At 47.0% G+C, this 144179-nt stretch overlaps 3 protein-coding genes, 2 long non-coding RNA genes and 2 pseudogenes across 6 annotated transcripts; 5 read left to right on the forward strand and 2 right to left on the reverse strand.

The window, feature by feature from the left end:
* The first annotated feature begins 11774 nt into the window (after positions 1–11774).
* LOC149356010 (uncharacterized) lies at positions 11775–20395 on the forward strand. Its single transcript, XR_016291611.1, has 3 exons — positions 11775–12099; positions 16623–19347; positions 20268–20395. It is a non-coding gene; the product is annotated as an uncharacterized LOC149356010 (long non-coding RNA).
* Positions 20396–20827: 432 nt separating this feature from the next.
* LOC149356011 (uncharacterized) lies at positions 20828–58894 on the reverse strand. Its single transcript, XM_089576236.1, has 11 exons — positions 58752–58894; positions 57116–57191; positions 50935–51008; positions 48323–48416; positions 45409–45504; positions 43182–43281; positions 43044–43107; positions 36130–36198; positions 27429–27527; positions 24413–24478; positions 20828–20896 (listed from the first exon to the last, which is right to left on the reverse strand). The coding sequence occupies exons 1-6, from the start codon at positions 58892–58894 to the stop codon at positions 43267–43269; spliced, it is 498 nt and encodes a 165-aa protein (XP_089432362.1). The 3' UTR covers positions 20828–20896; positions 24413–24478; positions 27429–27527; positions 36130–36198; positions 43044–43107; positions 43182–43266.
* On the reverse strand, positions 57166–86644 carry LOC149356012 (uncharacterized). Of its 2 annotated transcripts, XM_089584069.1 has the most exons (10): positions 86574–86644; positions 85659–85785; positions 83909–83984; positions 79764–79832; positions 77230–77372; positions 76627–76800; positions 72553–72618; positions 67357–67457; positions 58838–59065; positions 57166–57305 (listed from the first exon to the last, which is right to left on the reverse strand). In XM_089584069.1, the coding sequence occupies exons 2-9, from the start codon at positions 85668–85670 to the stop codon at positions 58903–58905; spliced, it is 804 nt and encodes a 267-aa protein (XP_089440195.1). In that variant the 5' UTR covers positions 85671–85785; positions 86574–86644; the 3' UTR covers positions 57166–57305; positions 58838–58902. The 2 variants fall into 2 exon arrangements, with proteins under 2 accessions (XP_089440195.1, XP_089440196.1); XM_089584070.1 differs by lacking the exons at positions 57166–57305; positions 58838–59065 and adding an exon at positions 67163–67251.
* A 3446-nt stretch (positions 86645–90090) lies between these two features.
* On the forward strand, positions 90091–110016 carry LOC149356013 (uncharacterized). Its single transcript, XM_089584076.1, has 4 exons — positions 90091–90261; positions 91441–91557; positions 92052–92196; positions 108400–110016. Exons 2-4 carry the CDS (start codon positions 91455–91457, stop codon positions 108545–108547), a joined length of 396 nt encoding a protein of 131 aa, XP_089440202.1. The 5' UTR covers positions 90091–90261; positions 91441–91454; the 3' UTR covers positions 108548–110016.
* A 4218-nt stretch (positions 110017–114234) lies between these two features.
* LOC149356014 (uncharacterized) lies at positions 114235–116617 on the forward strand (annotated as a pseudogene).
* A 2058-nt stretch (positions 116618–118675) lies between these two features.
* Positions 118676–120755, forward strand: LOC149356015 (uncharacterized; annotated as a pseudogene).
* A 7977-nt stretch (positions 120756–128732) lies between these two features.
* Positions 128733–130405, forward strand: LOC149356016 (uncharacterized). Its single transcript, XR_016289785.1, has 2 exons — positions 128733–129127; positions 130034–130405. It is a non-coding gene; the product is annotated as an uncharacterized LOC149356016 (long non-coding RNA).
* Positions 130406–144179: the final 13774 nt, after the last annotated feature.

A 144179-nucleotide genomic window follows, 5' to 3' on the forward strand; every position in this document is an offset into this window, starting at 1 on the left:
CACACAATTTGGCAAGACCGGTCCACAAATATTTTTCTGTCTCAAAGCCCTCATTTACTGCCTTCCTATATGTTTTTACTCTCTCTGTTCGAATAGTTCATGGTTGCAAAGTGATCTAATTCAGTTGTGCATTTCTTCTTCTTTCTGGTCTTTTTTGTTGAATCCTTTTCATGCGTGTTCTCCTTCCATGTGTTATCACTTTTGTTAAAAGATTTTGCTTGCTTCAGGTAGCAAGCTATGTTTTGTAATAAGTGTTATGCTGTATCAAACCTTTTTAAAGCTCATATTTTGATTGTCCAATAAAATACAAATTTTGGACTTCACTAATGCGTTTAATCAGCTGAATGCAAGAAAGTGCAACTCGGCGAAGTGGTCGCAGGTCGACTCGGCATCTCGGTAAACGGTAAGTTGCGAGGTACACTCAATCTTACAATGGCATGGCCTTACACTTCACCACCCTTAAGAGCAAATGTTTTAAACCTAACACTCCGCCTCATAAACCCGGCTTTGTGTCCTTACGCTCGCACAACAGCACTCGATCGAGACAGCAGCGCGGGTCGGTCGATCCAGTGGGTCCATATCGGAGAAAATTTGCACGCAGTTGACATATCGCTCGCACAGCGTACAGTAAACATATGGTACGCTTCAGACTGCTTCGCGTATCGCTTTGCTGACGGATACCATCGGATGCGGAGCGGCTTTCTTGGCACTGCACGCTTCGGTGAGCACACCGCGGCCCACGCATATATCGGTCGCCAACAATTCCGTCATGCATAGGGGAATGTAGATGCAACGGGTATACTTACAAGGACACAGTCTGGACGAGTTTGTATTTATTCGTGGTTAAAACAGCGCGGGAAAAATACACAAAAATGAAGGAACACGTATACATACACCAAACAAGCGCCGACTCGCAAATGGCTTTTTCTTCCCGCGCTGCTGTAACCATAAACCAGCGTGTCACCGTCGTCTATCGCTTTATGAGCCGTCGGCACTGTCAATTTCTCCTTGGAACAAGACTAGCAGCGTTGAGGGACGCAACCGCACAAAGCCGAAAGAGAATAGCGAAGCTGCAGCGCCAAGCCTTTTCAGAGAAAGCTGTCGCGGGCTTCCAAAACAACCGCTTTCGTCGAGACGGCATCCTGAATGAACTAAGCGCACAGCAGTGAAGACCAGCACCGACTGCAGGCCTCTGGAACGTTGTGCCTCCCGCGGACCACAACGATTGAATAAAAATGCGGATTTCCAACTCTACTCGACCGGCTCTGCCGACATGGGTGATGCGTGAAGCAGACGACGCCGCTGCGCCCAACGCTGCTATTGGCTGCGCCGCTGGCCAAGGAATCCCAGTAAGCCTTGCAAAACCACGTGACTTCCTCCACGTTTTTTGTCAAGCGGCTCGGATAGCGAGGGCCTCTCCTATGGTTTCCTTCCTCCATGACTGTAGCCGTGCTGCATGAACCCTACGGATCGATGATTTCCCCCTGCGACCCATCTGCGAGCGAAGGGATAGGTGGTGTCCAACTTACGGCGGACATTGCGTCACGGCGCAGCTTTGTCACGTGAATTTGAACTTCCGGGTCCTTTCTGTCGTCTGGTTTGTGTGGGCATTGCTTGCATGCGTGCGGTTTCGGTCTTTCTTTCCTTAATACTTTCGCTCACATTGCTGGAAAAAGGATGTTGTGCGCTGCCTCAACCTTCAGAAACTTCATTGCAACGGGATTCAACATGTTCCGAGTGCCATCAAGTATAGGGAACGGCAAAAACAGTGCGCCGTTGCGATTCGCTGGCAGACTGCCTGCGACAGTCAACCCTATGCTATGCTTCGAGCATTTTGTTGGCGCCAGAGTTTGAGAGCGTTGTGGAAGTTGAAGAATTCGGTTAAGTAGGTTGTTTATCTCCTCGAGTGGCACCAATTTCTCGCTGGGAAGACTTCGGCTATGTGCCACAACCGTTCTCGCATGACGGCGGCAGCACCACGCGGGCTATGTTTGCAAACATATGCTGTTCGGCCTCCGTCAGTACAGCGTGACAACTTAAGGTGTTAAAGGACAGGACGATTATTCCTCCGACATTTGCGCTAAATGCGAGTATCTCGAATCCATAGCTAATGCGTGTGTGGTCACTGCCGTCAGTTGTCGAAACGGCGACACCGCGGTGCACGTACGGCGGTCTCGTTCGCTGGCACTGCTCTGGTCGCAGTATGTTTACGAGCACTTGTAAGAGTTATAAATTGTTCTATGAGGCCATTTTTGCTAATTTCATGCTCAAACTGAAACACGTCTTCACCAGAACACTAGTCGACATGAGCATGCAGCAAGTGTGGAAAATTATAATTAAGCAACCTGTTACACATAAGTTCCCTGTTTGTGTGGACCCGCATGTTGCAGTAATGTTTCTTCGTTTCCTGTGTGCGTAGAGCGAGGCTGACAGACAAGGTGCTCACATTAGAAAGTGATAAGAATTATTTACCGCTCTTTTCATACTCTGGGTCAGTAAGTTGGGAAAAGCACTTCAGGATAACATAATTAAAAAAATAGCAGCCAACATAGCCTAGCTGTTTTTCACCTTTCATTGTACAGAACTTGGGGTAATTGACATCTGAGACAAATTTTACAATACTGAACTGTCACTGTGCAGCAAAGCATCATTTGCAAACTGTCTAAGTGCTGAACATGCATGTGAAGTAAATAAATGTCTACGTCTATAGCTTGCATGTGTGATGCATTGCATGCTTGCATGTAGTAATATTGCACTTAATGATTGACTGATTGAGAGGGACCTTGGTGATATCAAGAAGTGCAAGATCAGAGGCTGGTCTAGTGGTCGTTGGGTCCATAACGATCAAGAGTAATAACCTAGTTTTTTGTTAAAAAAGCCAAGGAATACATTGTGTTCACAGACATTCCAGACTTTTTGGTATCACTAGTGTCTTAGGGATGCTTTATCAAAGTGCAAGCTGTGCCACATTGTTTACGCTAAAGCTAAAACTGGATGTGAATGCCTTGTGTTCAACATTGCACAAGACTTTGTAACAGGAACTTCTAGAAGATGCTGAAAACAACTCGTATCAAGCTTCTGTGTGTGCTGTAAAAGCCGAAGCATGATATTTTTTTTACGCTTGACCATACTATAATTTACTATTTGTCACAAAGACCTCCTGCATTAAACTCATTTATTACATGCTGTAAAAAATGCGGTGCAAAAGGTTTTGCAAGAGAAAGATATGATGCTATTACCCACAGGACAAGAAGAGTTTCCCATTAATAGCTGAGAAACTTGCTCCTCTTGCAGTTCAACAGTAAAGCTGCCCGTGTCAAGAGCTTGTTCTGCTTTTGGCTGGTGTTTGCGTACTGTTTTGTCTTTTTGCCTGACTTTGTTTACGTTGTGGTGCCTGTAGCGAAGCTCTGCAGCAGGCTTTGATTCCTTGCTTTGGCTTTAGGTTTTCATTAGGAAAAACACAAGGCAAGCTCATCTTTTGCCTAGCTGCTGGTGTTGTTACTTACCTGCCTTACCTTGAATACTGTGCATACAGTGCGTATGTTATACATCTCCACATTTCTATACATAGCTGGGCATCAACAGCTGAGGTGCCAACCATTGGCGACATCTGTCAGTACACAGGCTGGTGGTTCTCCTTCAACTAGGCTCAGGGCACAAAGTATACGACAACAAAATGGCTACAGGCTCTCCTCTGCCTTGATGGGAAGCAACATTGATTATGCATCCTGAAGCTAAGAGAACGTTAAAGAGATGACACAAAACAAAGTATTGCTCGGTCCTTGATTCTGTTCGCGCAGTTTTAAATATGAACGATTCAGACCAACTAGCCCGCCAGATGATACTTTTAAACGTCATAAGCAGGAGGTAAAGCCGCGGCCGCCTGCGAGACCCGAAAAGACAGGCAGCGCTGTCAGTTTGGCCACGCGTGCCCACGCTCCGTCGTCTCGAACCAGGCGTTATATCGCTAGACGTCGCGCACGTAGCTCCGTGCGGCCCGGAGCACGCATTTCGGCCGTTCTAGACATGCATTTTGCCCTCTGTACGTGCGCAGTCGCCTTTGCGCGAGGAACGCGCCGGCTACACAAATGGCTCGAAGGGCAACGCGAAAGTCGCGAGCCGGCCGTCCTAGAAGCTCGGCAGGAGCAGAACAGCTGGAAAGAAAATACGAGCAGAATCGCTTTATTAAGGCGAAAGCCTTTAATGCCTCATACTGTCGTGAGCAGGGAATGCTAGCAAGTGTGTTCGAGTTCCTGCGAACAAAAAAAAAACTTTATTGACACTGTTTACCTTCTTCCTGTGTTGTGTTCGCGCTGCTGATGCATATAGGCACATCCAGTGAACGCACGGGTTTCGTGAGTGAAATAAAACAAATAAAAAAATACAAATATCAAAATCAACAAAATAATAAAGAAATTAAACTATAAAACACGAAAAAATTCAGGGGGCACTTTGACTGTCTAAAGTGGGTAGAGGCGGAAGCGTTTTCCGCACCACCTTCGCTGTTTCTGTGGCACTGGTGGCGTCACATATATTTGAGTACTAATTACTAAGTGATGGCAAATCACTAATTAATTATTAATTACTAATTAATGTCTGAACACTAATTAACTGCTAATTAATGACGCTTAAGCTTCGCCTTTAGGAGTGGAACGCGACAGCGCGTTGTAGCGCTGCCAGGGAGTCCACGGAACGCCACCACCCGTTCGGCGCGATGCCTTGCCCTTTGAACGCAACGCTTTTTGAGGAAAGGAAATGGCGCAGTAATTCTCTGTCATCTCGGTGGACACCTGAACCGCACCGTAGAGGAAGGGAGGTGGGAGTGAAAGAAGATAGATAAAGAGGAGCCGTAATGAAGAAAATGAAAATTGTATTGAGGAAAGGAAATTACGCAGTGACTGTCTCACATATCTCGGTGGACACCCGTCAAAATTCAGGGGGGCACTTTTTTGACCTAAAGTGTGGTCACTGATCTGTGGTTAAGATGTTAAGCTTCGCCCCTAAGAGTGGAACGCGACAGCGTCTTGCAACACCGCCAAGGAGTCCATAGAACGCCATCGCCCATTCGGTTCTACGCCTCACTCGTCGGTAAATTGGTTTTTGAGGAAAGGAAATGTATCTGTCTCTCATATCTCGGTGGACACCTAAACCTCGCCGGAAGGGAAGGGAGAAGGATGGCAGTATGTGAAGACAGCGTATTCACTAGACGCGCCTTTGTTCATTCCAAACCATCTAGCTGGCATGGCGGAGTTAAGAACAACACGTCCTGTAGGCAAGTTAGGCAAAACAATTTCGTATTCCTGATCTGCGTCGGCAGCTAACCTGTTTCCGCGGCCAGCAAGTGCCGCTATCGCCGCTCCTCTTCACGGAGACGTGAGAGCGAGGCCCTACAGGGTGGAAGATTTTCGGGACGCCCTGGCCAACGCTGGTGCGCTCCCCGACGTCGTGGCGTTGGGGGCGTATCAGATTAACCACGTGTGGGCGGTGACGATGAGCACCTCAGAAGCTGCGAAGAAACTTGCTGCCTGCAAAGAGCTACAAGTGAAAGGGCGCCGGTGCATTATTTTCGACCCTGAAGATCAGCAGGTAAAGCTGCGCCTGCATTGGATGCTGCACGGTGTGGCGGACGACGACATCCGGACTGCTTTCGCGGCGTTCGGCAACGTGACGGAGGTGACGCGGGAGTGTTGGCGTGTCCAAGGCTTGAAGGAGAAAGGCTCGACCACCAGGACCGTGCTACTGAAGTTGAAGCCGGGAATTAAGGTGGATGATTTGCCACACCAGGTCCGAGTAGCCGGTGAGCTGGCCCTCGTTGTTGTCCCTGGGCGACCGATGCAGTGCCTGCGTTGCCACGGCACGGGTCACGTTCGCCGCGACTGCAAGGTGCCCAGGTGTTCCCTGTGCAGGCGCTACGGACACATGGACGCGGACTGCGTCCGTACCTACGCGTCAGCTACCGGGCTCGGAAAGGCGAACGACACTGCGGAACTCATGGACATCGCTGAGGCGGAGGAAGCAGCCACTGGTACGGACGAGGCGGGCAAGTCGGCTTCCACACTTGCGACGTCAGGGACTCCCAGTGACGACGCCAAAGCGGCCGACGAAACAGAGAGCCAACAGCCGACGGGAGGCTCCCTCGGCGTCTCTAACGAGACGCCAGAGAACGGGGCGTGCCCATCAGAGCCCGTAGTCGTCGAGGGAAAGGACCTGAACGAGGACCACCACGAGAATACCGGCGCCCGCACAACAAGCGTCTCGCCCCCCCTTAACACCCCGGCGAAGCGTTCCCATGACCAGGCCAGCCCTGAAGGGGACAAAGTGGTAGCACCCGGCGTCGAGGAGCCCCCTGCAAAGACGACTCAAGCCCGGCGTTCGTCGTTACGGCCACGCCCAAACCATGCGGCTGACAAACGGTACTCCTCCGCAGGTAAGGTACTACTCGAGCAGACTGATGTTCTTGCGCCGGATGATACCGGCGGCAACAGTGGCGTCTAGCGGCGCGCTAGACGTGGAAGGTAAGCACCATGCTGTTGGTTCCTTCCTCTTGTGTAAAAATGGCTCCCGCCTCCGCCTTTAGAGTCGCTACATTGAATGTGAGGGGCCTGGCGGCAAGGAAAAAACAAGGTCAGGTGTACCGACTTCTTACGGAGCGCGAGATAGATGTATTGGCCGTGCAGGAGACGAAAGTGGACGGCAACGAAGGAACCGACAGCATGGTGCGACGTTTCACTAGATTTTATGCTGTCGTCAGTCAAGCAGTGGGAACATCGGCTGGCTGCGTGCTTTTTGTAAAGAAGATGCCGGGGCTAGAGGTGCAGGCTTATTTTTCGTGTGTGTATGGCCGGTGTATTGTGCTTGATTTTTGTCTGAACGGCAATGAGTGGCGCATTGTTACTGTGTACGCGCCGAATGTGGTTGGGGAAAGGGTTGCCTTTTTCCAAAGCCTCCAAGAGCGCCTTTGTACGGAGAGGAGGCTCATTGTATTAGGCGACTTCAATTGTGTTCTTAACGCGCGCGATAGGTCAGGCATCCGGGGGTTTCGAGACAGGAGCACTGAAGTGTTGATGCGAATGATCGAGAACGGAAACCTTGAGGATGTGGCTGAACTTATTGAGGGTGCGCGGACAGTGCAGTTCACTCATTTTCAGGGCTCAAGCCATGCACGGCTGGACCGCATTTACGCATCAGTCGACCTTGCCCCTGTTTGCAACCATTATGAAGTTGTGGGAGTCTCCTTCTCAGACCACTGTTTAGTTGAGTGCTGCCTGGGAAGTGTGAACCGAAGCAAGGCATTTTCGTGGGAAATGTGGAAGCTAAACAACACGCTTCTTCAAGACGAAATCTACTGCAGAGCAGTAAAGGACGAAATAGGTAAAATAAACCCGCGCAAGAACCTGAGGATTTGGCAACAGTGGGAGCTAAGTAAAGAATCTTTAAAAATCAAAGCAATAGAAAGGGCGACATGTATTCGTTATAAGGAAAAACAAGACGAAGCTGAGCTAAGGTCACTGCTTCAAACGTTGATGAAGCAGGAATGCAAAGAGCCTGGGAAATGGATAGAAGATGTCAGGAAAACAAAACAAAAGATAGAGCTTATGGAAGAACGGCGTTATCGCGGAGCACTAGTGAGGGCAAGGGCGGAAGACACAGCTGCTGGCGAAGCGCCATCGAAACGTGCTCTTGGTCTAGAAAAAGCGCGCGCTGAAAGAAATCACATCGATAAAATAGAATGGGGGGGTATCTTATCGGCAGACACTGACCACATCAAAGAAGCCTTTAATGAATACTACCAGAGGCTTTTTTCATCGACTCCTGTAGACGCGGTAGCCTTTACGCATCAGTTTCTTGGTGCAATGCCACGGCTTGACGAAGAAAGCAAAAAGAAAATGGAACTAACAATAACTCACAGCGAGGTAGAGCACGCGATAGATCAGTTAAACCTAGGAAAATCACCAGGACCAGATGGATTCAGTGCGGCATTTTATAAAGAATTTAAGCACGAAATTGCCCCAGTGCTGTGTACAATTTTCAATGAAGCCTATAAAATAAACGTATTGCCTCCGTCTTTTGGGACCTCCCATACAGTGCTCATACCTAAATCGGATGATATAGAGAAATTACAATTGGTTACAGCGTATCGACCCATAGCACTCACTAATGTGGACTACAAAATTTTTATGAAGGTATTGGCGCGTAGACTGCAGACAGTGATATCGGATATTGTTGGACCCCACCAGACATGTGGAATCAAAGGGCGCTCAATTTTTTCCAACATTCACAAAGCGCGCAGTGTGCTTGAAAGCTGTGATGACATCAATGGGCGAGTAGCGATGCTTCAGATTGATCTTGAAAAGGCATTTGATTGTGTTTCTCATGAAATTTTGTTTGCCGTTTTAGACCATGTGAACGTCGGTTCAGTTATCCGTAAGGGTGTAGCCCTGGCGTATCGAAACTGCACGACGAGGCTGATTGTTAACAAGAGTCTGGGGGCCCCCATTAGCGTGCAGCGTTCGGTGCGTCAGGGCTGCCCCCTCAGCCCTCTCTTGTTTTGTATTTGCATCGAAACGCTGTGCATGAAAATCATAGAAAACAATAGTATTAATGGCTTTAGGTTACAAGCAGCTGAAGTTAAGCTGCTGGCCTATGCAGATGACGTTGCAGTATTTACGGTTGATCAGGGGAGCATAAGTGAAGCTGTCGGGTGTGTACGCGCGTTCAGCGAAGTCACAGGTAGCGGGGTTAACTGGTCCAAGTGCCTTCGGACCATTTCGCCAACGTACCGTGGGCGACGACCCCGGGCAAGTATTTGGGCGTTCCGCTCGATGCTTATCGCGATAGCGAGGACTATTGGAAAGAGCAAACTAAAGACGCACGTGACCGAGCTGGGAAATGGAAAGGCACCAACCTTTCAATTTTCGCCAGAGCCACAGTCTGCAATCTTTTTTTATTAGCAAACTCTGGTATGTGATGCAGGTTTTGCATTGCTCGCGTGTGAACGTTCAGAAGCTACACAGGATTTTTGCAGTTTTCATATGGGCGTCCGAATGGGAACGTTGTAGCAGAACGAACCTGTTCCGGCGGGTAAAAGACGGGGGGGCTAGGGCTAGGGCACCTCTTTTTAAGGCAGCTGGTGAACCGTTTTTTGTTTTTTCGCGACGTCACAGACCCGTTCTTGCGCACCGTGTGCCAAGTGAAGCTGCGGCGATTGCTGCCGGAGTTTGTGGTATCCACAGAAGAGCTCTCTGGTGGAACTTTTGGTTACTACAAAGAGATTGTAGCAAGCGTTCGGTTTCTTTCGGCACGTTTTTCCACCGATTATTTGTGGAAAAGCAAAAGGAAAAAGTTGTACAATGATCTTTGTGATATTGTTTTCCCAGAGCCCATGTACAGGGCCTTGTACAGTGGAGGCCCGGGAGGGGATGTTTTAAAAAGGGTGAAGAAAATGCAGGTGCCACCAGGAGTAAAGACTTTCTTTTTTAAGTTACACACCGGGACGTTACCAGTTAAAAAGTTTCTAGAGGGAAAGGATTTCTTTTTACCGTGGGGATCGAACTGCTTAATTTGTAAACAGCCTGAAACAATAGACCATGTTTTTTTGCATTGCTGGGAAGGGGTTTATTTTTGGGACGTGTTACAAAGGACCATAAAGAAAGAGCTACCACTTGACGCGCACGGAATTCGCTATTTAAGCACTGATAATGAGGATGGGGCACCTTTTGATCTCATAATGCTCTTGGGCCTCCACTGTATATGGCGCTCCAGAATGGCAGGCTACCATTGTGACAAAGACGCACGACCGGCCCGAATTTATTTTCGGGAAAGCGTGGACTGGTTTCTTGCAATCCAAAAAGCAGCTGCGGAGCCTCCCGAATGGCTCTCAAGTCTAGAGCCGTTGTGTATGTTGCGGGAATTTTAAGCTGACGAAGCCAGTCTCGTGCTGGCTGACCACGACAGTGTCGTATGTATATAGCGTTGTGTGTATTTTTGTTGTGCAATGTCATGAGCCAAAGACAGGCAATAAAGAAAAAAAAAAGCTGGCATGGCGGAGTGGATAGCGTGCTCGTCTCTCATGCCGAAGACCGGGGTTCGATTCCTGAGCTCGACCAATTTCTTAATCACTTTTATTTTTTTATATGGCCTGACTAGTAAAGCGAACTAGGCTAATTGGGTAATTAAGCAATTAACTAAGCTCAGTCCCACTTACTTGGATCATCACTATAGGATCCCTTCAATTGGTTTTATGGTTACTAGCCAAAGTGCAATTGGCCCCGTTTGAAATTCGCGCACTGTGACGTCACGACCGTTTCCACCAATTGAAAAGCGTGACATTTTCTGTCGACAACTGCTGCTTACAACGATGAGACATTAAAGGATTCCGCCTTAAAACATTAAAGAACAAAGACCGCGTGGTCGAGAAGACGCGCAGAATCGCGGTTTTGCACGACAGAACTGCAAGAAGAGATTGAACCAGGGCCTTTGGCACTTCAAGGGTAGTCGCTGCCAGTCCGTCACAAACACGGTTTGAGCATGAATAAAGGCAGATGTAGAGAATGCACAGGTTTCGTGAGTCAAATAAAACAAACAAAAAATTGCGAGTATGAAAAAAAACTATAAAGAAATTAGATCATAAAACACGAAAAATATTAGAGAAAAGGCACATCTAACACCATCTGCCGGGTAGTTGGTTGCGATCCATATGTATCAGCAGCGCGAACACAACACATGAAGAAGAAGCGCTCTTTACCTTCTTCTCCTTCTTCCTGTGTTGTGTTCGCGCTGCTGATACATATAGGCACATCTAGTGAACGCACGGGTTTTGTGAGTGAAATACAACAAATAAAAAAATGCAAATATCAAAATAAACAAAATAATAAAGATATTAAAGTACATAACACGAAAAACATTAAAGAACACAGACCGCGTGGTCCAGAAGGCGCGCAAAATCGCGGTTTTGCACGGCAGAACCGCAAGAAAACACGGCGGCAGGGCGCGGAGCCAAGCCACGTGCGACGAAGGGCGCACAAAATGGCGCCCAGTGCGGCGCGCTTGCGTCAAAATGGCCAGCCGGCCCTTCCCGGCCGCTCGCAAGAGGAATACACCGATGAGCGGAACAGCCGTGAAAGAAAAAAAGAGGAGGAGGGAGAAAAGGGTGAGAGACAGTCGCCGGAGGAATAGACCGACGAGCGCAGCGACCACGAAAGAGGAATAGACCGAAGAGCGCAGCGACGGCGAAAGAAAAAAAGAGGAGAAGGGAGAAAAAAGCGGAGGAGGACGGGCGGCGCTGCGAGGAGGGTTCTGGGACGCCAGTGAGGAAATTGCCATGCTAGGCTGCGGTTGCCGTTAGTCCATATATTCAGCGCCTGGAAGCGCGAAACCTCTAGGAAATATGTACTCTAGTATATATTAGAGAACTATGTAGCAGCCTTACGATAACCGTAACAAGAGGCGGACTTTTTAGCGAGTGAATGAAGCGTCCTAAACTTCAGCGCGAACAGACGACGCATGCCGAAACGTTCGCACTTACAACAATTTTCCGCCCTTAATTACAATATGGAACGTCGAGCGTGGGCATGATAATGCACGTAGAGCATGCTGACCTTTTTTACGACTTCATTCGCGCGTATTAACGTATTACGAGCGAATTTAAGCTTGGCAATTCCGCATTTCAAGCAGAGCGCCGTACACACGCATCTCGCCGAAAGACCCGGAAGTCGGAGTACCCAGCATGCCTTGCGGCTCGTTCAGATTGGACACCACCCTACGCGACTAATTCCTAATATAGTGATCATCACTGCTGCTGCTGCCAAGCATGGATGAAGGAAAACTGTCTTCTTTCTTTCCTTGATGATGAATATCGAGAATGGGGCCCTAAGAAAAAGCCCTGCGCAGAGTAGCCAGTTTTGTGATTAATTTCGACCGGTGCCGCACCTTTGGCTATCATCATCATCATGTATCAATACGCACAGGTCTGGGCCCGTGACCGTTGCGAGCGCTGATGTTCTTTTCAGCCTGGGCAGTGCAGATTCAGGCTTTTAGGCTTCGCTGCGGAGAAGGAACAGTGGCTGACCTGGTAGCAAGACGTCCCTATCAGCGTGTCAGGTAACAATATAGCTTTCATATAAACCTCCTTATAGCTTTTCTTAAAGCTACAATATATAGCGACCACAATGTGAGGGTAGCTGCTTAGAACCGTGCCACGATGCCTTTTATTACGCCTTGTATTCTAGGCCCACGCCGGCATTCCGTTTGGCCTTGTTCCTCTACTACCATGAGCTGCGGCCATGACCGCCATCCACCGAGAATGGAGAAGGGCAGAGCCCTTCAAGCGGGCGTCCAACCGTGAACCGAACGGGCCTTAAGAGCATGAGATTCTGGCTGGACGGTTTTAAAAGCTGTTGCCACCCATGTTTCTTAGTGTCTGGCGTCGCTCGGCACTTCCACTTCCACCCTTCCTGTACGGTGCGGTTCAGGTGGCACCATTTCCTTTCGTCAAAAAGCGTTGCGTTCAAAGGAGGCATTGCGCCGAATGGGTGGTGGCGTTCCGTGGACTCCGTGGCAGCGCTACAACACGCTGTCGCGTTCCACTTCTAAAGGCGAAGGTTAAGCGTCATTAACTGGCAGTTAATTAATGCACCAATAGAATGTGAAAGTGTAGTCGCTCACTTTACTCGCGCAGCATTCATCGCTACGTGTGCAACAATCGCGTAGCAGAATGCAGCACTCAGGCTTTCGCCTTTCACCACTTTAGTCGCTTAAGTTCCTCGTAATTTTTTCTTTGCATAATCGCGCGTTGAGCGTGAATAATAAGCTGCCGTGAATGCGTCGCTGACGAGGTGGGCAGGGCGGTCTGCGGTTTGACTGACGGCATAGTCAGCGACGTCGGAGGTTGTAGGGAGGTGATCGAATTCATTCCCTGTTGAAAGAATGTCGTACGCCAAAAAAGTACGAAACAGGAAGGAAAAACACATAACAGGAAAGAGGCGCAACTTCGAACTTCAGGAAAGGAAACCAGGCGCTCTTTTATAGCCGCTGAGCTGCATGAGGGTGCGTCAACTAAAAAACAAATGCGGTAAAAAAACAAATCACTCGTCCACCACCGCATTTGTTTTTTAGTTCACGCACCCTCATGCAGCTCAGCGGCTATAAAAGAGCGCCTGGTTTCCTTTCCTGTTATTAAAGTTGGAAGTTGCGCCTCTTTCCTGTTCTGTGTTTTTCCTTCCTGTTTCGTCCTTTTTTGGCGTACGACATTCTTTCAAGACGATGTACCAACTAACCCGTCAAAAAGTTCTACTACTTCATTCTCTGTGCTTGCGGCATGGTTCTTCGACAGTTCCAGCGGTGCTGGACTGCTCGGGAGCGTGCCGCCGGCTGTGGTGGTCAGGACTCGTTTATGTAGCACTGTCCATTACAAGTTCAAGCCTGTCTGTTGCGCCCAGTGGGGACGCTTCTCGAACTGTCTCATGAACGCAACCATGTTGCTCGATGGCTTCAGCTGCGCATGCAGCAGGAAGGTTGGTTGTCTGGGCGTTTCCTGAAGCCACAGTTGTGTGGTTGTCAGGGGTGCTACTGTCGTAGCGACGTAGGGCAGGCGGCTCTGGTGCGAGAGGCGCTGTGAAGACAGGTTGACTGCTGACAGTGCCAGGAGTGTTTGTCTGTTGTGATGTCCAGACGGGCTCCTTGGACTCCCAGTCTTACGAGTCGTCGCTTGATATGTGTACTGGCGTTGCTTGGTTGAGGTTGTTCTAATCTTGCTCTGTTCTGTGCAGAACGGGCCTAAATTTTAGTGGCAGCGATGAGGCGCCTGGCTTCTTCCTGGCTCTTAATGATTGCGTTTGCTTGTATAGAAGCTTGTGCAGTGTGCGGGAACATCCTGCGCTGATCGCGCGCTGATGTCCGCGGAGGCGGGCGCGCACAGTAGATGCGTCCAGCAGGTGGAGTGTTTGGTTTATGGTTTATGGCGTTTAACGTCCCAAAGCGACTAAGGCTATGAGAGACGCCGTAGTGGAGGGCTCCGGAAATTTCGACCACCTGGGGTTCTTTAACGTGCACTGACATCGCACAGCACACGGGCCTCTAGAATTTCGCCTCCATTGAAATGCAGCCGCCGCAGCCGGGATCGAACCAGCAGCCGAGTGCCGTAACCACTGTGCCACCGCAGCGGGGCGCAAGGACCAATTAATTTGCAAGGACCAATTAAGGTCCTGGTTTTTACAGCGATAAGCAGCACTTTCGAACGTGCCTATCGTCATTGTCATCAGCTGTGAGGTCCAACCAGCAGTGAATGCAGCAGGCAGGCCAGCGGCAGCGGCAGAGCCGGTGTGCTTCAATATTGTATAAGAAAGAATGGAAGGTGCATTTGTGGGTTCAGCAAAGGCGAAAGTGCTGGTGTTCAGTCGTAGTCTACATAGCCGCGTAACTACTCGGTGCCGTGATTCCTGCGGTCTCGTCTTTTTTGGTGGCACAGGTTGCATGGTGGTGCCCGGCATTTGAGTTGTGCTACACTCTTAGAAAAAAAATAGTAGTACTTACTAACTTTTTGGGTAGTAGCTGCAGTTAGTAATGGGAAGGTTAGTAGCAGTTATTAACCCATTGAGTTAGTAACGGCTGCTACCTGCAGTTAGTAACGGGAAGCTAGTAGCATTTACTAAAAAATGAATAGAAACTCGCATATGCTGCTAGATTCAGCGTACAGTGTGCTGGCGTGACTTCTCAAATTTATGCGTACTCGAAAAATAAAGAAAGCTTCACAGTCAATTTGGCTAATTCCAGAATCCAGACAGCTATCAGAGTGTGCTGGCCGTAAATCGCACTCTTAGGTTTAAGCGTATCGCGCATTACATGTACAAATTATGCGAGGTGGTGGCATCAACAACCTTACCGTGCGCACACAAAGGTTCATAATGTAGGAAACGCACAAATCAGAAAGGGTCACACTCCCGCACTGCGTGTGCAGAGGTAAATCTTTTTGTCTTATATACTCTGTAAATCAGACTCATTTACGGGCTAGTGGCTCTTACCGATTCAGCTAAGATAACAGCGTTAATTATGAAGTTGAGATTGCAGAAACAGCTTAGTCTACCTAACCATATGCCCGTGCAGATATGTTTAATTACAAAACCAATTTATTGGCACGAGAGTCTGGGTCAGTTATATTCTTTTAGGGTTAGAGGAACGGTTACTAGCTAGGTGATAACTAGCTACCATAGTTAGTAAAAATGTAGCAAGGGCTACTTTTACGAACTATACCTTGTAGAGGGTAGTAAAAGCTGATAAAAAGTAGTAAAACGAAGTCATAGTAACTGCTGTGCTTACTACCTTTTCGCTAACTTTTTTTTTAAGAGTGTAGGTTCTTCGTACGGTGTGCTGGTGTGGCTTGTTAAATTTGTGCACGCTGGAAAAATAAAAAAAAGCTACATAGTCAATTTGACTAGTTTCCGAAACCAGTCAGAGCTATCAGAGCGTGGTGGCCGCAAATCACACACTTATGTCTAGGCTTATTGCACATTATATGTACAGAATGCAAGGTTCAGAATGCAAGAAAAGCACAAACGAGAAAGGGTCACACAGGTGCACTGCGCGTGCACAGGTAAGTCTTTTATACTGCGTAAATCTGACTCTCAGCTATGGGCTAGTGGTTCTTACCTGTTGAGCTAAGATACCAATGTTAATTATGAGGTTGAGATTGTAGAAGCAGATTAGTCTATACCTTACCGCATGCCCCTGCTGAAACATTTACTTAGAAAAACAATTTATTTGCACGAATTTATTCGCAAATCGAATACTTTTTATATTTCTTCAACAGCTTATCTTAAACAAAAAATACTTCGCGATGTCCGGAGTACTGGTACGCTGCACACCCGCAGACTAATTAATCTCAGAGAATATAAATCTGTTTCATGTCTCATTATCAGGTCTGTACAATTATTTTTGCTGCTCATGTTGATTATGTGCGTGTTGTGCTGGTTAGTCATTATAAGTGTTACTGTATAATTGCAATCCTTGTGATATATGCACCTTTTGTGGTTGATTTTAGTGTATTTTGTCTATGCTGCATGTCTCTTTTGTGATATCATGTACCTATGTAGCTTGTTAACTGAGCTAGTTTTTATTTTCTTTTGTTTGCTGTCCCATTATTTTTTCTTGTGTGTGCTTGTTTATCATTGTTTTCAAAGCGCTGTCATCCTGCACTGCTGCTGCTGCCAATAAGCGGGTTTCAGGACTTGTCAAGCTGCTTCTGCAGCTTTTTCCTCAAACCTGTCCATCCTCAAATGTGTATTGCTAGTGGAAATAAAGCACTTACTTACTTGACAGTCTGTGTTAGTTATATTCTTTGACTTTATTTTAGGGTTAATGGAATGGTTACTAACTAGGTAGCAACAACCGACCATAGTAAAAAGGTAGCAAGGGCTACGTTTACTAACTATACCTTGAGGAGGGTAATAAATCCTGTATTGTTGCGCGTTGGAGCACTCGACAGATTTGTCAGCAGCAGGCGTATACGCCGACGCAGTGCATACGGAGAGCTTTGAACGCTTTTCACGGTTGAAGTGAATGCGAGATGAGTTTTCGACTCCTCGGGTTCCCCTTTTCCCAACTTTGGCTCCTATTCTCTTGTATTGCAGGGTCCGTGCCGAATATGTCGGCATTCAATGAAGACGGCGTTTTATGCTACATACTGGAGTACGTGAACAGTATTGTGCAGGAGGAGGACGGCGGCGTACCGATCGCCCATCGGCAGAGACCGCTGTCTCAACTGCCGGCCAGAATTCTTGGGCAGTACAAACCGTCCACAAAAACGATTCAGCTGGCAGTCCGCAGATTTCTGGGCGCGATATCCATAGAAACAGATGCGATGGTTTACACCTGCGGCAAAGTCAGAGCTCTAATGAGGACTGCACCTCCAGTGGCACAGGCTACTAACGCCACAACGAGCAGCAGTTCCTCTGCCAAGGGAATCGCCCAGGGTCGGATCACATTCATCGATGAGTGGAACCGGGGTGTCATTGTGACTCACCACCCTGTCAGATGTAGCGTATTTTTTCACCTCAGCGACACCATAGGGTGGCCCGTCGGCTCTGAAGGGCTGAAGGTGGGCGATCCCGTGTAAGTCGAAATCTTGAGGGGCCCTCTGACGCACAATTACAGATACAAAGGGAATGTACCGTATTTACTCGCGTAATAGGCGCACTCGCATAATAGGCGCACCCCTAGTTAGGGCGCGAAAAATCAGATTTTTTTTATTTCCGCGCATAATAGGCGCACCCCGAACTTGGCACTGTGATCAGTACTGTATTTACACGATTGCAAGCCGACGCCTCGCCACCCCCCGCTCCCCAATCTTTATTTTAACAAAGTTTTTGCTGAACTGACTACTAGTCCTTACTAGTGCTGCTGCCGTCGCAGCTGCTGCGGACCCACAGCACATACAATGACATCGCGTAGAACAGCCGCACACAGTTTTCAGGGATGCTCACTTTAAACGTCTGTTTGGAAAGCTTCCTTTCCAGCCGGAAACGTTCCCGACTTAGGCCCGCGAAAACCTCGACGCTTGGAGTCGCGTACGAAAATTTAGGGACGCCGCATTCGCAACTGCCGCACTTCTCGGCCACGTCGTATTTTCCGACTTGCCGCACGCTTGCCGCGTTCGAGAGCAAACTCCCAGCCGTGTAGCTGTTAAGGTGCTTGCCCGTCGAGCTAAAACATCAATGCTCCGCGGCAAAGCCATAAACTACGATAACTATCGCGCTACCGCAAATCCCGGCACTTGACAGCAACAACAACAAAAAAAAAACGAGCTGGAGATGCTGATGGCGATTAGATAGCGAAAGCTCGCGGCGGAGGAAAACGATGATGATGATGAGCTTGGCCTTGGGCGCCCTCCGTGGGCGGCGTCTGGAAGCTCCTGTGCGCGTGTGTGGCCTTCGCGATCAAGCGTCCGTTGCGCGCAGCCGGAGCCGATCGCGGAGGCCTCGGCGCGTGCATTCCGAAAGTTTCGGTGCGGCCCTTACACGGACTTTTTTTTTTTAAACATTTTCTTCGCGAAAACGGGGTGTGGCCCGTACACGAGTGCGTTTACGCGGTGTGTTCAATTCTGCGAGTCGAAAAATTTTCCAGAAATTTTACCCCGCGTAATAGGCGCACCCCGAACTTTGAGCCGGATTTTCTGGAAAAAAAGTGCGCCTATTATGCGAGTAAATACGGTAGTCCGGTATGCCAGAAACACTCCAGTGGAAGCGAAAGAGCCCTGTGGCCCCAATGACCAGCAAGTGATCTCCGACCGGGTGGGTGTAATCACATCCATCGAACATGACCGCGGAGTCATCAAGTTTGGGGATGAAGACGATGAGAGTGCGTTCTTCGATACGAAAAGCATCCCAAGACCACTCCTTCGGCGCAGAGAAAAGTTGACGGACATCATCTCAGTAGGGGAGAAGGTCTGCATCGAAGCGCAGCTGTACTTGAAGGTCGGTGGCCTCTGCAAATGGTATGCAACGAGGGTAAGCACTGTCCAGCGCAGAAGTGGCAGTGCTGTCTTCGACCTCAGCAAGACCATAGGGTGGCCTCTGCAAATGGTATGCAACGAGGGTAAGCACTGTCCAGCGCAGAAGCGGCAGTGCTGTCTTCGACCTCATCGACACCATAGTGTGGCCTCTGCAAATGGTATGCAACGAGGGTAAGCACTGTCCAGCGCAGAAGCGGCAGTGCTGTCTTCGACCTCATCGACACCATAGTGTGGCCTCTGCAAATGGTATGCAACGAGGGTAAGCACTGTCCAGCGCAGAAGCGGCAGTGCTGTCTTCGACCTCAGCAAGACCATAGGGTGGCCTCTGCAAATGGTATGCAACGAGGGTAAGCACTGTCCAGCGCAGAAGCGGCAGTGCTGTCTTCGACCTCATCGACACCATAGTGTGGCCTCTGCAAATGGTATGCAACGAGGGTAAGCACTGTCCAGCGCAGAAGCGGCAGTGCTGTCTTCGACCTCATCGACACCATAGTGTGGCCTCTGCAAATGGTATGCAACGAGGGTAAGCACTGTCCAGCGCAGAAGCGGCAGTGCTGTCTTCGACCTCAGTGACACCATAGTGTGGCCTCTGCAAATGGTATGCAACGAGGGTAAGCACTGTCCCGCGCACAAGCGGCAGCGCTGTCTTCGACTTCGGTGACCCGGTGTGCGGCGCTGAAGCACACACTGCCAACGACCAGCCGACTAGAAGGCTGGAGCTGCCGGGCATCGGTGTTGCCAGCCAGACAACTCGGTTCGGCTGCGGGGACGGTTCAGAGCGTGCCACGGCGGACAAGCGGAGTTCAAGCCACTCTGCACCCCAGGGGCTCAGATTTTAAGACCACGTAAGGACCAGCATTCCTTCTGCCCTCTCTGGCGAAATTTTGCGAGTAGTTTGGTTGACATCTTTGGCGTATAGATACCTGCCTGTTGATGTTGGCTTATGGATGCCCTCTTATTGAGCAGGGCTTATCTCGAAAAGCTGCTCATTTTCTCTTGGTCGGCATGCATTTTCCCTGCCTTGGGCATTGACAGGTAGACAGGTGTTAAGAATGCTGAGAATTGGGCACTTTGTATAGTTTGTTTTGCTGGTCTTCAGAAAGAAAAACATGGATTAGGTCGTAGCACTGCAACCTTTCTTGAGGCAAGCCTTCATGCTGTGACATGTTACTGAGGCCCTGACTCAAGAAATCAAAACTGAAACCATTGCACAGTCATGCGATAATGAATTATCCACAGTGTGTTGTGAATAACATCGCAGGATTTGTCAAAAATGTTCAACCAGCGGGGTTTTTGTAGTGCAAGCATCCGTGGAAGTTCCATGTTTTGCAGGTGTGAGGACGAGAAATCCTGTCATTTTCAAGAGATTTAGTGCAATGGTGATGCACCATTAGCCACAGAGCAAGCCCAGAAACAAGTAGTGTGTGCTGTGCATTTTTGACAAAACCGGTATACAATGTGTTCTTTTCGTGAACTTTTTTCTGCCGGCATGGACTATGTGCTTGGTAGGGGCCGACTGATATTCACAGTCAACTTGTGTGTGTGGTAAATACAGTAGATGAGAACTGCTAATCAATTAATTTGTAAAGTGCAGCAGTCTTGGTGCTGCTTAGCTGTCGAGTGAAATGTCAGGGGCCCAAAGTAGCCGTAATGAAAGACTGTTCATAGGGTCATGCCCCTCTTTTGGTTATTTTGAAAACTTGTGTACTATTATATTGCCTTCATCATGTTGCTTTGACCTCTTTTCCTTTTCCTCTCTTTGCAGTAGGAGGCGCTGCAGCATGAAAGAATTATTACGGAATTCGAGATTAATAAATGCCAAGAAACATGTACCAACTTTTCCAAGAAACATGTACCAACTAGCTTAACTCTCCATTTTATTAATAAATGCAGCTATCAACAACAACAGAGTGCTTGGTGTTCTTTGCCGCACAAGTGGGTACTAGTGCTGGGTTTTAATGCTTACATTTTAGTGTTTTGAGCTGGCTGGACGGAATTTTCGGCAACAAGGACCTTCTGGTTGTCATTCTTTCCGGCCATTGTTTTTAGATCTTCTAGACAACTGTCAGCATATTCTAGGCGTACACTTTATTTTATCTTACAAATAAAGTCATAATTGGTATTAAAGGCAAGCATAAAGTGATAATTGGTATTTAAGGCAAGGACGCCAAATTTTGGTATGGTATAAGAGTCATACGTAGCTATGACAGCCATAGTGGAGGGCTCCAGGTTATTTTCGACCAGCTGGGGCTCTTCAACGTGCACATCGTACACCAGAACAGAGTTTGGTGGAACTGTGGTCCCCAAGCCTTTTGAGCCATATCCAAAGGAGGGTGGCAGTACAAGGAGTTTGCGAGAATTATTCCTGCAGCCAAGAAGGTCCTCCTCCAGTCCCTGCAGCATCAAAGAAAAAAAGTGAACAGAAAGAATCCTTAGGTAGAAACCAACACAACACAAAGAGTGCATCAATAGAGATAAATGCTCATGTCACAGACACACAGAGCTTATATCAGCAGGAGGATAGCAAGTAAACTGCTCAGACAAATAAGAACCAAACAAAAACAGTGCAACATAAAGCAAGATGGGCATTCGTCAAAGCACATAAGTCATGCACTTCCTGCACCCGTGAGCCATACTTTACTGGCATACGAATTCTCGACAGAAGCAAGAAAAAGATGTTCCAGGAAATGATGGAAATGTTTTATTATCAAGAAGGCATCTTGTGCTCTAGACAAATTTTAATTTCACTGTATGTAGTTCAGAGCAATTTTTTCATAGTTAATTTTGCATTATTTTTTTATGCTTGGGGGGGGGTGTTCACTGTAAAAGCAGAAGCTATATACATACCTGCCAACCTAGCAACATGAAAATTCGGGAGACCGCCGAGGTGGGAAGGGGGGGATTTTTTTTTTTAGTTTAGCAAGTCAGAAATTTTGAGGCTGTGACAAAATCAGAAAGAAGTGAGAGTTGCGGCCCACTATAGTTTATTTTGAACTGATCTCTGTGTTGTTGCAAGAGTGCAGGGACCGGCACAAAATGCAATGCAGTTCTCCATGGGTATATTGTGCGACTTGAGTGCGTCTAGAACAAGGTTTCCAATTTTGAGCCCGGTGGCCTCTCCATGGAGCTCTTGCAAACAAAGCAATCGACTCTCGACAAGCTGCGATTCCTCGACGTAGTAAGTTGCCATGATGGGATACATTTGCGACGTGCTATCGTTGCTTCCATCCACAGCGATTGTGAAAGCATGGCGTTTCAGAGACGCTAGCATCGACCTTTCGGCGTGCGCAGCCATTTCCTCGACGATGGCAGTTACTTTGGTACGTCCGCATCCGGTGCCCTGCACTTCTGCAGCACGAACATAGTTCTTATGCTTTTGTGAAGCAATGTGTACCTTGATGTTCTTGCCGCCGTGCAAAACGCTCACATCACAGGCACACGTGGTACAGAATCCATACTTGTCACCTTTTCACGAACTGACAAAGCACAAAAACCCAGTCGTGTACGATTTCCGAAATACTTGCAAGTACTTCTTGGCTTTCGAAAGCACCATCGATCGTTCCAACTCGGGGAAACAGAGAGAGTAGTTCGCCATTCCGCACTTCTCTCGACGACCTGAGAAAGCCAACTGAAGCCTAGCGCGGCTAGCGCACCCACGTTTATATAACGACTGGATTGCTAAATCCGCGAGCCAGCCTGAGATGATCCAATCCGCAAAAATAAATCCAATATGGCAGTGCCCATCGGTTGCTCGCGTTGGTGGTGGTGCCGGGGGCCGCTACCCCGATTCAATGTGCATTCTGGTGACTGAGTGCTCCCGCGCTGCTTTCCGGCAGGTTATATTATAGGACGTTATAGGATTATAGCTATAGCGTGCAAAAAAAAAGAAAAACTAGAAGAAAAAAATGCGTGTGTTATGCACGTGTTCGTGTCTCTCTTTCTTGGTCCTTGGTTTAGTTGCGCTGTTTCGTTCCTTAAAGAAAAAAACGCTAGGCTGTGGCGGCCACTTTTTGGGAGATTTAAGGTCGCGTCCGTGCAATCTGGAGATGTAATCAAAATACGGGAGACTCCTGGACAATTCGGGAGAGTTGGCAGGTATGCATATATGTACTATTGGGGACAAAACTTTGTGGGATACGAGTTCTTGGAAAAATGTTTATTGTACTCCACCTCGCTACTCAGTCGCCTGATACTGTATGCAGGTGTTAAAGGCCTCAAAATGCTGCTTCCTCTGGAAACAATATCAGGTGGCTGCATAGCGAGGTGGAGCACAATAAATGTTTTTCTAAGAACTCGTGCCCCGCAAACTTTTGTCCCCGATAGTACATGTAGTCTCATACAATAAATTTAGTTGTGAGTGGCGGACCGTCCTGTCGTCTTCTGTCTCGTTTCGGCAACATTAAACCAAGAATAGCAGTTCTATGAGGAGCGGTGACTAGCTCCAAAGCTCTGTTCGCTGTGGCTTTCATGCGAAGCCGGCAAGCCTTCATGACACTCTGCAAGCAGCGCGCTACGAGCATGCTGCTAGTGTGCATTGACCACATTCTTGCTTCTAGGCTACAGATAAGCTGATCTACTGGCATATTTTATTGCTGAGTTATGAATACACCAAACTGCTTCAGTCTGGCACAGACTGTATGGTAGCAGCAGCCCAGGATTAATAGCATAGCTAAAATTAAGGCCATCGTGTGCCAAACACAAGCAAGGCATCAGAAATGGCATAGGAGACAGAAATATAGATTAAAAGCAGCATTAGCTGACAAGGTTAAGTAAGGGTTGTAGTGTAGGACGTCTTTGAAGGCGCTGCGTCGCCAACAGCTAGCGGTACGTCTCGATTCAGTCCAGAGGCAGCGATCAGCGCACACGCACGAGCATCGACGTCGTTTTCTTCGTCGTCTTCTGCCTTAAGCCAGCCGCTGAGAGTTCGGGAGCCGAAGACCTGTCTTACAGGGTAAAGGATGAAAAAATGTTATTTTTGCTCAGGGTGCAAAGGCATGTTAAATTATTTGGCCTTAACTGTTTTCATAACACCGCATAAACACATGTAAGGGCCGCACCCATGTACAGGTCGCACCCTGTTTTCCCAAAGGAAATTTAAAAAAAAAATCCATGTAAGTGCCACACCTAAACTTTCGACTACTCACGCGTGAATATAATGCAAGCGCACAGGAGGTTCCAGGTGTCACCCATGAATGGCGTCAGAGGCTGCTGGTCATCACCATCTTTTTCATTAACTTTTTCCACGCCCTCCAAGCTCCAGCTATGCATACCAGCATCGTATCACCAGCTCCAGCTTTTTGTGACTGTCAAAGGCACGGGAGTTGCGGTAGCGTCGTAGTTCACTGCAGTTGAGACTGCCGTGTGCTGCCGCCAAGCGTTGCAATTTTAGCACGATTGGAAAGCACCTTAACAGCTACACAGCTGGGAGTTTGCTCTTGAACATGGCAAGCATGCGGTGGGCAGGAAATCCGACGTGGATGAGAAGTGCTTCTGACGAGGGTGCAGCCAAAAAGATGCATGGACGAATACAACCTGCCAAAAACACACTTTCCGCGGCAAGCTGCTCTGCTATGAGATGGAAGTGCAGAACAACGGCTACGCTTTGACAACAGACATGCTGCAAGACTTTTTGTGGGATGAGCATGCATCAGAGCACAGCACCAGCTCAGAGTCCGAAGACTCCGCAAGTGATGACTGAACGTAGAATAAATGCCACTCATTCCCCGATTGGTGTCCTTTTACTTTTTTTTTCGCACAGCGTGCACATGAGTTGCATCCCAAAAATTAGCCCTTGAATCTGGAAAAAAAGTACGACCCTTATGCGCATTAATAGGGTACTATGTGAGACGGGCTGAAAAATAAAATTCATTCAGAGGAAGCAGCAATTAAAAAAAAAATCAAGATAAATACCTTAACATCTTTTCCTCTCCCAATCTTAATTTTTTGAGGCTCATCACTGTCAGTTGTGTCAAAGACCTGAAAGCAATCACAAATCATAACTTCATGTTATTAACCTGAAAACACCCCACACACACACAAAAAAATGTTCCATGCCATTTGTCCCGAGAATTGATACTGAGTGCACTAGCAGTAATCAGATAAGAAGTAGTATGTATTCTATAGTGTCGACATTGTTGGTGGCAGTTCTGCAACTGAGGGTCACAGAGAATGGTTGGGTTAGGTTTAATGGGGTTTAACGTCCCAAAGCAACTCGGGCTATGAGGGACGCCGTAGTGAAGGGCTCCAGAAATTTCGACCACACGGGGTTCTTTAATGTGCACTGACATCGCACAGCACACGGTCGTTTAGAATTTCGCCTTCATCGAAATTCGGCCGCTGCAGCCGGGATCGAACCCGCCTCTTTCGGGTCAGCAGCCGAGCGCTGTAACCACTGAGCCACCGCTGCGGGTGGTCACAGAGAATCACGACTACAACAATGCCTTTGGCAAAAACAGCAACAAAATGCAGAAGCCAGATCTCCACATTGAAATACCAAAGTACAGTTAGTTGTGAAAGCTCCCCGGTTGAAACCCCATCGATGAGAGCAAGCACACGACAGCATGGCAATGCAGTGATCACAGCCATTTCTGGCTTTATGACTGAAGCTGCACAATAGCTTGGCTACCATTCATATGCTCATAAAAAAAAGTTACCACAGAATGCCACTTAGCAGTTCAACTGTGTGTCCACCTTTGTTATGTTTGTTTCTACTGACAAACCTCATGCCTACAACAAATATTTACGTCGGGGACTCTCGAGATGGACATAAAACAATACAAATAAAACCTCAGCCCCCTCTACTCAGCACTTAAATAGCAAGCACGAATGTTTATGAATGTCTCATCATCTAATGTTCACTTTTCGAAAGAGTCTTAGAACACATTTCAAGAGTAAAAAACGCCTGCAAAAGCAGAGAGTGCAATCAAGACTATCCCGCCACCCTATCACGGTCGCATGTGATGTGCAAGGCTAGCAAATTAATCTGAGACAGCCAAGTACTTGTCTCCTTGAGGGTCAGTCTCACTAGTGCCAGAAGCAATTTCTGGTGAAAAGTGGCACTTCTTAAGGATTAGTTGCCGAGGCATCACCACCAGAAAAACAGCACAGAAGTCTGGCATGCATGTGTGCTACAATGCAAGGAATATGACAGTAACTGATAGATTAGCTTGCTTCAATTGGAGAATGAAATAAATGCAAGAACACACAACAGTGTGTTCATGGTAGAAGGCATTTCACTCTGAGCTTCACGAAAATCAAGGGTGAAGGAAAGGAGCTCTAATACATAAATAAGCTAAACAATTGACAAGTATGGAAAGATGGATTACGCACAAGGGACGCTCAGAAGAGAGACAAAACAGGACTAACGAGGGAGTGTGCTTGTCCCGTGTTGCCTCTCTCGTGGATGTCCTTACGCTCATCCCATCTTGGCTTACTCAACACGAACCAACTTGCCCAATAATGCATCCTGCTAAAAACAGACACTTTTAAGGTTGTTTGGGACCATGCTTTTCTGGCAATCTCTCCCAAGTTTCAAAGAAAGGTTCCCTTGACAGTTCTCTCTATGCTTATTACTTCTTACGAAAAAAAAAGTTTTGCCTTTGATGCCACATTCTTTGCTGACGTCAGCCATGTCTGAAAAAAATATTTCGATACTGATGCGACGGAAGCAGTACAGGCCTCCAAAGACAGGCTATGTGCTTTGTAAAACGATCCGAAAAGTGAACACTTTCACATATTGGCAAAACTGCACCTTTACACTTGAACAGAAAACGAAATTGCAATGGAGACCATTTTTAGACCATCCAAAAGGCTTACGAACTCAAAATCAATTTGTAAGCATTTCATTAGTCCAGTGCAATCAAATAACGATGCCTCTTGCAATTATTTCAGCACTTATTTGGCAAGGAGAGGTGTTTGTCCAATTGATGATCTCAGGGATAAGGGTGAGTGTCTTGGCTATCGCAGTGACTAAGTTCAGGACACCAAGCATGATCACCTGTGCATCTGTGACGTCACAGCACACTATACAGAAAGAAGCAGAAAAGGGCAACCATGCATCATGAGAAGCTTGAACTAGGCTTGCTTACAACAAACGAACAAAAGAAAATGGATAGCAAAAGTTACATTACCCCAAAAGCCGTATTAAATGAAATCAAGAAAGGCTAGAGGCTAGCATAAGAAAGAAGCAAAGCCAGGCTCTTCCCACTCACCACCTTGCTTTGCAGCATTGTTTGTTTCAATCAGCAGCAGCCATGTAGAACACAAATGCAAGGCTACCCGTAAAATACATTCCAAAAAGCATGCAGACTGACAACATTAATGAAGGCATTTTTTTTGTCCTTTTCACGCTTTGTTATTTGTACTCTCATTCAAACACCACCAGAAAAAGAATTGCACTATGTACAAACTAAAAAATGTGCCCATAGTTGGATACAACTCAATGCAGCAGCGAATGCCCTTCAAAGGAGGTCCTCCAGTCAATGGCATCGACTGGTTCTCGTGACATCACAGCTGATACCCTCGTGTGAAAATGCCTCTGTGAAATGGGATTAACCGCAGCGTCATGACAATTGGCCGACGCTATTTTGTCTGGAGGGCCTCGCTTGAAGGGTATACTATGTCGCTGCATTCTTGGCTTGTAACTGACCATAGTTTTACCACAGAAACTCTGAGTACTGTTATCTCTTACAGCTTACAACTCTGGTCATCACAATGCATCATCACTCATAGTGAAGGAAAGTGCGCAGTAAGCTGCCTCACATACTTGAAAATTACATTAAAAAACATTATCTTTGCAGACATCTGAACATCTGATATTGTAGAAAAACAGCCTAAACAAGGAAATTATTTTTTACCACCATGCAGATGCTCTCTCTTTCTATACTTAGTCTAAGAGGTTTCAGGGGTTGATAAGAGAAGCACCAACCTGCTTTAGAAAATTGATGAATCCCTCTTCACTGTCAAACTTCACAGACCAATTGCAGTGCTTCTCATCGGCGAAGCTCAAAGAGTTGTTCCCCAGGAGCTGTTGCCACAGATGAACCAAGAAAAAAAGCTGTGCCCATTAGTACCAAGAAGTAAACGAAAAAAAATGCAACTTTGATGAACTGATGTATTTTGGTGCCTTTATCCAAGGAACTCCTGTACAAACTGCACCAAAACACAACCTTTATCACTGGTGCAAAAATTATTTGAACCTGAAGGACGGAAGCATAGCTACAACAGTGCAAACGACAACGAACACAGAACAGGCAAGGCTGGGTGAGTTGGTTAGCCCCGCTAGACTATACAGAGCATCCCGTTGTCCTGCCCTTTCTTCTTTGTCCGCATGTTTTTGCACTGTTGTAACCACGTCAAGTGTGACGGGCATGTCTGAAATTGAAGTTGAATTTCAGTCGCCCGACTAAAGAATTTCCACACACAAAACTACTCTTTCTTTTTTAAACTCTGCTTAGCCCAAGTTCAATGCACCAAAGCAATAAAACCAAAACAAACCAAAAGCATTTATGTTCCTTATGTTCTAAGCCTCATTTGCATGCCTTTGCGCAAGACAATGACACTGAGGGATGACTCTTCAGTGGTTTCCAATATGTGACCACATGCAAGTGTCACCCATTATGCTCTATATATACTATATATAAGGCCCTTCATTCTCAGGTAAAACATGGTTTCACCCGATTCTTGCAGCCCAAGCATATTTCAAAGATCAGGTTAAATCTAATTTCTACCTGATAATCGACTTGTAGAGAAGGAAGACGCCGAGGAAGAATTAGCACATACCAGTTAGGTAAGCAGTTGTTTAGTGCAATTTCAGTTCCATATTGTTCATGAAAACAATGAGCAAAAGATAACAGAAAAGGCCATTTTATGCACCATACATAGACAAGCGCTTATAGTACATTGTCTTTTGCTGCAAAAACTGAGTTGAAAAAACCCTGAATTATGGACCTTTGTTTTTAGAAACCACACTTCGACCTGAAATTAAGCTAAAAATTTTTTGCGATTCCACCCCCCCCCCCCCTTTTTGAAATTTAGAAAAATAAAACCCAGGATCGAAAAGCCCTACCTATATACAGATAGGCGTCAGTGAAATGCAAAAAAAAGAAAGAAAAAGCATCCGTTCTGAAGAGTCTTTCACTAGTTTGCCTTTTCCCACACAAAACACTAATGCGAGGGGTCCTTAAAGTGAGCTCCTCAGCTGCTGACACTTCTTTGCATCCAGGGATGTACCCAGTGCTGCATGCATATGCTACTCTTCCATTGCTTAGCCGATTGTGTATCAGTGCATCATCGTTTTTCTTCAGCAATACACATGAAAGCATGTTCCTCCCTTCTTGCACGAAGAGACAAGCCAATGCTGACACTCGGACGGAATGACAAGTAAATGTGAAGAAGCAGTGCTGAGAAAGATAAGCGGAGATAAACTGTGAATCTGTAAATTACAAATGTCCTGTACCTCCATAAACCTCGGAATACAGCTGCAATGTTGTGCCACAAGTCTCTTTCTCCCCACCTTTCAGCTCTGCTGCTGCTTTCTTTTCTGAATTGAACCCCAGGGTCTTCTGCAGTGAATTCTCAGATCCAAAAATTCCTCGAATCATACAGGTTACTTATAACGTAGTGCAATATTTGCTCAGTCAATATGCATGGCATAAACTGACCCACATTCCTATGAACTTGCACAAGCTGTAACGATGCAAGCAAAACCTTGTGAACTTTAAAACGGCGACCTGGTTTACCGCACTTATGTGCTGCCCTTATTTACGCTTGTGCCTACAGGCCCAGTGACATGGGGACTGCTCCGAGAGAAAGGCCCAAAGAGGTGCATACAGCCTTGCCTGAGTAGAAAAGCCAACGCATGCACTACATTCAATCTGCTAGACATAATACAAGGTCTCATTGAGGCTCACATGAATCTTTGGCTCAAGATTAAAATGCGATGGACAGAACAGTGAGCAATAGTTGGCTTGCCACCCAGATTATCACCTCAGTAGCAATTAAGAAGGGCATGAAGGGCTCCACTTACCCTGACGGCAAATTGTGCATATATTGCAGCAACAGCCACCTATTGTTGCTTCTCTTTGTACAAAATAAGCTTGCACGTAAATAGAAACAACCATGACAACCAAAAGAAAGCCCCTGACAATGACACTGCTGTGCTCTTCAGTCTACACGCCCCGTTAAACACAAACTTAACACTGAGTTTTCAGTGTACCCAGTGTTGTAGGCATTACTGAAAAAAAGTAACTAAATACGTTACTCGGTAAACTAAAAATAAAATAATGCGTTACCACCCTACGTTACCTACAAGAAAGGTAACGCGTTACTTTACTGTTACCGAAAAAAAGTATCGCACGCTACCTTGCCATTACTCCATGGCCATCAATTTTATTCAGTGCGTCATCGCTGTAAGAACTCAAGTTAACAATTTTATAAAGCTCATTTTTCACATAACTCCAACTTCACAAAGCAAACATAGCTGAACTCAACAAATTTACAGTAATTCTGGTGTGCTTCTGCTTACGAAATTACATGAAAATTGTGTAGCAATAAAGAAATGCTTAAATGGCATAGTTCCGGAAAAACATACTTGCGCACATAAAGAATGTTTTATTCACTTGAACCTGCACAATTATCGCAAAAATGCGAGTGTTTATGTCAACATGTTCAAGGTCAGCCTCGGTCGCTTAAGAACTTAATGAGCAGAAACGTAGCCGCAGTTGCAGATAGAAATAAGCAAAATTTACTTTGAAAACAATGTTGATGAAGGGAGAAAGTTGGAGTGACAGTGTTGTCAGCAGAAAGTTTTTAAAAAGTTTAATATGAGGTAGCTCACTACTACACTAAGGCCCATTATCTTCTTTTCTTCCCTCTACTTCGGTGCTACAGCCGGTTGTCTGCAAACCCATTTTCTGTGCTGTACCATTGTACTCTTTCGACGGCTCTCTTGGGGCCATCTTGAAGTAAACTGGCGACATTCCTGAGTTTACTCAGAAGAGGGAACTGCTTACGCAAAGAATGCAAGAGTGTCGCCTGGGAACGAGACCTTTTGGTTAGAAAACAAGCTTACGGAGCAACTGACTTACAGATTTCTGCAAATGGCCAATTGGTGGCTCGGCATGCGTCAACTCTTTAGAGAGTTGTGTGCCTGCGTGGTTTGGGACAAGTGTGTGAATGCGTGTTTGTGTTTTTTTTTAGAAGAGTGCGCCGTCAAGGGCAGGTGTTTTCTGGCATGCATGCGAGCTGCAACAAGATTCGTCGAGAGCACCTGGAGATTTTGTTTATTTGCAACATCATTTTCGGCGTTTTGTTCTGAAATAGAGGCGAAGGGGGACAAGTGAAATAGAAAGTAACTAGTAACGTGACACCTCATGTTACCAAAAAATTTTAACGTAAGTATGTTACCCGTTAAACTTCCGAAATGGTAACGAGTATGTTACTAAGTTACCGAAAAAAATTAGCTGTAGCTTAGCTCTGGTTGAGCCTGAGTGACTGCGAAAGCAATAGCTCCCTGGCTGCGCTTGGCTCCTCGGCACGGTGCCGGCGTTTGCGCGTAGCACGTCACTCCAGCGACACCTTGTACAACTCCTCAGACATGACTAAGCGGAGCGCGCCTGCAGCGCCCCGTTTATCCTCTCCTAGTGAGCGCCCTCACGCGGCGGGCCGAGGAGGCCGTCACACGGTAGCCGCCGCGCCGAGCGAAGGAATGACGACGGCTGAACAGACGAGTTGGGGCCCCTGCTCTCCTCTGGTCATGACGTCACGCTGTCATGTGGTCGTGCGCCGCAGCTGCGCCGGAGCGAAGGAACGACCTCCACCGATGGCAGAAAAGTGCTAGCAGTATTGCTTTCGCAATAAAAGTAATGCGTTACCAGTAACGCCGTAACGCATTACCGACAACGCTGAGTGTACCATTAAAGCAATGCATAAAAAGGTATACTCCCATGCCAGTAAAACTAATTTTAATATGTTTTGGAGCAAAACGTGAGCTGCACAGCTTTTTTGCTCGTGTTACAAAAGAGTACAGCAGGAAGTATGCAGTACTGGCTGCAGGATTTGTCCCCTGCACTTCCAAAACCTTTTCTCTTTTCTTTCCACCTAATGTAATTGCAAGAATGCTTCAGAGGCACCCCCTATACATGCATGACACTGCTATAAGAAGAATACGCAGGGCAGTGACAATTGTGCATACATGTAAAATTAACAGCACATGATGTCTCTATGTATGCTGACTGTCAAAGAAAAAAAAGTAGAATGAAAACAGCATTCTGGTGTTGGAGCTGGCTGCAAACCGAAGTAAAAGAATTTCTACAAGAAAAGAATGATTATGGCATGTGCACTGGACTGAAAGAAAGAAGAAAAAAAGAAGTAACACAATTTATGCATTACCATACAGGCAATACAGGAGGGCAGAACAATTTTGCCCAAATCTCCAATCAGGGCAGAGGGCTCAGTGCAATCTTAGCCTTACACAGCACCACAGAAAATATTAATAAGTCTGATACAACTTAACTCTGCAATGAATTTCCACCCACATTCAAGACTGCTGCACAGAATTCCTCAACAACAAAAAAGTAGTACAAAATTTTTCTTGTTGTCTAAACAAGAAGCCAACTGCCATTTGAAATTAAAGGCCACGAATTTTGATGCTTCCTGTTTGATATCACCAAACATTGAAATGACTGAATTTTTATGGTGCAAGGGCATCTAGGGCCAAACAGCGCCATGGCATAAGGTGTTTCCGTCTTCTCAAGGTGGGTTTCGAAGACTCATTTCCGAAGCATTTCAACCTAAAGAAGCTGAGTACCAGGCAACGGGAAAGCTTTTATATCGGGCGGGTACCCGGCACCACTGGGGATCGAACTCCACACCTCCCACATGCAAGGCAGATTCTCAAACAACTTGGCCACCACTGCAGTCAGTCAAACATCAGAAAGGTGATTCTGTTTACTGTTGTGGTTGGTCAGCGGAGTAATATAGGACGCCGCGGACCATGGCCTACTCATTTCCAACTGCTGTTGTACCTAGCATCAATACACAGCTGCAAGATTTATTTTTTTTTTCTTTTTGTTGTGTCCCCTTATTGCTTTTGTGTGTGTGTGCCCCCGCGTCCTCCTCCTAACGACAGTTCGCATCCTCCTCCTAACGACCACTCAATCCTCCTCCTAACGACCACACTCGCATCCTCCTCCTAACGACCGCTTGCCCCTCGTCGCACGCTGTCGCCGGATGCCCCCCCACGGTGCGCCCCTGCACCCTCCTCCTGTTCTGGGAAGCCACTCCCTGCCGTGGACGCTTCTCCACTCCCTCCTTTCTTCGGGCGGCCAGTTCGGCTCCTGCCTCGGTCGACGCTGGTCGCACCCTCATCGGCTTTAAATAAACGAAGTCTTAAAGTACCGTGTGCGTCTTTCGCTGCATTCAACACAGCGACCGGACATGACAGTGGCGACGAGAAAGTGGATTCGACCCGCGCTACGCAACGCTATTGACAAGCCATGGCTACGCGAGGGTTTCCCAATCAGATACCAGAGTTCAACGGCTCATCGTGGTCATCGTGGGTTGGACGCCTTCAGTTCTACTTTGAAGCTAACAACATCACAGACCCAGCCTTGAAGAGGGCCAACCTGCTGACGCTGGGCGGGGAGCAGACCTACGATACTGTCTGCGCCCTTATTCAGCCAAGCACACCAGCGGCAGTGTCTTACGACGACATCGTAAAAGCGCTGCAAAAGCACTACGACCCAAGGCCATCCGAGGTCTACAGCCGGGCTCGCTTCCAACGACGAGATCAACTGGGAGGAGAAACTGTGAGCGCCTACGTAGCCGCGCTCAAGAAGCTCGCTGCCGACTGCAATTTTGGAACGCTGTCGACAACAGCTACCGGGCAGGAGGGAGACGCAGCTTCTTCTGCTAACACCACCATGCTTCCCTTGGACGTGATGTTACGCAACAGATTTGTGTGCGGACTGAGTGACGAGTCACTGCAGCAGCGCCTGTTCGCTGAGAAGGACCTCACATTCAGCAAAGCTTACGACATCGCCGTTCGAGCGGAGAGCGCCGGTCACCAGCAGAGAGGGATTCGCCGGAACACCGAGCCGGTACACCAGACAAGCAACCAGGTGCGCAAGCCTTCTGTTGTTGTAAAATCGGTCAAAAAGGCACAACGCTGCTGGCGGTGTGACGACCAACACAACCCCCAGGGATGTCGATTCCAGTCAGCCACGTGTAATTTTTGCCACAAGCGAGGGCATATCGAAAGAGCATGCATTACGAAACGGAGACTTGCCAAGATAAAGTCACCTTCCCAGCCTAATCACAGCATCAACGCCTCAGAGAATACGCCGCTATCTGATCTCCATGGAACAACATCAGCAACACCATCTGTGTTGTACGACCTGAACACCATGAATCTCGGCACGCGACCGAAGATTTTTACAGAAGTAAGCGTACATCACCAGCTGATTAAGTTCGAGGTGGACTCCGGCGCAGCCTGTACTCTGATCAGTGAGGACACGTTCCGAACTTCATGGCCATCTGACGCACCCGCCCTGCAACAAGACGACACGCACCTGCGAACGTGGTCAGGACAGAATCTGCCACTATTGGGCTCTGCCAACGTGCAGGTTAACTACAACGGCCAGACCCATACGCTACCTCTGCTTGTTGTGAAGGGCACAGGATCAAGCCTTCTAGGGAGAAACTGGTTTTCTCCACTAGGCGTGATGATATGCGGCATACACCAGACGCCGAGCCAGAACATGGTTGGTAAACATCAAAACGCCGATGCGCTAAGCCGTCTGCCACTAGACGCAACTGTTGACGAACCATTTCCACCAGGAGACGTTCTGATGTTCGAAGCACTGCCAGAACCTCCGCTTACAGCAGGCACAGTTGCAGCATCTACGCAGAAGTGCGCAGCTCTCCGGCTAGTTTACACAGCTGTTCAACAAGGCAACGTGCATAAACTCAAAGGGGACAACTTCGACGCTTACCGCAGGCGAGCTACAGAGTTGAGCACCCATCGCGGCTGCATCATATTTGGGTCCCGAGTTGTGATGCCGAGAGAACTACGCGCACAAGCTATGTCTCTCATCCACGCCGGACATCGGGGCATCGTTGCAATGAAAAAGTGTGCCAGAAGCTACATGTGGTGGCCTGGCATTGACAACGACATCGAAACAGTGGTGCGAGAATGCAAGGCTTGCCAGAGCAGCCGGAGCGCCCCGCCGAAAGCTCCTGTCCCAGAATGGGAAAAGCCAGACACACCATGGCACACACTGCACATTGATTTTGCAGGACCAATTGAGGGCTGCACTTTCCTTGTGGTCGTAGATGCCTACACAAAGTGGCTTGAGATAAGGCAAATGGGACAGACGACTTCGGCAGCAGTCATTGACAACCTCCGATCACTATTTGCAACGTTCGGCCTGCCGCGCAAGGTAGTGTCGGACAACGGAACACCGTTTGTGTCTGCGGAGATCCTCAACTTTTATCGCGACAACGGGATCTCATCAGTTACATCGGCCCCCTACCACCCAGCGACAAACGGACAAGCCGAGCGCTACGTAGCCGAGCTAAAACGCGCCCTTGAAAGAGATCAGACAGGCTCGCTGCAGCGCCGCCTTGCGCGCTTTCTCTTCAAGCAGCACACGACGGTTCAGAGCACAACAGGCGAGACCCCCTCGAAAATGATGTTCGAGCGTGAAATGCGAACCCAGCTCACAGCCATCCTCCCCGAGCCAAAGGCAGAGACGTTCCGGGAAGAAAAAGCAATTCCGCGCTGCGGCACGCTTAATGAGGGGCAGCGCGTCCTCGCCCGACAGTTTCTGAAAAAGCCACGCTGGGAGGAAGCTACAATTGTCAGACGCATAGGCCTGCGCTCTTGGCTCGTCAACATACATGGCACAGTAGCACGCCGACATCTCAACCAGCTGCGTAGATTTACGACGCCGTCTGAGAGCTGTCCGCCAGCGGAGAGAACACGTGCACCATCTTCCCACATAGCCTGGCATCTCTTCCCGGAAGAAGAGACTTCGCCCAGGACAGACCCAGGAGACACAGCGAACAACAGCCAGCCTACAAGTGTTTCTCCCCCGAGCGCACAAAGCCAGCGCGCCTCCACGCGTGAGCGCCGACCCCCTGCACGATACCAGGCAACTTTCTAAGGGGGAAGGAAGTGTTGTGTCCCCTTATTGCTTTTGTGTGTGTGCGCCCCCGCGTCCTCCTCCTAACGACAGTTCGCATCCTCCTCCTAACGACCACTCAATCCTCCTCCTAACGACCACTCGCATCCTCCTCCTAACGACCGCTTGCCCCTCGTCGCACGATGTCGCCGGATGCCCCCCCACGGTGCGCCCCCGCACCCTCCTCCTGTTCTGGGAAGCCACTCCCTCCCGTGGACGCTTCTCCACTCCCTCCTTTCTTCGGGCGGCCAGTTCGGCTCCTGCCTCGGTCGACGCTGGTCGCACCCTCATCGGCTTTAAATAAACGAAGTCTTAAAGTACCGTGTGCGTCTTTCGCTGCATTCAACACAGCGACCGGACACGACACTTTTCGAAGCTAGAGTTGCTTTCAGTGCACTGTTGCAACTGTAGTTAGCACAGGATCTCACAGCTTTTGCAACTTACAGTTCCTTTTCATGGTTTCCTAGCACTGCAATGCCCAGCCTTCCCAGGTTGCTTGGCTTCTTTCCTTCACTGGAAGAAAGAGAGAAAGGTGGGAAATGACAAGTAGGCTGAGGGGGTTCTATGAAATCCTTGTCACATTGCCAAACTTCGATGAATGAGCTCAAGGGGCCACTACAAGGCAAGACCTTGGTTTGCTTTATAGTTTACGGGGGTTTAACATCCCGAAGAGAGTCACACTATGAGGCATGCTGTATTGAAGGGCTCCGGAAATTCCAACCACCTGGGGTTCTTTAACGTGCACTGACATCGCACAGTACATGGGCCTCCAGAATTTCGCCTCCATCGAAATTCGGCCGCCGCGGCCGGGATCGAACCCGCATCTTTCGGGTCAGCAGCCGAGTGCCGTAACCACTGAGCCATCACGGTGGCTTGAGGCAAGACATTGATTAAGCAATGTTTTGTTAAACTGACACCAGTATAAATAAGGACCATAACCTTTTGCGGTGGAAAATCATAAATTCTGCGGATGAATAATTAAGAGTCCATAAAATTCCGCAGGAAGCAGTGTTATGAAAAAACATGCAAGTTTATTTTCCAAGCACATGCCTTACACGCTGCAGAGGTCCCTCTTCAAAAATTGAATGTGGCTGGTGTATTTCTGCATCAAGTAATGCTTTCCTGTTATCTCCACTCAAAGAATGAAGCTTGTGTGATACTAGATCTCTACAATTAATGAATGACCCCTCTGCTTCAACAAAGTTCATTGTGAAAGACAGATATTAGAGCTCAGTGGAACAGCGGGTTGGGGTCACTTCCATTCCAGACAAGAAAGGCAGGACATCGAAGTCTCCGTCCTGTTCGTCTTTGTTAGAGAGAAACTGTGCAATGTCTGCATCACTACAGTACACCTCTCGAGCAGTTTCCAAGTAGACGTGACACTTAGCAGCTAAGACTGGTGGTTCTCAACTAAGCCCAGGCATGCTTGCAAACTGCAACCTTTTTCCTGGTAGGAACCTGAACGGCAGCGGATCCTCTTTTAGCTATGGTCGACATGAAGGGTTTTGGATTTTGTTATAACTGCAATCTTATTTTTGAAACTTCGCTCGGGCCTCAAACTCCCTCTCATGTTATATTTAAGAAAATAAGGTAAATTAGTTATTTTCCCATGGTTCTGTCATTCCTACTGACATCTGTAACAACAATTGTATCAAAAAATGAGAATTTGGCTGCCAATACAAAATCCCGTCAAAAATGCTTAAATCCACGATTTTTCGCAGAATCACGGAAAACTAGGGGCCATGAATACCCCAGGTAGGTAGGTAGGTAGGTATGCAGGAACCACCAGAAAGGTGACTTCACTTTATAAACATCAGCAACATAAATTGTGATTGTGAAAAATTAACACAGATTGTCACCTGACTGCTTTAATTTGACCAGAACACATAAGGAGGAACAATGAATAACCTAAAATGCTTCTTGTTTTACACCAATTAATCTGTACATACATACTTTGGCACCTGCAGCAATTCGATAGCAAATAGCGAAATCCATCAGTCAACTAATCATTTGAAAAAAATTCCCGTTGCAGACATATTCCAGCCTTATGCACCAATTTATGTTGTTTTGCTCGTGGCTCGACTTTCGCAGCAAGTCACCTTGTTTGATACTTCCTGCATCTGTGGAAGCTGATACAACATAGAATTTGCATTAACTGCAAGGACTTTATATTATTTTTCCTGGTGGAAAAACAGCGCAAACTAAGACAGAGAACACAGAACAAGAGGGGAGACACTACAAGCGCTGACTCGCAACTAATATTCATTAGAAAAACAGAACAAAAGATATACAATAACCACCCACGACTGCGTACGTCATAACCTCGGGGAAACAGATTACGTGCATGGCGTGAAAGAGATATCTAAACAGGAGCGGTGCGCGTGTGCACCCGGTTATTCGAGTATCTAAATTCCATATCTGACAAGGCCATTGAAGGTTTGCTGACGCACCGTTTGGCGTTTTTTCGAATAAAGAAGGCTTCCATCAGCTCCCGGGTCACCTTGTCTTGGTGGCGAAAAAGCACATTAGTTTCCGGGAAGAGGGGAGTGCATTTGCAAACCCGGCAGTGTGCGGGTAGGTTGTCTCGCGAGTCACTGCCGAGTAAGTTGCGGTGCTCAAAGAGCCTTACGTTTACACAGCGCCGTTTGCCTGATATACTCTTTACCGCAAGACAGTGGCAAACGATATACAACACCCTTTTTGCAAGGAATGAAAGGTGACACATGTTTTGTTGTACAAGCCTTGCGATTCTTGTGGATACCAGCCGCCAGTTTTTGGTCCACTTGTGGGCAAATTGCAGCGAGCTTCTTAGGTGCCGAGAACACCACCCTGACATCGTACCTTTTTGCCACGCTCTTTGACCCATGGGAAAGCCTGTGAGCGTACGGAATGACAGCCGGCCTACGGCGCTCACTGGCAACACAGCCTCTTCCGTTGGCCCCTGTCTTAACCGACCTCAGAACTTTTTCTCCTGCCCAGGAGATGACGTGGTCGGGAAAACCCCTACTTTTCAATAGTACCACTTGCTCTGACACACTTTCCACAACACGGGGGTGGCAGGACCTAGATGTGGCAGCCTTAGGCACGAAACAGCGATACTGTCCTTGATCCGTTTTGAGTGCCCTGACTCATAACCAAGGAGTGGTTTGACGGTGCGCGGGCGATACATCCAGCAGAGGTGTCCCGGAGTAGCTCTCAAAGACATTTCAAGAAAGCGTAGCTCGTTGCCAACAGGAACCTCCGTAGTAAAACAGACCACGGCCGAACTGACTGAACACCCTCAGAACGTCCTCGGAACTAATTTACCTTAACTTACACGGCAGTGACTCACGAGACAACCTACCCGCACACTGCCAGGTTTGCAAATGCACTCCCCTTTTCCTGAAAACTAATGTGCTTTTTCGCCACCAAGACAAGGTGACCCAGGAGCTGATGGAAGCCTTCTTTATTCGAAAAAACGGCAAACAGTGCGTCAGCGAACGTTCAGTGGCCTTGTCAGATATGAAATTTAGATACTTCAATAACCGGGTGCACACGCGCGCCGCTCCTGTTTAGATGTCTCTTTCACGCCATGCACGTAATCTGTTTCCCCGAGGTTATGACGTACGCAGTCGTGGGTGGTTACTGTATATATTTTGTTCTGTTTTTCTAATAAACCTTAGTTACGAGTTAGCGCTTGTAGTGTCTCCCCTCTTGTTCTGTGTTCTCTGTCTTAGTTTGCACTGTTTTGCCACCATGAATACACACCAACTAGCCCAAATGTCTGCTCTGCTACAATTATTTTTCCTACCTAAAAGAAAGTAAAGAATAGTACCCTTCATTGTGCATGACGTACATGGTATCATGACTGAAAAATTATGGCTGTTTAAAAGTGTACTTGTCTGGTTGTCTGTCACTTACCCCAGTAGAACCCTCACTACTGTGGTGTATATCATTGGTAATCAATGCTTCATTGATTTCACTCGAGCAGTTTTGAAGTTTGTTGAACAGCATTGTTACATTTGGGCTTCTTGGAAGTTGCAGCAGCTTGACAAGAACCGACTGCTGGCGAGCACCAGTTGCAGCTTTTCATTAGGACAAAATGACCTTTGCAAAATGGCAGCAGCATTGAGTGACCCTCGACAATGCCTCGGCAATGGTGCCTCACTGATAAGCTAGAAAATTGAATTCATAAAATCCCCCGCTAACATTATCAAAATGTCAGGGCTGAAACCAGAAACTTCCCCAAGGTGGCTGATGGCCCTACGTTTATGTGGAGAGGGGAAGATGACAGGAAACATTCAGCATGTGCACAGGATCAGGCCCATTTTGGAAAGGAAAAAAAAAATCTGTCTCAACGTAAGGTCTTTTGACCTTCAGAGTTTAAACCCCCAAGTGTAGCATAAAGCCACAGCAGAACAGAGATTGCACCAATGAGTGAAGAATAACCACTGTGTGCTACATGGCAACGGCAACCTACATAACGAAGAATCCCAGCAGCAATTCTGTGTTGCCGTTGAGATCTTTCTCGCACACACACACACATAAAATAAAAAAGAAAATTAACACTAACTAATGAGCAAGGTCCTTGACAGACACGTGCATGTACACTTTGTACACATGTGTCGCCTCTTAACATTGGCAAGTTTCATATTCAAGCAAATGTTGAGAGTTGTACTCACAATAATACGCAGCACACACGAAAGTTTGAACTCTTTAGATGCGTTCGTGTGAAACTGAGGGGTTTGTTGCATATACGCGCAACATCGTAGTTCGCTAAACGCTGAAAAAATGCAACAAATGTTCCAACTTCTGCACGGTAACAGGATGGAATAACTAGAGCATCAAAAAATTTTGGCCAAGGGTGCACGAGCATTAGATGTTAATATTTTTGCGTTGTTAAGTACCACACCACAAATTCTTTGCGTGTATACATTCTTCAAGCACTATCATCCAGAACCTCTGACCCTTCATTATGCATCGCCTTTCATTTGCTTCCGTACCTTAAATTACGGTTATAGGCAACAACAAACACTTCCCGGATCACACCTTCCCTTATTGGTAAAAGCACCTTTTGTTTCAAACACAAACCTAAACACGATTGCTTGTTCATATTTCTGCTTGTGGGAACATTAGATGGCTCTAACATTAGCAGAAGTAATCGCTGTGAGCCTTAGGTCCTGGAGTCAAAACCCAGCCACAGCAGCCAAGTTTCGGTCAAGGTGAAATGCAAGCATGCCCGTGTGCTGTGCAATGTCAGTGCAGGTAGAACCCCGGGTGGTCGAAACTAATCCAGAGCCCCTACTATGGCTTTCTCAAAGCCTACATGCAGCCTCGCGTTGTCAAACTTCACATAATACCACAATCATGTGTAACAGGTTGCACTGAATGCTTGGGAGATGGGGCACTTGATAGATTCTGCATAAAATGCATTTACACAAAATGAAATTTATTAGAGCGCTGTCAATATACGGCACGCATTTGTGTAATTCAATTAAGATCCATACTAAGGGAGTAATTTACTCATTGGCATCCACCAACATTAAAGACCTATTTTTCGAACACGATGTTCTGTTTGGGCATTGTTTCAACACATACTACAGTGGTCTGCCTTGCAATCTTCTGTCCTGAACCAATTACAGTCCAACCTCGTTATAATGAAAAAATGCACTATTTTTTAATTTAACGCGTGGTATAAGCCTGTCAAACCTCGCCTTGCATCTCGTACTGGAAAGCAAGAGCGAACTCACAAGTCGGGATGCTAGCCAGGTGCAAAAACTAATTTAAAAAACGACGTAATCTTCGTTTGGCGGCACTTCACACTATTTGACAGGTTAAATTTTTCGACGAAATCAACACAGAGCAGTGCTTTCCCGATGTCAGCTGATTTGGCCACAGGTAGGTTCCCGAGGTACCCCCTCAACTTCGCGATCTTCACATGCACTGCTGTTTGTAGCATCATCTGTAGAAACCACCTGATCAACAATTTCTTGGTCGGTCAGTTTGGGCGCCACAGCCACCAGACAAGACGTGGCAAACAATCCGACGGCGGTCATTAAATCGCTGCAGCCAGCCACTGCTTGCATAAAAGTCATTGTGGCCTCAGACGCAAGTCAGACTTCTCGCCTCCCTTTGAAGGACGGCACCAGACACAGGCAGGTTAAGCACTATAACGTCCTTGAACCATGCAAACAAAGCATCTTCAACATCCTGGTGGTGACAAAGCCTTGCACTCTTGCTGTCATTCTTCACAACGCCTGCAGAGAGGACGTTTGCAACCTTCTGCCTTGCGCTCAAGATGGTTGATAGAGTGCTAGGCGCGACACCGAAGTCCGCGGCAATGACTTTTCCTTACGCCCGCTGTCAACCGCCCTGAAGATCTTTATCTTCGTTTCAAGCGAAACTGCTGTAAGTTACGACGCGTTCCGCGACGGCGTCTACAGAATGGACTGCAGAGATCATAGAGATAGCGCGGAGATAGCGCGCGAGTCGGCAATCGTGCCGGCGGGGTGGCCGGGGAGCACGGGCGTTGGTTCGATCACGTGTCAGTCACATGCTACGCAGCCGTTGATGCTAGATTCATTTGCTCTCCCTAGATGGCGTGGCGTGCGGAAGCGCGGGTGATTCAAACACATCTTAGGTGCGGGCGATTCAAAAGATCAAAATTTACCGTGTTTTGAAATTTTTTCCTCCTTGTTCGCCCATTTTGAGCGCTGTTAATACAGAACTGCTTCGTTATAACCGATATAGTGTCGAATTTTGAATTTTTCGTTTCGTTATACAGATAGAACTCCCATAGAAATAAAGCATGTCAAACCAAACTTTTCTTTCACTTCGTTATATCCGATAATTCGCTGTATCCGTGTTCGTTATAACGAGGTTCGACTGTATACAGTTACTACAAAATCCACCACGCGAAACCTCGCAACAGAAAAAAAAATCAAAGTGGTTCTGGTATGTGGACTGTAATGTCACAAATCTGCACGTGAGCCATGAGGAAAGCCGGCGTAGCGGAGGGCTCCGGATTAATTCCATCCACATGGGGTTGAACTGTGCATTCAAAGATGACAGTGCAAGCGCCGCAGATAAGAAGCAAAAACTGTCGTAAGTTGACATGTAAATAAAACAGCAGTGACTCGTGAATGGATCTGAATGACTTATTAATGCATAATACAGCATACAGAGAGCATTACCGTCAAGCACAGCTGGAAAAACTCGAAAAAACTTGCCAGCCTCGATCCACATGCAGGGCGCATTTAGAGGCACACACATAAATCTCGGCAGCATTTCTAGTTACTTTCAAAGTACGGTGCTACAGCAATGCACTGCAATCCTGGAAGTGGAACTAACCAATGTGACTCGGAGGTTTAACGACTCACTCCTTAAATGCTTGAACAGCAGCAGCGTGTAGTAGCAATAAGGTAGCTGACGAAGATTGTGTATCTGCAAGAAAAACAAGATCAGTACGATGACGTCGTCATGACTCTGCAGTTACATGCACGGTAGACACGACTGACCAGAGGTTTTACCGACAGTTGCTTTGGAGGCGTGTATGTCAGCGAACTGTTGCCGGCCTTTGCGGCTTCGTTGTCCAAAAAGAGACTAGCAAGCTTTGAGCTGGAAGAAAAAATATAGACAAATAAATACCTTACTCTTTGTCGGGACATCACGATGACGAAGAGTATCATTTTTTCCGGTAAGCAGTAGCTTAATTCCACTAGACCACAAATAAATCACTTTATATTCCACTCACAAATAAGACTTTCAGACAGCGCATGTGTTGTCTCTCTGTCGTCCGTGCTCTTTGCACTGCTTTGCCTATTCCTAATGAGCCAACTAGCCAACTAACAGCAGGCAGCCTCCGGCCGCTGCCATCCATTGTCCCGCACAGAAGGACGCTAACGCTGTGCCTTCCACCAGCCCAGGTGTCACCTTTCAAGGCATGCATTTTTGACAGCAGCGTTTGGTAAAACTGTGCTGTTTTGTCAGCAATGTCTCCCCTTTTGTATTGAGTTTTTGGTAAGCACGTTCTTTCCGGAGGTGGTGTCACACGGGCTCAGAGACCCTCTTCGATCTCCGCGCTGACGGGAAGCAAGATTTTTTCTATCGTGGGGCCGAATTACGGTGCCTCCTCATACATTCCGAGTTATGCTGCCACGTTCATGTGTTGTATCTGAGACGCAATCCCATCCAATCCCCAAGTTTTGAATGTAGCAGCGCCCTCGTTGGTAATAAGCGAGCATTCGTTATAGCAGCGGCCATTATAAGGGGGCTCGAGTGCATATTTGGGCATGCACAACATGCTCACACAACTTTTACGGGGGCACTTCCATTAAGACAAACTTCTGATAAGTGAAACAAATTTTCTGGTACCTTCAAGTTCGTCTTAAAAGAAGTCTACTGTATTTTACGATTTTTTAACTGTTCACCATAATCACGTTTGACTGTATTACCATCCATTTTCGGTAACAGCACAAATGAACATAAGAGAAGATGGTACATCAGGTAAGAAACAATCGCCACAAGGATCCACACCCGTTGCTAATTCAACCCTGGAAGAAGCGTCAGTGGAGGAATAATGACGCATGCATTGAGCGCCGAAGAAGAAAGAGTGGCAGCAGACCGGTGTAGCCGAGGTGATTCGAGTACAAATCACGATGGCAGACAAACGTGCGCTGACAACGTGGTCGCCATTGGAAGTGCGTGCTGTTATCCGGCGTGCATGGGCACGTGGGACTGTAATGTTTCCGTCATCCATGAACGCCCATAGATCGTGTATGGTGAAGAGGTCATGTCTCATCAAATGGTTGGTCGTCAAATTCAAAGTGTCACCCTCTGCAGGAAAGGTTATGGCCACAGTGTTCTGGGAAGCGAAAGGTGCGATTCTCCTTGATTTCCTCCATGAAGGGACCATTAATGTGGCACGCTACTGCGACACCCTCGCCAAACTCATATCCGCCATTTGACGAAAGAGACCACGGCTCTTTAGTGGAGATGCTGTGCTTTTGGACAACAACGCAAAACCGGACACAGCAAGGCTCACACAAGATCAGATTCGTCGATTCGGATGGGAGAGATTGGATCATCCGGCCTACAGCCCCGACCTTGACCCATCAGACTTTCCCCTGTTCCCTGCACTGAAAGCCGCACTCTCGTGACGTCACTTCCAAAACTGTGCTGAGGTGGAGCAGGCCACACTACGATGACTTGCACCACAGGCCAGTGAGTTTAAGAGCGGTTTCTTCAAAGTGATTGCATGCTACGACAAATGTCTCAATGTCGGTGGCGACTATGTCGAAAACAGTGCAAGGTGTGTAGTTCATGATGCCTTGATGTATTTGTGTTTTGGCAATAAAGTTTCCATGTGGAAACAAATGACGAAACTTACTTTTGGAACGTCCTTCACAGATTCATTGAGCAGCAAATGATGCTGGTATCGGGCAGACTGATTATTCTGCCGGCTGTGATAGACAAATATGCTCCCTCATTTAATCTTAATGAGCATAATCCTCTGAAATAGTCAGTTAATCACCACCCATCTCAAGTGCCGCCCATGTTTCCAGGCCTGTTCTTTTTGTGTATATACTGGTTTTAGCCTCTCTAGGTTCACTTGCCTGTTCTGTGCCTCTGAACTGACAGTTCATCGTTTTGCCTTTTGTACAGGTGTTCTCTGCTCCCTGTTTGTGTCATACCCTTATGGGGCCATTAAAATGCAACGAATGACCAGTATAGTGAGTGACCTACCTGCACGATTCTTTGGATATTGTGCAGCAGTGCCTCACTGTCCACGTACGAGCTCAGTGGGGGAGCTGAAGGTGGCTGAGACCCGAGCGTGTCCAGCTGCACAATCAGGTTTGGCTCTGTTGTCAAAGGACACAGGTTACAGGCAGAGATGATGTCCAAGAGCCCACCAAAGAAGTTACAGCTTGGGAGAGAGTAAGGACCGCCTCAAATGCTCATCGCTGAGACTCCCACGCCACGTTAGCAGATCTTTCTGCACAGTGAGAGTGGCTCTCTGTTTGTCGTCACACCAAGCGGCCTGGAGATCAAACCTATGTATTTATTTACTGTCTCAGTTTTGTGCCTTTTCCTAATTAGCAATATAAAATTCCAAAGCATCACACATTAACAAACAGCCCATTCATGGTTAACGTACTTGCAAACCTCACCATTCCTTAGTAGTACAGCTAAACCTGGATATAACGAAGTTGAAAACAGTCCACTATTTTTCATTACATCCAGGTTTTCGTTACATGCAGTTTTCGCAAGAAGACCCGAAAGGGCAATGCAGAACGGAAACCAAATTAAGAAATAAATGTAGGGGAATTCACCTTGAAAATGTTTACAGGAAACCCCATCATTCGATGTCTGATAGCACTACTGCTGCGGCAGGTGCCGCCACCCCCGCCGCAGCTTGCGTAAGGCCGGATACAGGGAGCATTTTTACAGCTGCAAGTCGGTGATTTTCACCCGACGACGCACACTCGATGCCCGACGTCGAAAAAAACGCCCACCGGCACCGATCTGGTTCTGCCAGATACTGACGCGTGGAATCCGGTGAGACCGGAAGCGGCAGCTAAAGCTAGCCATTAGCAACGCAGAAAGCCCGTTCTTCTGGTTTGGCTGCCTCTGCTTGCCGTCACCAGCATAGCTGCCATGGCCGATGAGCTACGCAGTGATTTTGGCACGGCAATGTCATTATCGTGAAAATAAACGCTACATCAGACAAATTGTCACTTTTTTATAGAAAACACTGCCGAATATTGCATCTAAATGCCTGCATTTCCTTCGTGAAACGAATGAGCAAAAAAAAAAACCGCAGCCGGAGGTGTCCGCGGCCGAGCGGACGCCCAAAGGTGCGACGCCAAGCATTCGAGCACGCAAATTCTTATAGATGCTTATAATTATGCACGTTTGCTAAAGCAAGTACACTGGTGTCGAAGTGAACACTTTCGTGATTTTAACAGAAGAGTCAGCATTGCTGCTCTCACAGACCCAACTTATCAGTGGTATTTGCCTCTTGTTGATCGCAATTGCTTTCACGTCGAGGGATACGCGGCAGTGTGCCGCCGCTTCTTCGCTCCGTGCATCTCCAGCCGGGCGTCGTGCCGCCACGACGTTTTCTGCCACACGAATATCGTCGAAAAAAACATCGCATGTATCCCTGGCTACATGAGCAACCGTGGGGCGGTGAAAGCGAAAGCTACAGAGATGCGCTGACGGACGCGTTACCTCAACTGCGGTCGCTCGTTGCGATTGTTGACGCTCCTCTCATGTTAGTTTGTGCTTTCTTTTTAAGCTAAATTTCGTAACTCAGCACAAGCTAACAGACAGTTGGCCTAGCGAGTTCGTTGCATCAAGGTCAACCGCTGCTAGGTGTTCGTTACATGGAGGTCTCAAATACACGGGCTTCAATGGGGGTGGCGTTTGGGAATTAAAAAACTTCGTTATATCGAGGAATTCGCTATATGGAGGTTGATTACATCCAGGTTTAACTACATGGTATGAGCAGTTATAATGAAACAATAAGGTACAGTCTTTGCCAAAAGTAACCCGGCACAGGTGGTTCGCATCTTAGCCGTGTAGCGAAGCACTCATGGCAGCCCTTAAGCCCTGATTCTGTGCAAAGTATGATGAGCCCTTGCCCCCATGTTCTGAGACCTTTCGGTCTTTAGGGGTGCCTTGAAGGCTCCGTTAAGCAGTTGAGAAGCAAAAATCTGTTGCTCGGTTACTTTTGGCAAAGGGGGTACATTTAAACTAGGCATCAAACATACAACTTACAACCAAACAGCACAAAATGAACAAAGGGCAGGAAAGAAGCCTCACACCGCTGACCAAAATTTCAACATGAGGACTTGCTTTCATCTAGGCTAAGTCCGCTATTTGAAATGTTGATCAGAGGTCTGAGGCTTTCCTCCCACCCCTAGTTCATTTTGTGCTGTCAAGAATTCAATCTTCCCAGCCCTCTATTGACAAGAAGCAACATAAAAAACATTTTTGATATGAGGCTCCAGCATTATAACAAGTAAAACCAATGCACACAGGAGAGAGCTATGATGAACAGGGTACAATGAGACTATCAGTATACAGCCTCTGCCACGCAACACTTTGCTTTTCCACACAGTAAACCAATTTCATGCTGCTCAGGCCTTGTGAAAGCATTCAGTGCAGGTATTTTAAGACAACAGTCTGTGCATGACAGCTGCCTAAGCACGCCACATCTCTGCAGTGATTTTCTTTCCCGTGTTCAGTGGTCTCAGTGCTTATTTCCCCTTTAATTTCTGGATGCTACTTGATTTTGAGCAAAGTGGCAGCAGCACATTTTGCTGTGACACTCACCTACACTGCGCTACCTTTGCTCTTCTTTGCACAGCTGCTTTTAAACAGACTTCTCCAGCACTCTTTCACTGGCGTAATTATTAAGGTTAGGTCGCTCGCTCTGCATGGGCAGAGACGAGCATGCCTGACTGAAAGTAGTGGTAAACTGAGAAGATTCCTTCACAAGTTACTGCAGAATTAGCGTCCCTCCGGCACCAGTCTTTCCAATGATGTGGTCCGCCTTGTCTGTCAGCTTGGCAATGTTGAGTCGGACTTCTGTGTTCTGCGAGCGTGCTTCCGAGAGCAGCACAGGCAGCTGGGCGTCAAGTGCTGTGCTCACCGAGGTGGGCACAGGAGCTGCTGGGTGTGCATGCGGTGGGGGGGGCAGCAGGATCCCTTGCTGCTGGTAAGGGGTAGCCAGCCAGTGCACCCTGCTGATGGTTTGGGGGGGAAGAAGGGCAGCAAGGAAGGTATCAGTATCCTCAAACCGGCAACGAGTGGAATACACACAACAAGGAGTGCCACAGAGATGAGCCTAAAATTTCTTTTTACCTTGCTGAAACACCTTCTGAATATGGAGAAAAAAAGAAACTCCCCAATCAACAGATCGCACAGTAGTGACCTTTTGATCTGCACTTAGCTTCTAGGCAGGTGCGAACACTGAAAATTCAGACTGAATTAACAAGTTGAATTATCCTATTTTCAGATGCCTAGCCCCTGCAGCCATGAATATCTCAAGCTCCAAATGGTTAGCTGTGCAAAACAGCTGCTAAGAAATGTTTGCCCTGTCTCAAATGTAAAAGAAAGGGCATGGTACCACACCTGCAAGCCAACTAGCATCTAGTGTTACACATTTCTTTTCCTTTCCCTGCGTGAAAAGTTGCCACATGCACTTACTGGCCATACAGCGTCTGAGTGAAGAGTGCACCACCTGGCTGATCAAAAATGCTGCTTATCCTGCGCCTGGTGTACCCCGAAGTGTCCAATGTATGCTTGTCCCGGGGTTACTGCCGCCCACCACCCGGGACATAAGGAGTCACACAAAACAAAGAACTGCACGCAGCATCAGGGTGACCCATTTGGATGCACAAGTTCCAACTGGCTGCATTCTGAAGCAACTTCTAAAGTTGTGCACCAATGCCAAGAACCAAAAGACAGGGGACTCGATGCGAGAAAAGAGGCTAGTTGTGTACTGCATTTAGTTACCTGAACATGGTGATTTGATTTGATTTGATGAGGTTTAATGTCCCAAAGCAAATCAGCCGGGCTGTGGAATGTGCTGTGTCCCTAAAAAGCTCGCGCGCAACAGGGCACGCCTTATTGTACATACACTCAATGTTGAAGCATGCATACTGTGAAAATGCTGCAGTACTCATGAACAATTTCCCGGCTATCGGTGAGTGATGTGTGAGCAGAAAGGCACTTTCGACGTAGTACTCAATGTCTGCTTCTCTATCATCTCAAACAAAATGCAGTAATAAATTACACAAAGCCACTCATTACATCTTAATCAATTATTGAGCCTGAAGCATCAACCTGTTTGAACATGCTGAACTTGAAATAAGGGAGTAATTAGTCATTGGCATCCCACCAAGCACAGCCCTACGGCTACGAAGGAAAGCTACAAATCTTTACACCATAGGGCTAAGGCAGCTGCAAGAGAGACTGTGCTCGGTGCACACTCGTGGCACACTGCTGTACACCTACACAGACACACATCTTTGAATTTCCCACATCCAGTCAATACGCCTGCAGGTTACAGGCATACTGACTGCAATGTGAGCAGCCATGCATCTGGCTGGGACACTGGGGCACACTCGCACCCACTGGAAATGCGATGGGTTCCCACAGCACTGACCAAAACTAATGTAGGAAATGTAAAGCCCAGCACACCACAAGTTTCTCAGGTGGAGCATTCTCAGCATCTTGCAATGACGATGTAAGCTTCCAATGCAGTAGGAATGAGGAGAGAGGTGGGGAAACCCTTGAAGGCACTCAAGGGCACTTTCTGATGTGAAACTTTGCTCCATACAAAGTGTTACACAAAATTCTTGCCAAAAGAAACTACAAGCACCAGTGCCCGTTCACAATAAATAAATTTTGAAAATTTTGTAAAGATGTTTTGCGGCCCTTTAAGACAGGTAATGAGGTCCTGTTCGCACACCCACTGAATCAGTGCTCTACTTTCCTGCTACTCGACTCAAACATCTCTTCCTAGCCTACAACTGAAAAGCTTAATTCGTGTTGAACAAAGCCAACTGCATTCATTGGTAAATGACCACTACAAACAAGTAGCATTCTTCGTTCTCCTTGTTGGTGGCCTTGAATAACCTACGGAGGGCCCACCCGCATAAACAATTAGAACTGCATATGACACAGCAGCAATAGTGGCCCGTTCTGTTACTATGAGTTCCGTGAGTTCCACTAAGCCCATTCCATGAAGCAATTGGCTAGCATAGACAAGCTCGCAGTTAGAAGCTTGTGGTTTCCCAAAATTAAGAGGCAACATAGCTTTCTGGCACAAAAAAAATAGTTTAACAAAGCAGAATTACAACAATCTCTAGAGGGTGAGAGTCTTTTAATTGTTTTTTCTAATGTTTCAAGTAGGCACATCCAGTTCATAATAGAAATACCATCAAAACTAAAAGTGAGCAAAATTTACACTGCAGCTGAAGCATTCAGCAGACTGTCTGGAGAATGGAATAAGCCTTGCCTCTGTCCTGCTGTTTTTCAGCTTATTTTTGCCCTCGTTAGGTCACTATGCCAGCAAGCCTCACTTCAGCTACAAGATTCACATATGATGGCAGTAAATTGACCTACTTCCAAACAAAAAATAGCACCAAAATAAAAGCAGGAAAAAAATCCCGTAAGGCTCCAATTCGCACAGCATCTACAGCTCAAATATTCACTGCGTCAATACAAAATGTATTCACGCGGTACTTAGAAACTCACAGCAAGCTGGGTCTGTGCTTGGTACAGAGCCATGTGCTGGGCTGCAGGCATGGCAGCAGCCGCCGGAGGGACTCCTGCATGACAAGTGAGAGAATGCCTTTATCTGGCACACAGAACAAACATGCACAGGCTAACCACAAAAACTGATACAGCAAGGTAACACAAATTTTATCAGCACTTCCAAGGTCAAAGTTAACGTTGCTAGATGCACAATGCCCCCCAGTATAACCACACCCAAACGACTGTTCCCAGAGAGCTGTTGCATCATTGCAAGCCCACGCTACCTATGTAGAAACACTGGTGGACAATTCAATCCATCAAGTACAACGCAGTAACTAAATATGAGGAAGTTACTGGTTGCCACGTATCTCACAGGCCAGCTGATCATGACGCCCACACACAAATGAAAAAGATAACCTAGGCGATTACATCAGATAACAATCAACAGTCAACTATTTTTTCACATTTTGTCACATCATAAAGCGAAACAATGGTTAGCAAACTTCTGGCATCCCACCTCTCAAATTAATCCTCATTGCTAAGCCTGCCATGAGGATTTGGCAGGCCAAGATGCGCACGACAGAATAACACTTGAAATGCTCACTTGCACAGGAAAAACCAGATGACCTGCTTTCGTACTCAATGCCAATAATCTTTACATTAGACGAGCTGCTAAGCTGGGAACCATTGAACTTTCACATCTGCTTTGACATCCAAACACCATGCAGTCTGCTAAACACCAACTGCATGAAAACTAATCGAAAGATAATGAGCTCCTGAGTGCACAGTTGCTCAAAATTGATTCTAGGCTTTGAGGTTGGTAAGCCTGAGATATAAAATTAACAAACGTTAACTAATTGCCTGCAAACTAAGATTGGGTAGAAAAAGTGTGAAGGTACAGAGAGAGGCATTACAGTCAAGAGCATTGCATTACCGCTTTTCCGAGGTACAACTGGGCAATTTCGGAATGGCAAGTCTTGACTGGCCAGTATGTCATTACCTTCTCGAGGTATGGAGCGGCAAACAGAGAAAACAGCCCCCATGCATGCAGAGCTGATGCCAGTAAGGGCGTCACTTGCTGGGCTGTTTCCACGTGCATGCACAACCCCTGCACGTGTCTGTGCTCTTCTCTGCCAACCAGCGACAGCGAAAACACATTGCGCTACACAGGGCGCAAACTAAATGCATGTGCTTTGCAGTCAAGGTGCCGCAGAGTTTGTATAATAAACGGCAAACAGTTTGCAGGGGTTGTACTTGAAACAGCCTAGCACATGACACTCGCAATGGCATGAGCTCAACACATGCGAGTGCTCAGCAGTTTTGTGGCTCTGTGTATTGATAAGACACTGCCGTATAAGCCGGGCGATGCTTTGTTAAACTATTAGAACATCCCAGTGCTGTTAAAAAAGCTATTCAGATGTGCCACCGTAGTAGTACACTACCACAAAAAATTTCAATTCTGCTTTCTTCAGGTAAACTAGATCAACCTACCATAACGTAAGTAAAACTTCTGAATGTAAGCAGAACAAGTATGCGATAACACAAGTGAAGTTTTGCACTATTGAGGCTTTCTCTGCAACTTTAGTTTCAACATGTGGAAAGATACTCAGGCCAAAGCAAGCAATACCAGCTGCTCTTGCAATTCTTCAGCGATGATACTCAGAATAGATGCTACACTAATAATGAGATCAGCTTTTTTTTTTCCTTTCTGAATCATATGCTATAGTAGTAATACCTCTGTTACACGGGACGTTGCATGTCATTGGCAGAAAATGACATTCACACCAAATGTCATTGAGAACTGGCCTTCCCGTTCTACACGGGTGCACAATATGGCATTTGCTATTGATGGCGATGTCCATCGGAGAACTGCTATGACAACAAAACGTTACAAATCATGGTTTTCATATGCATATGTTCTGTTTATTGTTAGTAGCACACTGTTAAACATGAATAGACTCTTTAAAAATTCGTTGCAACGCCATGCGACAGCAATAGTCAACAAACAATCCACTGAAATATCCAAAGCAAGACAGGCTCAAAGCCGCTCACGATGACCCCTCCCCTGACGTTGTTAGCAACTCTCAGTACTACTATGGACTAACTTCATATCTTGTGCCGTGCAGTATACAGCATACAAAAGCTCAAGTGGACTTCTGTCATAATAGAAACACCCACACTGTTTACTTTTTCAAAATTTATAGCCTGTAAAATATAAAAGGATTCGCAACAACTTATTTGAATAGCATGACCCGGCATTACATTTTGGGCACAACTGCTCCATTCTTTGGTTTTGGTCCTTCTGTCCCTTTTTTTTCCCTGCCAAACGAATTGTGTTCTATTTTTGCAGAAACATGCATAGCTGTGAGGTCAGCACCAATCTATGCAAGCTCCAATCAAAGACCTGTCAGACGTGAGGCCGACAGCCCGTTTTGCACAGATGTCTTTCCTTACCAGCCACAGCTCAAAGCAAACAGGCACATCATATCATGAGATCAACTCGTGAGGTTACTAATGTACCACGATATCCGCATCTGCACCTCGTTAATGCCTTCCAAAAGGAAGAAAAGCTACAAACAATACATACCACTATAGGGGAGAAAAAAGTGGTTTCACGATGCCTCCCCCACAACTGAATGCAAGGATGAGCTGAACATTTGGTGTGTCTTTCAGGTGGCTTTACCATGTCACAAGAGGCAGTTCACATTAATTAATTTAAAAAAAAGTATCATTGGTGACCTGCTCTCCTAATCAGATCCAACATTCTGAAGCATATTTTTTTCCAATGACGAGGGCTGCTGCTACATCACTCTACAGCTGCATCAGCGCTTGTGAAGCTCTCCCACATGCAGCTTGGGAAGGCGGCTTCTACCGGATTGGCTCACAAGCTAGTGCTGTACAACCCTTTAACAAAAATATGTTGCAGGTGTCCCCACATCACCCTTTCCGAATAGATGATCACGCAGAAAAGTTATTTAGGACTCGGACTCGTGCATTCTTATAACTTTGCTGCATTGACTGAACTGCATCATACACCACAACAGCCGGCTGTTTATAACCATTTCATAAAGATGCTGAGCAATTTGAGAAAAGGAGGTGGTGCCAGACTTTGCTGCACAACACAGCAGCAACATTATCAGCTAGGTGTTGAGGCTTGATGCACTCAGTGCGTGCCAGTTCAGGCAGACAACATAAAAGAACACCATTGCCTGTCATCCTTCTCAACGATGAAAAAGGGACACCAGCTGCACTCAGCCATGTGATCCAGGCAGCCAAGGCCCACCTGAGCCACACGACCCCAAACAGCCCATTTTCATTGGACAGACTGCAGACCTGAAACTGCATTCAATACCAGCCACTGGTTAGGAGTGACGGCACCACAGTTGCCGTAGGCTACCGCACGCACAGAGTTTGGATGAGAGTGTGGCATCTATGCCATGGTCAGCTATGTCACAGTCTCCAGAGGCACCAACTACTGATTGAAGACACATACAGTATGCTTCCCTAGTGTCAATCACACCCCTGGTTCAAACATCCACGCAAAAGGATGTGCAACACCTGCAGGCAGAATACTCTTACGCAGTCTCTGTCACAGTAATGACATAACATGCACACATACCAGTAAACACAAGAATGTTGCCGAATGCTATTGGCACTCAATCTTTTCAACGACCATCTTCTGAAAAATGTGGCGAAAAAATGTATCATTCTGGAAAACATATGATCCAAACCTACCATCGAGCTCACTAACAAAAGCCAGTTATAATGAATGCTCATTTATTACGAACAATGCCTGTGCTACCATCAAAATATGTATTGGAGCAATGGCACCGCATGTCGCATAAAACAAACAAGCATAGCCGCACTGCTTGGTTAGTGTGAACGAGGAGACACCATAAGCTCAGCATCATGGCCAAAAAAACTCGCCCTTCCTGCGGAGCAGAGGTTGTCTCCCGGCCACCTTTTGACAGATAGTATCAATCAGAATTACGTTAGGTTATGAATGTGCTTGCTTGGAAATTATATTATCCGGGAACATATTCACCAAAAGAAAAACAGTAACTTAACGGGGTAATCCGTTTCTTGCTCAAGATTTTGATGGTATCAATCAGGCGATTGAATGAAATGAGATCACATAAATGAGGTTCTACGGTATGTCAGCAAGGCTTCACAGCAGCAAAATATAGTGCATATTGCCATGTATACGTCGGCATCTTTTTACCAAAACAACCATTTGAAAATGGGGCAGGATGACCCGTAAGCATAGCCAACCTATTTTCAGGGTCCAAGGTAATTCCAGTGGGCAGCGGCTAGCACACACATTGTGACAGTGCCTGTTTCTAGCAAAATGCGTGGACTTCACATGTAAAAAAAAAAAAGTCAATTTGTAGGTGCAAACCACTTCCGCTCACAAAAATTCAAACTGGACGCTGTTCACCCTTGTGTAACTGCCAGCTTGTGCTGGCAGTTGCTTTCCCAGAAGAGCGGCAAGTAGCTGGCAAACTTCCAGCAACCTCTGGAGTGTGCATCGTGGCAGAAACTGAATTTACAGGACACTTATCAGTTCAGCTTACCAGGCTGGCCAGCCAGGCCTTGAGCGAGTGTAAAAGATGTGGCGTTCTCTTCCTTTTGATCTCCATTTTTGTCATTTGCCTCCAACTGCTGAACTTGCGAATATGCCATTACGCATCTGTTGCTTTGAGCTGTGCTCATGCCACGAAGCCAAACCACACAGCAGAGCATGCTGCCGACATTTATACATCCTCCTCTGGTTAGCCAGGGGGAGGGGGGCATCGACATATGTTTGAAGTCAACATTCTTTCGCCACTGACTTATGCACGGCAATATACAGTAACGTTTGTAGTAGGCACAGCATCACATACATAACATGCGATTTTGTGAAAAATATTAAGGGTCAATAGCCCGATTTAATTTGTGGCCACAGAGATCAGGCAGGCCTAGTGCTACCCAATGCACGGAGAGATGAGCAGGTGCGGGTGCAAATGAATCATGCACATCTTTCTATTTCCAAGCCCCAACATGTGCTAGACCAAACCACCCAGACTGTGGTGGTGGCATGCAGGGTTTAATGCCCTGAAGCAACACATGAGCTACGATGGACGACGTAGTGGGCGGCTCCATTGTTTTAGACAACCTGGGGTTCTTTCATGTGTGCTGATATCGCACAGCACACAGGCACTTTTACACTTCTCCTCCACTGAAATGTCGCCACCGCAACAGGGATTCGACCCTGCAACCTTGGGATCAGCAGCCGAATGGCAAAGCTACTGAGCCACAGCAATGGGTCAACCATCAAGACGGTTCAGTGTATTCAGCGCCAATGTTTTCAGTGCAATGCAAGATATCCCGTGCGTCTTGTTTTTTTTTTTTACTGTGCAAGGAGTGCAGTGCTCTTTCAGCAAAAAAACTGTGGTTTGTGTGTGTCCGAAACCTCCATCCTCCATTGCCCCAAAGTGGATTGGAACTGATAAAATCAGACTGAGGCACCTTCAGGGCACCCTCAGGGCCGTGGACGTGCCTCCCTGAACCACCCACTGACAGAAGTGCACCTCCACCCACCTGAACCAAAAGTAACAGCAGAACAAACAAGCGACAGCAAAATCAAACTCCAAGTTTGAATGGGAAGGCAACCAACGTAAAAGTGAAATCTACAACCAATACTGGTAACAAAGGTTTGCAACATCACACTGCATGATCCCCTGTGCCCTTTTTTTTAGGTTCCATGGTACTCTTATTGCATGCCACCCGCTCAATACCATCTCAGAGAGCACTGGGTTTGACACAGCAAATGAATGCACAAGCGAGCTGTCCACAATGTGCTATCCTGTGTTTGGAACAAAAAAGGTTATACCAATGCAAAGCACCGCAGAAGCATTCACAAATTTCACATGCCATCTTCAAATGCTCACTTCTGTTTAAAAACATAGCCTTGAATGACGCTATAAGCGGTGCACAATGCACCCCGGCTGCACACTGTCTTCGCAGGGTTAGACTGGGGACTGCGGTGCAGCGTGCTACAAGGTGGTGAGGATGAGTCATAATGCCAGGGCCTTTGCCTTGCAACTGAATTAGTATGTCAGTTTAACAAAATTAGTGCGCTGGTAGCTCTGTCTATGGAATGCTGCTGTTTACCAATTCTTTTCAGGGCACCTGTGCTGACCTGGGGTGTAAGCGCTGACCATGGGCTGCACTGCAGGCTGCATTGGAGTGGGCTGCAAAACAGCGTCTCCAGACGACTGCTGTGAAAAGCTCCGTGGCTTCACCACTGGCTTGGGGGAGCCCTCCCTGACAGCAGGCTGTGGCAAAGGCACTGCCACGGGAACCTGCTGAATTGACGGCAGCCGCTCATCCTGGAACCATGGCAAGGGTAGATTTACTGTTAGCTACAGTGGCCTTGCATAGCTGTCCACATTTCAAATGAAAACCTCTCAGGATACAACTCAAATGAAAGTTTATTTTTACCTCTTTTGATATGGCGAATCTCAGACTGCATGCTTTGCACAAAATTTGTGTACATGGGATGATGCTGTCTCTGAGAATTGCGCTTCAAGTTCCGGCCAGTTATTACACGGTCGCTTTAACCGAGACACTTATGGCCCTCTCCACTTGACCATCCCTGGCTGCCCAGTGCGTTGCTACCTAGGTTAGTGGCGCTCTTAGGCGGAGGGGTAGTGGCAATTACAAGAGGCAGAATACAACAGCGACAGAGGAAGTTGCCAATGAACTTGCAAATGAAGACATACTACGTGAGCACTTACAGTAAAACCTCGATAATTCGAACTCGGTTAATTCTCAATGCAGATAATCTGAAGAATTTTTCCGATACCGTCATTTCTAAAGCAAATTTTGCCGAATAATTCAAAGTGGCAGTCTGCACCAGCCCAGTTAATTCGAAGACCTGGGGTGGTACACGGCAATCCCCAATCCCAGTTCCGTTACAAACCGGTGAAATGGCCGTCCCTTAGAGCCATGAAGCGGCACAACAGAGCGAAGCCGATGCTTGATATGCGAAGCGCCCCAGCCCCAATACTCAGCGAACTTGGCAGAGCGCCAAGACGCCACATGGCAGTAGCTACATGGAATACATGGGTGTGTCCTTTTTGGTTTTTTTTTTCCAGTTGAGATAAACGATAACCAGTTATAATGAACGGATTTTCCAGTTTTCTCAATATCGTTAAAAGTGGATTGCACTGTGTACAGTAATCGCAAAGTTAGTCCAATATAGGTAGTGTGTTCCCATGACTGAATTTTTTTACTGGGTCCCGTTTTTTTTTTGCTGTGCTCGGTTAAATCCTGTCGAATTCATACATTTTTCTCGGTCCCAGTGACTTTGACTGAATGAGATTTTACTGTATGTATGTAGCATTAACATTTACTGTTACCTAAATAGTACTTTAATCAACTCTTCAATGAAACTTATATTCACAACATCGTGATCTGTTGAGCTGAAGCAGTACAATTACAATCTCACACAACAAGACACTCCAAGCCGGCAGCAGGCTTTTGTCGTTTAACATTTCAGTTCCACAATCCTGCAAGAAAATTCAGAGAGCAGGTCTGAACATGCAAAAGGATGCACAGCTGCACACTGAGCCTCAAGCTGGCAAACAAAGCAGCGATACAAATGTTCTGGTCAGCAGCAGCATGTCTTGCACACCTTTCCTGTTGGTAGCAAGTGTCACAATGGCACAAACCCAGAGTTTGCTTAGTACTTACAAGAATGATGAATGAACTGCAAGAGATGTCAAGGTCTCTTACTCAGTGCCAGTGGCACGCACCATCATACACACACTCACAAAAAGAAGTTAGCTGTAAAACGAAACTGCACTGCACAGCTGCGTCGAACAGTCTGGCTCACACTTTTCCGCAACAGCTCTGTTACCTCGACTTCCGAGTCACTGCTAGGCTGCGCAGGCACAGCTCCGGGCATGGGCAGCATCTGGGCGCCTATCTTTGCCATGCGGGAGAGCAGTCGTGCCTTGTCGCTCTCGCCACCACCACTCGCCCCTGGAGCTGGAGATGGTGCAGTGGCCGGCTGCTGCTGCGGGGAGGGGGGGGCCAGTCTGGGGGTGCAGAAGGTGCTCGTGACCGGGCTGGTTCGTCTGCACTGCTGCTTGGAGGAGAGGAAAGAGGGAAGCCTGTAAATGAACTGTTCTCCCTTCCAGTCAGCACTGGCACAGGAATAGTCAAACCCCCATCCAGGCCCTGCATTGCAAAGCCTCCCATGACTCCTCACTGTCCCCTAAAGTGGTGGATAAGCTTCCCCTTTAAAAGTAGAACGTCATTCATGACATTATCGGGTCCCGTTCACATCGCCTCATGCTCATAATTACTCATGTACTGATCTGATCAGTACAGGTCTCCAAGGCACTCATGAAGTCAAAGACCATAGCATTGACCAGTTCCACCTTTATTTAAAGGTGCACTGAAGAGGAATCTGAACTCGTCTTTTTGCGGCGGGAACTCAATCTACACGTTCCGAGCATTCTTAGAAACCTCGATTTATTGCCCTGTGTGGCCGATTTCTTTCATTAATCGAATGAACGTCCGGCTCCCGCCTTTTTTTTTTTAATTCTCCCCGTACGATGGGCGGAGTCGACCAACGCGTGGAGTGCCTTTCACCCAGTCCCGTGGTGGCTTGCCCCTCTGCCATTGGCAGAGTAATACGTAGCAGTCCGTAGAAGCAAATAGTCCGCGCAGATTTTTATTTCTGCGACTTTATTTGGCGGCTATATTATCCGCGAATGAACCTATTTATTCACGGAAACCTAAAAAACAACATAAAGCGAAAGCAAAGCCTCCACGGAGCTGGCTGAAAGGCACTCCACGCGTTGGTTGACTCCGCCCACCGTACGGGGAGAATTAAAAAAATAAAGGCGGGAGCCGGACGTTAATTCGACTTAATTAGGGAAATCAGCCACACAGGGCAATAAGTCGAAGTTTCCAAGAATGCTCGGAACGTGCAGATCGAGTTCTCGTGGCAAAGAGACGAGTTCAGATTCCTCTTCAGTGCACCTTTAAGTAGAACGTTCCTTCAATGCTTTTATGGTCATGAAACTTCTCCGTAACGCTATGGGAGAGCTTCATATGTTGACCGCGCCTTCCACGAGGAGGCGCTAAGAGTCCTGTGGGGGCAACGACGCGAGGGAGCGAGCGTCTCTACGGCCGCGAGTCTATGCATAGAATGGGACTCCGGCAATGCGGCAGCAACTATTTTCTCTTTTCACTCTGCCTTCGTTTACAAAATAAGCACAGTGCACGTGACGTGCAAGCCTGCAATGCCGAATACTTGCTGCGTGACGGGTTGCCGCTCCGGCTACGGAGGTACGCAGGAAAAGGCCCCGCTGTTCTGTCTGCCAAGCGACGCCGAGCAGCGTAAAATATGGAAGCGGGTGATACCCCGACAGGAAAGCGGTGGATTTAGCTTCGACTCCAAGCATGTACGTGTCTGCGAGAGGCATTTTGCCCCACTGATTCGGTCTCACGAGTTTATGATCAACAGAGAAGCAGTGTAGCTGCAATGCACGAGAAACCAAAACTCAGGCCCGGCGTCGCCCACGGATATTCGAAGGCCTACCAGCTTATTTAGGCACGAATCTGTGACGATTTTGCATTTCAGACAGCTGTGCTCTTCAATGTGCTGGTGGCTTTTGGTGCGAAAGCACTACTTCATGGGATGAAACCCAACCAAGAATCTTGTGGCGTCCCTGAATTTAAGGGTGCGGCGGCACGAACGGATCAGCTTCGCTGGCCACTGCACGAGAGATCTATGCTATCGCAGCAGCCGATCACGCCTGGTATTGTTGTTGTTGTTGCCTCAAAAACGATGGCACATACCCACGGTGGGAGATTCGCCAGGGTTTCGTGCAGATCCAAACAGGAAAAAACTAAACTGTAATATACTCTCGCGCTGCGCGCATTGTACACCGTCGTCTTCATCAACGTCCACCTTCGGAACGAACACATCAGACCAGCGTAACCTCGATCACAGCTTAGCTTCAGTCTAATATCGTCGCCAGACGTGCCAACGACCCAGCAAAGCAAAACCATGAGCCAAACAGCCTAAACACATGCGTTCGCACGTCTGCTGGGTTTAACCACGTTGAACACCTAGCGCTTTTTATTTTTTGTACATGTTTCTCCGTGATTTATATCATTGCTCATTTTTGGCTTATTGCGTGACCGCTCACAGCTTGTCTCTTATTTTGGTAGCGCGAAGCGCGCACATGAGCAATATTTCCTTGCACTCGTCAGCGCCTCCGTAGTCACAGCGTGAAAAAGTGTAAATAAATGGCTTATGTATCAAGAGTCTTCAGCAGCTGGCTTTGCCACCTCCGAAAGTGTCAGCGAAAAAAAAAAAAATGAGAGCACCATCAAACTACCGCTGCATTCGTCATGTGATCACTCTTCTAGCGCGCACTCCAGTTTTTAAAATACCGCCATAACGTCATGTGTTCAGCATTATTGAGATTGCAGTATTTATCACAAGGTAAAAGCCAGCCTTAAGCATTCTTGTGCACTTAGATGAAAGCGAGGACTCGGTCGAGACAGGCACAACCCAGACACATACAGATATGTTACTGATCGTTACGCTAGATCTCCAGAATAACGTTGTGGGCAAGTTGTGGTAAAAATGAATGCAAAGGCTGGACCATTGTACGAAAATCGCTTTGTTTTGTGAAAAGCAACGAGAGAAAGTAAGCGCGTTAATTGTTTGCCAGTAAACAGCCGCTAACAAGGTTTACTAGGGGCCGTCGTCGATCATAGAGGGTTTTTAGTGTCTCGATGTTGCAGCCAAGCTTTCAGGTGATAACCGGTAAAGTAGTGTCCATCGTAAGCCCAAATACCGATCCCCAGCAAGCACAACTACCAAGCGAATATGAGCCTGTTGGCCGGAAAACAGCCGCTGCAAGCAGGGCTCGCGCTGCGACTCGTGCCCCCTCGCCGACAGCCGCGCCACTAGCGGCGCGCGCTGTCCCTATATGAAACTTTGGCCGGAGTTTCGTGACCAGAAAAAGCATTGAAGGACTATGGTAGAACCAACGTGACTTCATGGCCTATGGGTAATGTGCCCGCCTTGCAATAAGAAGGTCCTGGGTTCGATTCCCACCCAAACCCAAGTTAACCCAATTTTCTTTTAATCGTATTAATTCTCCAGTTCCATCGCGATTTTTCTCTCACGGCCAATGACGTTGATGTCGATGACACTGGCTGTCCTGCGACACACGACCCTAAACACTCTTGCATTAAAAAAAAAGAAAAGCGGGCAGGGAGGAAGGCATCAATCGAGTGGTTGTTCATGTCATTTCAGGTGTTGAAGACTGACATAGTGAATCAAAATCAACAGAGAAGAGAAGTACTCTTTTAATGGACACTGCATTAGTGCTATTCTTTTTTTCCACTTAATTCAAATTAAACACCAAACTCTTGATGCCACCGGATGGGTGAGGCTCTAGAATTTTCTCGAAACACGCATTACACGGGCTTTGTATCAAAATTCAATGCTAAGTAACGATCAAAGCCACAGAAGCAGTCTTTTAACTCAGATTTTTCAATGAACAGTCCCCAGTTTCACCACATGGCTGCTTGACACTTACCTCCAATAGAAACGGTTAATGGTTTATGTGGTTTAACGTCCCAAAGTGACTCAGGCTTTAAGGGACACCTTAGTGGAGGGCTCAGAATAATTTCAACCATCTGGGGCTCTTTAGCGGGCACTGAGAACACACAGTACATAGGTCAAGAGCATTTTGTAGCCATTGAAATGAAACTGCCATGGCCAGGATCGAACCTGCCTCTTTTGGGTCAGCAGCCGAGCCCCCACGGCGGCTCCTTCAATACAAATGTAAATGCAATAATCAGGGATCTGACCTGTTAACACGTGCACAGAAACAAAACATTGCAGCTGCACGTATTCAGCCAATTCCTTTGGGTGCTATGACTCCAAATAGGCACACAGTGCTGAACTGAAATGAGGTGTGGCAGCACTAAAAGCAGCCAAAAGAAGGCAGCAGCACCAAAAGCCAGTTGAAGAAATGAGATTAATGACCAGAACAAACTGCCATGTAAACGGCACAGCATTGTGGCCTTAAAGGGACACTGAGGACAAACTGAAGTTGGCAGGCAACAACATGTTACAGTATTCTAATGACAAAGGTGCTACTTTCACTGAAAAGAGAACTTTTGCAAGCTAGAAAATGTCAAGAAAAGAAAAAGCGTTGTCGCCATCGCCAGCCGTCTCCACAGAAAACTGCGGTCGGTCAAGACAATTTCTAGAGCGCAGATCCCCGAGGCTGGGCTACAGCGGTGCATCAAGACAGCTTTTTGAGAGCAGATCCACTAGGCTAGGTTACACTGCTATTCATTTGCAAATAGTTATCAAAGAGTCCTTCTTGGTCTCCTTAACCCAAATCCAAATTTCTAAGCGATAAATGAGCCTTTTATCGCCGGACAGACAAAACATAGCCACAAATAGCCATAATACCGATGTTTAAAAAGAAAAAAAATTCTGACGGAGTTGTCTTCAGTGCTCTGTCCCTTAAAGAGACACTGAGGAGAAATTGAAGCTGGTTTGTATCGACAGAATACCAGCTCCTGATTACAAAAACACCACTCATACTGACAACAAAGCTCTTGTAACGTAGAAAAGAGCAAGAACCAAAATACAGGTATCGCCGCCACAAGCCAAACTCGCAAGTACAAGCGTGGTGATGTCATAGGACAAAACAGTGTTGCTGGAACCAATGGTTCTAGAAACACGAGAAGCCATGAATCACTGAGGCGCAGCCAATGCATGCGCAAATCTCCTTGCCGTCGCCAGATGGCGCCACGTATCCGGCAGCTACGCGCGCACCTGCAGCATCGGGACCAATCAGCGCCTGCTTTCCGGCAGTAGGCGGGCTTCCGGTATTCCGCTAGCGCAAACAAGGTACACGGTATGCTAAAGGTGTCTGTTTACTAGAACTTCGTTGACGACTTCGAGAATGGGATCCATTGTAACGCTGGCAAAACGCCGGTGCAAACGTAAACGAAGCGACGGTAGCGACGGCCGCAATAGCCGATAGATGCCTTCAACGTACGGCCGGGGGTAGCTTTGTTTTCGGCTGCTGCCAGGCCGCACTGCTGGCCGTCAGAAATCACGGAGTCTGCATTACATCATGTGCACGTCATGTTTCACGTCACTTAGTCCTGTCGTCATAGGAGAATCCCAAGTTTGAATCAGAGCGGCGGGAAAACTTTTTCAACTTCGAATCCAAATTTCTTAGAAATAAATGCATCTTTCGCTGCCAGCCAAGTGGCAACAAAGCCATGAAATGCCAAACTATCGGATTTTGCTGTAAAAAAATATTGATAGAGCTCTCCTCACTGTCCCTTTAACAACGGGGGGAGAGCTGCATGCAGAAATTGACGTATCATGGGAAACATTTCCCTCGTCTGCTGCATAGCACAGTGGGCACATGCCATGGACTGGGCCACCGGGAGCATGCAGCCATCATCCAAAAGTGATTTTAGCATGCCCCTCTACTGCCCCAGTTTTCCAACTGCCACTGGCACAGGCAAACCAAGACTTGCCCGTGCAGTGCTCCTCGCACTGAAGACCTTTAGGCACGTGCAAATATTTGATAATTTCAAATATTCGGTCGAATGGTAAGGTATACGATTTCGTTGTATGGTCTTTGAAATTTCAAAGTATTTGTCTCGAGCGAATAATGTTTTTCGAACTCTTGCTTCGTGTACTTTCAGTTCGGCGTATCTCATCCGGGATGGCACTGAAATGTGTGAGCGAGCAAAGCCCTGACTCTGCGCCGCATGCCTGAGCTCTTGCACGTGTGCCAGTGCTGGTTTGCTGGTGCTGGTATGCCGTGGCCATTGCGGAAGTGCAGCGCCCAGATCTCTACCTGCCGGATGTCTGCGGCTGAACTACCCGCAGTGCACCCGTGCCCCAACCAGAGCAAAGTGCGATGCGCTTCCGCGAGCTGTCAGTAGTGTGCATGCACTGATTGGTTGAGACGGGGCAGGCGTGCAAACAGCCAGCCGGCACCTGGCACCTTCTGGTGTCCTCAGGGCAATCTGCACATGCGCTGTGGCTCACCGTGGAAGTAGATAGCGCTATGCTAAATCTGTCCGATCTGAGGATCCACGGCTCCCTTCATTTCCACGGAACGAGTCTGAGCTGGGTGTACCTGCTGCAGCCGCTCTTCTCCGCATGGAATTTGCTAAACAAGCGCGAAGCCGTGAGCGCGAAGAGGAGCTAACACAAGGCACATGGAGATGGGTGCCACTTTCCCACGCCTGATGCGGGGTGGCAGTGGGCGCAGAGTGCATACGACTCGCAGGTGTGATGGAGTCAAGCCACTTATGAAGCAACCGCTGCACAACAACGCAATCGCACTTAAGAGCTGCAGTTGGAGGCCCCAGTTGTAGGTCTCACACCCCACAGATAAGTCAGCACCACATGTCGATTGGTTACCCTGAATTGCCGAGGCCATTTTTACAGAAAGTCGACATGGCTTCAATGAGTGCAGCAAAGCTGCAATGTATACGCTCTTTTTCATGTAATGGCCTTGTGCATTTGAAAAATACATGGTTTTTAAAATGCCGTTCAATCTTTCTTGTGCACCAGAAGTATCCGAAATATTTGCTTCAAAATTATTCTAAGAAAATTACTATTTGCCTTGAATTCGCTTCAAACCATATAAACCACTATTCTCACATGCCTAATCCCCCAAATGACCCGCCCCCCCCTTAAGCCTCCGCTAACAGATTATGTGTGTCAATTCAAATGTACAACTTAAATATCCAGTTCACTCGTTTATTTCAATATTCTCGATGGTGAGGGCTGTGAACAGGCCTTCACAATAAGTGTGGTAGAATCTAAAGCCACACTCACATGGCACGGGCAAAACATTTCACACAATAATAAAAATTACAGGGTAGAGCAGTCACATGCACCCATGCTAAGAGATAAGGAGGAGATGTCTGGCCTGAGAGAGATGCTCAGCGGCATACAGTGTGAACAGCTGGGCTACTCTGTTCCTTTCAGCTTAACAAATCATGGCACCACAACTAACAGACAAGGAGTGAAGACAAGCTAGACAGTGTTTGTGGTGTCTTCAGACCACAGCTCGTCTCCAGCCCGTTCCCGTTAGTGTTGGCACTGGTACCATGTTTTGTGTTCTCAGCCTTGCATTGTTGTGATGCATGCAGCTTTTAAATAGCTTGTGCACAGATAATCTGGCAATGTAAAAAGAGAAAAAAAATAGCCTATAGTAGGATGCAACGTGAAAAAATAGCAGTTGCTAACAATGGGCCGCAGTCCGCAGCATCTTGTATTACTCCGCTGGCCAATCACAATAGCAATCGAAATGAGCTTTTTAAAGTCCGACTATACCAAATAATCTACATACCAAAATTCTAGAGCTCAATCTTTTTCTCATGATAAGCTTCTTGTTTAGGTAACAAGAAATGTTTAACTAGCAGACTACTTTTTTGTCATGGAGGAGTTCTGTCTGCTGAGGCTGAATGAGGGCGGAGCTTCACTGCACACTTAACTTGTATCCGACAACAGGTAAGTGCTTCAGGCAACAATGCACAGTCAACTGCCGTATCAACATACATGTAAGGGCCGCATCCTGTTTCCCCGAAGAAAATATTCCCGAAGAAAACATTTGAAAAAAAAAAAAGAAAAATATCTGTGTATGGGCTGCACTTTGAAAATTGGCCCTCACATCTGGAAAACAAGTGCAGCCCTTACACGCGTTTATACGGCACTTTATCACATCACAAAATGTACCAAGGATAAGCACAGTTTTAACATTTTCAACTTTTAATAGCAGGGTCAATAATGCTAATTATTTTGAAGACTTGGCAAACAAAAATGCCCATGAAAGAACAACACTGTGCTCACCTGCAGAGGTAAAGCCAGTTTGTCCATTTTTATATTTTAATTTGACATTGCTACTTATCTAGTGGTTGTTGTAGCTTTTTGTCAGAAAACACTGTTACATGCCTATATTTCATTGTTTTCAAATAAAACTTCAGTGGCTGGTCAGTTCCTGTGTTCAACTACCCTTCCTTCCTTTGTCTTTCGCAGGTCATTACGCTTTAGGATCTCAAGGTAAAGTCAATGAACTACCTCACAGAACTAGCCTGCTGGCCACTCCAGTGTAAGTTGCACACGGGAGACAACCTCTGCCACAACGTCAGGTTTTCACTCATCCAGACCACAGAGGATGAAATGGCCAAGCCAGTGTGGGGGGATGAGTTCGTCCCTCACCACAGCACCAACTACGCCATCTGTACGATGCATAGGAAGGGTCACAGGTTGCCACAACTGAACGAAAGGGTTATCATCCCCTTAAGTACATACATGATTAAGTACGAAAGAAATGCACAGCTAACCCATGTGAAGAGCTCCTTGCTTCTCTTTTGTCAGTGTCCACAGCTGCAACAGAGACAGGAGTGGACGGTCGGGGGGTGCTGTCCTTGGCTCCCGACTTGGGCTGCATTTGAATAAAACAAGGACACAATTACCAGCAGTCTTCGAAGGCATTTTCTAGTCCCTTCAAGAGAACTGCAGAGCATGCCAACATTGATGAAGCAATTCAAAAAGGGCCACAGCAAATGATCCATGTCACTGATAACAGTGCTATTTCCTCACCAACAATGCTGCCATGCCATCAGGTTGAGTCGCAGCAATGTTAGAGATGGTCAAACTCCGCTAAATTCTGCATCTCAAGGTTGCACACGGGCTAGGAAGGATGCCGTACAAACACTCAAGGTAAATTTTGAGCACCTGCAGTAGTCCAATATGCTCTAAAATGTACGTATACGCATCGGTGTTTTGCCTCCATCCAAATGTGGCTGCCACGGCTAAGTACCATACATGTGGCACTGTGCGCAGTAGCAAAATATCAACCTCTCATCCACCATGGTGGGCACTAAAAAAGGTGAACTTTCAATGCGTACTACCAATGTACAGTCATGGTCAGAATTACCTGCAACGCTCTGGTTTGTGTTTGACAGAAAATGAATACGCTGCACTGCACAGTACCGGGCATGCTGCTCGGCAGCCATATGCAAAACTTTGCAGTAGCACCCAACTCGCAGTGCTTCGTGTCATCAGCTCGTACCACCTGATGTGTGTGTTGCAAGTCATACTGCGCGCAATAGTACAGTCGCAGCCAAAACAACACTGAGCATGCTTTGGCGATCAAACTAATCAAGCGGCGAAAATTAGGAGGTGTCTGGTAAATATGCTAGCAAATGCCACTCATGTGCTCACATATAACCCCAAGAAACCGTCATGTTTTCTAGCGTGCAATGTTCATGATAAGATCATAAGTGACACTAATGTGCAAGATTCCCTGGTCAAAACGCACTGTGTGCAATGGGCAGAATTCCAAATGTTCCAAAAGTCCTCCTGTGCAATATCGATGATAGGAATGAGTTGCTGCAATCACACCAGCGAGCATTCACTGTGGCCTCTCACACCTCTGATTCTGTGAGCGCCAGTGGTGCGGTATGCACTGCGAGTACTAAGCAGTCATGTGCAGCCATAAATAAATCTAGTCAGCCGTTAAAAGATCTGCGTTAATGTATTTCCCATGCTTATAGATTCTGGATGATACGAATATTTTTCACAACCCCGTGAGATTTATAACACCAAGATTCTACTGTATACAGTGAAATCTCGTTGATACGATTCGGCTAAATACGTTTTTCGGCATAATACGTTTTTTTTTTGTTCCCGGCCGATGCCCTATAGAGGTAATGCATTTTTGTACGGCTAATACGATTGTATTTCCACGTAGGTTTGGATAATACGATCACGGAAACGTCTTCTATAAATCTCGCGCAGTTTCGATTCTGGCGCCACGAGGCAGCAAAAGTGTCCTAGCGGGAGACGACAGTAGCTGCAGTAGTCGTAACTCTCCTAGCGCTCGTGGCCGATTTTTGATGTTGGACATGACCTTTGCTAGATACGTGTAAGAATCACATCTCTTCAATTATGATGATGACATCAGAGCCAGTCCTATGTAGCGGGTGGCAGAGGTACTAAATTATTGCATCGAGCGAAACGACAGGCACGGCAGATTGAAAACGTGGCGACACACGCTTTGTATGCTCAAGGCTCGGCTCGGCCTGAGTCCGGCCGTCCCCCAGCACAGCGCCTGCAGCAGTGTGGCGGCCTCTGGGAGCAATTTTCGCAAGCTCGCACACAAAACGCATCGAAGCACACTGGAGGTTTTTACCGCCATCTATTCTAAGATATAGTACTCACGGTAAAATCACGTGACCAAGAAGCAGCGATTAGCGCATGCATTGGACGATGCGCTGTAGGCTTTGTTGGCTTTGTGCTTGCCATTTCTCATTGCCATTTTGGTGTCCCGAGCGTTGAGCTTGCACTTCACACTTATCGTTTCTTCTATTTTGGTGCCGCGTTTCACCCGTGCGCTTCACCATGTCTAGGAAGCGTAAAGCGTTATCACTGAAAGAAAAACTCTACATCCTCGCAAAGGTCGACAAAAATCCGCAGAAGAAACGTGTAGACCTGGCACGCGAACTTTGTTTGCCTGTCTCCATGCTGAACACGATCGTCGGCAAGTGAGATGAAATTTGGAAGAACATTCAAGTCTTCGGCGCCGCCGTGAAAGAAACAAGGGGCGCCCAACATGGCAAGATGGAAGACGTTCTACTGGCATGGTTCAGGGAAGTAAGGGCGGCGGGCGTTAACGTGGACGGGACAGTTGTTCGCGAGAAAGCTGATGAGATAGCACTCTCGTTGGGCATCGAAGATTTTAAAGCTTCGGGCGGGTGGCTCCATTGTTTTAAAACACGGCATGGCCTGTCTTATAAAACTGTTTCCGGTGAAGGAAAGTCTGCCGACCAAGATCAGGTCTCCAACTGGCTTTCGACTCTGCCGGTGGTGATTGCTCAGTACCAGCCAAGGGACGTGTTCAACGCGGATGAAGCTGGGTTGTTCATCACCCTTCAGCCCGAGAAAAGTCTCAGCATGAAAGGTGAGACATGTCAAGGCGGAAAAAAAAGCAAAGAAAGAGTCATCGTATTGTTGTGCTGCAACGCTGATGGAACCGAGAAGCTCAAGCCTACTGTCATTGGCAAGTTCAGGAAGCCATGCAGCTTCTCGCGTAACCCGCGCCTTCATGTCGTATACAAAGCAAATAGGAAGGCATGGATGACCGGAGGCCTTTTCACAGAGTTCCTCACCCTTCTGGATGACCGGATGCATGCTGAGAGCCGTAGAAGTCTTCTATTTCTCGACAATTGCGCCGCGCACCCTGTCGGTACTTCGTGGCTGCAAAATGTCAAAGTAATTTTCCTGCCGCCCAACTGCACCAGCCACTTCATTCGCTGCAAAAGGCGTTTGCTGCTGTCGTGTGTTCCAATGATTGAGTGGCAGTAGACGTTGTCCGCCCCCATCGCCCATGGCACGATAAGGCGAACGTACTGAAAAGTAGGCTTGCACAACCGGACCAGCGCTGGCACTCTGCCAAGTTTGCTTCTTCCCCCCCTTGCACTAGAGTTAACGTCAATTAAACACACCGTGGTGTTATCCCTGCGCAGCATCTTGGCGTGCCGCCAAGGAATGCACTGTGGACCATGACAGTTTTTTTTTTCAAATTCTTAGGCAGAAATCGGGGGTGGGTGGGTTCATTATGTGAGTGGGTTCGTTACGCGAGTAAATACAATACATATACTCTAATGAAAATGGTTCCTGTCAGTTTTTTCGCGGCCATTCGATAATTCGAACATCGGATAATTCGAACTTCACAGGACCGGGAAAAAGTTCGAATTAACAAGCTTTTACTGTATTATCAAGAAGGCATCTTGTGCACTAGACAAAATTTTAATTTCACTGTACGTGGTTGAGAGCAATTTTTTCATACTTATGTTATTGCGTTATTTTTTATGCACGGGGGGTGTTCACTGCACATGTAAAAGCAGAAGCTATATATGTACTATCGGGGACAACAGTTAGCGGGACGGGAGTTCCTGGAAAATTTTTTATTGTACTCCACCTCGCTACCCAGTCGCCTGATACTGTACGCAGGTATTAAAGGCCTCAATGCTCCTTCCTCTGGAAACAATATCAGGCGACTGCGTAGCGAGGTGGAGCACAATAAATGTTTTTCCAAGAACTTGTGCCCCGCAAACTTTAGTTCCTGACAGTACATGTAGTCTCGTACAATAAATTTAGTTGTGAGTGGCGGATCGTCCTGTCATCTTCTGTCTCGTTTCGGCAACTTTAAACCAAGAATAACAGTTCTATGAGGAGCGGTGACTAGCTCCAAAGCTCTGTTTGCTGTGGCTTTCATACGAAGCCGGCAAACCGCAAGCACTCTGCAATCAGTGTGCTATGAGCATGCTGCTAGTGTGCACTGACCACATTCTTGCTTCAAGGCTACAGATAAGCTGGTCTACTGGCATATTTTATTACTGAGTTATAAATACATCAAACTGCTTCAATCTGGCACAGACTGTATGGTAGCAGCAGCCCAGGATTAATAGCATAGCTAAAATTGAGGCCATCATGTGCCAAACACCAGCAAGGCATCAGAAATGGCATAGGAGACAGAAATATGGATTAAAAGCATCATTAGCTGACAAGGTTAAGCAAGGGTAAAGGATGAAAAAATGTTATTTTTCCGCAGGGTGCAAAGGCATGTTAAATTATTGGTCCTGAACTGTTTTCATAATACCGCATAAACACATGTAACGGCCGCACCCTGTTTTCCCAAAGAAAATATTAAAAAAAAATCCATGTAAGCACCACTACTCAACTTCCCACCACTCACACGGGAATATAATGCAAGCGCACAGGAGGTTCCAGGTGTCGCCCATGAATGGCATCAGAGGCTGCTGGTTATCATCATCTTTTTCATTAACTTTTTCCTCCCCTGCAAGCTCCCGCTATGCACACCGGCATCAGTATCGCCAGCTCCAGCTTTTTGTGACTGTCAAAGGCACGGGAGTTGCGGTAGCGTGGTAGTTCACTGCAGTTGTGACTTTCGTGTGCTGCCGCCAAGCGTTGCAATTTTAGCACGATTGGAAAACACCTTAACAGCTACACGGCTGGGAGTTTGCTCTTGAACATGGCAAGCATGCGGTGGGCAGGAAATCCGACGTGGATGAGAAGTGCTTCCGACGAGGGTGCAACCAAAAAGATGCAATGAGGAACACAACCTGTAGAAAGCGCACTTTCCGAGGCAAGCTGCTCTGCTATGAGATGGAAGTGCAGAACAACGGCTATGCTTTGACAACGGACATGCTGCAAGACTTCTTGTGGGATGAGCATGCACCAGAGCACAGCACCAGTTCAGAGTCCGAAGACTCCGCAAGTGATGACTGAACGTAGAATAAATGCCACTCCTTCGCCGATTGGTGATATTTTACTTATTTTTTTTTCGCACGGTGTGCACATCGGCTGCATCCCAAAAATTGGCCCTTGAATCTAAAAAAAAGTACAGCCCTTATGCGCATTTATACGGTACTATGTGACACGGGCTGAAAAATCAAATTCATTCAAAGGTTACACAGAAAGCAGGAATAAAAAAAAAGAAGCAAGATAGATACCTTCACATGTTTTCCTCTCCCAATCTTAATTTTTTGAGGCTCATCGCTGTCAGTTGTGTCAAAGACCTGAAAGCAATCACAAATAATTCATAACTTCATGTTATTAGCCTGAAAACACCCCACACACAAAAAAAATGCTCCACGCCATTTGTCCCGACAATCGATATGAGTGCACTAGCAGTAATCAGATGCGAAGAAGCCAGGTCTGCACATTTGAATATTAAAGTACAATCAGTTGTGAAAGCTACCTGGCTGAAACCCCAGTGATCAGAGCAAGCACACGAAAGCATGGCAATGCAGTGATCACAGCCATTTCTGGCTTTATGACTGAAGCTGCACAATAACTTGGCTTCCATTCATATGCTCAAGAGAAAAAGTTACCATGGAGTGCCTTTTGGCAGTTCAACTTTGTCTCCTCTTTCGCTAAGTTTGTTTGTAATAACAAACCTGATGCCCGCAACAAATGTTTACATCGGGGATGCTCCACATGAACACAAAACAATACAGGTTAAAACCTCAGTCCCCTCTACTCTGCAAGCACAAATTTCTATGAATGCCTCATCACCCAATGTTCACTTTTTGAAAGAGTCTTAGAACGCATTTCAAGAGTAAAAAACAATGCCTGCAATAGCAGAGAGTGAAATCACGACTGTCTCGCCATCCTATCACTGTCGCATGTGATATGCAAGGCTAGCAAATTAATCTGAGACAGCCAAGTACTTGTCTCCTGGAGGGTCAGTCTCACTAGTGCCAGAAGCAATTTCTGGTGAAAAGTGGCACTTCTTAAGGATTAGTTGCCGAGGCATCACAAGCAGAAAAACAGCACAGAAGTCAGGCATGCATGTGTGCTACAATGCAGGGAATATGACAGTAACTGATAGATTAGCTTGCTTCAATTGGAGAATGAAATGAATGCAAGAACACACAAATGTGTACTAGAAGACAGTGTGTCCATGATAAAAGGCATTTCACTCTGAGCTTGACGAAAATCAAGGCTGAAGGTAAACAAAGAAGCTCGAATACATAACTAGGCTACAAAATCGACAAGTATGGAAATATGGGTTACGCACAAGGGACGTTCACAAGAGAGACAAAACAGGACTAACGAGGGAGTGTGCTTGTCCCGTGTTGCCTCTCTCGTGGATGTCCTTACGCTCATCCCATCTTGCCTTACTCAACACGAACCAACTTGCCCAACAATGCATCCTGCTAAAAACAGACACTTTGAAGGTTGTTTGGGACCATGCTTTTCAGGCAATCTCTCCCAAGTTTCAAAGAAAGGTTCCCTTGAGAGTTCTCTCTATGCTTATTACTTGCTACGAAAAAAAAGTTTTGCCTTTGATGCCACATTCTTTGCTGACATCAGCCATGTCTGAAAAAAATATTTCGATACTGATGCGAGGGAAGCAGTACAGGCCTCCATAGACAGGCTATGTGCTTTGTAAAACGATCCGAAAAGTGAACACTTTCACATATTGGCATAACTGCACCTTTACACTTGAACAGAAAACGAAACTGCAATGGAGACCATTTTTAGACCATCCAAAAGGCTTACGAACTCAAAATCAATTTGTAAGCATTTCATTAGTCCAGAGCAATCAAATAACGATGCCTCTTGCAATTATTTCAGCACTTATTTGGCAAGGAGAGGTGTTTTTCCAATTGATGATCTCAGGGATAAGGGTGAGTGTCTTGGCTATCACAGTGACTAAATTCATGACACCAAGCATGATCACCCATGCATCTGTGATGTCACAGCACACTATACAGAAAGAAGCAGAAAAGGGCAACCATGCATCATGAGAAGCTTGAACTAGGCTTGCTTACAACAAACGAACAAAAGAAAATGGATAGCAAAAGATTACATCACCCCAAAAGCCGTATTAAATGAAATCAAGAAAGGCTACAGGCTAGCATAATAAAGGAGCAAAGCCAGGCTCTTCCCATTCACCACCTTGCTTTGCAGCATTGCTTGTTTCAATCAACAGCAGCCATGTAGAACACAAATGCAAGGCTACCCGTAAAATACATTCCAAAAAGCATGCAGACTGACAACATTAATGAAGGCATTTTTTTTTTACCTTTTCATGCTTTGTTTTTGTACTCTCATTCAAACACCACCAGAAAAAGAATTGCACTATGTACAAACTAAAAAATGTGCCCATAGTCGGATACAACTCAAGAATGCAGCAGCGGATGCCCTTCAAAGGAGGCCCTCCAGTCAATGGCATCGACTGCTTCTCATGACATCACAGTTGATGCCCTCGTGTGAAAGTGCCTCAGTGAAATGGGATTAACCGCAGCGTCATGACAATTGGCCGACGCTATTGGCTGGAGGGCCTCGCTTGAAGGGTATACTATGTCGCTGCATTCTTGGCTTGTAACTGACCATAGTGTTACCACAGAAACTCTGAGTACTGTTATTCATCGAACAACGACGGGTGGCTTCAAGGGAACACAGAGAAGCAAAGAGGGCGCACTTATCTGAAGAGGAAATAGACAAAAAATGGGAATCTTATCGACAAAAGAAACAGAAAGTTCAGGTCCTAGTCCAGGCTAAAATGAAGCAGTCCTCTGATAAATGGCTGGCTGAAGTTCGCAAGGCAAATAAAGGGGGGCCAAGAAAATTCTGGAACCATATAAGCTGGTTGGGAAACACAAATCAAAGAACGCAGGAACAGATTATAGATGCTGAGGGAAAATGTTTAGAGGGAGACAATGCTGTGAGCTACATTACGTCATTTATAGATGCGTCTTTTAGCAAAAACAATGGGGTAATCTCCCCAAGTGTGGCGGCAACACAGGACAGCACAATAGAGAACAGCTTAGAACTGACTAGTCTTAACTGGGAAAAGGCGGAAGTGAATATTCCTAAAACCACATCCGCAGGGATAGACGAAATTCCAATTAAGCTGATTAATGAACTTGGCCCAAGAAGCAAGGAAGCGCTGATAAAAGCATTGAAGACAGTCATAACAAATCAGCAAATTCCACACAGCTGGAGACAGAGTAAAATAAATTTGATTCATAAAGGGAAAGGAGATAAGATGAACATAAAATCCTTCCGTCCGATTATGATAACGTCTGTTATGTACAGGCTGGCAATGCAGGCGGTGAAATTAAAAATGCAGTTATGGGTAGAAGGTAATTGGATACTCGGAGAACTTCAGAATGGGTTCAGAAGGGGTAGGAGCTTAGATGATGGCCTGTTCGTGCTTACCCAATGCATAGAAATAGCTAAGGCGGAAAACAGACCTCAGTTTTTAGCCTTTCTGGACATAAGCGGTGCATACGATAACGTGAACAGGGAACTCCTGTGGAGCATATTGAAAGATTTAGGTATCAGTCATGAGATAATTGATTTTCTACAGAAAATCTACCGAGATAATGAAGTTGAAATTACATGGGAAGGGAAAAAAAGTACCACAACTTTAACGAAGAAGATGACACATGTGCAGTGTGTGGTAGATCTGTGGAAACAATTGAACACCTCATAATCAAATGTGATGGTATCCATCCGGATGTCGATGCAGGCGCAGTCACTCTTCCTGAGGCCCTAGGGTTTAAAGATAACAATGGTCATGTAAATAAATCTGCAGTGGAAGTCAGCAAAAAGCGATTGGAGGATTGGTGGCTGAAAAGCAGAGATGTGGCATAAGGTTAGAATTGTAGGAAACCATAGGTAAAGATGATGGCGAATCTTGAGAATTGCCAACACAGTAAACAAAAAATAATAAAGAAAGAAAAGCTGAGCATGGTGGCAATTGCCACCACCTCGTTTCAAAGGGGGTGCTCCTATCCATCCATCCATCCATCCATCCATCTCTTACAGCTTACAACTCTGGTCATCACAATGCACTGTCGCTCATAGTGAAGGAAAGTGCGCAGTAAGCTGCCTCACATACTCAAAAATTACATCACAAAACATTATCTTTGAAGACATCTGCACAACTGATATTGTAGAAAGGTGGCCTTTAAATTCAGAATCACTTTTGCGCTTAAAGATCACTTAAAAACTTCAATACCTGCCATCTGGCTATCTACTACAGTAAAAGAAAATGTCAGTACACTCGCCTTTTTCAGGCTGTGTTCACTAGTTATGAGCCAAGCAGGGTATTCAATGAGTGCTGAGCTGCCACGCACAAGGCTGTCGCCATCACCTTCCCCGGGAACCACCAAGTCCTGGCAGATGCAGTAGCCGAGTTCGGCAAGGCTACCACCAAGACTCAGGGCCTTTGCTACAACAGCCTGAAATGGGAGTGGAAGAAAAGTTAAGCCCACCAGCAATGCAGGAGAGGATTGGGACAGCATGTTCTGACCACTTTCACAAAATACACTTGGTTCAGCACTACGAGAACTTCCTCCTTGTTGTGTGCATGCCACACACTCATTTTAACCAACAACAATCACCGTCACAGCTCTCAACAAGCAAAAAAAATCTAAACCCTCATAATCTGAGTGTCTTGAGAGGAGACAGTACGTCGACCAAAGGTAAAAACTATATACATTCTTCACTAAAACAGACAGTGTCATAATACACGACTAAACCAGAGCAGCAAGGACTTGTCTGAAAAGGATAAAAGAAAACCTTCCAAATCTATCAGGAAAGGTGCCAGACTGCTCTCTCTTTGTATACTTAGTCTGAGTCTTCAAGAGTTGATAGGAGATGCAACCAACCTGCTTTAGAAAATTGATGAATCCTTCTTCATTGCCAAACTTCACAGACCAATTGCAGCGCTTCTCATTGAAAAAGCTCAAGAAGTTGTTCCCCAGGAGCTGTTGCCACAGATGAAGCAAGAAAAAAGCTGTGCCCATTAGTACTAAGTAGGGAATAAAAAAAAAATGCAACTTGGATAAAGGCACCAAAATACATCAATTCATTAAAAGACCTCCTCCTGTACAAACTGCACCAAAACGCAACAACCTTTATCACTGGTGCAAAAATTATTTGAACCTGAAGGATGGAAGCATAGCTACAACAGTGCAAACGACAACGAGCACAGAAGAACAGGCAAGGCTGGGTGAGTTGGTTAGCCCCGCTAGACTATACAGAGCATCCCGTTGTCCTGCCCTTTCTTCTTTGTCCGCATGTTTTTGCACTGTTGTAACCACGTCAAGTGTGACTGGCATGTCTGAAACTGAAGTTGAATTTCAGTCGCCCAACTAAAGAATTTCCACACACAAAACTACTCTTTTTTTTAAACTCTGCTTAGCCCAAGCTCAATGCACCAAAGCAATAAAACCACAACAAACCAAAAGCATTCAAGTTACTCATGTTCTAAGAATCATTTGCATGCATTTGCACAAGACAATGGCACTAAGGGATGATGACTCTTCAGTGGTTTCCAATATGTGACCATATGCAAGTGTCACCCATTATGCTCTATATATACTATATATAAGGCCCTTCATTCTCAGGTAAAACATGGTTTCACCCGATTCTTGCAGCCCAAGCATATTTCTTACAGATTGAGTTAAACCCAATTTCTACCCGATAATCGCCTTCTAGAGAAGGAAGACGCCCAGCAAAAATTAGCACGTATCCAGTGCTGAAGAGGAGTGTTTTCAGTTGACTGATGATTTAACCCTCTTCTAACACTTGTCATTCATGACATGGCTTAATTCCAGGATAAGATCAACAAGTGTGTTTTAGGAGCGAGAAAGACATGGATACTGGCTAGATGTTTTATTGATATTGCTTTTTCAACGCTGCTAAAGCGACACCTTGCTCAAAGGCTCCTGTGCATTTAAAAATAGCCACTGTGATGCTGAATGAATGTTTTCCCAGTGCACAAAGGCAGGCAGGTCTTGCACAGACAGGGAAGTGCTGTGCAAGAGATGGCAGTGCACAAAAAAAATTACTGCACATTATGAGAAAAAAAAAAGCATTTGACCAGGTAAACAGTTCTTTAGAGCAATTTCAGTTCCATACTGTTCATGAAAACAATGAGCAAAAGATAACAAAAAAGACCATTTTATGCACCATACATAGACAAGCCCTTATAGTGCATTGTCTTTTGCTGCAAAAACTGAGTTGAAAAAACCCTGAATTATGAATCTTTGTTTTAAGAAACCTAGCTGAATTGAAGCTAAAAATTTTTTTCCGTTTCTTACTCTCTGAATTTAAAAAAAATAAAACCCAAAAACAAAGAGCCCTATCTATATACAAACAAGCATCAGTGAAATGTAAAAAAAAAAAAAGAAAAAGCATCTGTTACGAAGAATCTTTCACTAGTACATGCATTTTCCCACACAAAACAGTAATGCGAGGGGGCCATAAAATGAGCTCCTCAGTTACTGACACTTTTTTGCTTCCAGGGATGTACCCAGTGCTGCATATGCTACTCTTCCATTGCTTAGACATATGTGTATGAGTGCATCATTGTATCAGTGCATCATCACGTGTGCACTGGACTGAAGGAAAGAAGAAAAAGAAGTAATACAATTTATGCATTACCATACAGGCAATACATGAGGGCAGAACAATTTAGCCCAAATCTCCAATCAGGGCAGAGGGCTCAGTGCAATCTTAGCCTCACACAGCACCACAGAAAATATTAATAGTCTGATACAACTTAACACTGCAATGAATCTCCACCCACATTCAAGACTGCTGCACAGAATTCCTCCGCAACAAAAAAGTAGTACAAAATTTTTCTTGTTGCCTAAACAAGAAGCCAACTGCCATTTGAAATTAAAGGCCAAGAATTTTGATGCTTCCTGTTTGATATCACCAAACACTGAAATGACTGAATTTTTATGGTGCAAGGGCATCTAGGGCCAAACAGCGCCATGGCACAAGGCGTTTTCGTCTTCTCAAGGTGGGGTCGAAGACTCATTTCCGAAGCATTTCAACCTAAAGAAGCTGAGTACCAGGCAACGGGAAAGCTTCTATATCGGGCGGGTACCCAGCAGCACTGGGGATCGAACCCCGCACCTCCCACATGCAAGGCGGGTCCTCACACAACTAGGGCACCACTGCAGTCAGTCAAACATCAGAAAGGTGATTCTGTTTACTGTTGTGGTTGGTCAGCGGAGTAATATAGGATGCCGCGGACCATGGGCTACTCATGTCCAACTGCTGTTTAAGTTGTACCTAGCAACAATACACAGCTGCAAGATGTATTTTTTTTCTTTTCTAAGCTAGAGTTGCTTTCAGCACACTGTTGCAACTGCAGTTAGCACAGGATCTCACAGCTTCTGCAACTTACAGTTCCTTTTCCATGGTTTCCTAGCCCTGCAATGCCCAGCCTTTCCAGGTTGCTTGGTTCTTTCCTTCACTGGAAGAAAGAGAGAAAGGTGGGAAATGACAAGCAGGCTGAGGGGGTTCTATGAAATTCGTGTCAGATTGCCAAACTTCGATGAATGAGCTCAAGGGGCCACTACAAGGCAAGACCTTGGTTTGGTTTTTGGTTTATAGGGGGTTTAATGTACCAAAGCGACTCAGGCTATGAGGCATGCTGTAGTGAAGGGCTCCAGAAATTTCAACCACCTCAGGTTAAAGACCTTTAACGTGCAATGACACTGTACAGTACACGGGGCTCCACGGCCGAAATCGAACCCGCGTCTTTTGGGTCAGCAGCCGAGTGCCGTAACCACTGAGCCACCACGGTGGCTTGAGGAAAGACCCTGACTAAGCAATGTTTCATTAAACTAACACCAGTATGAATAAGGACTATAACCTTCTGCAGCAGAAAATCCTAAATTTTGCGGATGAAGAATTAAGAATCTGCGAAATTCCGCAGGAAGCAGTGTTATGCATGAAAGAAACATGCAAGCTTATTTTCCAAGCACATGCCTCACATGCTGCAGAGGTCCCTCTTCAAAACTTGAATGTGGCTGTTGTAACTCCGATATCAAGTAATGCTTTCCTGTTATCTCCACTCAAAGAATGAAGCTTGTGTGATGCTAGATCTCTACAATTAATGAATGATCCCTCTGCTTCAACAAGGTTGATTGTGAAAGACAGATATTTGAGCTCAGTGGAAGAAAAGGTTGGGGTCACTCCCATTCCTGCCAAGAAAGGCAGGACATTGAAGTCTCCACCCTGTTCGTCTTTCTCAGAGAGAAACGGTGCAATGTCTGCATCACTACAGTACACTTCTCGAGCAGTTTCCAAGTAGACCTGACACTTAGCAGCTAGGACTGGTGGTTCTCAACTAAGCCCAGGCATGCTTGCAAACTGCAACCTTATTCCTGGTGTAATAACTGCAATCTTATTTTTTAAATTTTCCTCGGGCCTCAAATTCCCTCTCATGTTATATTCGTGAAATTAAGTTAAATTAGTCCTTTTCCCATGGTTCTGTCATTCCTACTGATGTCTGCAACAACAATTGTATCAAAAAATGAGAATTTGGCTGCATAAACAAAATCCCATCGAAAATGCTTAAATCCACGATTTTTGCAGAACCGCGGGAAAACTGGGGCCATGAATACTCCAGGTAGGTAGGTAGGTACGCAGGAGACACCAGAAAGGTGGCTTCACTTTATAAACATCAGTAACATAAATTGTAATTGTGAACAATTCACACAGATTGTCAGCTGACTTCTTTAATATGTCCACAACACATAAGAAGGAACAATGAATAACCTAAAATGCTTCTTGTTTTACACCAATTAATCTGTACATACATACTTTGGCACCTGCAGCAATTTGATAGCAAATAGCGAAATCCATCAGTCAACTATTCAACTGAAGAAATGCCCGTTGCAGGCATATTTCAGCCTTAGGCAAAAATTTCTTGTTTTGCTCGTGCCTTCACTTATGCATCAAGTCACCTTCTTTTATACTTTCTGCATCTGTGGAAGCTGATACTTCAACTCTGCTTTGATACATGGAATTTGCATTAACTGGAAGAACTCTATGTTTTTTTTCCTACCTAAAAAAAAGTAAACATTAGTACCCTTCACTGTGCATGACACACATGGTATCACGGCTGAAAAATTATGGCAGTGCACTTGTCTGGCTGTTTGTCATTTACCTCAGCAGAACCCTCACTACTGTGTTCTATGTCATTGGTAATCAACGATTCATTGATTGCACGTGGGCAGTTTTGGCATTTGTTGAACAGCATTGTTACTGTACATACACATTTCGGCTTCTTGGAAGTTGCAGCAGCTTGACATGAACGGACTGTTAGCGGGTGTTTCCATATCAAGTAACTGTAGTCAAACACCGGTTGCAGCTTTTCATTAGGACAAAATGACCTTTGCAAAATGGCAGCAGCATTGAGTGACCCTCCACAATGCCTCGACAATGGTGCCTCAGTGATAAACTAGAAAATTGAACTCATAAAATCCCCCACTAACATTATCAAAATGTCAGGGCTGAAACCAGAAACTTCCCCATGGTGGCTGATGACCCTATGTTTATGTGGAGAGGGGAAGGTGACAGAAAACATTCAGCATGTGCACAGGATCAGGCCCATTTTGGAAAGGAACAAAAAAATCTGTCTCAACGTAAGGTCTTTTGACCTTCAGAGTTTAAACCCCCCAAGTGCAGCATAAAGCCACAGCAGAACAGAGATTGCACCAATGAGTGAAGAATAACCACTGTGTGCTACATGGCAACGGCAACCTACATAATGAAGAATCCCAGCAGCAATTCTGTGTTGCCGTTGAGATCTTTCTCGCACACACACACACATAAAATAAAAAAGAAAATTAACACAATCTAATGAGCAAGGTATAAAGACACGTGCATGTACACTTTGTACACGTGTGCCGCCTCTTAACATTGGCAAGTTTCATATTCAAGCAAATGTTGAGAGTTGTACTCGCAATAATACGCAGCACACACGAAAGTTCGAACTCTTTAGATGCGTTCGTGTGAAACTGAGGGGTTTGTTGCATATACGCACAACACTGTAGTTCGCTAAACGCTGAAAAAATGCAACAAATGTTCCAACTTCTGCAAGGTAACAAGATGGAATAACTAGAGCATTAAAAAATTTTGGCCAAGGCTGCACGAGCATTAGATGTTAATATTTTTGCGTTGTTAAGTACCACACCACAAATTCTTTGCGTGTATACAGTCTTCAAGCACTATCATCCAGAACCTCTGACCCTTCATTATGCATCGCCTTTCATTTGCTTCCGTACCTTAAATTATGGTTATAGGCAACAACAAACACTTCACGGATCACACCTTCCCTTAGTGGTAAAGCCACCTTTTGTTTCAAACACAATTGCTTGTTCATATTTCTGCTTGTGGGAACATTAGATGGCTCTAACATTGGCAGAAGGAATCGCTGTGAGCCTTAGGTCCTGGAGTCAAACCCCAGCCACAGCAGCCAAGTTTCGGTCGAGGTGAAATGCAAGCATGCCCGTGTGCTGTGCAATGTCAGTGCAGGTAGAACCCCAGGTGGTCGAAACTAATCCAGAGCCCCTACTATGGCTTTCTCAAAGCCCACATGCAGCCTCGCGTCGTCAAACTTCACATAATACCACAATCATGTGTAACAGGTTGCACTGAATGCTTGGGAGATGGGGCACTTGATAGATTTTGCATAAAAAGCATTTACACAAAATGAAATTTATTAGACTGCTGTCTCAATATATGGCACGCATTCATGTCATTCAATTAAGATCCATACTAAGGGAGTAATTTACTCATTGGCATCCACCAACATTAAAGACCTATTTTTCGAACACGATGTTCTGCTTGGGCATTGTTTCAACACATACTACAGTGGTCTGCCTTGCAATCTTCTGTCCTGAACCAATTATACAGTTACTACAAAATCCACCACGCAAAACCTCGCAACAGAAGAAAAAAACAAAGTGGTTCTGGTATGTGGACTGTAACGTAACGAATCTGCACGTGAGTCATGAGGAAAGCCGGCGTAGCGGAGGGCTCCAGATAAATTCCCTCCACATGGGGTTGAACTTCGCATACAAAGATCACAGTGCGTGTGCCACAGATAAGAAGCGAATACTGTTGTAAGTCGAGATGTAAATAAAACAGCAGTGACTCGCGAATGTATCTGAATGCTGTATTAATGCACAAGACAGCATTCAGAGAGCACTACCGTCAAGCACAGCTGGAAAAACTTTCGAAAACACTTGTCAGGCTCGATCCGCACGCAGGGCGCGTTTAGAAGCACACACATAAATCTCGGCAGCATTTCTAATTACTTTCAAGGTAAGGTGCTATAGCGATGCACTGTAATCCTGGAAGTGGAGCTAACCAATGTGACTCGGAGGTTTACTGACTCATTACTTAAATGCTTGAACAGCAGCAGTGTGTAGTAGCGATAAGGTACCTGACAAAGATTGTTTATCTGCAAGAAAAACAAGGTCAGTGCGTTGACGTCGCCATGACTCTGCAGTTACATGCACGGTAGACACGACTCACCAGAGGCTTTACCAACTGACGGTTGCTTCGGAGGCGTGTATGTCATTGAACTGTTGCCGGCCTTTGTGGCTTCGAGCTGGAAGAAAAAATAGACGAATAAATACCTTACACTTTGTCGGGAGACCACGATGACGAAGAGTATCCCTTCTTCCAATAAGCAGTAGCTCAATTTCACTAAATTAATGCCAGCTATCCAAGAACAAAGTTATTTTGTTCGAAACGACGTACCTGCCAGGTTGCACAGTAAAATCAGCACCATCGTCGTCATTCCCAAATAACATTGCTGTTCTTCAGGGCACATACAACTGTGGGCGTGTGCGAGCCTCTAGCAGATAGCGCGCTGCAAACTCAAGATGTTCGCAGGTAACCACCCCCCTGAGCAAGGCAATATCGGATTGGCAGCTTCAGCGAGCAGAGCGAGCATGAAAGCAAGAGAGCGAGCCGCAGGCTAAGACCATAGAGAAAGAACGAATAAGAGAGGACACTCCCATAGACCCCAGCAGCCCAGTCGATTGCAGTGCACCTAGCGGCTGGTGAGAGCAACAGGCCCAAACTTCCTGTTTCAGTTTCACTGGCACGAATTTCGAATTGCTTGCATGCTGCTCAAAACGATTTCAAGGAACCTAGCCACTAGTGAAGCCAAAGCCGCTAGATGAAGCAGCTGGCCCACACTTGTTGTTTCGGTTTCACTGGCACGAATTTCTAATTTCTAATAACAAACCGAGGCCAGCATGGTACAGAAAGGTTAGATAGAAATATCACCCCGTTCCTTAATATAGGCAAATCTGAAAGTATTAACAGAGAAGACAAAGGGCAGGTAGTCACGGTAGACACTAGCACGGTCAGCTTTGTGAGCTTCGTGTGGCCAGGGTCCATGAAATCTTTTGCAGTGAAATGGTCACTGCAAACCCTGTATGTGGAATACAGTAGGCTGGCCAGCTTTCTCAGAAGGTCGTCTCTTCCAGTGTACTGCACCCATGCTGTCATGCTGCAATGACGATGATGTACAGTCTTTGTCAAAAATAACTAGGCTGCATGGTTTGTTTCTAGCTCATACAGTATAGCTCTTACAACATCCCTGAAGCTGAAATGGTCGTTAAACATAAGGACTGGGGGCCTTCTTACCTTCCAAAACCTTTTGATCTTTATGAAAGCCACAAGGGGCTCCACTACACAAGCTAGAAGCAAACCATGCAGCCTGGTTACTTTTGACAGACTGTACCTAGCGTAAGCATAATTGCTTGAACAATATTCTTACACTTGGTACCACAAGATGTTTGCACCAGAGGCAGTTAATATAGTCACACTTTAAGGAATAAAAAATTGTGGGGTCCGCAGCAAGCTTATCACAGGCACTGACCAAAAAGCATAACTTTGCTTTCTTGAGGGGGTCTTGAATTAACACCTAAGCCGGTTGAAATAATACGCATCAGACAAAGCCAATATTGTTGAGAGCCCTGCTTGCATATCCTTTTCTGCCGCTTTTTTTACGGCTTATCTAAAATAAAAAAAAAATGTTTAGTCACTCTGCCACTGCAAGCATTCCGAAATAATGGCTCCAATATTTACTAACCCATGGTAGTAATAATTTACAATACAATACTTTACCCTCAAATCAAGAAGCCGTTTCACCCAAGCCTTCCTATTATGAAGCTAGCACTATAAATGTGAATAAACGATTTTTATTTTCACCCTTACTGCAAAAGTAGTAAGCGTAAAGAAATCCAAAACATAAGAAAGCTCAACGCACCTGCTGTACCATCGTGTACGGAAGAAACTAGTCCCTGGCTTCTTGTGCGTTCTGCCATTGTTCTGGCACCACGACACAGAGCAGTAGCTGCCGTAGGAAGGGCCGCCGGACGGCATGGCAGCGTGTTCTGAAGAATGTTAATGCATGCATGTGTTATTCTGAACAATCAAAACAACATAACAAGTCAACTTTTTTTTTATTCGAGGTGTTTGCCATTAGGCATAATGTAAAAGGGAAAGAAAGTTATAAGGACTGTAAACAAGCCTCGCTTAAAAAGTTTCAAAAGTTCACGATAAAGCGATTATCATGAGTCCACTTGCGATAGTCGCTTGCAACGTCCCATCGCAGGCCTACCTTCTTTAGGAAGCGTCGTCTCACGGAAGCTGTAGCCAGGCAAGCCAACAGCAAGTGTCACAACTACGCTAAAAGTTGTTTTCATTGTAACAGCAAATCGCGCCACAACACAATATCGCTGCCACACAAATACACGCAGTACATTTTGAGTTTAAACAGGAGTTGAACGCAGGCAACCCGAAACGTACAAATACGAGCCCTTTCAGGATTTGAAATACGCGCCACGCCGCGCCTGCACAATACGGAAATATGGTGCAATGTGCTTCACCGCAAGCAACACAATATATTCGCATTTGTCACAGTAAAAGATTTCAAGACTGCACAGCAATTTGGCCTAAAACTGCACCTTACAATGATTCTATGCTGTATTCATTCGTGCTCTGGACCCCAATGCCGCCCTCAACCACTCCCTTACAATTGTAAACAAACCACCCACACGGCCACCGCGCGTCTTACGCCGTATGTTAACAGCTCACTGCGATGTAAAAACGCAACAGTTGCTTGTGCTGACTCTTTATGTCAGTATTTTCAAGCATAATTTCTCTAAGAAATGTGTCTCACCTGCTGTCCAACACGAGAGAAGTAGCTCCTGCCATAGAGTTTCTTAGCGAAGGCTGTGGTGCCTGTTCGCGTTCCTCGTCCGCATCGTAATGTAGTGCGTCAAAAGTGAAAAGAGTAATGAACTTAAAATTAAATTAAATGTTGGTCGATATTGTAGTATAATAATAAAAGTGTTTTATTTTGCAAAAAGCCTGCTTCTTTTATGCTCTTCAAAACAGGGTGCCTTCGTTTTCTGTTTTTTTTTTTCCGGCTTCTCCTATATCAGGTTTTCGCAGCTTGGCCGGCCGGTGATGTCTGCTTTCGTCTTTCGGTTTCTGAGTCTGCGAAAATGGCACCGCTATCTCCTACTCGCTTGTTTTCTTCGCCCACTGCGGCGGCTTCAAAAACATCTCCTTCTCGCCTATTCTCCAAGCTGAAGTCTCCGAAAATTTCGAAATACTGCAAGCAGGTGATTGTCAAAGTTTACTCTCGCGTAAGGAAGCGTTTCCCAGAGAAGACTGGGCGAGATGACCGGGGTGAGCCAACACCCTCTAGAGGGTGTTGGGTGAGCCCTCGGACAATTGCGAGGTTCAAGAAAGAAGGTCTGTCTACTGGAATAAGATCACCGCAAAAACGACCTAGCAAGGTGACAATATCTAGCTCTCGCAGTGTTAAATATGACAGCTTTGCACTCAATGCCACCCGACTCAAGTTACATCGTATGTATGCCTGCCTTTTCACTTCGAAAAAAGTAAACAGCGCTGTGTTTTTCTAAGTAGGTATTAGAGTTTGACAGTTTCGAGTTTAATTCTACCTAATGAATCTTTAAAAAAAATCTTTTTAATAAATAAAAAACCCAGCCAAGTGGGAGTCGAACCTTGGCCGCTTATAAAATCAACAGACAGGCGCGCGCTTCGTACCACTCAGCCACGACGCTTTTATTTTTGTCCTTCTTGCCTGTTTTGACAGATTACAACAGATCATAAACAGATGTTCTGCGCTGCACTCTCAAACATCAAGAGCGGACATGTGTTTCACTCGCGTGAGAAAATCGAAACTGTTTCAGGGAACACAACTCTCCCATAAACTCGATAACTTCATCTCCAAAACATAGCTCCTTGTACACTTCACGTAGCTTAAATATGTTTTCTTTGAAGCAATCGCGGACAGGATGCGCATCTTCATCACAGTGTCGATCGTACAGCCATACTGCTTCGCCAAATACTGTGCAGGCCAAGCAGGAAAATTACATTATATTTATAAAGATCCGGCTCAACGTCCAGGAAGCGTATCCCATATGGCGTCAAGGGTAAGTCTTTCTTTATTGTACGCTGGAGCGCGTCCCAAAAGAGCTACGCATCCCAGCAATCAAAGACGTGTTCTATTGACTCTGGTTTGTGACACAAGCTCAGCATCCCATGGTAGAAACAATCCCTTCTCCTCCATCCATGCATGTTTTAACCGGCAACGTCCCAGTGTGTAACTTGAAGAAAAACGTCTTCACACCCGCTGGCACCACCATTTTTCGTACTCTTTTTAAAACATTTCCTGCTTGGCCTCCACTATCGATAGATTGGCTCCGGGAAGACAGAGTCAAGCAAATCTTTTAACAATTTCTTACGCGTGAAATTAGAAAGATATTCCAAACTGAAGCGCGCATTAAGAAACCGGAAAGCAAAGACCACTTCTTTCAAAAACCTACTTGTATCTCATCCCGTCCACACTGCAAATAACATATAGTTTGGCAAAGCCAAAGAAAGCCTCACTTTAATAAACGTCCGCAGGAAAGGGTCGCGTTGATCTCGAAGAAACAGAAATCTTGACACCACCTGCCTTAGGTACAAGTGTGGTAAGGAAAGACCCTCTTTTCTCAAACGCAGAAATAAATTATCATGTTTAGTCCTCTCCCATGAGGACTGCCAAACAAAAACTGAGGAGAGACGATGAAACTTTTGAATGCTAAGTCGAGAGCATGAAAGGACCTGCAACAAATAGCACACTTTTGAAACCATGATATACACTGCATGTATATGCAATGTATATCATTGCATATACATGCATATACTGTTGCGTAAATCAGAGAAAATCGAAAAAAAAAATTCTCTCGGCCTAAGCGCACGTTTGTTCGGGTTCAAATTTCGCACAGAGGTTGCATTTGGTGGTCAGTTTTGTTTTATACTACATTTAGATGGGGTACTTGCCTTTTCGGTCAGAATTATTTGGAAATGCCCATCGTCTGCGGCGAACCAAAACCGAAAAGCTTCGCAGCACTGGTACCCGTCGCGCCATCTCGCAACCACCGGAGAAACGAGCTCTACCCGGGTACCGGGGTGGGCGGCGTGTGGCGGTGGGGGAGGAGTTGGACTCGCATAGCCAAGTCACGGGCATGGCCTTCTCTTGATCGCTGTACGACCGCATTTTTGGTGATGTCTTGCGCTGCTTCGCAGCAGAAAGCACCAAGCAAAGATAATTTGCTAACCAACTTAGCACATCTGGGTTTCTCCAGTGGGTGCGAGATGGCGCCACGGGTACCAGTGCTGCGAAGCCTTTCGGTTTTGGTTTTCCGTCGCCACAGACGATGGTGATTTTCAAATAATTCTGACCGATTCAAGCAAGTACCCCATATAAATGTAGTATAAAACAAAACTGACCATCAAATGCAACCTCTGGTCAAAATTTGAGCCCAAACAAAAGTGCGGTTAGGCCGAGAGAATTTTTTTTCGATTTTCTCTGATTTACGCAACACGCGATATGTTTGCTCGCGTGAATACCGACAGTTCCTTTCCCGACCATTTCTGTGCACGCGTGGAGAGTTCTTGAATTTTCTCCTTCCAAAAGTCATCGTTATCTCGATACTTGTCAAGAGGAACACCTAGGTATTTGGAAGAAACATGTGACCATTCTACACTTGCATGAAACCAAGGCGCTGATGCCTGACGGAGGCGGACAGATGCATTTCGCATGTTTTTTGCAGCGGACTACTTTCGTACCTTTGGCAGCGTTGACTTCGTGTGTCGTCGCGTTTTCACTACTATGGGTTTAGCACACTGCGTTCGCGGGAAAGTCGTCTGCGCACACACGAACCACACGAACAGCGTTTTCGAAATGAAACGTCTTAGTAGTGCCACTCCGTGTTTCCAAAACATTACGACTATGCCGCAACAAGTAGCTCACCGCCCCATGCTGCTTTGAGCGTCCATGGTGGCTGAAGTGCAGCGCCGCCAGCTTTCCCTCTAGGCATGGAGGAAGGAAAGGCCTCTAGGTAATAGTATTTTAGGCACTATAGTAATAGTAAGAAACTCTATGGCATGGAGGAAGGAAAACTTTCCTTCCTCCAAATGACAGTGCCGACGACGGTCGAAAAAAACAAAACTAAAAGACTTTGGAACGTTTTTCAATAAACTGCCTCTTCATATATATGTTAAAACAGTGGCGTTGAAGCATAACATAATTATTTAGCAACAAAAGTTTGTGTGCTTTAATATAAGAACATTTATTTTCGTGTTTGCGTCCTCTGGTGTTCGGTGCGTAGTCGTGACGTACTTCCTGAGGCCAGTTTTGCCAACGTTGGTTTTGCGAAGGCACGGCCTCGGCAAGTGCCTTGCAGCACTCCCTGGGTTCTTTGAGGGCCAGTCACGAGCGGCGTCGCTGGGTGGCCCTGGCGCAGCCGCGACGATATTCCAGCCATACCGAAGTCGTCAATATCAAGGTGGGAACCCAAGCCGCGCGTTTAGATCGACTGGAACTGGTGTCCCGCGGTGTGCACGCCTAGCGGTGGCTGTGTTATACTGCTGTCACACGGGCACTTTCGATCGAGGCGATCGAAATCGAACTCGATGCAGATCCGGCGTTGCTACACGGCGAATTCAATCGCGATCGACCTCGATCCTGCTCGAGCACATGGAGCACGATCGAGGGGATGCGTTGACAAGATGGCGGCGCCCTGCTCGCCCGCTTCGGAATAAACACATGTCACCGCTGGATTCTTCGACGCGATGCTCGCTGAAATGGTAGCGGTTCGCTTTTATTTCGCACACTCTCGCCCACGCGTAGAGATTTAAGCGACAACTAGCCCTTGTTTTTCAGATAATTTGGCGATTTTCAAGCTCTTAGGCCTAACTAAATGCAGTGTGTTTACCTCGCAAGAGCGACACCTGGCGAAGTAGTTGTCTTGCTTTTAGTCAGTTGTTACATTTTCTACTATTTGCAGTTTTTCTTCTTGGAACGAAAAAAAGGCTTGCAATGCACTGACCCTAGCTACCAGTAATTACGGAAGAAAACTTCATCACAGCGTTGATGTGCTTTGGCGCCTTGTCACTAGATGGCGCTACCATTCACGCGTGCACCGAGCGTTGTTAAGCTGCTGTTCGCTATCGAGTCCACTGCTGGTTGAAGCAGAAAGTAATTAAGGTGCTTTTTCTGCTCACAGTTTGATATTTTCATAAGAAAGTTTTATTAACTATTGTTATTATAAATTTATTAAAAATTCAATGGTGATGTTGATAGTACAAGCAGCGCCATCTCGTATGTAGCATTTCAACTAGTTGATCGCGATCGAGTGGATACGTGTAGCAGCTGTCCATCTCGATCGCGCTTGAAACTTCAACCGCGCTCGAGACCGATCGCGATCGAAAGTGCCCGTGTGACAGCAGTATTAACCGCTTCACCCACGCTCTTCAGTCTGAGTTGACCGCTTCTTTCCGTGTGTCAAGCGCACTAATGCATGCTGTTATTTGTATTTCGGGTGCTGATATCACCTCCTGTAAAGCATAGACATTTATGCTTTACTGTTTGTACTGTCAGAATAGAAGTGGGTCTCATGTGGCTTCAGATAAAAGCCATTTGTTTCCCTCTGTGCTCGCTCATGCTCTTTTGTTGAACCTCCCAGCGGGAGCAGTCACTATGCCTGCGCTGCAGCTTGCCGCCGGCAGAAAGGCTGGACATGGAATGCCACTGGGACGATATCCAAGCGACGCATGGCTTGCCGGCGGCACAACGTTCGATGGTGAGGAGAGGCCAACCTTCCTTTCCCACTGTTTGACGCTTCGACCATTGCTACCGCGAGAAACGCGAGCACAAATGGCTAACCTCTAGGCTATGCACCGATGGGTTTCACACTTGGGTCTAAGCTGACATACATTTAATAGTGTGCATCTGTCCTCTAACGGGAATAAAACGCAACTTATACACTCTCCTCGCCACCGTTTGGCTTTGAGTTGATCACCTTTATTGCCCATTACCCGTAAGTGGCAAGGCTCCTTAGATAGCCCCTGGCTAAGCGTTTTGGGATCGTGGGGCAGTTGTACGCGCCGCAACCTAAAACTGTCGCGTTTACATGCTGCTGAACAGGTTGCGCATACGATAGCCAAGGTGTGTCGGAAGTGGAAGCCCACGTGCAAAGCACTGTGGTGCCATTGCTTTCACTGTTTTGCTTCGACGAGAGGCGAAATGTATAGGGCCAGTTTTTTCTTCCCATACTCTATTCTCCTTTGCAAACAGCGCAGGCTGGGTCTGCCGACGTTGCGGTGGTGACCGTAGTGTTCGACCTGGAGCTACACGACGCCGAAATGACAGGAACGAGGAGTCCAGCGGCGGCACCACTGCAGTTCACCACCGAAGCCCTGCGATGGAGCTCTGGCTTGGAGTAAGCTCTCGTGCACTTTTTCTTTTCCATTCCGTGAATAACTTAAATTTCGGCTTCATGTTTGATTCCGGGTATACGTGACTCTCTTACTTAGATCCGACAATAGGTATGCCTTCCATAAGTTGCGGGATGCGCTGTATGCCTCCTGCTGGTGTACAATTATAGATGTCAACCATTTCCTTTTTCCCAAACTTGCCCACAATAAACACGTAATACCACCACAAAAATTGGCACAGAGCAGAAGTTGTGATTTTAAGTACTGATTGATGTTATGCTATCTCGATATTTTCTTGATTCTTCTGATAAGCTTGGCGTTAGTTCCATAATGCATCCGCATAGAGCGTCACTACTCGCTTGAATAAGCTCACTTACTAAGCTTATATTTGAGTCAGCAGCCATATAAATGAGTATATATGGAGTAATGCTGACGTTTGAGCTAGTTCGTGCGGCAACTTGGCAGAAACACCACAAAAAGATGACGGACGTAGAACAATAAGATGCTGCGATGGTGTAGAGGTAGAACATCCGCCTGGCGTGCAAGAGGACCAGGGTTCGAATCCCAGTGCCACTCAGTTCTCCATCGGATAAAAAAAATCTCTGAGTGCCGATGGAATTTGCATAACCAGGCCTGGAGTGTGGCCTGATCTCGGTGACCTGAACCGGCAACGCACTTCTACTATCAGAACAGGATTTGGCCACCGTAGTGTAGTACTTGGCCGCAACCTTCTATGAACAAACCAATTAACCCTCAGCCCTCAGTCCCCAGCGGCTGCGGAGCAACTGACCACAGCGGCGGTCAGATCTGTGACGCAGCGGAGGGTGCTAAGAATCTCTGGCTCCGGAGTGGCCGCCATTGGAAACTGAACCTGGCAACGTTTAATGCAAGAACCTTATCAAGTGAGGCTAGCTTAGGAGTGCTGTTGGAGGAATTAGCCGGTATTAAATGGGATGTCATAGGGCTTAGTGAGGTTTGGAGGACAGATGAAGCGTATACAGTACGAAAGGGCGGGCACGTACTGTGCTATCGTGGATTAGCAGATAGGCGAGAACTAGGTGTAGGGATTCCTCATAAATCAGGATATAGCTGGCAAAATTGAGGAATTTTATTGTATTAACGAGAGAGTGGCAGCTATCGTAATAAGGCTTAATAAGAGGTACAAGCTGAAGGTGGTGCAGGAATGCACGCCTACGTCAAGCCATGGTGACCAGACAGTTGAAAGCTTCTATGAGGATGTGGAATCGGCAATTACCACAGTAAAATCTCACTACACTGTACTTATGGGCGCCTTTAATGCGAAGGTAGGTAAAAAGCAGGCTGGAGACCAGGCGGTAGATGACTGTGGCATAGGTTCTAGGAATAGTAGGGGAGAGTTATAGTAGAGTTTGCAGATAGAAATAATTTACGGATTATGAATACCTTCTTTCGCAAACGAGCAAACAGGAAATGGACGTGGAAGAGCCCCAATCGTGAGACTAACAATGAAATATTCTTGATACTCTGCGCCCACCCTAGCATCATAGAGGATGTGCAGGTCCTCGGTAAGGTCCGTTGTAGTGACCACACAATGGTAAGGTCTCGTATTAGCTTAGATTTGAAGAGGGAACAGAGGAAACTAGTGAATCAAAAGGCTATTAACGAGTTAGAATTAAGAGGGAAGGTAGAGGAATTCAGAATATCGCTGCATAACAGATTTTCCGCTTTAACTGGAGAAGACGACCGCAGTGTTGAAACAATGAATGATAATCTCACAGCTATCTTTACAGAGTGCACCGCAGAAGTAGGTGGTAGGATGGTTCAACAGGATACCAGCAAGCTATCTCAGGAGACTAAAGGTCTGATTAAGAAACGCCAAAGCATGAGGACGTCCAACTCCACAGACAGGATAGAACTAGCAGAGTTAACGAAGTTAATAAATGAGCGCAAGGTAGGCGACATAAGAAAGTTTAACATGGAGAAAATCGTGCATGCTCTAAGGAACGAAAGTAGCCTAAAATAAGTGGAGAAAACTGGGCATAGGTAAAAACCAGATGCATGCGTAAAAAGGCAAAGAGGGCAATGTCATTAGCAATATGGATCAGATAGTTAAAGTAGCCGAAGTGTTCTACACAAATCTATACAGTAGCGAATGTAATAATCAAGTTACTGAGAGATGCAGTCGAGCACAGCGTTGGGACATCCCGCCAGTAACGAAGGATGAAGTAAAGAAAGCGTTAGGAACAATACAAAGCGTTAAAGCAGCTGGTGAGGATCAAGTAACAGCAGATTTGCTGAAGGACGGATTAGAGATTGTGCTAGAAAATCTAGCCACCCTGTATACGCAATGCGTTGTGACCTCGAGAGTACCAGAAGCTTGGAAGAACGCTAACATTATCATAATTCATAAGGAGACGTCAAGGACTTGAAAAATTGCAGACCAGTCAGCTTACTGTCCGTTGCCTACAAGGTATTTACTAAGGTAATCGCTAATAGAGTAAGGACAACCTCAGACTTCAGTCAACCAAATGATCAGACAGTCCTTCGTAAATTATACTCGACAATAGACCACATTCACACGATCAATCAGGTGATAGAGAAATGCGCAGAATATAACCAACCCCTATATAGCCTTCATTGATTACAAGAAAGCATTTGACTCAGTGGAAACCTCCTGTCATGCAGGCATTGCAGAATCAGGGTGTGGAAGAGTGTTATGTGAAAATATTGGAAGATATTGTTTATAACGATCGTACAGCTACTATAGTTCTCCATAAAGTCAGCAATGAAATTACAATACGAAAAGATGTCAGGCAGGGAGACACGATATCGCCAATGCTATTCACCGCCTGCTTACAGGAGGTATTCTGGGGCCTGAAATGGGAAGAGTTTGGGATAAGAGTTAATGTAGAATACCTGTGTAATTTGCGATTCGCTGATGACATTGCCTTGTTAAGCCACTCTGGACAAGAACTGCAAAGCATGATCAATGAGTTAGACAGGCAGAGCAGAATGGTGGGGCTAAAAATTAACATGCAGAGAACCAAAGTACTGTCCAACAACCTAGCAAGGGAACAGCAGTTTGAAGTTGGTAGTGAGGTGCTGGAAGTAGTAAGAGAATATGTCTACTTAGGGCAGGTAGTGACCGCAGATCCGGATCATGAGAGGGGAAATAACTAGAAGAATTAGAATGGGGTGGAGCGCATATGGCAGGTTCTCTCTGATCAGTAAAGGCAGTTTGCCGATATACCTCAAGAGAAAAGCGTACAACAGCTGTATCCTACCGGCACCCACCTATGGGTCAGAAACGTGGAGGCTAACGAAGTGGGTCCAGCTTAAGTTAAGGGCAACGCAGCGAGGTATGGAAAGAAAAATGATTAGTGCAACATTACTAGATCGGCAGTGGGCGGAGTGGGTGAGGGAACAAACGCGGGTTAATGACATCCTGGTCGAAATCAAAAGTAAAAAATGGGCTTTGGCATGGCATGCAATGCGAAGGCAAGATAACCGGTGGTCCTTAAGGGTAACGGAGTGGATTCCAAGAGAAGGCAAGCATAGCAGGGGGCGGCAGAAAGTTATGTGGGCGGATGAGATTCAGAAATTTGCGAGGATAGGGTGGCCGCAACCGCCAAAGGACAGGGTTAATTAAAGAGGCATGGGAGAGGCCTTTGCCCTGCAGTGGGTGTAGTCAGGCTGATGATGATGAACAATAGGCACCACAAGCACTGACTCGCTATGGTTCATTTATTCACAAAACGCAGTATAAGTACAGACTCACAAAACAACAAAAGAGAACAAATAAATGAGGGGCATCTAGATTAACCCCCTTTCATAGAGGGCAAGTGATGGGTCACTAACACATCTGTGCTCGTTCTTACAGATATGATAGACCTTTTGCACATCCCCTGTTTATTGTTTAGGGGACTGTGGTTTTGTCTAGAAAAATGGTGGTCTATAAAATTTTGCTCTTCTGTGGTAGTACGTACATCTGACAAACTGGCCGGTGCATAAAAGTATGGTTGCAAGAACGTAACCTATCTTTGAAGAAATCGCTTTTTTCAAATGTAGCGATGCTCTGCAGTGAATGCCGTGGATGACAGTCTTTTTTAGACGAAACCACAATTTAATTTCGGCATACTAATCAACTAAAAAGACAGATGTCAGAGGCCTATCATGTCTATCAGAACGAGCATACATACAAGATCCTTCTTTTCTTGGAAATAGAGCAAACGAGTCAAACTAAGACCCATATGTATTCCATCCTCGAGTGGAAGGAGGAGTTACAGTAATGAGAGAACTGTACGGCTGTGAGGCAAGAGAGAAGAGTGTGTTCCTCACTTGCATATGGATCGAGGCATTTGGGACTGGAAAGATCAGAGCGGCTGTAGTGGGAATGGTACAGACGCTTGTGTTGGACGGCCTGGAGGTTCTGTGCATGTGCTGTGGTAGGAGAAGGGTGGGTTGGGAGAAGTGCATCTGTGTTCCGGAGGTGTTAGCGGTGTTGTCTAAGTGCCTTTATCAGTCACGCAGAGGAGGGTGCCAGGAAAGAAGATGGTCACAGTGGCCGAAAACGCGCTACTATACAAGGAATCTTCAGTCCTAGCTACCTTCGACTTCCTGACCACGCAGAGGGTTGACGTGGAAGATGAGGTTGATTTTAGGTGAATGTGATGCTGGTCGTCACGATCCATAAGAGAGCCATTTGACTTCGCCCTGTCACGCTCTGTGCGTAGGATAATGTTTGCCGGTAGCGGTAATCTGAAGTTCAAGAGACCTGCCATACCTTTTACTATTTTGTAGCCAGTTTATTGCAGGATTTACCCTGCTCGGGGCAGTTTAAAGCAGTATTCGAGTGCTGCATTTGCTTGCTGGCTGTTGTGCGCCAGTAGTCAGGGCTTCGATGATGGGGAGGATGGTGGCAAGGATCCGCATCGTTTGTAATAAGTAGATAGCTCGAATTGCAGTGCTGCTGCAGTTTTTTACCTGTAAAAAATTGATATATATCGGGGTGTTGATGTGGTAGGGTGTAAAAGCGGAAGGGGGGGTCAGCTTGTAAGACACTTGACGCACACACAAGGTATCGAAAATAAACAGGGGCTATATTAAACATACAACTGAAACAGACTTGAAGGTTCGCACTACCCCGTGCACGTCCGCCTCCTACGCTCGTGTGCCGCCCACTGTGCGCTTCACGTCATCTACACTGCAGAGTCCATGCGCTGCACTCGCAGAAACATCACAAACAAAAACGGCATCTTGATGGCGTCCGGAAGAGAGGAAGGAGGAAAGGAAGGCGACCAAGTAGGCACTGTAGGTTCAACGCACCAGGCCAGACGTCACGTGTGCGCCCTCCGATGAGACGACTGCCGCCATCTGGACGGCAGTAGGCGCCGATGTAAAATTGTATCACGCGATCACTTACATTCGGCCATCATGACAGAGTTTAACATCCTCGTTAAGACCAGCGAATAAAAGCTTGCAGCTAGCAGAAATAGCGTGCACACGCAAAAAGAAACAAACAACTGACGTGAACATCAGTCAACAGATGGAAAAAATCAGTTGTCTGCATGCTCGAACGTTTCGTTAAAAGCCTTTTATCTGCACCGCTCCCTTGCGTGCACAACGCTTTGGCGGCGGTGCACTGTTCGCTTCACTCAAACTCTCTTCCTTCTCAGCCGAAAACTTGTCTACTTCTAGACAAAGGTGAGGTTTTGTTGAGGTGCAGCCTTTTAGGTGCGAACCGTGAGCTGTGGTTGCGAAACGGGGTTTCTAGCCCTGGTCATGCTCGACACTCTTAGGTGTCTGATGGTAGGGCCTGATTTACCACCAAAGCCTTTCTGTACTTCGGCTGAGCCTTCGCCAGCTTCCCTGTTTGTTCAGGCACTCTTTCCATGAATACGATGTCGCCGGCACTGAAGAGATGCGCTGAGATGTGTGTGCAGTCGTAAGCTGTCTTCCCTTTCTTGTATTCGGCCAGGATGCTCTGCCGAGCACGCGTTCGCAATTCTTGCAGATTCCCGCACTGGCCGTCGTCGCTGCTCACAATTGTTTTTAGTTCGTCGCCGTAATAATCTGGCTCGTATCCATACAGTATCTCTAATGGCATTTTCAGAAATGTCTTGCTGACGGAATTATTGATGTCATGCTCTGCCCTGGGGAGGTTTGCGTCCCGGTCGCACTGCCTTGGGTAGTTCGTTGAAGTCGTAATGACTGGCAGAATAGTTCTATTCACACTGTACACGAGGTCATTTGCCTGCGGGCTGCGTGTCGAGTTGAGCACATGGTGTATGGATCGCGCTATCTGTCGATAATAACTGTTCTTGAGAGGCCTTTTTCAAGGACAAACCCTTCCATTGCAAGGAGCACGTGCTTAGTTGAAATGTCGCGTGTAGCGATGAGAGTCACGAATCTTGTGAGGTTAATTTCCAATGAATACAAGTATATACTTGTTGCAAGTCTTGCTCGGGACGAATGGCCCATGTGATCTATGTGTATTACCTCGAACGGTCCTTAACTTGCTCGGATCGGAGGTAGAAGACCTGCTCTACTGCTGGTAGGTCCCTTGCTGTAAATACACTGGAAACAATGAGAAATATGCTCTCTGACGTTATTACTCATTCACGAGAACCAAAAGTTTTCTTGAATTTTGGAGACTGTCGTGTAGATTGCGATACTTTCCATCAAATCATGAGGCTGTAGCAGAAATGCCTTTCACTCACACTTGGATAGTACGAGCTTAAACTTAGTTCCTCGGTCTTGTTCGAGTTCTCTCACTAGCCTGCCTGATCTAACGCTGTAGCCTTTTACTTTCATCCTCTTTTTGGTACGAGCGCTCTCAGGGTTCTCCAGAACATTTATAAGTTCTCGCAATTCTTGATCTCCCCTCTGAAGAGGATTTACTTGGTCGGCGGGGTTTCACATGATACATCAAACCTGCCTTAAATCAGGGAGTCCATCGTGTCTTGAGGTGCTTCACAGTGCCTCGGCGGAGGGAGTCAACGTCAAGCATTTGCGTTCCAGCACGATACTTGATTGAAAACTCGAATTCCTGGATTGAGCCGTATGTAGGGTTTCTGAGTACTCTGCACGTTCTCTGCTTAGTTCTCTGAGTCCTCTGCGATTGTCACACTAAAGCCTAACAGTCGTTCACGATTTTCACTCAGATTCCCAGCAGCAGGGGTTTCAGACGATCCCCTGGCCAAACGAGAGGCGTCAGTTGGAGCTTTGATTAGCGGTAGTTCCTTTCCGCGTCCATGATCTTTTTGCTTATGCAGTATACAAGGTGTCACTTCTCTTCTTTCTTTTGAAGAAACATCCCTGCCAAACCGTTAGAACACGCGTCTGAATGCAACTCTATACCTGAATTCGGATCGTACAGCTGTAGAATTGGTTCACTCGTGAGTCTTGATTCAAGTTCCTGCAAACTTCTCAAGGCCGCCGCGGTTGCCCAGTGGTTAAGGCGCTCGGCTGCTGGCCCGAAAGATGCGGGTACAATCCCGGCCGTGGCGATCGAATTTTGATGGAAGCGAAATTCCAAAGGGCTGTGTACTGTGCGATGTCAGTGCACGTTAAAGAACTCCAGGTGGTCGAAATTTCCGGAGCCCTCCACTACGGTAGGACCACTACGGTGTCCCACAGTGCCTGAGTTGCTTCGGGACGTTAAACCCCCATAAACCAGAAACCAATCTCCTGCTCGACACTCCACACAAATTTTTCGTCTTACTTAGTGTGCCTGGTGAGAGGTTCAGCTATGAGGGCATACCTCGGAATGAAACGTCGGAAGAATCTCCTTATCTCCAGGAATCGTCGCTGCTCGTTGCCATTCTTCGGAATTGGAAACAGGGCGACCGCCGGCACCTCGGCCTCAACGGGTCGCGCCGTTTCCTTTTTGAGGCGGAAGCCCAAAATGTCGACGGTATCCTTCCCGAATGCGCACTTGCTGAGTCGTTGGGTCAGATTCGCTGTTTTGAAGGAATCAAGACCTCGGCACAGGTTCTCGAACCACTTGTCCCATTCCCTCGCTGGAATGAGCGCATTGTCTGCATAGTACTTCGCAATTGTACCTCTTAAAGGTGACAACAAGCGATTCACGAGACGCTGAAAAACGGATGGTGCGTTACTCAGCCCAAAAGTCATTATCTAGAATTCTCCTATCTCATCAGGGGTTCTGAAGGCGGTTTTCATATTCCCTTCAGTCAGCGGTACCTGTAGATAGCCGTGGGCGAGGTCCAACACTGTGTACAGTTCAGCTCCGGACAGTTTCTCGAATTGCTTGTCGATGGTGGCAAGGGGGTACCTTTCTTTTATTGTCTGTGCGTTCAAGTGCCGGTAATCTGCGACCAAACGTTTTTGCACTTTTTCTTTTGTACGAGAAGGATGGGGCTGGAGAAAGGTGTACAAGTCTAGCTAACCATCTCCTCTCGCTTCCACCCTGCGATGATTGCGCGAATCGTCTCTCGCTCCGCGTCATTCGTTTCGTACACCCTAACCGTCACAGACGAACTGCCAGGGACCTCCTTAATGTCCATTTTCAGGACGGGCGTGCAGGCAAGCTCGCTGAAATTGTTGGCGTAGGTTGTTGGTGTAGGTATTGTTGGCATAGGTACACCAACTACGTCGACCTGTCTTATACGCCCGAATTGGTGTCCTTTTCTGATAACTACTTTTAGGTCTCCGCTCGTAAAAACCGGCATGTAGGTATCTCCCTCTTTCATTTCAAGAAGGATTTCGTTCGCAAAGGTACCAAGAAAAACCGGCACAGAAAGGCCATAAGGTATTGACAGTGAGATCCAGTTGATTCTGTTAGGTTGCAGAACACTCTTGCCAGTAGTACGCACACGAAACTTCACCTCATTGACCGGCTCTAAATGGGAGAATGGGCATTCTTGTTGAAGCCAAAAGCGGAGGCAACCAACAAGCCTTCCGTAAGCTATGTATGGCAGTTCTGTATAAGTATGCCTATGATTAAGTCAAGTTGCAATGCATCGTCAGGGACAACAATAATTGTAATGTTTTTGCCTGTGATGACATCAAATTACAAGTCGGCGCAACAACTTCAAGTCGCTCTTGCGGACGGGATACTTTGGCTGCCAAAACCACAGAGCAATGTGAAATTTTTTCCACAACTTCGCCACAGAGTGGCGCCACCGATGCATGCAAGAGGCACCTGCAGCTCCCGTTATCATTCATGCCTACGTTGGTCGTGGTCCCATTACATGTCACTAGCTTGAGTATCTCTCCCGGAGCAATTTCCTCCCCTTCGGAGTCAGTCACTGTGTTGGTATCGTTGCTTTATTTTTTTCATAACAGTGACGCTGAGTGTGGTCGCTTTTAGCGCAATGCAAGCATCGAATTTGACGCCTTTCGTCCGGGCAGCCATGGGAGATGTATGCGAATCGGCCGCAGTTGTAGCACTTTGTCTCACATTTATCGTTCATCAGGGGTGGTCTCGAGTCCTTGCTCGGCGGCTCGTAGGTGCTCTTCCGTGAAGGAAGTCTTGTTGGGTTTCTAGTGGTGGTCGCGCTGAAAGGCCTCTTCTCGTGCGTACCGCCAATCTCAGCTCCCGCCCACGAACAGCGCGCTCAAACTCCATGCTGTCGTGGAGGAGATCGTCTTCGTGGGTGCGTCCTAGTAGCATCGTGCACAGTTGTCTTGAACGTAAGCCAGTCAACACTTGCTCACAGGTGTCGCAAAATTCGAGATTCTCCTCCCGACAGAGGCGAACCTTCGAGTGGATGTATGCCGTCGTGCTCTCGTTGCGCTGCTGCACACGCTCCTGCATCTTCATCCACTTCTCAGTCTTCTCCAGATCGTGTTGGTCGTTTATCCCTCTTCTGATATGTTAGAGTTCTGATGCGTTGCATATCAAAAACGGGAGGAGGGGGCAGTGTGTAAGAAACTCAACGCACGCACAAGGTATTGAAAATAAACAAGGGCTATACTAAACATACAACTCAATTCTTCTTCGCGCTCCTCAGACTTAAAGGTTCGCAATGTCCTGTACACGTCCTGTCACTACGCTCGCGCACCACACACTGCGTTTCCCACCGTCCACGTTGCTTAGTCGCTGCGCCGCACTCACAAAAACACCGCAGTCGAAAACGGCATCCAGATGGCGTCGGGAAGAGGGGAAGGAGAATAGGAAGGCGACGATCTAGGCTCTGTAGTGTTAACGCACCTGGCCAGACGTAAGTGTGCGCCGTCCGATGAGATGACTGCCGCCGTCTGGGCGCTGAACGTAGAATTGCATCACGCGATTGCTTACAGATGGAACCAAATAACCAGGCTTGAGCACTTCCTGATCCTGGCATACAAATCGGAGGACCAATGAGGCTGACCTCGTAAATGTTCAACCACTCAACAAATGCTCATTGATGGAAAAACGAAAACTCGTTTCCTCACCAGAGCAGAATTTGGCCTTCCTGATGCAGTGTTTGACCCCTCCTGTATGAATATACCAATTAACCCAGCCCATCAGTCCACAGTGGATGTGGAGCAACTAGCCGAAGTGTCGATGAGACCTTCAAGGAGCGGAGGGTGCCTGAATCTCTGTATTCGCACATGGGGCTGTTGGAAACTGAACCTTGCAGCGTTTTTTCATGCTAGAGCCTTGTTGGGCTGTTGTGGGGTTAGGAGGACCGCTGAGGTTAAAGGACATCGTGGTTTACAAGATGAGGTGCAGCGACCGTGTGATGGTGAGGTCTCTTAAAACACACAGAAACATTGAATGTGAACATCTTGACAGAAATCGTTTTTGTCAAGACCGTCAGAACCCACGTAGCATCAGGCGTTGCGTCAATGTTTTTAAATGTGGTGGCTACAGGCTGTAGTTCATAAAAAAAGCCACAAAAATAACCACTCTGCTTATCACTGTTTTAAAAGCACTGTTAGATTGATCAGACAAGCATATCTGGAACAAAAATTGTTTATCCTTCCAATCTTGCAGTGAGGCACCAATGCGCTAAAAGAATGTCAAAAAGTGCTCTTGAGAGTTCGGTTTCCAAATGTTTTTCCAAATTAAAATTGTGTGTTCTTCACCAACCCGAATGCATATGGGGAGAATAAGAAAAAAAGCTTGCAGGTTTTAGCAACACTACTAGCCTTTCTCGTACGCCTCATTCTTAACGTAATAATGCCTTCAGCACAGGAGACTACTCTTGAATATTATTGCTATGTGGCAGCAGAATGTTGTTCTGGCAAAAACATTTATGGATCTCTAGCTGGTTGTCCAGTCGCCTGCTAGTGTTACCAGCGGAAAGTTCATGTACTATCCTAAACAGAAGTAACGGACCTCCCCCCCCCCCCTCCTTTCATGCACAACGGTCTCGGCACCAAGAATTGATTCGGGAAGGAATTGTTAGATTATACCAGCTTTCCACATGCAATGCCGCACGTTTCGGAAATTTATGGGGGATCAGTTACTTTTTTTTCCCAACAGAGCGTACTGCTTAATACATTGATTATTAAGGATGAATGCCTTGCATGATCGCATCGATATATTTTTTTTCATACACCCACGTCCCGTTGATGTTTACTGCCGATATTACATGTTGACTGAAATATAGCAAGAAATACGAAAAACCTTGTATCTGAAGTCGATGTGCTATTGTCATGAAAATAGGTATAGATGCACACCTTTTAGACTCATACGCTAATGTTGAGAGAGCTGCAAACTTAATGTAAACTTCACCACGTACAGGGCTGGCTAAAATATCCTAGGCCACAGGGTTTCCTTATCCGCCTTTTGTGGGGTATTCATGACACAGCCGATGTTCAAAATCTGAAATGGGCGTAAAGAAGGCCAATCCTCATGGCTGCGCAACTTCTTGATAGCTTCATAGCGGCCATAAATGTCCGACTACGCTGCTTAAAAGCGGACCCTGCAGCTCCCGGACCTTTTCTTCGGTATCTTGAATCATGCAGCTGCGCGGATGCGGGGCGTAGAAATGCTAATCTTTAACGGCGGGAAACAGCCTCAAATAGTTACATTTTAAATTCCATGGCTACAATGGTACTTTGAAGTTAAGTGCCATTTGGTAAATTTTCGTATTCAGCACCGGCATTCATGTCTGCTGTGCGCACGAAGAATCTGGGCATACATTACGAACAACGCCCATAGGCTGGTTTGTTGAGGGAAAAGCCACATACATGCCACACCTGCGCCACATACATGCAGGGTAAATCGGAAAGTACTCCAGTTTCCGTGTAGCCAAGCCTGCTGAAGGATGGCCTACCCAGCGCATTTGTTGATCATGCCAAACAATGGAGCAATTGAAGGCGTGCTTCACGTTTAAAAAGTGGAGACTCAGTTTTTGCGTGTGTGTTTTTTTTTGCCTTTGAAAGAGGCGTACTTGCCTAGTAATCATGAAAATAATCTCAAAACACCAGTTCCCAGCATTAAAGCGGCCCCGAAACACATTTTCAGCGCATGGTTTTACCTGTTGGTTGCATAGATTGAGTTATATTGGAGTTATTATGATCTATCGTATCCCGAATATTCCTGTTTTGGTTGTTTGAATTAGCTCGCAAAAACAAAATCACGGGGCTAACGGTGTCGGCACACAGTGGCAGTTTTTTTCAGTGGTTGTGACATCATCACGTGGGAGCTTTTTGATTAGACAAACAGTAAATATACTGCAAACTGTGTTAATAGATGAAGATACGTCTTGTCATGTTTTCAGGGTTTTATATTATATCAACAAGGCCAACACGTTTGCCTTGGGTAACCATACTGCAAAGCAAGCAAAACAAAAAACGCACCACCAGAGGCTCTATCTATTGTTGTGCATCCAAGGGCTTTGCTCTTATCTGTACACATGCATCTATGACCAAGCACACAGCACTTAAAGCTACTCTGTGTATCTGAGAACACCTTGGCGAAATCGATATGACCGATGCATTGCATTCTACAAGCGTTCGTTTTGGTCTCAAGGAGGGACACAAAGACAAAAAGGCTTTCGTTTCACATTTACCAGTGCGCATCGTCAACTTGTGTAGGATCACCGGGTGGCGGCTCCAGATTACGCCGCGTTCCCGTCAACATTGGGCAGTGGCAACGGTCGGTACGCAGCAAGCGGTGGACGTAGCAGTACGCGCTATGCTAAAACGCATCTCGCGCACTTCATCACTCCTTTAGCAGTATCGTGCGCTCGAGTTCGGATAAGTCACGGAAGGCCATTAATGAATGTTTTCTCTTCTCCGCCGTCGACGTGACGGTGACGCATCGCTGGGCGTTCACATGGCTGTTGTAACCATGGAAACGACGCTGGCAGCCTCAGGAAGAATGATTTCGATGGAACAGGCAGCCACGGTGTGCAAACTTCCGCGACATTCTCAGATAGGCTGTTTTGACTGGTCCCACCCGATGTCGTCACTGGGAAAGTAAAATGAAAATGAAAAGCACCGCGAAAATCGAGTGGGGGGGGGAGCAGTATTTTGTTTTCCTGTGTTTTGAAATTCGTTCATTGAATAACTCCGGTTCCTATACGTCGACTCCTGTAATTCTAGTTGAGAGCCCATCTATATGACAAAGAATCAGCGGAAGTATAGGCGGCATCCCTGCAAGCAGTATTTCACAGCCCCTTTTAGTAATTTCAAAAGATTTCGTACGGCATTTTCTGTCTCTTTCTGCGGCAGCAGTGAATTGCACCTTGATGTAAACAGGTCAACCTTTACTCTCACATTCCCGATGGCATTGGCGTCGCCGGAATGCATTAGTTGTTTGCGTGAACTATCTATGTGCTTGGTGACGTCACAGGGATTGGTGCGAGTGCACGTTGACTTAACTCGATGTGGGTGGAAATGCCGGGCGAATCCTCGGCAAGATTCAAAAACATATTGATGAAACTATATTCCACTCAAGCACCTAATGACTCGAACTTTCTAGAAGGAATCTCCTTGCGCCTATGAAACAAATCATTTGTTTGAATTCACAGATTTCGCCTGCGCCCCATCAAACGCGAAGTATGTCCAAATACTGCATGGACAGTTTCCTCTGGTGGGGAAGACACATGAAAGGCAGCGCCTATCTGCCGCCGAAACCGTATTGCTGGAAGTAATGAGCACTTCTGATAGGTTACGCAGGAGAATCTGGGACTTCCACACCTTCAGGGCAATATATTTTGGCCTCTGCCGCTTTTTGCCCATTCTACAATGGCATGCGCGACAGCCCACCCTGAAGTGCCTTGGCTATGTGTTCATTTCGTTAACACTAGCCACACATTTATTGCCGCTGTGTCGGCCACTAACATAAAAGTAGCAGTGCATAAGCAAAGCGGCATTTACCGTATGAAAGTAGTGCTCAAAAAAATTCGGCAGACAGACTGCTTACGTGTGAGAATGGGAAAGCATTACTCTCTCTGGGCGCATTGTTTATGCGTATTGTTTGTACGTGCGTTAAAGTTACTTTCTACGACTTCCTGTCTTTGAGTATTCGTTTCGCACCAGACCACACACTTTATAACTGTGTTGTCACTGCACGGTGATGAGGTTGGCGGAGCTTGCGTGTCGTGGACTCTGCACGTAAACGTTTGTTTGTCTGGGACACCCACACTTACACAAACGTGTATGACACCACCAGCAACGCTGTGCGACGAACAGTAGCATCACATTTTTGATACAAAAGTCTGGGACTGCGTACCGTTGAAGGTGCATATGTCATCGGTTCGAATCCGTGCTGCAATCTAGCCTCCAACTTGACAAGCACTTGTAAGATGCCGTACGACAAGCAGTCGCGTCACAGTCTTCATACTAATGTCCGGAAAACTGACGCCACAAGAGGGTCGGTCAGTGGCGAGTATATAGAGACGAACTACAGGCAGTGGATTGTCTGATGTGACATTGTTCTTCTTGCTGTGTGTCTGTGTAAGGTGTCGCCATATTTTTCTTGCCATCTGCGGGATTTTCTTTGCCATCTTCGAATACACATGCAAACACACGTGCCAACAGCATTTCTCATATTGGGTTTAGTATTGCTTTTGCATTGAAATGATTGCTTCTCATAGCAGGCATTAATTACTGCTGATGATTTCATCTTGTACACTCGGCGCACGCGATGGTCTTAAGTGTAGTGCTGTGGCAGCAAAACGCCAGCGGGAGCTGCATGCGGTGTCGGCTGTGCTCAGTCAAAACCTTTCCGAAAGGGAACACGGAACTGCGTGCCTTTCCGGATAGTCTGTGCTATCTGAGCGCTTATGCGTGCTGTGCCGTGCATGCGTCCCTAGCAGTTGTCGCCCTTAGATTATCAGACACAACCCGCCTCGCCGATTCTGTTCTCTGGTGTGGTTTGAGCGAACAGAGGCGGTTGGGAGTGCTGAGTGGCCATTGTGCCAGGTTGTCGCGTGGCGGTCCTTTGATAGCAATGATCTCCTGCATTTTGCACTTTGCACTTCACTGCAAAGTTTTGCACTGTAAGCACTGCCCGCCAGAGTCAGAGACAACAGAGAGTTCGAATAGTGATGAAATGTAGGGATTTGTCAGCTGTAAGACTACAATGTGCTCGCGCAGTTTCATGCATTACTTCCGCGGCAGAGTGCTCCCAGCTGTCGCTGCTGGAGAGGACGGCGGAACGTGAGGCAGGCGGGCCCCCACTATTCGAAATGGGGTAGCTGTGAACCCCGCACGCCGCTAGATTGCGCTGGCTGTACGACGTGAGAAGCGTTACCACAAAGCTTCTGTTCGAACGTTATCCAGGTCACATGCTATGTTAAAAATCGCAGGTCTGATCGAAGCAACAGCCGCTGAAGCATCAAGACGTGTAGGAAGACGATATACATGCCCGCACTGAAAATGCAGTTCCCATAGCAGGCTCGTAGCTAAGCTGTTGCCCATGATCTCCATTTCTGTCGAATAAAAATGAAATCTTAGTCGACCCTCGTTTGAATGTGTTAAATCGTTATATCTGAGGTTGACACATGATAGTTCGTTATACCCGCGGTTAACACACGAAAGGATTTGATATTTAAGGTGGCATAGTAAGGTTCTGTATATCGGAGGTTTACACACGAAATGTCATTATATCAGAGGTGCCATACTATGGTTCGTCATATCAAAGGCAGTACAGTAATTCCGTTCGTAGTCCAGTGGGCAGGTTGCCACCGTGGCGGGTCGGCTACTGACAGACGGCGGTCGCCATTTCCGCCTGCACAGACCCCTCTAAGGCCAACACATTAATAGCGCGCATTGCACGTGTGATTGATACGTTGTTTATTTTTCTCACTTGATATGCGCAGCGGACATCGGCAGCGGCAAAGCCTACGACCACTGCGCCCGTCCGGAGTCTGCTACGAGATAATGCTCGCCATAAGCGGCGTAGACCGCCTTCGAATCCGCTGTTACACGGGAAGCGTGCCTCGCAGCATGTCCCTGTGGCGCAGGTAAACGAGGATTCGAACGGGAACGCCGCTACCTCGAAGAAAGCCAGCAGCGTCGCTCCTGGACCGGTGCTGACATTGTTATCAATTAGTATTATGGAAATTCAATTATTAGTCTTGACATTTGAATTTTAATTTGTTAATATGTGTAATGTCACTCCATAACTTTGTAGTAGTGTAGTGCGATTCTATCTTTATTCGTAAATGATGGATAATTAAGGTGTATTCGTGCTTTATACGTCAACTCAGCGAAATAAGGTGTGCACAACTGATACAAATTCCACGCTACACTATAAATGCATTACGATATGGTAGCTGTGCAGAGCCCCCGTCGTGTATGAATTTTGATTTAGTCTCTGGTTACTGTCGCCGTTTTTTTTTGCAATTCGAACCCGCATTCAGCGTTGGATGACAGTTCTTCGGTCGCCAGAGGCCCGGAGAAACGTTTCCTGCACTGCGCCGAGCATGACTCTTAGGTAAATAAGAGCGGAGCAACGAACAAATTGAGACCATGGACCGTTCTTCGATTGGCAGCAACCAGTTGGGAGTGGGGGAATCTTTCAAGGCTATGTTAATGCATATTGCGTCCGAGGTCCACTGGCTGAAGCTATACGTGCAGAGGAACTACGAATTGAATGAACAGATTAGACACTACCTCGTAGGTCTCTGGCCGACGCTTGCGGTGAAGCCTGGTTTTTTGCACCAGAGCTAGATACCACTGGCAACGCAGTGTTTCGAGCGTTTCACGGACAGTGTGTGGTACTGCGCCGTAGGGTCCGCCTGACCGCGCAGCGATGACACTTTGGTCGAGGTAACGTTCATCGACTACGGCAACGTGGAGGTTGCGAGCGTAGCCGAAGTTCGCCAGGGCCACGTCGCTATCTTTAGGACGCCGCCCGTGGCTTACGAGTGCTATTTGGATGAACTTGGCTTGGGCCTAGTGTCGCCCGCAGCCGTCGACGAACTGGTCGTGTTTCTCTGTTTGGTATACCTTCCCAGCTGCATTCAGGAGAAGTTTCGGACGCCTTGCTTGACGCTGAAGTGGACGTGCGCCTTCTGGCATGCCACGGCGACGTGAACACCTGGGTGGCTCTGCATAGAAGCTCTCAAAAGATTTGTTCTTGACTTAAAGCATCTGATATTCTTGAAAAGATATTTATTTTGCAGGTTTGAAATTAGATAGCAATTATTGTTTGTTGATGTAATATAATGATATAATGATGTGATGGTGAATGCAGTACAGATACATGGTGAACGTTAGCACCGACCATACATTAGTTTTCACCCGTCTCCATCTCTTCCGTCCTGCTTTTGTGTTGCATTAACCTGCTGTACAGGTGTGAGGTTTAATTAGGGAGTGCATCGGGAAGCAATGTATAAGCAGGAGATTTTAAATGTAAAAGTTTAGGTTATTCGTTGGCATATTTTTGTTCTGTTATTTCGTTTTTCTCGGGTATAAAGTGGCTTTGAAATGACTCCCTTGTGTCGTTTGTTTCTCATAATTTCTGCCTGTCTTTCTCTCCACTGTTTGGTCGGACGTCCTGTAGGTTCCTTCGGAGTGTACAGGACATCGCCATTGGTTTGTCTGTCTTCCCACCCCAGGGGTGCCCTTCTCACACGTTGAGTTAAGTGCAGCAAAAGAGTAGAGAAAGACACTGCTGCCGATCTGTGTGCTGCCCTGGGTCATGCACAAGAACGGGCTGCCTAGGGCACCTTCGCACTGCTGACCACATTTTATTCAGAATATGAGCTGCAAGCTTAATCCGCAAATAGCTGCTGAGCGCAAAACGGCCAGTTGTGCTCATGTGGCACGAAATTAACTTTTCCAGACAGATGCATCACATTACTTTCTCAAATCATAACTACGCTTTTGCTAAACTAAACTAAGATTTTGCTTTCCATGGCACAAGCTGCAAGCCATCTGCAGCACCTGCAGATGAAAGTCCCGCAGGTAAGGAAGCCTTATTATCTGAGAAACTTATTTTATAGTCCCTCTGAGGGCATTAATAAGACGGAAGGCCTTATATTTTATTGTCAGTGGGAATGGTTCTGAGTACCTTGAAATATTTAAATTGTATTAGTTCACTAGGGAAGCTGTGATAATATTCAGACCATAAGGGCAATGGTGATAATATTCAGACCTACCGAGGAGTTTTGATTAAACATGGTGGGGTGGAGATTAAACATGGTGTTAAAAATTTGCAATTTTGAACCATTTGTAGAATTACATTTGAGCAGGAACCCTGGTTGTTAAGAAATCCCCAAGTTTTGCTGTTGCTTTTCTGTTGCTACTAGTTTGCTCAAACTTTTAATGACCTTCCAACGTAACGGCGTTACGTAGGAAGGCCGTGAGGTGCACGTTCAGACAAATGGCATTTTGCACCAAAACAGCACAAGTGCTGGTTCTGCACTCTGGGGCTGTTTTGTTTCTAGAGCCTGTAGTGCCTATGTACAGCTGCTTTAAGTTTTCCTGCCACTCGCACACTCCAATGACTTGGCACCCTTTGACGTTCTGCTGCTCAGTTAAAGGGGTGGAGACACCAAATTTGCGGTTCGCGCGTTCTTAGTTTCAAACGTTTCTTATGGCTCCAGGAAGCATGATACACGCTCAAAGATTCATATATTTACAGTGAATAATTTATAATAGCATTTTTAGGTGAACGATTTTCGGTTTCGGTTTCGGAATGCCGAGTTGTACAGTGACGTCAGAGAGGGGGAAGATCAACTGCTTCGCTTGGTCACGTGGGCCCACAAAAGTTGTGACGCACCTATGCTGCATCGTCTGCTTTCCCACACACGTGCTGACCAGCGCATGAAAACAAACAACTGCACGTCTAGTCCCAGCAGCTCGGATTCTGACAGATCTGATTCCAATGAGTGAGGACATCGACTTTTTTTTGTTCGCACGCCAATATCGCCTTCGCGGGTTCGCGTGAGGATGCGAAACACTGAAAATGCCAGTAAGCATCGCTGCGCCGCTCTACCCAAGCTGCGCCCACAACCGGTGTCACACTTCGCTGCCGTGCAGCACTACCTGAGCGCTGCTTGGGATGGTGTACAAATATCACAAGAAAAGACAAGATCGCCTTGTTATCAGAACTGCCAGCTATACTCGAGCAGCAAAAAAGCATGTCTGCTTATGTTGGGAGCTTTCGGCAAAGGCAGCGCTCGCGGGCGCTCCGGGCGACGAGCTCTGCTGCTGCCTGGCTGCCGTGGTCGTCGCTAGGCCTATAGCCTGTTTAGCAAGCGGCTGGCGCTTCGGAAGTCGCCTGCGCTATAATAAAAGGCCTACTTTTCACAAATAGCTGTAGTGTTAACAGAATCATCTCACAATAAAATAATAGTATGGTCAATCTCCTCGACGCCTTCGGCAGCGGAGCTAGCGGGCGCCAGGCGAGCCGGACCCCAACGTCGCGCCAGCGGCAGCTGCTAGGCGCGGTTGTGAGAAATTTGCTCATATCACAGTTGTTACCTCTACTATAGCAGCTCAGTATTGGTCAGCGATCCTCAAAAATGACACTTTTTTCACATTTCTTGTCCCATGGTTTATTATTTACGTCAAGAACACTCTTTAGCTCGCTTTTATGACGTCGGCAGACGGTATCCATGCAGGCTGACCTACCGGCCGGCAGACTCGGCGTACTTCACGTCCGCACAAGAAAATACAAAACAGCCATGCTACCAGAAAGGATGCTTTCTAGATTAGAGATACGACAGCATGACTGTGCTAAAAGTGGATCTTTCGGCAGCGACACTGCCTGCGGCAACGCCGGCCGACGACCTGCGCGCTGGTCCCAGACTGCCCTAGTCGTCGCTAGGCCTAGCTGCTTTCGCATATCGACTCCGCAGCTGAGGGCGCTTCGGGACTGGCCAGCGCTCAGAAACGTGCTCCGCTCGGCACCCCTTTACTGTGAACTCGTCCCATAATAAAAGATATGTTCGATTTCCACGACGCCTTCAGCAACAGAGCTAGCAGACGGCAGGCGAACCGCTCCATGTAGCAGCAGCACAAAACCGGCTGATGAAATTTGCTTGCATCGCAGTCATTACTTCTACCAGGAACTCGGTATTTGCCAACGATCGTCAGAAACGATGCATTTTTGATATTCATATATCCCAGGGTTTCCTATGAACGTGAACAAACAATACTATCGCGTTCTTCAGATGCCGGCGTTCGGCACGAAGACTGGCGCAGGCCACCCGGCTCCAAGGAGTGCGCCCTATATCATCATGACGCTGCCGCTCTCCGCGCTCGCATTGGCTGCCGCTTCCCGTCGTTGTTGCCGCGAGCGGCCCGCCGTTGACATCTAGCAGGCCGGACGCAGACAACGAGCTGCAATCGGACGTTGCGACGCTGTTCGCAACGGCGCGCCGCAAACCGAGCGAGTGGCGGTTAGCAGCAAACGCGGCTGTGCCCCGCTCATCGTACGTCACTGTATTTTGGTATGACGTCACTAAAACTTTAATTTTTCTACACCCCTTGTGACGTCATGGTTGATGGCGCTAGCGATGGGTCTAGATCGTGAGAGTGAACATTTAGGTAATCTTTGGAACCGAATTAAAATATTTTTTAAACGTTTGTTGCGTCCAACACCTGGCTGTGAGTGCCCTTGCATACATAGGAATCCCATAGCAGGCTTTTTATAGCTTCAAAATTTGGTGTCTCCACCCCTTTAAGTCGCATTTCGCTTCAGGCACATGAGAAACACCGCCGTGTGCCAACGTTTCAGTGCGTAGTGAAAGAACCCTGGGTGGCCGGAAAAGTGCTGTGGTTTACCTTTTACAGTTTAGTTGGCCAGTGAACCTACACTGTAAAAAAATATTTATTGAAAAAAAAAAAATTTCTGAGCTGGCCTGCCAGAAATTTTTTGTTATTGTACGTTTTCTGTTTTTACTCTTTCTGTCATTTCACCGGGTTTTTTGTTTGCAACTAACAGAAAATATCGGTAAGGATAACAAAAATTTTCTGTTTTCACTTGTTTCCGTCATTTCACAGGTTTGTGCGGTTTGCTGCTAACAGAAATATTCTGTAATGTTCCATTTTCTTTTACCATATTTTGTCATTTAACCGCTTTTTTTTTGTCTTGACTCACAGACGTTTTCTGCGAAGCTTCATGTTCTATCATTTCACTCACTATATTTCTGTCACATCATCTTTTAATGACTGACATAAAATCAGATACAGAACATTAGGACTGCTGCGACATTTCAACAGAATGCAATATTTCACCGCTTTTACAAGCAATGGCAAGTTAGCATTCAAGAATATTGGAAAATATAGTGTTCAACAATGCGATCATGGCTGGTATTTTACAATACAGTAATGTCTTTCAGCATCACTGAACTGAGGTAAACGGTAGGTGGGTGACCAAAGAAAAAAAGAAAATTACATTACCCTGCCTGCACTACAGGCATACAGTAGTAGCATGCAAAATATGCAGTAATGGCAAGTAAAGTAGCAACGAAACCTGCGCCTTTATGTCATACAGAATGGCATGACTCACTCTAATATAGTAAAACAATGCAATGAATACGACCCAAGGTAATAATACCTGAACAATGAACACAACCAGTCACTAAACAAATGGCAAGCATACGCAAAAGGAGAGTGTATTAAAAAATATGCTTTGCTCACGACTAGTGCTGCATTAAGCAGCAAAATGAAAGAAACGGACATAAGGCATGCCACGGGCTGTTTGCCTTATCACAGTGTAAGTACAAACATTTTTTCACTCCAGTTAGTACGTCTCATCTTGAGACTACAATAACTTTAAAATGAAAATAGTAACACATGCAATATAGAAAGTAGTGCTACAATTCATATAACCAGCCACTAAAGAGTAACAGCAATATACTCATAAATAAGGTGTGCTGCGTTATCAGATGCCTGAAAAGCTGCCTGTACGTGACGTCACTTGTAACATGAGTGCTTTCTATATAGAGATGCTGCTTGGATGAAATAGAGGGTTGTTGTTATCGTGCCGGGATCGGGGCCAGTCTCAGTTCCTTCCTGCCCGCTGACCGGCTGCGCTCGGCGTCCCGCAAGGGCCATAACGCCACATGGTGTCAGAAGTGGGATCCTGTGGCATTTGAGGGGCGTTGCCTTAACTTCGTCAACCGGCGCCATGTCAGAGGACAACGCAGTCAAGCCCTTTCACGGCACATTCGCGGTTCCTGCTCCGCCAAGGTTTGACTTCGACCGGACGTCCGAATGGCCTTCTTGGGTCCAACTCTTTGATGACTACCGCTTCGCCTCGGGCCTACACGAGCGGAGTGAAGAAGCGCAGGTCCGGACTCTACTTTATACGATGGGCAGGCGAGCAAGAGAAATCTTCTCTACTTTTGCATTACCCGAAGAAGAACACAAGCAATACGAAGTCGTCAAAAAGAATTTCGACGAGCACTTCGTCGCTGCAAGGAACCTTGTTTGTGAGAGGGCGTGCTTTCACCGTCGCACTCAAGAACCAGGATAGTCAGTCGACCAATGCGTCACCGCGTTGCGCGCGCTGGCGGACCGGTGCGACTGCAAAGGAAAAGAACGCATGTTTCGCGACAGGTTCGTTGTCGGCCTCAGGGATGCTGGGCTCTCTGAGTCACTTCAAATGGGTGAGAATTTGACTCTCGCCACCGCTTTGGCAAAAGCGCGCTTAACTGAGACCGTCCAACGACAGCAGAAGCAAATGTGAGAAACTGACGAAGAACCCTTGGTAGCGACCACCGGCAATCTTGACGCGGTCACCAAGAGAGGGCAGCCCGGAAAATATTCTTCAGGACAGCACTCGGGCAGCTCGTCAAAGAAATGTTCACCTGGAATACAAGATACGTGCCCCAGAGTCCAGTCCTACCGACCAGGCACCCACGGGGCATGCCCCAACTACAGTCAAGGAGCGCACCCCAGAGCCTCCTGCCCGGCAAAAGCAGCGAAATGCAACTATTGCGGTTGTTCCGGACACTTTGCAGCTATATGTCGGAAAAATGCTGCACGTGATGGAAAGAAGGTACTACTTTCATCTCTCCATATGTACAAGGGGGCGTACTTCGTTGGCGCGGTGAACGGGGAGTATTCTAATCCTCGGTATGTACAGGTCGTCATTAACGGCACACCGGTGTTCGCTAAAGTAGATTCCGGTGCCGAAGTTTCCGTTGTGCTTTCCACGTTTCCCGGTTTGCCTACCAGGCTAGAAAAGTGCGACCTAATCCTAAAAGGCCCGTCGAATGAGCCACTGAATGTTTTGGGAAAGTTTCATGCCACTATTCAGTGGAAACAAAACACTGTCCAGCAAATCGTGTGCGTGGTCTCAGCATAACGCTCCGTAATTTTGGGCCTCCCAGCACTTGAGGCTCTGGAAGTTATTAAATTCGCGGTCTCTGTCAGTAGCGACACAACCGTCGAAGCTTCCTACCTGCAGGTTTTCAGTGGTCTAGGAGCGATAAAAGGAGAATACAAAATTAGACTAAAGCCGAACTCGATACCTTTTGCAATTCATGTTGCGCGTCGCATAGCCTTACCGTTCCGTGACCGAGTTAAGCAGGAGCTCGAGCGTATGGAGCGATATAGCGTGATCCGCAAAGTAGATCAACTAACAGAATGGTGTGCAGGAATTGTGCCAGTACTCGAACCATCTGGAGCGGTTCGTATTTGCGTTGACTTGACGCAACTAAACAAAAATTAGGAGTCACTTTGGCGACTAAACTGGTGCAAGGCGAAAGCCTTAGTACAGCATTCTGTCACGAATGTGGTTGTGAATGATGATTCAAGTGCTGCCAGCGAATGACGCGTCCATTGGCTGTCTGCGTGTGTTACTGATGTGTGGTTAACATGTTAAGCTTCGCCTGTAAGAGTGGAACGCGACAGCATCTTGCAACGCTGCCAGGGAGTCCACAGAACGCCATCGCCAATTCGGCTGTGCGCCTTGCTGGACGGTAAATTTATTTTTTTAGGAAAGGAAATGTATCTCTCTCGCATATCTGGGTGGACACCTGCACCTCGCCGTAAGGGAAAGGGGGAAGATGGGAGTGAACGAAGACGCCGTATTAGCTAGACGCGCCTTTGTTCATTCCAAACCATTCAGCTGGCATTACGGAGTGGCTAGCGTGCTCGTATCGCACTCCGGAGACCCTGGTCCGATTCCCCAATCGACCAATTTCGTTCTCGGTTTTATTGATTTATGCGGTCTAACTAGAAAGGTTAATTAGGCTATTTCATATTTATATTATTGTATTTCTATCCATCGTGTTCTGTCATTCACCTGTCAATTGTTGGAACTGTCTAGGATGTTCGACACAACGTATATGAAACGAGCAACGTCGAACTGAGTGGGGAAGTGCGTGGTGGTGGAGCGAACGCGGCTTCGTACTTATCTGTTTTTTTCAGCAGCGTCTCCTTCCGCGGACGCTGTTGTCGATGCGGCGCGCGTCTTTCTTTACTTTTCCTCTTTCTTCTGACCTCTTCATTCTCCTCTATCTTAATTAGGCTAATTTATTAATTAAGCAATTAACTAAACTCAGTCCAACTTAGTTGGAGCATCACTATACGATCCCTTTGATTGGTTGCATGGTTACTAGCCAAAGTACAATTGGCCCCATTTGAAATTCGCGCACTGTGACGTCACGAGCATTTCGACCAATTGAAAAGCGTGACATTTTCTGTCGACAACTCCTGCTGACAACGATGAGGCATTAAAGGCTTCCGCCTTAAAAGTGTTCTTCGTGAGCGCCATGTCATGCCGACAGTGGATGATAGCCTCGGTCTTTTAGGTGGTCCCTCTGTGTTTTCGATGTTCGACGTCAACTCTGGCTTCTTTCAAATTAGGTTTTCGCCCGAAAGCCAGTTGTTAACTACGTTCTTAACGCCAGTTGGGCGATACTGTTTTCAAAGACTGCCGTTTGGAATAACGTCAGCACCCGAGATCTTTCAGAAAAAAATGTCTCAGATACTTGAAGGAATCCCAGGCGTGATAAACCTGATGGATGATGTGCTCATTTTTGGCAACGACAAGGCTCAACATTACGAGCGCCTGCGTCTAACTTTAGATCGTCTCGCTAGTGCCGGCGTTACGCTAAACAAAGAAAAATGTTCCTTCAGGGTAACTAAGGTAAAATTTCTTGGCTGTGTGCTTAGTAGAGATGGCATCAAGCCGGATCCTGAAAAAGTTCGTGCTATCAAAGAACTGGCGACACCAGCTAACTTGTTTGTCGTTCGACGGCTGCTCGGTATGGCTAATCATCTGGCAAGATTCATGCCAGATTTGGCTTCGAAAACGGCGCCTTTCCGTCACTTGCTTTTGAAGGGTTCCGAATAGACGTGGGGACCAGCCCAAGAGCAAGCGCTGTCGTACGTCAAAGGCGTTATCTCTTCGACACGCGTCATGGCTAGCTATGATGTAAAGTACCCTACGATCCTTTCCGTTGACGCGTCATCATTCGGTTTGGGGGCTGTATTGATACAAGTTCAACCAAACAGTGAAAAAAGACCTGTTGAATTTGCGTCACGCTCGTTGACGCCTGCCGAAACCAGATACTCCCAGATTGAGAAGGAAGCGTTGGCAATGACTTGGGCGGCAGAACTATTCGAAGGGCACATCAAAGGTCTTGAAATTTTGTTAGAAACTGACCACAAACCACTTGTAACGTTGTTGGGAAAATCACCTTCAGATGTTTTGCCACCTCGTATTCAGAGCTTTCGCATGAGGCTTATGCGGTTCAGCTTTGCGGTTGTGCATGTCCCGGGTAAGAGCCTCGTTACTGCAGATGTATTGTCTAGAGCCCCGATTCAGGGAAACCAAATTGATGGTCATGTGCTTAGTACTGGCGAAGTCGCCAAATTCGTATCGGGCTGTTTGACAAATGCCATCGAGGCTAGCCTTTTTGAACGAGTCAAAGCAGAACAAGCAGCCGATGAAGTCGGTCAAGCTCTCGTAAAATTCAGCCTGGAAGGCTGGCCCAAGTTCTCATCGCTGTCGATGGTGTTACGTCCATACTGGCAGGAAAGAGTAACGCTGACAGTCGCTGAAGGCGTGCTACTCAAAGGTGTGCGGCTGGTGATCCCACAAAAATTACGCGCATAGGTCTTGACGCGCTTGCACGAGAGTCACCAAGGAATTGAGAAATGCAGAGCTCGAGCCAAAGAGTCCGTATGGTGGCCTGGGTTGAGTTGCCAGCTGAGAGCTTTGGTGACCAATTGCCCAGTGTGCGCGGAGCTCAGGCAAGAAAAGTCTGAACCAATGATTCCGACAACCACTCCACAGCGTCCTTGGCAAAGGCTAGGCGTTGATCTCTGCCATATTGAGGGAAAAGGGTATTTGGTGGTATATTTTTCTAGATGCCCAGAGGTAGCCTTGCTATCGTCGACAAAAAGTGTCACTGTCATTATGCACCTCAAAAGTTTCTTTGCAAGACATGGCATACCAGAGGTTGTCATGTCGGATAATGGAACACAATTTGTATCTCAGGAATTGAGTCGTTTGCTCGCGACTATGGCTTCCGCACTGTGACGACGAGCCCCAGATACCCCCAGGCAAATGGGAAGTAGAAAGGATGGTCCAAACAATTAAACGGCTGATTATAGAAGCTAAGGACCCCTATCTTTCGCTGCTAGCGTACAGGGACACCCCAGGGCCACTGGGAAAAGGTCCTGCAGAGCTTCTGATGGGCAGGCGGCTGCGCACAACAGTCCCTCCCAATAGCCTTCTGCCCCAGAGGGCGAGCCATGTTTTTCTAGTGCATGAATTCTGTCAAAAAAAAAGACACAAAAGCTAGGGAACTAATGGAAGCTTTTTTTATTGTAAAAAAAGGAAGCATGTGCGTCAGCAACACATCCATATCTCTGTACAAGGCTGAGAGCAATTTTTTCACCCGTTCGCTATCATATCTGCCTCAAAGATGATAGCATTCCTTGCATGTAAGACGGCATATATCTGTGCATGTTTTCTACGAATAAACCAGTTGTGAGTGGCGCTTCGTCCCGTCTTTCTGTCTTGTGTTGTCTTTTTTCGCGCCTGTAACCAAAGATGAACAGTTACCAACTTGCCCAGCAAGAAGTTCTTTTGAGCCTGAAAAAGTTCAGAGATCGCGATGTAACCATCCGACAGCTGCAGCGTAGGTACTTCAATAGTCGTCATAGGGCTCTTCCGCTGCCAGTCCTCAAACCAGGAGCGGAAGTATGAGTGGCAGACTGCAAAGTGAAAGCGCGAGAGTCTTACGTCTTTTACAACGCCCGAGGTCGTATGTAGTTAGAACTTCTACGGGTGTAGTTCTAGAAAGAAACAGGAAATTCCTGGTTAACTTTGTTTCCCGGCAGAATGACTGCGAGGACGGTGGAGGTAGCTATGAGTTTCCGCAAGCATATGATAGTCGGGTAGAAATGGAACGGGAAACTAATGCATCTAAAAACAAGGCACCTGCCGATCCGTCTAATACTCCCTTGCCACGAACTGACCCTCCTGAAAATAGAACGCGAATTGGCTGTCATGTCCGACCGCCAGACCGATATGGGTTCAGTAAGTGACGGCTATTGTTTTCAGCATTGGTTGCTTCCATTAAAAATTGTTCATCCTTTGTTGACTGCAGTGCTAAGTTTCGTTGCAAATGCCGGTGTATCTTTTCAGAGAAAAGGGGAGATGTGCTGATAGCGCCTGTGCCGCGTGTCATGTGTCTGCGTTATCGGATGGCTGAAACGTCTGTCCGTAACGTCACTTGTCACATCAGAGAGAGAGAGAGATCACTTTTATTTTGCAGCTCAAGTCCGAGCCTTCTTATCTGCCCGTTTGGTGGGCGTTATTTATTGGCGGTGGCGGAGTGGGGCCACGTGTCCCTTGGATGCGTCGGATGTGGGCGGCGAGGAGCGGCCAGAGGGTGGGCTGCAGAGAGGTTGGTGGAGCGGTCCATCGGGCCCACGTGAGGTGAAAGGGGGGAGGCAAGGTATGCGAGGAAGGTATGGTGGGAGAGTTAGTGGCGCGGGGGCATAACCAATATGTATGAATGTTTGAGGGGTGCTCTCCGCACACGAGACAGGCGGGTTTGCCCGGTTTATGAAGGATGTAGTGGGAATACAGTTCGCAGGGAAGGGAGTTAGTCTGTGCCTGTTGAATTAGAGTGGCGTCAGCACGGCAAAGGAAATGGGAGGGTGACGGAAGGGTTCGTCGCATGTGCCGCAAATTGCGAAGGTGTTCGCGGCGGTCCTGTCGGTGTGTAGCGCGGTCTGCCTTGGGATTATAATGGGCTGGCCAGACAGTCGGAGGGCCCGGTGGTATTTTTTCACGGGCCAGAGCATGATTTGAAGAAAATAGCGCCAGAGCATGCAACCCACGAAAAGACAAGGACGAGACACAGTAGCGCTTTGTGTCTCGTCCTTGTCTTTTCGTGGGTTGCATGCTCTGGCGCTATTTTCTTCAAATCAAGTATGCACCAACTCGCCCAAGAAGAAGTGTTAAAGCCAGAGCATGAGCAAGCTCATTCTCCGGTATACCTTGATGACCAGGAATCCATTCAAGGCGGACATGAAGCGTAGGGTGGGCTGTTAGGTATTGCAGCAAAGTGTCTAGGATATGGGGAGGGAGTTTTTGAGATTCGAATGAGCGTATGGCAGCCTGAGAGTCTGCACGTACGAGGGGGTACCCAAAAGAAACCGGACTTATTTTTGTTTGAACTTATTTTTTTACATTTTCAGCACAGACCTTCAATATCCTTCAAAGTACTCTCCACTTACAATGATACGTTTGTCGAATCTTTCATTACATTTTTCAAAACATTGTTTAAATTCATCTTTTGTGGTGCTTGACAGTCCCTCCGTCGTTTTTTTCTTCACCTCAGCAACATCAGCGAAACGCTTTCCATTCACCTGTCTTTTCATTCTACGAAACAAAGAAAGTAGCACGTGGCAAGGTCGGGTGAGTATGAGGGTTGAGGAACAGAGGTCATGCCATTTTGGTCCGAATTTGTCGTAGAGACAGGGCTGTGTGAGCAGGGGCATTGCCGTGGTGGAAAAACCAGTCACCCGTCTGCCACAAATCAGGCCGCTTCCACCGAACACTGTTGCCCAATCTTTTCAAAACATACAAGCAGAAAGCCTGGTTAACTGTCTGACCCTGCGGAAAAAATTCTGAATGGACGACTCCTCTTACGTCGAAAAAACAAATCAGCATTGTTTTGAGGTTTGATTTCACCTGACGAGCTTTCTTGAGGCGAGGTGAATTTGAAGTTTTGCATTGGCATGACTGTTGCTTTGATTCAGGATTTAATTCAGGAACACTTGAGTTGCCCCCATAGCATCGTCCTTGAACGTCTTTCTGAATATTTCAAGAGTTTCCGTTCCACTTTTGTCGAGAAAAAATCAGAATTTCACCGGCGCACGCTGTTCACGAAAATCAGCCATTACAAAAACGACGCTCACACAAAACAGTCGTCACTCTTAAACTCTGCCTGAACTAGTCTGACCTCCTTCAGCGACGGAACTCGGCTTACCGACTCTGAAATGTTCGTTCTATGCACTCCTAAGCGGCAAAACGCGGTACCACAGAAGCTGTGCCGATTCAAAAAATTATTCCGGTTTATTTTGGGTACCCCCTCGTATGGTGATGGTGGAGGAAAGGTGGTCGTGAAGCGTAATCGCCTCTGCTATGGCCAGCGTTTCTGCGTCGGTTGAGGAGGGCACTCCTGTGTGGAGATGTGTGGAGGTGCTTCGAGGACCGACTACTGCAGTAACTACTTGGTGCTCGAGAATATGGGCATCGGTATAGTAAGTGTCGTGGCCTAGTGCGGGTAAATGGTTCGCCAGTGCTTCACGCCGCCCGGGATTTATCGTTGGAGACATGTGGCGTGGAATGGGTTTTACAGTAAGACGCGGGAGGCTTTTCCACGGGGGAGCAGATGGTTGAAGCGGGGGTAGTTGGGAAATGGTGTGTCCGAAAAGGCTGAGGAGGTCTCTGCCTTGCTCGGAGGTAGAGAGACGGTGTATCTGGGCTCGGTGGTGTGCTGCTGCGCGTTCTTCGAGGGAGTTGAAAATGGCGGCGTCTGCGATCAGAGCATTTGCGGCGTAGATGGGAACTCCCATGGCTAATCGAGTGAAGCGACGCAGAGAGGCTTCCAGTTTGCTTGCTTGAGAGGATGTGAGGCGTTGATAGGGGTAGGCGTACATGACCCTCGAATAAACGAGTGCTTCTATAACTCGACGGAGTTTGTGTTCTCTGAGTCCATGCTTTTGACGAGATATACGGGACAGCATGTGGCGAATTTGGTTCAGTTGTTGCAGGAGTTGGCTAAGCCACACGTTGCACTTGCCATCTTGTTGAAAAGTGAAGCCAAGGATCTTGATGTGGCTCCGTCGGGGAATAGGAGTTTGCGCGAGAGAGAGTTGAATGAGTTCGCGGTAGGAAGAAGCGGTTTTTTGAGGAGCGTTAGAAACCACGATGTATTCCAACTTTTCGGCGGAACAACTCATACCTATGCGGCGTGCATGCTCCTGAACGACGTCGAGGCCTCGCTGCAAAGTGGATTCTAGTTCCCCGGCGTTTCCTGTGGTAGACCAGAGAGAGATATCATCCGCATATATAGCGTGGCGTAGGCCAGGAATTTCAGCGAGTTTTCGGGACAGTTCTGTCATTGCCAAGTTGAAAAGCATAGGTGAAAGAATGGATCCCTGTGGTGTACCTGCGGTGAGGGGAAAGGGGGCGGAAGGTGTGCCGTCGGGGCCAATGATTCGGAGGGTCCTGTCTGTAAGAAAGTCTTTGATGTAGTTGAACATGCGGACCCCAGGGCGAGTGTCTGCCAGGTTGGTGAGAATTGCGGAGTGGGCGACATTATCAAAAGCCTTTTTGATATCCACGCCGGTCAAAACTCGAAGCTGTGCGCTGCTTGGGAAGGCGTACAAATCCTCATAGATTTGCCGTCCAATGTCTTGTGTGCATACGTGGGCGCGGAATCCGACCATAGTGGGAGCAAGACAGTGATTGGTATGCAGGTGCCATTCGAGGCGGGTAAGGGCCATCTTCTCCATCAGCTTCCCTAGGCAAGAAGTCATGGATATAGGTCGGAGGTTAGTGATGAGCGCAGAGGATTTTCCTGGTTTCGGAATCATAATTACGTGTGCCTCTTTCCACGCAGCGGGAATTTTCCCGGAGCGCCAAACAGTATTAATGATCTGAATAAGTTCGTCTAGTTTTGAATCGGTGAGGTTACGGAGTATACCATAGGTAATTTTATCTGGGCCGGGTGCTGTGTTTCGTTTAAGGGAGCGTAGAGCAGCCTGAAGTTCGGCGAATGTGAAGTCGGAATTCATTCCTTGCTCGTCTGCTTCTTCTTCGGTGTAAGGGTATGACGGGGAGCTGGCAGGAGAAGTAGAGGATGGGTAAAGTTGATTTCGGATTTGCTCAGCCAGCTCTTCTTGTGAGACGGAGAGGGCCAACTGTAGCTTTTGAAGTGTGTTACGAGGTTTACCCTGTCCAAGTAGGGTGCGCATAATGTGCCAGACTTTTGGAGTGTGGAGTCTCTCGACCATGTCATCGCAGAGCTGAAGCCAGTTGTTCGTGGCTAGTTGGTCAGCGTATTCTTGGGCTGCTTGCGTTAGTTCAGCAACTTTTCTTTTCAGTGCGTGGCTAGATCTACAGTTGCGCCAAGCTTTTATGGCCCGGCGACGTTGTTTCCATAGCCCAAGTAGGTGTGTGTCAATGTATGGATAGTCGGGAGATCGGTGGATATGTTTGGTGTGTTGGGAGACGGTCTCCATAATGGCGCTACACCATTTTTCGGGGTCCTCGAGTGAGACTGATAAGGAGTCGAGGGCCGGCCGAGCCTTTGGCCAGTCTACGAGCATAGTGGGAGGTAGATGTGTTCCGGGTGGTCTGGAGGGTCGCTGGGACGTGAGCGTTATCTGAAGAATACAGTGATCACTCCCCATCGTGTCACCCGTATTACTCCAAGAAGCGCGGAGATCGCTGCGAATCCATTCAAGGTCGGGGTTTGTGTCGGATTGTGCTCCACATCCTAGACGTGTAGGCATGAACGTGTCATTCAGGAGGGTGAGATGATGAATACTGGCGAAGCGGTCGAGTTTTCGTCCGGAGGCTGAAGTACGGTCGTATCCCCATGCAGGGTGTGGGCAGTTGAAGTCACCAAGAAGGACGAAAGTAGTAGGGACATTAGAGGCAGGGAGGGCCGTATGCAAAGGTGGGATGCTGGTTTTAGAGTCGGAGGGAGTCCAGTAGCAGTTTAAAATCGTGATACGGTGACCCTGATAGGTGGAGTGTGTCAGGACATGCTCTTTCGTCCCGGAGTTGAGGTGGGATGTATCTTCCTGACTGGTGGGTATCGTGCGCCGTATGTATGTAACCGTCAAAATCGGCGGAGGAGGGGGCGTTTGATGTCCTTTTCTCTTCATGACTATACTTGGCTGAGTAAAATGGTCGTAACCTGGAAGAGAAAAGGCACCGTGCGTTTCTTGCAGTGTGATGACGTCTGGGTTAACGCCAGTAATCCGCATGTGTTGCAAGAGGGCATTTTTCTTGCGACGAAAATCGCGGCAGTTCCACTGCCAAATAATTAGAGGGTTTTGGGGTGGGGATGTGTGTCGCATGATATCACTCATCATGCGGGTCTTCCTCCATGGTGTCGAGGTTAGGCACAGGAGAGGCGCTTGCTCGCTTTCGAGGGGGAGCATTGGAGTCTGTGTCGGGAGAGCATGGGGCAGAGGAAGCGAGGGAGAGGAGATGGTGCTCTAGTTGCTCGACGCGAGCCGTCAGTTGTTGTAAGGCCAATAGGACGGGAGCAAGGGATTGCTGTATGAGAGCAATAGCGTTGTCGGTAGGGAGGGGTGAAAGTGGAGTAGGTGTGGAGGGACGTGAGTAAAACCGGTGTTGGAAGGACGGGGGAGGGGGTGCGATGGATGTGGGAGATGGACCGCTCACCTGGTGACTTGGTGGAGTCTGCGACTGCATCACGGAAGCTTGCGGTTTAGTAGAGGGGGTGGAGGTGCTGGTTGCCGCACCAGAAGTGGTGGACTGTGGCCGCTTGGCAGAAGGCTTGGTTCGAGATTGACTTCTTTGCGCGGTCTCGTGCCCCGGGCTGTTGATGCTGCTGCTGCTGCTGCAGGAGAGCTGAATGGCCTCGTAGCGGTTCGAGGTAGGCAGGGGCGGCCAGATGGTCGCGTCGGCTTTAGGGGGTGGAGGGGCGGCGCGGGTGCGATGGCGTCGTTGGGCGCGGTGTCACTTTAGGACTGCAGCGTTGGCGTCTTTCCTTGCGGGGCACTCAGGATGAAACGGTGTGTGGTCGCCCTTGCAGTTCCAGCAGTGTGGTTCACATTCATGTGGGGTAGTCGTTGGGTGTTGGTCAGGAGGAAACGATTGGCTGCAAATCGAGCACCGAACAAGGCTAGGCTTGTTAGGACAGACGTCGGCACGGTGCCCTATGGCGTGACAATGCGTGCATTGTTTGCTGTGGGGCTTTTGCGGGTAGACGCGGTACACTCCGCTGTAGAAGACGGCATAGCGTGGTAGACGGGGCCCTTCGACGGTGAGCAGAAGTGTGTTGGTACGACCGAGACGGCGGGCGCTTAGTAGTCGGGTGCCGTCAACACGAAGGTTAGCGGCAAAGTCGTTTTCGGTAAAGTCCATGGTGATGCCGTGTATAACACCACGGGCGTTAAGGGGGTCGTTAGCTACGTACGAGGTGACTTCGTACTGGGTGTTGTTCAGTGAAACTTGCTTGAGTTGGAGCAGCTTGTCAGCAGCGGCTGGGCGGTGGGTATCGATGGCCAGGATGTTTTGCGAGGTGCGGAGTTTGATATAGGTATTGTCACGTTCAGTCTTGGTTAGGCGGGCGGAATCCATGACGGACCGACAGAACACAGGGAATAAAGTGTTGCCGAGGTTGAGTCCAAATTTCAATGGTTCGCAAATTTCATGACGATTGTGGCTGCGGTGGCTTGCCGGGGCGCCGCGGGAGCACAGTGCTTGTGATTCAGCGCCTGGGCTGCTGACTGGCTAGGCGAGCTCCCCGCCGTTCCGGCTGCGAGCATGCTGGCGAGCGCGGGGGGCGTTGCCCCGGCGGTGCAGATGTAGGCTTGGCTTAGCGCGCCCGGCGTGGGCGGCCAGCCAGATGCTGATGTGCCAGAAAACGGCGCAGAACGCCGCTTGGAATTTTGATTACCAGGCGTACAGGCGATGAAGTAGCACTCCTACCCAGGTAGCACACGGCAGCGGGCCAATATTGGAAATCCACTGGCAAAGCGTGGCCCTAACAAGGCCCAGAGTTGCCAGTGAGCATCCGATATTGGTTGTGCCACTCCTTAGCACATCCAACAATGGCCCTAGTTGTCCATCGCTTTAACAGTATTGGCTGAGCCATAATTAGATCCTGGCTATCATGGGCCAGGTTAGCCAGGATTGCCCCACTGTTTGCCATTGCTGGCTGTGCCATCATCGAATCCTGGCTATCATGGGCCATGTTAGCCAGTGTTGTTCCACTCTTTGCCAGAATTGGCTATGCCATTTCCGGGAGCTGGCTATATTGGCCTAGGATTGCCACCGCTTATCCAGTGTTCAAAGTATACTGGCAAACGTTGGTAAACATTGTGTCATCCATTAAAATGGGTTCAAAATTATTTTTATTGTCGAGTACCATATCGGCAGTTCATAATTTTCGAACGCGCTAAAACATGCGAGTTCAAAGATTTGGTTTTATTTATTATTATATTTTAACCGAACACTTTTGCAGTTTGTGAGCAAAAGCTGCACTCTGGTTGCGCAGTGAGCAGCAATAATACATTTAGGAGAATTGCGATCGAAGTCCTGTTGATCAGAATTAACGTTCTGATTACACCCGACATGCCTTCAACAAAAATTGTCAACAGGTGCCTTCAACAAAAATCAAATAAGTTTCATTTGATTAAATTTTTGGAATAAAAAAATCACTTTTTTTTTATTCGCTCTAGGAATTCACTGCCGCAGTGCGCAGCTGGTGTCTGCTTCAGGGAGATCGCGATACAAACGTAATAGATTAGCGCAAGTGCATTCGCTAAACCGAAATTGTGCTCAGTTTTGGCAACGTCCAGAAACGAAGCAGTCGCCTCGTAATTTCGAATTATGCGTTGCGCTCGTGAAATATTAGGCGGATGCTTCATAAACGCACGCGGACACGTGCTAAGCGATTCCTACGCTTCCCTACGTCTTGCCCTGTGATCGCGCCTTTCCCGTGTTTTCTGATTTGCTATTTCCTTCCTTTTCTGCAAATCGTTGTGTTGGAAATTGTTGTTTTTGACCATTTTATTCTTCTGTTGCGTAATTTGCATTGGGGGCTATATAGCTCTTGCTCACGTCTTTGCATATTTACTCGCAGGTTCTTTTTTTCTTTCGAACATCACCTTTATTGATGAAAACCATCGAAAGTAGTTGCGAACCACAATTCAACATGCCTTTGTTTGTTTTTGCTTTTTTTTGCGCGAAACTTCCACCCCAACAAACAATTTGAGGATTCTTCGACGACCACTGAATAAATGGACTGACAACTGGCGTTAGACGCATGTTAACCTAGCTTGTTTGGCGCATGTACGGTACATGAAACTATGAAAGAGCGCGCATTCTGCTTGGATATTTTTTTTGCTTTATATTTTTATTATGTGGTAACATTTTAAGCTATCTTGAACTGACAGAAGCCACATCATACGGCCCCACAAAATACGCGAGTGTCTCAAGTCGTTTTGGCGAAATGCATCTTGAAGCTCCAAGTTTTTCACTTCAAAATTTTCAGGCTTTTGCTGCAGCTTTGTAGCAATACTTTGACGCTTCCGTGTTTCCCATCCACTTCTCTCTTGTAGATATTGCTTTCTGTACTGCCTGTGGCCATGTGACTCATTCTCCAAAAATTCCAAACGCTTTTCACGTGTTTTGGCCTCTTTCCCTCTCTCTTTCAAGTCTTCAAGTCCAATATCTCCCCACCTGTTCTCCCGGCCGTGCCCTTTTCCAGGGAGCGGGCTAACCCCCCACCCCGCGAAGCGCTATTTTTTCTTTTTGGTTGTCACTTTCTCAAACCTGTTTTCCCTCGCACGCAGCTACGCGCTTCGCTGTTCCTCCACCTCCCTGTCTCCACCTTTCAGCTCGAGGACTTTTGTCGGAACCACAAAACCTGTGTAAAGGAAAATTACTCTCTCCCCTCCAGCCAACCCCCCCCCCCCCCCACGCACACACCATCGTCTCCACTGCTCGTCTCGGAACCGCGCGACTCATTACAATAAGACATTCTTGACTGCACGGCGGAGCTCAACCACGTGCACAACCAACGCGACGAAAATGCATGCACACTCGAGCTAGTACCGTTCATAGTCTGTGCACGCGAAAAGCCACACTCATATATTAGGAGAGCTCCGACGCTGTTCGTACCGCCTGCAAGATCTTTTGTAAGTACTAAAACTCTTTTACCTTGATATACGTCTGGAAGTTAAAGTGGTTTTTGTAGTAAATGTTGCTTCGACTACATGCGCCTTTATTTTTTAGGCAGGAGAAGAGAGCGAGTCAAACAGCACGAGGACGACTTCTGTGTACCCACTCTCATTGCGAAATGGCTTGCTTGACGTCGTGCGCAGTGGAATTGTGGCCGAATGGTGAGAATTTCATTTTTCGTCTTTGGTGAGATGAACTCACTAAAGATTCACTACTTTGGCTAACAGCGGGTTTCAACTCATATGACTTGAGATAGGATGCATTCGGGAATATGTCCTTTACCGCTTATGCACGACGGAAATCAGAACCGCTTAATTAATTTTCCACTGCAGACTAGTTGGTAAGGATATGTGTAATACTTCCGTAGTGTTTCTTTTTGCCTTCTACTCTTGCAGACTCAATAGAAATTCCGCAATTACTGGTTAAAGCTTTTGCCCAAGTTCTCTCGCAATGAAAAAGGGCATTACTCTGGACTATAAGACTAGTATTTTTGTGTGGTTTTCAAGTTGCAGTTTCGAATCCAACTATAGCATGCATGCGAAGCAACTAAGGTAAAACAAAGGTGCCCTGAGTTCCTTGCGTTCAGCGTATTTCGTCAAAAATCGCAAGCCGCATTTTTAACCCCATTAAATAAAACTAATCAAAAATGTTGTTTTGACGTCCATGTGGAAGAGACGCTACAACCTGTGCATGTTTACTGGAATAAAAAATTACCTCGCAATTTAGAGATACGAGTTATATTAAAACAAAATAATACATTAATCTGTTTTCAATATCACATTAATTTGCTTATCTCGCATTGAATATATTTACTGGGAGTGCGACACGACGCATTAAACTAAATTAAACCATTTGGTATAAGGGAAGTTTATTAAATTAAATTCCACTTTGTGCAACTAATGTGGTGCTGGTTCTTAAGAATAAATTAAAAAATATCCTGTAAAATATGTTGCTAGTGTCTTCACGATGACTGTGTTTCACAAAATTCGGTGTTATTTAATCATTTTTGTTTTTGTTCTGTGATGGCCATAATTCAACTTACCATGACATCATGCATCTCTTTGCAGGCTTGGCGCTTCGTGAGGCCATCGTGCAAGAACTGGACGAGGAATTGCTTTGAATGCAGTCCAGCAGTCCCCTTGCAAGTGGAGTGCAACGATTACTTTGGATATGACTGATCAGTTCACTGGAGGACAGCTCCGTTGAGCGCTTTATGGATGCCTTAGCCGTGCCGCAGCAGCTTGCCGAGATGCTTTGTCCAACCTGATCGGCACGCACCAAACTTGAAAATAAATTGTTTTCCCACAGCCTCTGCCACCATGCTCTTGGGCCCCTTTTCTTTACTCCCCACGGTGGCTGGTGGTAGCGCAAACCATCCTGTGTGCGCTAGAAGCGTGATTCTTGTAACTCAAAGCAATAAACGGGTCTTTTTTCTGGAATTCTTTCGCAACCTCATTTATGAATATTTGCTAGGTAGAATGGTATGTATGTACATCCATCCACAGTGCCGGTCATTGCCGAGTGGGTTAATTGCATGTGCCAGCGTTCGAAAGCTGGATGCCATTATTCAAAAGCTGGAAACCATTATTCGAAAGCTGGAAACCATTATTCGAAAGCTGGATGCCAATATTCGAAAGCTGGAAACCATTATTCGAAAGCTGGCTACCAATGTTTGAAAGTTGGCTACCAATGTTTGAAAGTTGGATGCCAGTATGAGACCTTTGCTGGTCCATGCTGCAGAACGAACATCGGGACTGCGTTGGCCGCTTGATCGGCCGAGCGTTGGCCCAAAACTGGCATGAAAGTAAGGCCAATGTGTGAAGTGGTAGCGCTCGGCCCAAATGCCAGTGTAGGACCGATGTTCGTGCCAAGTTTTGCCAACACTTGCGCGACGTTCGGCCAATGTTGTTGTGCTGCCTGGGTATAAACCGGTTGGTGGCGATCCGAGGTCAGGAACCTGGACGTAGACGTGATTTTGCTGGAGCTCGGTGTGCGCTGTAGTGCCGGAGCTCCCATTTCGCTGGCTGGCCCCCCCTGGAAACAAGCGCTGCGCGCTCGCCGACGCTCAAAGCAGGCCCAGACTTTCTCGGACAAGTCGCGACATGCAGCGTGACTCATCCCGACACCGCGGCGCCGACACGGACCCTTCCTCCTCTCCTCCTCTCCGTCGGTGCGAACTCCTCAGACGCTCGCCGGCTCTCGACCATTGGTCTAATTTGAACGGCTGGCTGCCGTAACCGTTTCCAGCAGCTTTAAAAGCGGAGCCGCGCTGAACCCGAGCAGCAGACGGGCAGCAGAAGAGCCATCACGCCGGAGCTAAGCTCGCCGCCGGGGCCGCCCTTCTTCTTTGTGCTCGCCCGTGGTGCTCTTGGCCCTTGTATCATGTAAAAGCCCTTGTACATACTGTACATAAAGTTCATTTGACTCACCGTCGCCTCGACCGTTTCCTGGCTCGGACCCCAGTCCAACAGTGGTGGCAGCGGTGGGATGCCTCAGTCCCAACAGTGGTGGCAGCGGTGGGATCGACCGGCGTCAGCTACCTCGGCGCGGTGAGTGCCTGATGTTTTCCCCTCAATTCGCCAGACTGCTCTAGCACACGTGATTGTAGTTTAGAGTAGGGCTGTGTGTAGCACTGTAGAAAGCTTTGCTGTTTCGAGCCAAGTCGGAGCGCTTTGAAACGAAAGCTGGTGCAGAGGGAGTTAACGAGGCGTTTTGGAAAGAATTACTTGCGCGTGTCATGCTAGTAGCGCTATAGTAGTGAACGGCAAGGGAATTCTAAGAAAAGGGCAAACTACAAGAGGCTATTATGCGCGATGGAGAACTTCAAAGTGAAGGAACTCATCGAAATTTGTGAAGAGTTGGGCATTGATTTGGGCCCCGCAAAACGAAAGCATGCCATTCTTGAGATCATGCGAAAGGAGAATGTAACGGCTGAGGAAGCCAATGAGGCCTGGGAAGAGATCACAGAACGCCGTGAGCGCGAAGAGGCAGAAAAACAGAAGCAGCTTGAGCGCGAAGAGGCAGAAAAACAGAAGCAGCTTGAGCTCGAAGAGGCAGAAAAACGGAGGCAGCTTGAAACAAAACGGTATGCTCGCGCTAAGAAACTGATGGACCTGGAGCTTGAAGCGCATGAGCTCGATTTCGAGAGATATAAAACATTGTCCGCTCTACATGAGACCAACGGTCAGCAGCTGAGAGACAGGCCGCAGCCCTTCGTGATCGCCGAAGATATGGCGAAATATTTGGCGGAGTTCGAGCGCGTCTGCGAGAGAAAACGCGTTGAGCGGAATGGTTGGGCACAGAAGTTGGTAGCCCTGCTTTCTAGCGAAGCGTATGACGTTGTCAAGCGCCTGTTGGACGACGGCTTGGCAGACTACGATGGGCTGAAAAGCTTCTTACTGGCGAGATATAACGTGTCACCGCTGGACCTTCGCCAAAGGTACCTGCGAGAGAATAGCACCCCATCGTTTAACGATTTTCCGTACCAGTTTAAAGCCGACATTTTAGAGTGGCTCGAAAATGCTGAAGGGTCGGAAGATCGTGACACAGAGGTAGAGTGCGTCGCTGTAGAGCAGAGCTGCCAGTGCGGCACAGAGGAACGTAGTCCGTGCTTGGCAGATGTGACTGCTGCTGTAACAGTGGGAATTGTCCCGCATTCGCCAACCGAGAAAACCTCTATGCCATCGGATAAGGTAGTCACAGCATCGGACGATGCATTTACAGAGGTCTCGTCCATTGAAATTGTGGTGGAGTTACCGGAAAGCGAATCTCCTAGCGTGTCGAAAGCAGGAGAAGTTGCCGAACAGGGCAGAGAGGACGTCCGTCTGGACATGAATGAAAACGCCTGCGCCGACGCAAGCGAAGTAGATGAGGTCGGCACACCGTGTTGTGCAGCGCGTTCGGCAGAAATGCAGAAACCCGACACTTCCGATCAACGGATGCGGACGCATATAGAGTTTGCGGACGCTGAGTTGTGCGCTAGTGTTTGCAGCGAGCGATGCGAAACGAGTCCCGTGCTTTCGCACTGCTCTGAGCTTTGCGACTTTCCAGAAAGCAGCTGCAGTAGCGGGAACACCGCGATTGAGTGCAGAGCCGACCCTCATCCGCTATCAGCTGAAACGCGTCACAAGCACGACGAGAGCTGCGTGTCAGCAGTAAAGTCAGTAGAAAAGACTGGTTCGTCCGCGCCTGTAGAAGCTAAGGTGCTGGACGACAGTGGAGAACAGAACCTTCCAGACGACATGGGGGCTGTAGATGCCGTTCCATCCGAGATAGATTAGGACAAATGTGCACTCGTAGAGGCTGACGAGGAAGAGCACAGTTTGGAGGAACGTAATAAAGGCGCTAGAGACAGGCCTGATCTAGGTAGCACATATGAATCAGCTGACAATCAAAGCGACGTTGTCAGAGAGCAGAAACTTAGGCGACGGAAACAGAATGTGCTTTCACAGGCGAAAGTGAAAGGAAAGCTCACGATAAAAAGCTGCAACCGGAAGGAAAGGCACCGCCAGTTCAGGAATGTGAGCTATCGCCACAAGGTGATAGCGAAACAAGAGTAACAGTGCTGCCGTCGAAAGGAGAGGAAAGGCAAGCTCAAGAGAGAGAGCTGTCACCGAAAGACGATGGAAGGCAGGCAAAAGAAAGAGTGGTGCCGCCGAAAGATGAAAGGCAGGCATAAGAAAGACAGGCGCCGCCGAAAAGAGAGAAAGGGCAAACGCGCGAAAACGGGTTTCCACCATCGGAAGCGCCAGCGTCGCCGGCAAAATGACTTCAGTAAAGTCAGTCACGTTGTCAGCCCTGAAACTAGCGTCATAACCAGAGCTAAAGAAATGTGCGAGGCATTACTATCGCGCAAAGCGAAGCGCATAAGTGTGTCGGGGCACATAGGTCTGGGCAGTAGAATAAACTGCAAAAACAAATCGTGCAAACATTCGCGCGGAAAAGTGCACCAAGGCACCAAACCGAGATTCAAGAGAGCGCTGCCCGGGAGGCGAAAAATTAAGGAGCGGGACAAGTGTGAATCTTGCCGCCAGCACAGAGAGAGCGAGACGCGCAAAGGCACGTGCTCTCATGCGGGCTCTCGTTTTTCGCTGCATTCACGGGAGAAACCGCGCTCCCACAGAAAGCGGCACGCGCGCGCAAGGAAAACCCGAGTGCGGCTCAAAGAGCGAAAGAATGTACGTAGCCGTAGTGACAGAGGCAAGAAGGAACTGCCTAAGCGCTCGACCAAGCTTAGGTATCGCGATGGAAAGCCGCGAGTGGAAATAACACCATTTAGTAGGCGCAAAATCAAAAGGCCGGGTAGATGCGCACTTCGCATCGAGCGAAAATGCAAAAGGGTGCGCGAGAAATTAAAGCCTCGTGGGTCTCACTTACCGCCTGAGACAAAGAAAATGAAAGGACGGTCCCACCGGAAGCGTTGCGCACTCGCTATGGGACGTCGCGACTGGCGCGCGAAGCGCAAAGAAAGGGACAAGTTGCCAGTCTATGAAAGCGAATCGCTCTCGTACTGTAGCTCCCGTAGAAACTGGAAAGACAAGTACAGAGAGAAAGAAAAGCGCGTATACCGCGAAAGAGGCAGAGACATTAGCTACCGCGGTAGTAGAGAGAGAAAGAAAAGCGCGTCTACCGCGAAAGAGGCAGATACGTTAGCTACCACGGTAGTAGAGAGAGAGGGAGAAAAGCGCAGCACAGCGAAAGAGGCAGAGTCACTAGTTTCCGCTGTAGCGGGTGTCGTTTACCGTCCGTTAGAAGCGAGGAAAACGCGAACGTAGACGCACTAAGCCGTGTGTTCTAAGCAAGGCTGGCTTCGCCTCCTCGTGACGTACATTTTGTCTCTTCGCGAACAGCTGTTTTAAGTTCGCTCGTAGATCGGGGAAAAATTAATGTCCTCATTTGTGGCCTCAGCTGTGTGTTCTGGCCGAGTGATCTCAAGAGAGCGAATTTATTTTGCGTTCATTTCATTCCGAGTGTTTCATGTGTTTGACACTTTGTCTGAGTTAATTACTTTGGAGTTCTCGTATCCCACATGTGTCTCTTGTAGAGGAGGGAACGAAAAGGGGACAGAACTATTGCTAGCGGAGTTTTGTGACCTTTAAGTCTGGTGTTTTGACGGGTGACGGAGGGCACTTGCTCGTGTTGGGTGTTGCCTGTTGTCGGTCGGTTCTTGGCAACATGCAGAACGATCAACGACCGATGCTGAGAAGCAAGCTCTTCCGAAGGACCGAGCGAAGCTGATCCAGTCACCTGGGCGACAAAGCTGCGGAGCGGTGATCCTGTACTGCCGAGCGGGACCCGTTCTCGGAAAGGAGCCTGGAGCTACCTGCGGCTGAACACCGGACGAGAACTTGGAGGAGCCTGGCGTACGAGCGCGCCCCGCATCCGAGCCACGCGGAAGTAGCTCGTCTTCGTGGCGCATTGTCTGGCGGCGGTGGTGCTGTAGTGCCGGAGCTCCCATTTCGCTGGCTGGCCCCCCTGGAAACAAGCGCTGCGCGCTCGCCGACGCTCAAAGCAGGCCCAGACTTTCTCGGACAAGTCGCGACATGCAGCGTGACTCATCCCGACACCGCGGCGCCGACACGGACCCTTCCTCCTCTCCTCCTCTCCGTCGGTGCGAACTCCTCAGACGCTCGCCGGCTCTCGACCATTGGTCTAATTTGAAGGGCTGGCTGCCGTAACCGTTTCCAGCAGCTTTAAAAGCGGAGCCGCGCTGAACCCGAGCAGCAGACGGGCAGCAGAAGAGCCATCACGCCGGAGCTAAGCTCGCCGCCGGGGCCGCCCTTCTTTGTGCTCGCCCGTGGTGCTCTTGGCCCTTGTATCATGTAAAAGCCCTTGTACATACTGTACATAAAGTTCATTTGACTCACCGTCGCCTCGACCGTTTCCTGGCTCGGACCCCCAGTCCCAACAGCGCACAGCCGATCACGGTGGCGCTGGTGGCGCCCTGGGCACTTTGACTGTCTAAAGTGCGTCACTTGTCACATGAGTGCTTGCTATATAAAGATGCTGCTTGCGTGAAATAAAGGGCTGCTGTTACCGTACCGGGATCGGGGCCAGTCTCAATTCCTTCCTGCCCGCTGCCCGGCCGCGCTCGGCGTCCGGCAAGGGCCATAACGCCACATAAGGCATCTTAAGCAAATTGTGTCTTGCCTGACACGGCATGAAACAGTGGCATGAAACAGTGAGATGCAAGCAACAGGACATAATACATGCCACAACCTGTTTGACTTTTCTGTGTAGCCATATAACATTGATTCTCTATACATAGTACATCCACTCTTGTGACTACTGCATGATAAGGCATGCCACAGGCTGTTTGGTTTTATCGCAGCGTACACATAAAATATTGATTTAAAAAGTTGTCAAATTTCAGTGCAGTTAAAAGTCAAAATCTTGCGTGACAAGGGAAGCAACTTTTGGAGAGAGGCGGTGTTGCTTCTTCATCGAGCGCTCGGCCTTCGTTCCGCGGACAGGATTCACAGCTGCAGTGGTCCTGAAACTAAGGACAGAGCGTTGTTACTCCTCGGACAGTGAGCATGTCTATATTGTCTTCAAAGAAATAATAAACATTGCAAGAAGACTACGCCCTTCCTCCTCCAAAATTTAATTCCTTTGAAGCCCACATTTCAGTTTCAGTGTGAGTACTAGTGAATATATTCAGTAATCTTTAGTACTCAGTACAAAACCAGACTTCAAGCCAAAATGAACCTTTCCTAAATCTTCACTTTAGCCAGTTTTTTTTAACAACCATAGTGCTTTGTTACTTGCGTGAAAGCTGCTCACTGAACTCCATCACTAGGTTTTAAAGGGACGCAATAACCACTCCATGGAACCTGTTATTCTTGGGAAAAATTCATTTTGCCTGCACTTTCTCAATTTGTTGCCCGCTGCGGTGGCTCAGTGGTTATGGCGCTCGGCTGCTGACCCGAAAGACGTGGGTTCGATCCCCCCTGCGGCGGCCGAATCTCGATGAATGCAAAATTCTAGAGGCAGCTTAGTGCTTTCCATTATTCTTGTAATCTGTCAACTCGTTCTGTTTATAATTTAAGCAAGTTATCACCAGCACTGAAGCACAGCAGAATGCTTGCTAGATCGAACGCCTATGCTCTGCACAGCACGCATATCCCTAAATGCACCTATCCGTATTACATAAGAAATATAATGCTAGCTCTTTTTTACCACCAGATATAATATTCATCTTTAAAATAATTATATTATGCCTCACAGCTATGGCAAAAACAATAGTATGGCGAAAATATTAACAGTGGTGACGTAGGTGACGCAAAGATATACTCCAACACTATACAGAAGAACATTGTGGTGGAGCAACCGCAAAACAGTAAGCATGTAGAGACCACTTCCGGGCCAACATTGACATTTCTGAGGGGAATACGAGGAAAGTGCCTTGCTCGCTGCTTGCTCTTTGAGGCGGAAGTTTGCACATATTGAGCGGTTCGAGCTTAGTGTGAGCAAATGGGCCCCTCTCAGCCAGTGCCACACACCACACGTGTATTTGGAGCACCGATAAATGATAATTTTCATAAATGACTTTCCTGCAGGCATCTCATCGACCATTCGTCTTTTCGCAGACGACTGCGTCTTGTACCGTCGCATAACCACTAAAAAAGACCAGCTAATCCTTCAAAATGACTTAAGCAGAATTGAAGATTGGTGTTCCACATGGCTAATGCAGCTCAACGTTTCCAAGTGTAAGTACATGCAGGTAACACGCAAGCGCACCACTGTCAACTACGCATATTCATTGAACTCAACCACCCTTTCCAAAGTCGTTTCATACCGGTATCTAGGAATTCATATCACGAACAACCTCACGTGGTCCGAGCACATTACGAAACTGGCAGCTGATGCTTCGAAATCACTCGGGTTTATCAGACGGCACCTTGGTTCTTCCCCACCTTCTATCCGAAAACTAGCCTACAATACTTTCGTCTGCACTAAACTAGAACATGCCTCTCCTATTTGGAACCCACACCAAGTTTACTTAATCGACACCCTAGAAGCTATTCAAAACCGTGCAGCCCGCTTTATTTCATCCGACTATCACACCCACTCTAGCGTGACAAATATAAAATTGTCTCTCGGCATAGAGCCTCTGGTGCACAGGCGGAAAATTGCCCGTTTGTCATTGTTCCACAAACTTTACCATTGTTTTCCATCACTTCGGGACTCCATTTTGCTTCCGCCCCTCAGAACTTCGCGCCGTCTCTTTAACTCCATGAGCATTCTACGCGTGCACGGCTCCACTAACGCATTTAGCAAGTGTTTTCTACCCGTTGCCATCGAAGAATGGAATTCATTACCCGAGTGCATTGTCATCGAACGAGATCCGTGTAAGTTCCGCATATTGCTGCTGTCGCACTTAAAAACCTGTTGTTGATTATTCTTTTTGTGTTTAACTACCGTTTCATAAATGTTTGGCCAATCTCTGTGATGGGTTCATGTGCATTTTTTTCTTTATATCCTGCCAGTACATGTATATAGCACTGATTGTGACCTGGTGTATTTTTGTTATGTAACGCCTCCCCCTTATGTAATGCCCCACCACCCAGGGGCCTTTAAGGGTCAATAAATGATGATGATGATGATGATCCCACACGCGCACTCAGCTTCGACTGAGGGACAGCGGATCGTCGCAAGTAAACAAGCCTTCAAGTTCACGAAGCGGACTTCGGCGCACTACAGAAAAGCACACATGTGTGCCATGCTGCATGGAAATAGCCAGGAATAATTTTGCAGTTCACCCACCCAACCAAACGACGTGTGGCGAACGGTACAACTTGATAACATGGTGTTTTTCATGCGAACAAGCAGTTCATTGCATGGAGCTCTCAGAGTATGTGCGCCAAACACCAATTGACCCATTCCGGGCAGTGAGTAAACATTCTTGTGCCCAATGTATGACTAATCCTGATAGAATTCAATGGGGCACAATAAGAGTAAATCGAGCAGACCGCCGGGCACGAATCGAATGGTGCAACTGGAGAACATGGTGTTATTCATGTGAACAAACAGTTCATTGCATGGAGCTCTCAGAGTATGTGCGCCAAACACCAATTGACCCATTCCGGGCAGTGAGTAAACATTCTTGTGCCCAGTGTATGACTAATCCTGATAGAATTCAATGGGGCACAATAAGAGTAAATCGAGCAGACCGCCGGGCACGAATCGAATGGCCAGACTTCGAAAAACACTGTCAGGTTTGTCCGATGTATTTGGCAAAAAATGTTCCGGGTCCGTCCGACGTACTAAGGGGAGGAAATGCACTGATTCCATCCGGCGTACCTTTAGCCACAGCCTTCTCTCGCAGTCAGTAGCGAAAGCAAACCACGCAAAAATCTCACTGCTCTATTTAGTAACCCCATTGTGAGTTATATAGGCAAGACTTAGCAGATGAATGCAATTCCAAAAAATGTTGGAGCTAAAGAACATTTTTTTGACAGAACTCATAAAATAGCTGCTAACGTGAACAAGGAAGCCTCATTGACTTAGTGTGCTCAAAACATTGGCTGCAAAACTGAAGCGCTGTGGTTGCAAAGACTTGTATACTTACACCATGATTCCAGTCATGTAGTCATGTTGGCTGACACGATAAGAACAAACGCCATGCATGACCCGCCACTAAACCAGGGTGTTAAGCAAGCCACTTTCTTCCAGTTCCCTGACTTTTCCATGGTTTCCCTGGTTATTTAAATCAAAATCCTGACCACAGAAGAGGCGGGAAAACACAGCGACCAATAGTAGTGGACAGAATATAGAGTGAGGTTGCAAAGGACAACCTCTCCCGCTCCACTAATGTACCGCGGGGGAATGGTAGTGGACAGTATACATGATCTATTCACAGCAAAAAACTGTATACTGAAACTTCAAACGCTGCAATCAAAACAGATTTGCTCTTGAGGCAGCTGATTTCTTCTTGAAGACAGACCAGCTTCAATGCGGCTTATGAAGTTATCTTTGCTTTTTCTGTCCCATTTCTCTAACACAGGTGGTTAACATAGCCTTTATTCTTCTGAGCATACGTTGTCTCCACTAAGTGTGTTCATATGTCAAATTTTCATTTTAAAGTTCAGAGTACTAAAAACTGGCTTAGATTAAAAGACAAATGTGTTTCCACCAAATATAGCAATGAAAAGACCAGACAGAAGAACCTCATTTATCCATTAAGCACCACAAAATACAAAATATAGCATACCCGCCAAATAACGCCAGAACCACACCACCTGCCAGAGCTCAAGATCAAAGAAGCTCCAGCAGCCGCAGTGGAAATGCGATCAAACCATCACAAAGTTCATCGCACAGTTACATGAACACAAGTCTTCATACGTACTAATAGCCACAGAATGCTGAGAATTTCTGCGAAGTACCATCTACGACGTCAAATCCATCAAATCTGCATGGCAACACATTCAAATCTATCCGGAAACAATGAATGGTTACATGGCCACAAAAGGGTTACTGGCATTGCATGCACATATGCACCCTTCAGCAAAACCTCTCCCCGAGGTCCTGTGCTGCCCTGGCCAAATATCTATGACCCCTATGAGCGAGCAATGTGTATAACTTCCACCAAAATAGCCATACACTGCTACTCAATCTCAGAAGAAATATAGTACCACCCTCTCCAGCCCTTTCATATTAGTGACTGGACGCCATGCAATGCAGGTAGTACACCCATAATCTGTAAAGAAATGGTTGAAGATGAACTCCAGAAAAAATAGTTTTATCTGTCTTTCCTTTCTAGAGATCTCTTTAGAGCGCTATTTTACCAGCTGCAATTATAGCAGCAGCAGCAACAGGAAAATTTCATTCTATAGCTGATTAGTTGTCTGAGTTCAGCAAACATTTTCTTGCTTTTTTAAAGATTGTTTTTGCACTTTGGTAGCATTTTCATAAAAAGGTCTTATGATAAAGCGGTATATACCTATAACTTTGATCATCACTGCGTATGTGAGAAGTGCCAAAACCAAAACAAGGAGGGTTATCACTACTTAGTTAACAAGTGAGATCAGTACTTACCGCTGTGTGAACTCCAAGCAGAAGCTTGTTTCCTTGGGGTACACAACATTAAAAGCAAAGTGCACCAAAAACATGAGCTTGAAAGCCTGGCATGGGTTGGCTGCGTGCATCACTTGCATGGTGTCGATGCATATGGTGAAGATCTTTGCAGTAAGGAAACTGCCTCCTGCACAAAACAAGTTTTAAATCAGGAATGCTCGCCCGAGAGAGCACCACAGACAAATATACCTTATGCAATGATGAAAGGAGAACATGGCATGTCCCCGATGTCGTCATCACTGGCAGATTCCTGGCATGGGAGTTAAATGCGTATAAGAATTGTCTACTAAAGCAGCATTCATGTGAAAGCAGCCACTTTAAACTAGCTACAAATAAGCATATAGCAGAACATAAACATAAATAAGGCATTTCTGCGCTTGCTCACACTCTGTTATTTTTCCCAAAGATGTATGGTGAAACGCTTTGGATTGCATACAAGTAAGTGTCAACCACATATAAAGGCTCTAAAAATCAGCATAGGCATTTACACGTGCTGGAATGTCTACAATACATAAATATTGCATCATTTTAGTCAAATACAGCTCAAGAACAAAGTGTAAATGCCTCTCAAGGGCAAAAGAGGCCTTCCATCGAGTGGTGTCAAGAGACAGTCCTAGCACTGCATTTAATCGGGCTGACCGGTAGTGAATAACCTTGCACCTGCCAGCCCCTCAAATCTCACACTACTGGGTCACAGGGGATTATTTAACATAAGTAGAGCGCAGCTTGCGTTTTAACTCAAGCAAGCGTGCAAACTGTTTGTAAATGGCTATGTTTTAAGTAGCATAGTACGAGGCACTAAGGTGGGCACTCGTCGTGATCGGCGCAGTGCTGCGGAAAGTTCGAGCTCACGTAGTGAATGCTGAATGGTGTACTGTTATCTCGAGGCGCCCATTTAGCGAGTACACGAACTATTTGTTAAAGAAGCACCAGAAAAACGCAAGCAGCAGATATCGTATTTAACAGCCACGGAGCCCAAGCAGACGCGCGCGACACGGTTGTGGGCGGGCGGATGGATGGATGGTAGTGGCTTAACCCTTCGTATCGGGCGATGGCTTGCGCCTCCTAGCCTGGGATTCCCCCCCCCCCCCTCTTTTTTAATTTGTATTTTAATCTGTGTAATTTGGCCATCTTTCATAAAGTTACTCCTCCCTTGACCTCTTCCACGCGCTGGCCGAAGCGATGGCGAGTGGCATTGGAGCATCCGGACTGAGCTCGCGTGTCAAAGGCGCTCAGAAATCTCGAATGTCGACTCGAATGATATCAGTGCCGTTGAAAAACTTCCCTGTGGCAGCGCAAGTTCGACATTTGAAACGCCCATGTGGAAACTTTGCAGACTGCGTTGACCCGTGCAACACTATTTCGGTCCAAAAATAGAATCACAGTGTTAAATCTTACAAAATAAACACAATTACTGCATTGCTTGCACCTGCATGAATAAAAGTCAATAAAAATAAAAAGATGCAACGTACACTCTATTATCTTGCTTAGGCGAGAAACGAATTTGCAAATCCCGCGCTCTTTGACGTACTCCTCCGGTAACCAATCGCGTACATCCCTGGCCTAAAATTTCCCGCGCTTACTGACTCGGTTATTTTAGGCGTGCATATCTGCGGACAAAGCACAATTTGTGCACACTTCATATTCCCGCAAACTATAGCACTCTTCCGTGTTTTTCGCTTGTGTTCCTCTCTCTTCTGCGCTCTGTGCACCTTTTGTGAGACACAGTAAAGCAGCAGTGACGCATCAGCGGTAAATCAGCTGTGGTGGGCACGCTATTCGAAAGAATAGCACTCGCTCTCTACGCAAAGGCAGGCGCGCTCTTGATTCTTTGCAAGTGCATTAGGACGCTCAAAACTAGCTTGGGACACTGGTAGTCTTGAGATCTGTAGTGGTAACTAAAGCTAACCGTCCACTCAAGATTTTCCAAGGTCCCCCGGCGATTTATCTTCACTGTCCTTTTCTACAGCAGTACAAGCACGCAACAGTACTTCCAAAAGACGACAGAAAGCCTATCATTCACGCCGGTAAAAATGTGCACCCCTCACCTTGTGTGCGATCATTCTGCTCGGTTAAAATCACGGACAGAGCACGCCGGTATTATCCTAGCTCACCGCTCATCACGGCCGTGCCGTCAATGGATGAATGCAGGACCGCAGCAAATAGGACTGCTTCTCATTCTGCACGCTAATATTGCGCGTAAAAACTTTTTGACGCTTTAAGTATGTAATGGGACTGATGAAAGGTGTCAAAGGTTTTTCGGATTATTTTTGTGTAACGGCGGTGCTCAGGTGACCAACGTTCGGTGAGATGAGGGTGTAGCGGCTCCGAAAACAGAATATTACTTTCTTTTCCGTGAATGAGTTTTTGTTAAGGGCGCAAAACAGATATTTCCTGTATGACAACAGAAAATTTCCGTAAAAATTCTTGTCATTTCACACACATTTCTCGCAGTGTAGACACCATGAAACTGGAGACAGCAACAATCATGCCAGGACTTTTTCGTGGCTGAACCATCAAGCTTTTAACTGTCCATTCCTGTCTTAATGCAGTGCTGTGTTAGTACAGGTTTGGCGGCTGATTTGTATACTGATATCGTATACTGTAAAACTGCTGTCAGACTTACGCTCATGCTTTGAACTATATGGCGGTAGTGACAGAGGTAGGCGCCACATGCGTTGGCGTAAAAAACGTGGCGGAAACGTGACGGAAACTAGTCACTAGAGCAATACGCCTTGGCATTAACAGCATTGCTGCATAAACGCAGCACTGGGACACAGACCGCCGGCTCACATTGGGTAAATTGACATTGACGATGAAAAAAGTGGAATGCGCGCATAGCTCGCCACTCACCCAGGGGTTGAGCGGACACCTCAATCGCACTTTCAGGTACGTGGCAATGATGCCCACCTGCAAAAAACTATGTTTTCGCACAGTATTTCGTGCTTAACAATGCTAAACCACCAGCCGTTTTTTAACCAGGATTAAATTATGCACCGTACCAACATTATTGAGAACCCGACGTACTCAATACTCTCACCCCCTTCTCTTGGCCTGCACTTTGCTAATACCAATTCATTTCGGTACTATTTCTTTCCACAGACCATTTCCGGTTGGAACAGTTTGCGAGCTTAGTGT

Source organism: Amblyomma mixtum, chromosome 3 (genome assembly GCF_055824585.1).
Source record: "Amblyomma mixtum isolate Tamu chromosome 3, ASM5582458v1, whole genome shotgun sequence".
Taxonomy (NCBI): domain Eukaryota; kingdom Metazoa; phylum Arthropoda; class Arachnida; order Ixodida; family Ixodidae; genus Amblyomma; species Amblyomma mixtum.

Coding starts and splice junctions, on each gene's coding strand:
- LOC149356013 (XM_089584076.1), top strand. CDS start 91,455: ATGCCTGCGCTGCAGCTTGCCGCCGGCAGAAAGGCTGGACATGGAATG. Junction 91,558..92,051: donor CGGCGGCACAACGTTCGATG/GTGAGGAGAGGC, acceptor CTTTGCAAACAG/CGCAGGCTGGGTCTGCCGAC. Junction 92,197..108,399: donor CGATGGAGCTCTGGCTTGGA/GTAAGCTCTCGT, acceptor TGATATGCGCAG/CGGACATCGGCAGCGGCAAA.
- LOC149356012 (XM_089584069.1), bottom strand. Junction 79,833..83,908: donor GTCAGTTGGTAAAGCCTCTG/GTGAGTCGTGTC, acceptor TCTTTCTTCCAG/TGAAGGAAAGAACCAAGCAA. Junction 59,066..67,356: donor GCAAGGAGCTCTTCACATGG/GTTAGCTGTGCA, acceptor TCCTCCAAGCAG/CAGTGCAGACGAACCAGCCC.
- LOC149356011 (XM_089576236.1), bottom strand. CDS start 58,894: ATGCTGCCCATGCCCGGAGCTGTGCCTGCGCAGCCTAGCAGTGACTCG. Junction 57,192..58,751: donor TTTACAGCTAACTTCTTTTT/GTGAGTGTGTGT, acceptor TTTTCACAGCAG/TCGTCTGGAGACGCTGTTTT. Junction 45,505..48,322: donor CAGCTCCTGTGCCCACCTCG/GTGAGCACAGCA, acceptor CTGATTGTGCAG/CTGGACACGCTCGGGTCTCA.